Source organism: Rissa tridactyla, chromosome 2 (genome assembly GCF_028500815.1).
Source record: "Rissa tridactyla isolate bRisTri1 chromosome 2, bRisTri1.patW.cur.20221130, whole genome shotgun sequence".
NCBI lineage: Eukaryota > Metazoa > Chordata > Aves > Charadriiformes > Laridae > Rissa > Rissa tridactyla.
The window spans coordinates 153,331,612-153,475,790 of record NC_071467.1 but is presented as its reverse complement, the minus strand read 5'-3'; the positions used below and the strand labels follow the sequence as shown (position 1 = coordinate 153,475,790).

General features: G+C 39.2%; 1 long non-coding RNA gene across 3 annotated transcripts; it reads right to left on the bottom strand.

Moving 5' to 3' along the window:
• Positions 1 to 32,357: 32,357 nt before the first annotated feature.
• Positions 32,358 to 143,568, bottom strand: LOC128905946 (uncharacterized). 3 transcript variants are annotated; one of them, XR_008465030.1, is made up of 5 exons: positions 142,143 to 143,568; positions 141,629 to 141,709; positions 141,209 to 141,258; positions 139,160 to 139,295; positions 32,358 to 32,408 (listed from the first exon to the last, which is right to left on the bottom strand). It is a non-coding gene; the product is annotated as an uncharacterized LOC128905946 (long non-coding RNA). The 3 variants fall into 3 exon arrangements; XR_008465029.1 differs by lacking the exon at positions 32,358 to 32,408 and adding an exon at positions 89,390 to 90,377; XR_008465028.1 differs by lacking the exon at positions 32,358 to 32,408 and having other exon boundaries at positions 135,085 to 139,295.
• Between the last annotated feature and the right edge of the window lie 611 nt (positions 143,569 to 144,179).

The window sequence follows — 144,179 nt, the reverse complement described above, 5'->3', positions numbered from 1 at the left end:
AATGCAGTAGCCACTATATGTTAGCTAACATTTTACATTACAACTGCCCTCCTAAGGTCACTAGACATTCAAATACCCTGTATATCAGCTTGATCTCCACAACATGGTCGAAGGGGAGCATGAGAGAAGAGGGAAAGTATGTTTCTAATATTCCCACCTTCCCCTTTTTCAAATGTATGAATAAGTATTTCTTCTTTTAAGATGTGTGCTGTGAATCACTGCTTTAATTCCTCAGCAAATCTACCCCAGGATAGACAGGCTGAGCTTGAGCACTCCAGGGACACTATTAACAGTCCAAGGCAACTGCCTCAGTCCTGGCTTTCCTGTTTCTCCTCGCTCGTCGGGGAAGAAACCAAAGTGGTGGGGGATTGTCTTTCCTACACAACTTCACCTGTCATGGGTTTGGCACCAACAGCTACAACATCTCCAGCCTGAAACTAAGACTTTCCGACAGGCACATGTCAATAACACTTTCCTGTGAGAGGATAAATAATGTTTTCCTTTGGTTTGGGAGGGGTCTCTATTATTGTCTTAAAGTTAGACTATCGCACAATTTTGATTATACTCTGTTTTAATCAACTGCTTCACTCTTTGATATTGCTCAAGGAGAAAAAAAAAAGGAATATAATTTTCTTCTTAAATCTGTCATCAAGATCTCCAACTAGTGTCTTAATAAACTTTTGTCAAAAACACAAGTTTTGCCAACCTCAAAGGCTCTCATCTCTGAGGTACATTGAACTAATTAGTAACTTAGCAGAAGTAGAGGGAAAAAAGTTCACTTCAGGCACGTTGGTAGACAGAGATAAAGAATAAAGTTCCTTCACCTGTATTAATACTCTGAAAAATAGAATTAATGACCTGAAGCTAAGACAGTACCTGGGATGATTTTATGGAGTCAGTGTTTAATTTGAAAACATTCATACACTGAAAATATTTAATGAAACTAACTAGAAACCAAATTGCTTTCCTTTCCATAGAAGGAAAACAATATTAATAAATAAGTAATCTTAAAGTACATATTACAGCAAAGCCAGTATCAGACTCATCAAGAACCTAGGCAGAGGGTAAAGCATGGCACTATCTGCCTCCCGCCAGTGAAATGGACGATGCATACTGGTATGTACCATGGCCAAGTCCATCTCCATCCCCACCTCAACCACAGGCAGCCACTGTGTTTGCTCCAAAGCCCTTTTCACTACTCTGTTTCACCTGTTGCTGGCTTACTGATGGGGGTTCTGCTTATCTTCCTAGTGAAATTTGATAAGTCCACTATCAGAATATTTTGTTTTCAAATACATAACACACGTCCATGTCATTTCCAAAGCCAAGGTCGCTTTGTATGGTTTTCAAGCAGACCTGAACAGGATCAACTATTTCAGATATATTCAAAGGAAGAGAAGAAAATCCTCATTTAATATACACCCACCTCCCAAATCAGCTTATGGCTAGTAGCCCTGAATTGTGACAATCTGTATCCTCTAAATCAAAGTTGTATCAAGTTAATTATCTCTACCACAGCCCATAATTGTACAATAGATCTTGCCATTTTCTAGCAAGCTACTAGTCCACCTAGCTTGAATTTCTTGCCTCAAATAATCCAGTTGCATTGGAAGCAGCATATTTTTCCATAGCAATATTTGTGTAAGATCATTTTTTATCATTTTATACAAACAACGATAAATGAAACACCAAAAACCAGTATCCAGCTAGTTGTCATTGTCTGTGACGTGTTAACAGCTACATGCATTAAATCAGAGGAATAAACATATAGAAAGGTTTTCATATATGATTAGAAAGAAGGGAAAGGCACACCAAGAGTGATTAAACTATCCTATTGTCCTTTCTTTTTTATGTTGTCTTTCAAACAAGCAGTTTGCATTATGAGAACTTTCAAGCCTCCTGCAAAATCCTAAAGAATTAGGAAATTATTCTGTGAGCCGATAAAAATTGTCTGCTTTTTGGGACTCTATAAATCTATCGGTTGAACATTACTACCTTGAATCACAAAGCATGGTATTTTTAAATAAAATGAAGTAATAAGTATTGGTATTTTGGTGATACTTGATGAAAAAATTGGTATTACAGGTGCACCTTTGCATGGCTCAATCTTTTTTTTTATTTTTAAGTATCAAAAAAAATCACCACACAATTCCCCCAATCATATAGCATGGTTCACTTATTATTTTTAAGGTATTTTTCCCTGCTTTGGTGTCATAACCCTGTTGTTACCTCTTATAGGAACTAAAATGTCAATGGCAAATTGATAAGTATGCAGTGAAAGGGTTTCATAGGTTTTTTTCATACTTACATGAGATTAATCTCACCTCTATTGGATGCTATCGACTGTGTATAGAAGTCCTTACCTGATAGATGGCTGGTAGAAAATTAATAGTCAGAATGGAATTTTTACTCCTGAGGGAGTTTTTTAACACATAGCCACAGCACAAGGTATTTTTGTCCTAATTGCTTGAAGTATAAGTAGATAAAGCAAAATACAAAAAGAAAGAAAGAAAAATGTTGTTTTCAGTGTCAAAATTTTCCATGTATGCTGGAGCTGGGCACTCCTCTGGGTCACAGGCCCTTGAGACACCTGTCATGCAGCTGTAAGGGATAACGGCTGCATAAAGTGGAAGCATTAGTGAGTTTTTGCAAAAGTACCTAAATTCCTAAATGTGTTTCTTAAAACCTTAGTGTCAAGTGTCTTGTCTAAAATGACACAGGCACTTTTCAGAAGAAGAGGGGGTCCTCTGAACCCCCCAAAAATGTTTTAATTACCTCAGTGTTCTTCCTCACCAAGGGCTATAAGGCAATAGAATAATTTCATAACAACAGTGCTTAAAAGCTCATCATGTGGACCACGCAAAGTGAACTGAAGAATTGTAAACTGACATGTGGAAAGCTGACCTGAATGGAAAGCAGATATTTTTTTCAGTCACTTATTCTCTGAACTGGAAAATTTGAATTCCAAACTACGGATAAATGTAACCACTGGCAACTATTATTTTTAAAACACCTTAAAAAAAGATGAATAGATGAGTTTTCTGCTGGCTGGGGATACTAGTACTAAAATGGGATGGTATAATTTAAAAACACTCTGAAACAAGCAAAGTCACATCTTATTTCAGTTTCTTCATTTTACTTGTAAATTTTCACCAACATGCCATAAGTAAACTGCTTGCAGGATACTTTAATCATTTGCCAGTCACAGTCAAATAAGTGAGATTTCTGGGTAGGCCGTTTGCCTTGGATTTGAATCCAAACGACAGAATTATTTGGATGTAACACAATTAAGTCTGTCCAGTTATGATGGCCATTTAATGAGCTTCAGCAAGGCAGAAGGGAGTTAGCTCTACCTGTCTAAGCAGGGTTTTAATATGCCATAAAGCTAACATAATAAATAATTTAAGTGCTGAAATATTACAGAGCTAAGACTTTCCCACTGACTCAGTAATACAGATTGTCATGCATGGAGACAGCCATTAGAAATCCAACCGATAACAAAGTGAAAAAGAGTAGATCACAATATTTGACTGCTAAATAGTTAAAAATGTGCTGTCTCTCTTCAGAGGAATGCGTTACGGTTTGAGATAGTTGTAACTTGCACTTGACAGACATTTCTGTGGCTCTGCCTATAGGTCTGCTCTCCTGTGTCATTTTGCTAGAAGGCACAGTCCTGGGGAAGAGCGAAAGAATGAATGAATGAAGACAGGGAGCATCTCAGAGAGTTGTGCAAGAAATCATACGCTGCCCTATTTTAAACAGAAAACCCAAATGATTTCTATCAGACACTAAATTAACCCAGTGGGGATTTCTGAGTGTTCCAGGCAGAAAACTACTTTATTCATAAGAATAATTGGATATTTGAGAGATCGTCATGTTTCATATCGTGAGTTGTAAATGTCGGCTCATCTGCAAAGGATTATCATGGGATCTGTGTGTCTTTACCAAGGCAATTATGCAGTTGGTTAAGTTCAGCAATGCCCTGAAACCTAGCTTTAGGACAGAGTCAAGGTCCTAAACCGACAGAAGTTGGCCTTTTCAGTGCTAAGCAGGAATGAAGTTGGCAGCACCACGCTAGGAGCCTCCTCTGTCACTTATGACACTGACCAGCTAAAAGGAAATGGCAATGATGCTAGAAGTGGAGCAACGCATGGAGGGGAGGGATAAAAGGACCGTCCACCTTTAAGAAGGAAATGTGAAAATTAGCCTTGAGTTATGGTCCTCCAGGAATTAAGGGAGAGTATGATTTTTACATCTGCTGAGTTTTCCAAGTTGTCTCTTCTTGTTGGCGACAAAAATCCATAATTCAAAAACAAAACATTTTTCCACCACCGTAAAAAGTTCACAAGTTATGAGGTAATTACATTAGCACGCTGAGAAAAGAGAGGAGTATGCAAGAAATCCTGATTGGCGTTTCTGTGTTTAAAAGGAATTATTTTCCAATACCTGAGCATGCCCAGAGGAGCTAGTCTCTGAGCAGCTGTGAAACAGAACCTTTTTACTTCAGGGTTAGTGCAGGGAGCTCATTAGCACAGCCTCAACCCTCAGCTAAACAGCCTTGTTTGCATATTGAAGCAATAGAATGTGAAGGTGTTAAAAAGGAAGAATTGCAGCCGCTACTCCTGACTGACATGTCTATCTGGGCTCTTGTGTTTACAAGAGAATAACGAAGCTGCCCCAAAGCCCCTACTGGGCCTTATTATTATGCAGAGGCTTCTTAGATTATGTATAATTGATATCCATTTTCCCTCCAGCTAACCAATGGCAGCTCTCAGGAGTAATGCTCACTCTCCTGCATCTTACCAACCAAGCAAACACTGGAAATTGCTATCTTTTACTAGGCTTAATAATTTTTAAAGACCAAAAATTGACATTTACATTTTTCTGAAGCACAGATGACTGCACGGTTGGTGGGGTTTTCCTGCTAATAACAATCAAACAGTGGAGATATTGTATTTAAGTGTGATGCTGGTCTGGGGGTATGTTTGTGTATCATTTCTATATATTTATACACCCACATATTCAACAGACTCTCTATATAATGTGTGTGTATGTCCCAGTTTTTTCTTACATTAACAATATGGCAACAAAAAGCAAGAGCAAATTCTGAAAGCTTATTTTCTGCCATTTTTGTGAAAGATTTGCAAGGTGAATTATGCAGGCAAGGACATTCCTTCAATTACATTTACTGGTCCCCTTTCTGTACTTACAATAGTTATCTTCATCCTTACAATTTAGGCCAAATGTTCAATTCCTAAACCTGACACAGGCATGAAATCGAGTAGTGCAGCGCTCATTTTTTAGTGCTCAAACAGTTCTCTGCTCATCCAAGAGAAAATCCCATTGAAGTTTTTCCTCAAAAATGAGATATTACATTTGGCCTTTAAATTACAAAGCAGTTATGAGACAGGGATTTTTTATTTTATTGGTCTTTTTTTTAATTTTATTTTTTGGTCTGGTTCAGAGCTTCTGACAGGATATTTGTGGGGGAGGATTGGGCATGATAATTTTAAAAGTTTTGTCTGTAAAGAGCTGATCTTGAAAATGAAATGCTAATAGCTTGAGATAAACAGGCAAAGTCTGTGTAACACTCTCAATGTACCATACTTCAATCCTGACCTTCAGCCTTTTAACTGTTTTGGTCCTGGATATCTCTTCAGCACAAACTGTCAGTTGCATGGAGATTTTTTTATCCATACAAATAGTTGCCAGAATAAGGATGTGTCCAGTCCAATCATTTGCATGTCACCTTTCTCTCCAGAGGTGAAGACCTAGCTCACTAATCCTTTCTGCTTCCTAACCTTGGCAGAATTTTAATTTTAATCTGCTCTCTGAGGAGGTGCACAAGAAAATGCAAGGAATATTAATACATGGGCTGAACTGGGTTGAATGTGAAAAGGTGGTCGTTCTGTAACCATTCAAAGGTATAGCCATTATGAGTGCATTAAACCCATTCTCTGCATAGAGCAAGTCAAACCAGCAGAAAGGATGACCCTGAATTAACTGAACCGCTTACACCACCTGAACCGCTACCAAAAATCTACATATTGCTTCCATCCAGTGAAGAGCCTGAGCAAAACTAGGTAATAATAAGCAAGGACCTTTACATAGCTGATTTTTGTTCCGACAACTTTTAAGAAACCAGAGGGTAGTCACAAAAAGCTGAACAGTTTGCAGCTGCCCTTGCCTTAGCATAACTGCCTTTATGTGATGGAAACGTAAATAGACAGAAACCGACCGTAACAAAAAAATTTCTGCCGAAAGAAAAGGCAAGTCCCAACAGGCAGTCATTCACATAATGATCTCCCGACCTGTGTTTAACAAAAGCTACACACTTGTACTAAAAACCACTGAAGTCAAATAGTCATTTCAGAGTTGCACCTTTGGCCACTGGACCACAGGACTGCAGTATGCACTGTCACACGAGGATTTCAGGCTACGTAATTACATTCCAAGCAGTGTTAGCCCTGCGTTGACCATGTAGATCAGTTAAGAGATGCAATAGGTCTTCTTTTTGATAATGTAAGCTTCTGCTTTTTACGTAAGTCTCTGCAAAGTGGTCACTGCTGTGCTGCAGAGAGCTGACTGGTCACATAGGTCTGTCTCTCCACCTCCTTTCAGGTGCTAACTTTCATTAAAAGAACCTTTAATTAAATATTAATTTATTACTTATTTATTACATAGTGCTTTTCCATGCCAAGAACTGCTGAGCTTGCCATACAGACACTATTTGATCTCTGGGAGGAAAGGAAGAAGGCTGTGTGTCCATGGATGGGAGGGGGACATGATCTGTACTGAGATGCAGCCCATGTTGTGAAAGACTTAGGTCACATCCAGTATTTACTATAAAGTTCAAAAGTGTCCCTATGATAAGGCATATTTGTGCTGTTCACACTTTCAGTATATGATTTTGAGGTACGGCTTAAAAGTATTTGTGCCATTTCACCACCACCTTTCTTTGAAAAGAAGTTATCTGAACAGTTGCACCTTCGCTTTCACATTCACTCTTACACACACTGAAGCACAAGCCTTCTTTGACTTCCGCCAGTGTCCAAAAGAGGCTACGACACTTTCCTTTTCTTCAGAAATATAGAACCACCTCAGTGCTTTGGGTTTGGGGTCATCTTCTGCAGGTCTCTCACGTGAAGAGGGAGCACGACTGGCCTGATTTGCCAAGCACTTGTAGAAACTACCAATAGATATAGGAGCTGGCTTTAATAACACGAAGTCTCTCTTATGGACTCTCTCTTATGACGACGTGATTTTCTTCTTTCTTTTGTTCTATAAGCCTAAAATAAAGACATAAAGCCACCATTGCCCAATCTCCTCCTGGAGAGCAGTCTGTGGCAGTGTCTCAGAGCAGACCCTGTTTCTCAGGTTACTTCTCCTGAGGAGTGATATAATGAATACTGAATGGTTTTCTTTTATAATGTAAAAGACTTTCCAAAGTCCATTTACCATCATCACAGGGAAAAAAATTGTGCTGACTATATGACAAAGGTCATAATCAGTAAAAGTGCAAGGTGATGTACAGACTAGAGCTTTGGTCCAGTTTGCTAGATAATCCATCAACAGTAATTAAGAAGCAATCATCAAGGTTTGGTCCAGAAAGCATTTCAGTGTTAACTTATATATGCAGACATATTGAGTTTAAAAGGCTGACTGAGAACCTCCATAAGACGTTTTTCTTTTTATTTCCATTTGCTTCTAGTTTACACCAGATTTTTCTCATCCTGTGTTGGTAATTCCTTTTCCAGATCCAGGGGAAACCAAGGCTTGCAGCCATACTTGAAAATCTATATTTTAAATCAGGTCTGCAACACATTTTTCTGTTTCTATTTATTCTCTGCTTATCATTTTCTTTCGTAGTAACAGGAGTCTTTTGAGTCACAGCTTCTGTGCCACACTAGTGGCACATGGCACACAAATGAAGCCACAGCGTGAAAAAGACTGCAGGACGTGATTATAGCACAGAATAATTGAAGGTCCAGGAACCTATGGTCCAGAATAAATTTTAGCCAGTGTGTTCTGCATTCATTACTATTCAGTGGAAGTGCCATACACAAAAACAACAAAAAATTTACTCCTGGCACTAGAAATTGTCACCCACAAGAAGGCAACACAGTACAAACTGGAGACAGAATAACTGTTGAAATGAATATTTAATGACTGATTCAAGAGGTTAGCACTGAGAGGGACGAGAATAAAGTCTGCCCTTCAAAGGCTGCTCTTGCATAAGGTCAGTGCAATTTGTTTTACATGTCTATTGAAATATAACATAAACTCCCTCTTTATTCGACAGATAGGTCATCTTTGCTTTAATTTGTTGCTGCTACCAGACTGACACTGTGAAACACCTGAAGTTTTCTGTATCCTAAAGAAATAGACTATATTTTGATATAAATGCAGAAATACTTGTAGTTGCTTAAGTAGTCAAAACTCTTATTTTTCCACATTGTTTCCTATGTCAACAGAGGAACTTAATACAATCGGTTTGCAAGAGTCAGTGCCCAGGAACTACCTCAGCTTTTCATTTTCTCTATACCTTACTGGGCTATAGCTACTGTATGTTGATCTGAATATCACTGATCTTAGTGTCTTGCAAAGGGTTCCTGCAAAATTAAGTGCCTCAGAATTGACATAATTTTGTATACAAGAATCTCAAAGACAGTACCAGGAGATAAAGCAATGATTTTTGGAGAGACAATAAAAGTAAGACCATCACCCCTCCCAGCTCACTGCGCTAAAATTTCAAGTCCTAAGAATCTGATTATGTTCATAAAAACATAAGTCCAAAAGTTTTCTAGGTGCTATAAAGAGCAGTCCCTTATTTATTTTAAAGTCTTTTAGTCTTGATATCTTTCATGTCTGTCACTGGATTTCTCTTAATTTCCTGCCAGACCAGCTATGTGCATAGAATACTGCAGAGACAAAAGAAAACTTCCACAGCCAAACGCCTTTCGCTTGGGCTGCTTTTTTCCTCAGAAGCCCTTTTTCAGGCAGCACCTCATTGCTGCAACAAATTAATCACCAAAGCCCTGGTCTGGTAATGAAGTGCTATGGATTTGCAAAAGCTCGAAAGGCATTACATCTATTACCTGAAAGAAAAATGAGGTGAGTGCTCAGCAAAGGCAAATTAGCACAGCAGCGCTGTCAGAGGCCAGTCTTCCTCCGGAGCAGTTACTAGTGAAGTTAGTAAAGTCCCAAAACTCTGATGGTTCTTTTTTGGCCGGGGCCAAACAGTCGTCTCTACAGTTGTGCTTGAAATCTAAAGAGAAGATAGATTTTGCACCAGAGCTGCATGGACCTGGGGTTGTTGTTTGCCACAGGTTTGGTGAAACAAACAATTCTCAAAGACTTGCATCAGCCTGATCTTTGTTATTACTTGCAGACTTAGATTCAAATATAAATTACTCCTTAGCCTGTTTTCATCCTCCCTTTTTCCAAGCCTATCAAAATTTTTATCATGTTCTGAAGGAACAATTGTTATGTTTATGCTGTTATTCAAGCTGGTAAGTTGATTACATTCTACTTTATCTCAAAACAATTTTGCATTTTGCCATTGACGACAGTTCTGTAAAATTAGACAGACAGCATCTCAGGTGACAGGATGGACAGATGTCTTTGGCTTTAAGCTATAACAAGAGGATGGGGAAAACACTATAAATGCATAAACACGGCATTTCCTGAGTCCCTGCAGAAACATTCAGCATATGTCTCCTCTGACACCTAGAGCTCAATCCAAGCCTGTTATATCAATCAGTCTCTTAATGCTATGCTGAGAGACCTCCTCCGCTCAAGCTCCACAGCTCTTTGGAGAGGGAGAGTCAGCAACGCCTCAGCAATGTACTGTGTTGGTCCAAGCTCTTTCCCATGGAGATGGATCAAGCACAAGAAACCATCCACCACCAAGTACACCGGCTCAGTGCTTGCAGAATGGACACTTTGAAACTGAGCCAGAGCTTGACTACTTGCAGAGTAGGCATCGCCACAGGAGCTCAGTCATGACAATGTTGCTCTGAATCCACTGAAGTCACTGAAGTTTCTCTCTTTTTCTTTAAATTGCAATTACTGCAGCTGAAAGCAGAATCAATGCCAAATAGATAGTATTGTCCCCACATGGAGCTTGGGAGATCAAGAGCAAAAATGCATCCCCTGACCTTTTACTGGAAATTCACCTCCTAGCAATAAAGAAGGGGAGAAAATGAACAGTGCATGGTGAGATTTCCTATTAAAGCATCACCAAGAATGCCAAGTGTTGAACACATATCGGACGTAAACACATACAAAGACAATCTCTGCCCCTCAGCTTTTTCTAAATCAAGACATTCCATTATCTCCCCAGGCAATGTATTTCCTTTCTTTCAGTACAGCAGAATTGCCTAGAGTTCATGGCCTTTTTCAGGACCATAATATGAGCCATTACGCAAAACACATCCCTTCAGAGATTTGCCATTTAACAATAATTTATAACAATATCGGAACAACATCGCTGCATGATTACAGGATATCATTTAACAAATTCTAGCTGAGTGAGCAAAGGATATATTTCACTTGGTTTCCCTCACATTTCAGATGCCTTTAAATATACATACAAAGAAATTGTAAAACATGACTATTTTTGTTATGAAGCATACTCTGGGGATTCATCTCATGCATTTAAAAACATAGTCCCCGAAATCAAGATAGTCCAAAAGACAGGACACATCATCCTGTGTGTGTCTAAGACAAGTATAATGAAGCTGAGATGTCTCAGTCTAAATGTCTAATGTTAAGGTGGCTGAAGGAAGAGAAGATGAAGACCCCCTGCAGTGATGTGGGGCAGAACAAGGCAGCAAAGGTTTGTGCCAGTGTAGGAGCACTGGAACCACCTGTACCAACCAGTTTCTGTTACAGACCTCAGAGGAGATATAATTCTGTCTGTAATTCATGGAGAATGAAGTTCTCCGATCATAGGTGACGAAAGGTAATTGTAACAGAAGAAGATATTGTTGTACACTAAATGAGGTAATTAATTTGAGAGATCTTGTATAACACTCCAGTGCAGTGACTCCTCCTCCTGTGACAGATAAGCTACTGTATGAAGCCTAGAAATTAGGTTCTATTACATCTAAAGCACAGTGCAGAGGGCAATATGTAGGGATGCGGGGCAGCGGCAGACTTTCAGTAGTAGATCAATCCCGTCCCCCAAACTTGAGAACTTTATAAAAATCACCTTTGCGTATCATACCTTCACCCAAGCCTCACCACACTGACCTTCTCAGTATCTCTCATTTTGTTGGTTAGGATTTATTTGTGCACATTAAATCAGAAATCTATAAACTTTTGATACTAAAAAGGCTGAGAGAGATTTTCTCTAAGCCTTTTGGAGACTGCCATTGAAAGAAACACAGATAATAATTAAACAGGTGGGACAGCTACTAAAAACAAAACAGCACTAAAAACAAAACAGCACAGCTGCACGTTTTTTACGCAGACTGTCAGAAAATCTTATGTATTTTTAAAAGGCAAGTTTCACCAGAAGAGGAATTTTGTAGGGAAAAAAAAAAAAAAGTTCAGATTGTGTTCCAGAAATGAAGAGTCTGGGCGTGGTCAAGGATCTGCTACTTGTGGAACACTCCATGAGAACTAATAAGCAGTCTAAATTAAAAAAAAATAGTTTAGATGGTAAGGTCTCCCCTGAATTCAAGGTAACAAAACACCTTTATGTAGGGAACCAGAAATCCTTTTAACCATCAGTCATCAGTTCGTTCATAGTTGCCATAGCAGAAAGCAACTGAAATATTTCAAAGAGTGTCGTTTAAGAATTGCTGCCAGAAATTGGAGATGAAGGCTTTGCATTATCAGCACGGAAAACACAAATCTGGCATAGACTACTGTAAACTAACAGTAGCAAGGAAAGTGAGAGGCTGAAGTTCAAATGCCTTTTTCTTAGTGCCACTGCACCCTGCTTTGATATTATTGTTCCTAAGTTTGAATCACTGGAACACAGAGGCTGCTCCCTTGCCTTAGAGTCAATGTTTGTCTGGCGTCTAGCAAAATGAGAGCTTGGCCTGAGTTACACTTCCTAGACATTACAATACAAATGAGTAAATAGTAAATATAATTATTCATTAAGGGAGTAATCCTTCCATAAATCTCTTCTTGTGGAATAGATCTTTCTCTCAATAAACTTTTCTACACCTGATAGCTAGGGACTTAACTAAAAATACAAAATCTATGAGGAATACTAAATTAACAACTACTCTTCTGAGTATCTTACTTAGTAAGAAGAACAATTAACAACCAGCTCCAATCTAAAGATTATGTATGTCCAGAAAATCTGTACTTGCAACACACAAAATTAGAAACTTCTTTTCCATGTTAATAAACAAAAGCAGTTAGAGGAGTTGTGGTGGTGAAGTTAGGATGGTCTACAGATACAAGCATGGCAAGTTGTGTAGTGGAAAAATTACATTCTTCTGTTAGACCAATTTTTATAATTATAAAAAAAAAAACAGATGAGTTTTCTGGCACACAGAGCTTTCCTCAAGTTCTTCACAACTAAGTGCTATTCTTTGTGATTACAAATCATATTGCATTATCACCTTCTGTTTTTCTTAGTTACTTCCACAGAGCATAAATATTTATCCCATTGACCATTCCAGCTCCCTGAGAATGAATGCCATCTACCATGTAAAAAATGCTGTTTATGGAATATGCTTTGCTTCTAACAGCACAAAAGTCTTTTTAACAGCCTTATTACAGTAGGCATATTATGTCTTATTTGTACTGCTGTTGCCTAATGAAACCCTTCCCAAAATTTTGCCATGCACTCTAAAACCACAGAAAGAAGCATTCTCATATTAAAAGCTTTGTTACCTAAGTAAAGAAAACAAAGAGAGAAAGAAAAAGAGGGCATGTTACGGATGGGGAACTGAGACGTAGACTGATTTCCTCAATAGTATTTCCCAAAGACATACAATAAATCAGTGGCAGAAAGTCTGATCCCTTATTCCCTACTCGGTCTCAAACTTTCCTTTCTTTTATTATTGCCTGTTCCACATGATATTACTTACCCACACACACGAGCAAGATAACTATCACAACTATGATGATATGCTATTATGTAGCACTAAGGATGAATAAAAATGTGAGCTATGGAGTATATCAGTTTTATACTGTGCTTTCAAATGTCACACATCTCCACCCATAAGAGTACTGCATCACTGTTTCCATAGTAACAAGATAACATGAGCCACTTCGGTGTATGTTACTGTGTCTGAAAGAGTCCAACCTCAAGATGAGAATACCATATTGGACTTTGTAAATGAATTCTGATTTGTGCTTTTTTGTGCAAAATATAACCCCAAATGATGTACAAACTTGAATAGTGCAGTTATTTAATCGGATGATAGCAAAGATATTATAGCTAGAAAAGAGAACAGGTTTAAAGGTGTGACAATGAGCTGAAAATGCTTTTCTTTTTAGATAACAGGAGCTACAAGGCAACAGATTCTCATGGCAAACTAAAAATTGATTATGTTAAATTGACAGGAAGGAATTACGGAATGGTAGTGATATATAAGGCCTAGCAAAAGACTGTAGAGGATTTTAAAAATAGAGTAGACCCCAAAACACAACTGATGGCTGAGGAAAAGCTGTGATATAAGTTCACTCATAGTACACGTATAAGGGTAGTAAACCAGGTTTCTGCACATCCCAGCAGTTGAGACCTGGGAGATGATAGGCAGGGGAAGTAAAAGAGCCGAACAAGAGAAGAGCAAGCTACAGCGGAGCCAAAAAATAGCAGCAGGCACAACGGACAAGGAGATGACTTGTGTGATCAAAAACCTGCTGGAGGTACATGGAGACTGCAGGATGGAAGAGAGAGGGAATGGTATTGCAAAGATAGGTAAGAAAAAATCCCATACGAGGTGTAGACAAATCACGCCCGTCCGGCTCCAGGAACTATTTCCACCACTCCTAAAAATTTGACCTGAGGTAGGGCAATCCCACACAAACGTCTTCCCCCTGCTGAGCTACAAAGCCCACCACGTAAGCTCACTTCCTTATCTCATTTTTAGAATGTTTTTCAGGATGTCATAGAAGAGTTTGAAATGCAAAGTGCATATAATGGGTTGTAAAACACAGGGAATTTTCTGACTGGCTCCCTATGTGGCAGGAATGTGATTGAAATACTGTAACATGATGCATTCTTATAATTCAATTACTTTTTTCATATATTTTGGCTGTTTATATATTTTGTTTGCCTTTTGATGTCTAAAAGTTAAATTAATTCAAAGGGACTGTGCAGTTAGAAGAGTCTCCCTTTGACTTCTAGAGATATCCATGGCTGGGCTTGTATTCTCCTACCATACGTACACCTTTTACTGGTTCAGACTTCAAGGGGCTGACAGCATTTCTTCGTTTAATCAATAGCCTGAACAGCTGCTCTGTGCTCTAACGTGTACAATGGAAGGGGCCCGGCAGTGATACCTCTCTCAGAAAAAGAATTAAGACAAAGTCACACTTCTTTCCACAGCAGTCCTGCACACCAGCTCTTCATTTGTGTTGAATGTCACTAAATCCAGATGGGAGCTCCACGCCGCCACACTGAAGCAGCGGCAGTCCCTCACTGATGGGGTCAGCAGCCACGGGAGAGCACAAAAGGGGGCTTTGATCAGTCAGTCCATAACCAGTCGAGGAGAGATTAAATTGCCTCCACTAAAACACTGGCCAACCCTCACCACAAGGAAAGTCTTCAGTTAAACAGCCTTTTCTTCTCTCAAAACTTTGTTTCACATGATTTGTGAGAGGAACCTGGGGAAACCTTTGTAAAATCATGAGAGCAGGGGATAGACTTGTGTGAAAGTATGAAAGTGTAGCTGTATGGTCTACTGTGCAATAGCTTTCCCCATAAAACATTCTGTTCTCCTATTCCTGTTTCGTTCAGGCTGGTGGGCACTCAAGTGGCTCTAATGAGACAAACGTGAGCAAAAGACAGACAGGTAGACTCTGAGCTGAGTTTCAGCGATAATATTTCTCAGCTGGTCATGCTTCTGAGTTTTAAACATGACTCACTTATTGAAGGAAGATAACAGAAGTGAAGATGAGTATAAACACGTATCTGAACAAAAGTGAGATTTGCACCAAGTCATTCAGTGATCTCACTCCTCTCTCAGTGAACCAGTCCTCTGACCTGCCCCATGAGAGCTTTCCTTCTTCCTCCCTCACTGCCAGCTCTGAGCATCTTTTACATCGAGAGGTCTCCACCATTTCAGATCATCTGCTTTATTGCTGACTTTAGCTTTAGCACCGCTCAGGTTTCTAGGGAGCTCAGAAATGACCTTAAGTTTTACAGAATTCATTCAAGTTTTCAAACACAGAAAGAAATTTCGGCACCTATTATATGTAGTACCTCTCCATAATATGACATGCCACAAAACTTCACGCCCTATCTGCAGAATATACAGCTGAAATATATTTAACCTTCAGCATCTACAAGAGCAATAAAGAACTAGAATTTTTGCCTCATACTAGGGGCATGAGACATGCAAAAACCTGGTAAATGGTGATGGATCAAAACTTTCAGTAGAAAAGTGACATAGGCAGTCTTCAGGGTAATGCTGACAAATAGACTATTATTATAGGTGTTGGGATGTGTTATGGGAGTCTTCTGCCTTTGGGTTGTAAAGGAACTTGCTAGGAGAAACAAACAGGACTTCAGCCTCTAACCTTAAGATTGATTTACCCCTCTAACAACAAAATATAACAAGATTCTTTAAATGGAGACTACTCAGATTTGCTGGGTGAGATAGGTAAAAAAAAAGCCTTGAATACTATTTCGGTCCTTCACGGGAGTGTGTGAAGGGGATGCTTTTGTGGAGTGGTGGGTTTTTTTGGATAGTCCTGATTTGCAAGCCAGTAAGTTTCAGTGACTTCCTGCATTACATTGACTCTACATCCCTTGGTCCACAGGCAATCATTCTTCTCTCCATCACCTCTAAACACTGCTTTTGGGCCTGCTCCTTGTTGCAAATCAGACCCCTGCACTACTGCCCCAACTCCCTGCTTGCTTATCACCTGTGTTTCATCCCTTTCTGTTAGGGGAAAGTATAATTTTTAATTTGTTATCAAATGCTCCAGCTGCAGGCAGGATAACAAAATGTAGCTTTCCTTTTTGCTACTATAATACATAAGATGTGCACAACAAACTGGAACAAACAAATCAAGTGGCTGTAACAGAGTCCCTGATATGGAATAAGATAAACTCTTCCTGTCATCAGGATTCCCACTTGGGACTTCACATTGTCTATAAACTCTGGATGCAATGCTTGCACTGTTAGATGTCTGCAGTGCAGTGGTAGGGGCTGGATACCAAAAGGTTTTCTTAATAAACAGCTAGAAGGAAACAGACATCTTAGGGTGAAATTCGTTTAACGAATTTTAGGTGCTTGGTTTAGGCTGAGATGAGTAAAATATTACTTTTCAGGGACTGAAATTTGGGGGACTGGGGGGTTGTTTCAGGGCACTACATTGACTTGATTTCTCCAATGGAAGCCAGACATAAGTGGATCAAAAGTGGAAAATACACAGCAGACAATTACTTCTGGAAGACTTGAAAAATTGGCGGGTTAGTTCCCCTTCTTGACTGTGGCAAGGTTATATTAGTTGCCTAAATGGTTTAGGGCACAGTCCTCTGGAATAAATAACACCATGTGATGAAAAATACCACCAGTAAGTGAAGAATGCACTAGGGAACACATTAAGAGAATGAGAGAGATATTTTAGGACATAGTTTAAACCCTGCCAGTTATGGAAAACAAGCTACTTATAATCTTTATATGCTTCATGTTTTTCTTCAATAGCATCATCTTCTCTTCTAAGCAGAACAAGCAAAAAATACAACTAAAGCCAACTAAAAATTGCCCACCCAGCTCTTTGTCTTTACCCTTCCTGAAACGGCAAGTCATTGCGTTGGACAGCTGGGAATTTCCCGCTCACTAAGGGCTCTGTAACCTCATGTAAGTAATCCTCTACAGGAAACCGAATAATTTCTCACTAAGATGATGCCAGTCCTCGGGTTACAGAAGAAGCTACATGTATATTTTCCTGCAAGTCTGTTGGAAATTAGTACTATCGAATAAGGAAGAGTACAGAAACATTTGTATTGAGTTTCTTGGAAGTTTTGCCTGATATAGTTTATAACTCTTTGTAGATCTCCTTGTAATATCATACTGGGATTTTCCTAACTCATTCTGTACCACACAGAAAGTTGTCATAGGCCTGAGGCTGTTAATATCATAATATCATATTAAACTGCAAAGAGATAAATACAAAGAGATATCATAGATACTCACCCTATATTCCTGCTCCTCTTGTGTCAAAAATATCACTTTAAAAAAATTTAATGTCAGAAAAAGTCTCAAGCATGATATGCTTGCTGTGTTGATCAGGAAAGTTAGACTTAGACCTAGCCAGCTCTTTAGCCAAACACTTGTTGGAGACAAATGTTACCTCATTAATCTACCAGTTGTTTAGAGAATATGGTGACTTGCAAGCAGGAGAGTAACTCTGTGTCTCCAAAAGGAGCTCAGTTTCCAAAATCCTTTAAGATGTAGGAATACTCTAGAGTAATAAACAGTCAAAGTGCCAAAGGAGGTTGTGCAGTCCAGACTTTGCACTGGCTGTCACTTATCCCCAGATCCTCTCTGACAACACAGAGGAAAGCATTCACGCCAGCACATGCCTGAGAGCTGGCAGCTCAGGGGTACCTCACACTGCGCGGGTCATCTGCTCACTGCTCCCAAGGAACGTAACTCCCTGCAGCTATCAGCTCACTCAAAAACCAGCCTGATTACTGGGTAAGACTGAAAAAAAAAAAGAACAAGACTTCTTTATCCTATCAAGTTAAAGTATTAAAGCAAATTATTATGCTGTTGGAAAAAAAGTTACCACAGAAAAGTAATATGAAGCATCCTCCCTGGTTTGTATATTGTATGAGTTACCATAGAGGGCTAGAAACCTAGCCTTTTGCTCTAAAAAAGCATTTTAGTGTCCTATGGTTGTTTTGCTAAAAGCAGAATTGCTCTCCAGCTATTGCAGCTTAACTGCTTGAATGGCTTTCCAGCTCAGCCCCAGTCCCTGCAGACTCAGCTCTCCTTAATGGCTGCTGAATTGGTGGATTTTCTGGGCCCTTTCTAAAGATAGGTGTTCACAATATTGGTAGGTGCAGTCTGCAGTAGCTTCTCACGGTGTCCCACCGCGCTGCACCTGGAACTGGCTCTTACAAGACTCAGTTTTCTTCACTGCGCTTAGGGGAGAACAGAGGCTTGCAAAGGGCAAATGAGCTACTTAGGGAAAGAGTAATCCTTTGATATGTCCCCTCAGCATTTGGCAAATATTAGAATCTTCCTCTACTGAAGACTGCATCAAGACAATAATATCTAATACCTACCTAGATATGTGTGTGTTTGTGTATGTGCCCATATATATATATAAAAAATATAAAATCCACTTATATTTTTGGTCTCTGTAGCACTTTGTGCTAAAAAATTCTATGTATTGTTTTGCCTGCTTCTTTCTACATGATAATTTCAGTACTTTTACTTGTTCCTGTATTGAGAAAAACGATGGAAGATGATCGCCCATCATCATGAACCTTCTCTGTTCATGACTTTCCAGCCCCCTCTCATATTCCTACTGCCTCTAGTTGAATGCCTCTTCTCTGAAATAAAAGTTCTTAATCTATTTAGTACATCTTCACATAGAGATGTGTTTCACATTTATTGCCATACTTCTTGCTCTTCTGTCTAAATATTCTTGCTGTTGTATATGCTTTTTCTGAGGAGACATCAAAATTGTTGTCAGTTTTTAAGATGTGGGTTCACCACTGATTTACAAAAAAAAACCACCACAGGGCTGCGTTCTGATCTTCTTGTCTCTGCTTCCTCCCCAACAGTGGGAAGTCATCACAAAAACAGCACGCTGGGGAGCAGCTGCACAGAGTTAGCTGATAGGAAATTCTCAGAGCAAGGAGATGCCACTGCAAAATCCCACCCTTCTCTGTGGTTTTACGAACTCCACATCAGGATTAAAAACCAAAACCTTCTAATGAGGAGCACTCCATGACATCATATACAATACATCGCATTTTATGCAGAGTACTCACTGGATCTGGGGGAGCTCTGGTCCAGTTTATCCCTTTCTGTTGGTGATGGTTGAAAGTCATCCTTCTCGGCTCTGGAGGAGCGCTCATAAAGGTGAATTTACAGGTGGGTCTCCTCCCACGTGACACCTTGACTGGTGGGGGAAGCATCCAACCCTCCTCTCTCTCAGTGAGTCCTGAAGGGGGTTTTTTAGGTAGAATAGCCTTAAAAGAAGGAATAGAGATTGTCTTCTCTTCAGGCTAGAGCAGTACCAGGGCACTTTCTTCAAAGGATGGATTTGAAAAACATGGATTTGAAAAACATGGATTTAAATCCATGGAACTAAGGAACTGAACTGGTTTTCCGCACGCTGGTCAAAAGCTCCAACTAGTGAGCTGCTATACAAAGGGAAAAGAGCACTCATACTTTCCAGCCTTGTTAAAAGGGTGGAAAAAAAAAGCAAAGTAAAAACAGTTGCTCCATTTTTACAGCCCCTGATCTATCAGGCTCTTTATGAAAACAGGGAATCTATAAGACATCTTAAGCTGAAATGTTGGAGTACTCAAAAGTTATTCTTCACTCCTGAAATTCTCAACTTAAAAGTCTAATCTTTTGTAAATGTGTGAATAAAAATGGACAATTGTACACTATGCAGTGACACTCTTTCAAGAACAGAAAAGCAAGACATTCTTTCCTATTTTTCCTGGCATGCATGGTCTTCAGAACTGAGATTTCTACCACAGTATAGCAGCAAGAAAATAGGAGAGTTTTATCCAACCTGACAAATCGCAGAGTCTAGCAACAGGGGAAGACAGGAATATTTTTTTTCTTTCTTTTTGCTTTGCTTTGTTGGTAAATTTTTACTCTAGATATTGGAAATGAACCGAGCAAAAGGAAAGGTGGGCTTGAATTCAGAAGAAATGAGGCTTTGATCTCAAAGAAGGTAAAAATCAGAGCCCAGGGAGTACACACATCACTAGGTCAGGGGAAGTGATGTCACGCTCATAATGAGCAACAACAATACTTCTGAAAAAAAAAAAACCCAAAACTTCAAAAAATACCTCCTAGATATTAAATCAAGGAATATGTTTGCATGTTAACTGCCTCCAAGCGATCTTTTATATTAAACTACTTTACGTGCAAGACTTCCAGATCATTTACAGGGCAAGTGCTTAGGAAAATAGGGGCTTTCCAAGCGCCTGAAAAGATTGTCTGACTGATTGTCTGTCTACAGGTTTTCTTTTAAAGCTATTTTAAGTATATGATCCCATCCCAGCTATTTAACTCAGGAACCTGTCAATTACAGGCTGCCTAATTGAACTCTCGGATACTGTAGGCTTGCAAGCCACAAAGCATATGAACAAAAATGTGAAGAAAGGGGTTTCTGCTGTGATTTCATTCTTCAAACCCAAATTGAAAAGGTCAAATTTCAGATTGCACAACCCCATTGAGACCTAGGGACTAAACTGGGACAATCACAAAAAAAAAAAAAAAAGGAAAAAAAGCTAATTTTTTCTTCTCCTTTTTAAAGGCAAGAGGAGGTCTTTAATACCAGTTACTTGCTGGGGCTGATAGCAAGGGCTGAGGGTGGGGAGAGGACAATGAAAATTGAAAAAGGGAAACATACGAGTCAGTTTTTGTACTGCTGAGCTAGTAAATGGATGAATGACTGACTGTGTGACATCTCCTTTAGAGACACTTTGCAATTCTGCTTTCTCTTGTTTGATTTTTTTTTTCTTCAAAGAGAAAATATGGGATACCAAAGAGATTTAGGGGCTAAATAAGGGAAAATACCACTGGAATCAATTTTACAAAAGTTTAGGAATAAATTGTGTATTTCACAACGGTTGGACTGTGTTTCTGAGCCAAAACCCCCTGAGGTTAAGTGAAAACCTCCTTGATTTCAACAGGCTTTGTGTCAGAACCTAAACCACAGTGTTTCACAGAAATGAGAGTGGCAGTATCTATCTTGATAGGCACAAAATGAATTTAAACTACCTATTTAATCACCACACAAATAGATTTACATTGTCTCCATGTTTATTGATTGACTGCATAAACCAGTGTGACCTCAGCTGGTGTGAATCCTTAGGACTCCTCCAACTCCGGTGGAGCAGTGACAGTTTATGTCAGCAGGGAGATCTGAACCAAAAAGAAGGGACTGTACACATTATATGGCCATCCATGCTCTTAAATAGTTTGAAATATGACTGAGCAAGCTCATAATTTTAGCTGATGAGCAGTTACTCCAAGGAAGAAAAAGCATCCAACCACATTTGCTCATGTAGCAGGTGGCTTGCAATTATGATCATCCCCAAATGTCAGAACTATGCCTGGCACCCTCTTTGATATTTAAGGGGTAATTGAGTGTTAATTCTATTGACCTTATTTGCAGAACTTCCATCCTGGGAGCATTAGTGACTGTCAGGCAGCACAGTCTACATAGCTGTCTACTGAATGTTTTTCTTTTTAGTGATTTTTTTTTTTTTTTACCTGAGGCATTTCAGTCATGTAACTTCAGCAATCAATTTTGGCCTAAAGCAGCACAGGCCTCAGTCACAGAGAAGCAAGTATTTGCATGCAAGCTTGCTATTAAAGCACCAGGGAGAAGAGTGAGTCCACAAAAGCTTAAGAAATGGGAATCTGAGTTGAATCATCACAGAGTCAGCTAAATTACTGGCCCAGTAATTAGCCTTTTTGGAGGTCTCTTAAATTGTTAATCCCTTTGCTGGATATAATTGCTTTATTGAATCTAAATTAATCCAATGTTTTAAGAAATAATCATGCAATTCTAATGGCTACATAAAATTAAAAAAAATATGGAAACTACTTTGTTTGAGACCTAATTTAGATTAGACTCGCTGAAACAATTAGTCTTGGGAATGGTATTTTTTTGCAGAATTTTGTTGGGGGAGGGTTGAGTTTTGGAGCTGGGGGGGGGGGGTTAATATTTTATTTACACAGTGTATGCAAAGCAGTTCCATTTTAAAAATTCACTAGATTGGGAGTATTTGCTGCATATGGAGAGTGAGTCAATGCCAAATCCGAACTGGATCCGTGCCAGGAAAGAGACCCGGGGGTTAGACATCTGTAAAGTGTTGGTTGGGATGGAAGACAAACCTAAAACACTTCTGTTCATTGCACATCTAGGCTATTTCCTAGCCATTCATCTAGATCTGAATTTCCAGTCCAAAATCGTTGTATCTAAAGATGGACATTTGCATATTTTGCAGTGCACAGAAACTTTATTGGGTCCCAGAAGGACTAACTTAACCTGAACACATACCACTGAAATACCCAAGGGTAATCAGGTCTTATCTGACCCAGTCTGGGATAGAAAAAACATATATCATCCAGGTGTCTGGGACTTCCAATGCTACCAGGAATTACCTCATTATCCTACAGCACTAGCCTTATCAGATAAAGAAGAGGATAGGGGGAAGGACGTGGAAACACGAGAAGGAGAGCAGATGAAAGGGAACCAGGGAGAAGAAAAAACATGTTGAGTTTTAATTGAGCTTGGAGAGGAAGCAGGAGGAGAGAAACATAGCTGGCTGGGTTATGATTTATTCTCTCTAGTGATCTATGTTTGCAGTGGATTGAAACGTGTTCTTGTTCCTAATATATATTTTATACCTTGTTTATCAAGTGTGAAGTCAAGGATGAACAAGTTTAAGTTATGGGCAAAGTATGATGCTTCTTTAAAGCCAATCACATCAGGCTTTACTTTGTAAAGCCCAGTGAGCATGTTAACATTTTCTGAGCTGTTACAGGTGATTCTACTCTGAGCCCCAGCTCAAGGAATATGTTGTTTTAGTGTGTTACAATAAACATTTAAATGCATTACACTTCATATAATCCCTCACATGCATAATGTGTGATCTTGATCCGCAGTGCGTCACCAAGGAACCATCACCGACTCAGGACAAGAAGAGAATTTGAGGTGAAATTTGGAAAGAGAACGGGGATAAGCAGAGCAGAGCCAGATACACAAACCAATGGAAATATAACCCTCTTTCTTTTTATCCTTTTGCCTACAGAAGTAAGGAGAGATGGCCAAGCTTGGAAGGGTAGCAGGAGAGAACCAACTCAGTGAACAGAGATCACTGGTAGTAAGTATCCAAGGATTCATAAAGAATTATAACTGTCAACACACACTTTGCACTTTGATTCCTCTTTGTGGAATATTTCACTACCTTTAGGAGAATTTCTAGAGATTCCATGTTTATATATGCATTTTTAAAACCCATATTCATACGTACAGATATGCAGTCGTCTTTTTCACAAACTACTGTTTGAATTGTTGAGACTCCCAGCAGTACACGTGACTATTTAGAGTGTCATCACAATTAGCCCTGATAAAAATGAAAAGGGTGTTTGAAACTAGCCTGGTGTACTCAAGTGTCCAGATATACCCTTGGGAAAGCAAGTCTGTAATAAAATGTCATCTTTGAAATACAGCTCTGTATCTCGCACACAGCTGAAAAACTGCCACTTCAGCACTGAAGCATGACAGCTGCTCAGAAGCACACTATGATTCTACATGCTATTCTCTTCATTTGGTTATGATACCCTCAGTAATTTTGTACTTATGGAGCAGTTAGGCAAACATATTTTAGTTTGTATACAGATGAGAATTTTATGATACATAGCTATCAAATGATCCATTGCTATAACACACTTTTTTTTTTTCACGATCATCAAATTTGTAACTCTATAGACAAAAAACCAAGCAGGCTTGTCTAGATATATGCCTCAAAGTCCGTGTATGTACTACATTTGATGCCATCAATACGTTGAGGCTATTTTTCTTTAGTTCTTCTTCATATTTAACATGGAAGGAAAAAAAAACCAAACAAAACCCCACAAACTACTGAATCAATAAGTTGCCCAAATGCAATGTCAGTTAGCAATATTTTTCTCTATTATTTCTTTATTAATCTACAGGGAACCAAAGGTAGATATATTAAAACAGAAACCATCAGCATCCTCATTTCTCCTTCCAGAATATCAGTCCTCATGTCTCATTTACTTCATTTTTTTAACAGCAAGCACTTCTTGAAGTCTTTACCCTTAGCTTCAGTTCAGGAGCTCCTCCTGTACTAGGCATAGCCACTGGCATCTGTACCATACTGGCTACCTCCATCTGAAGGAAAGGTACGAAGTGTTCTAGGACACTGGTCTGGCGTGCATTCCTCAATGATCCAACACCCAGGAAAGACACATAAAAATGCATAATCAAAGTAACTGTGTGAATTAGCACACATTACTAAAGGATAGCACAAACCCGTAGGAGAAAAACTTCTATGGGCTAAGGAACCTAACTGTGACAGAATTTGAAAGGGAAATAAAGCATCATGAGAAAAGACTCTTAACTGCATTATTAAAAACAGAAAAATTGACGAGGGTAATAGTGAACAAAAAAATATAATTGATTACTAGCAAGTGGGCTAAAGTGTTGACTCAGACAGGATGTGGAGAGTGAAGTGATATCTTTTATTAGACTGACTAATTTAGTAGTAAAAAAAACAGATATGCCTTCAGGAACACAAACACAGCTCCTGAGGCAGATGCTTGTCTATTTTCCAGACTAAATCCATTAGTCTAATAAAAGAGATTGCCTTTTCCCCACGAATTTTCCTTGCTTATACTTTCAGGCTATCATGGTTACAGCATTATCACTGTATCTTGAGTGTTCAATGATCTTTTTGCTTCAGCCTCTGCTTAAAAGATCAGTTTCAAAGTCATAGCCAATCCTGTTAAAATCCTAAATAGAAGGGTGAAAATCAGGCTAGAAAAAGGAAAGAATAATGGTAGAATCTACATAGATAATGTAGTAGTTTTCAAGTGGCAAGGCTTGATGTAATTCAGCACTGAGAACACAGATAAACTGTTTTCAGAGCCATCAGCAATTACCTTTAGCAACTTGAGGAATACAGATTCCAGAAGACCAGAAAGGGCAAATATTTTTTTTTACTTTTAAAACGTCAAACAGGAGAAGAGAGCTTAAGTTCAAATACCAGAAAAATATCAGAACAAATAATGAAAAGTCCTATTTGTGAGAAACCGGAATATAACCAGGATGTAAGTAAGAGCCAAGATAAATTTTTAATAAATAAATCATATCAAGACAAACCTATTTCTCTCTATGGCAGATAACAAGCTTTAAGGATAGATACTGTCACGCATCCGGATGTTGGCTTTTGACATCTCACAGGACATTCCAATAGACAAGCCGATTTAAGGTAGTTAGACAGTTACTTGGGAAATCCCATTCAAAGAATAGTTATGAATGATTCATTTTCAAGTGCACAAGATTCATCAGGTCAGGTTCTGCAAGAATCTGTCTTTATGACATATTCATTAATGAAGTGGTAGGTAGATTAAGATGCTTTTTGCATTTGAAAATGACACTATGCTGAAAAGGCTTCAAACCCTTCAGAGTGCAGAATGTACCTTTTAAGTTAATCTGTGATCTTGGTGAACAGCAGAAATCTGAATTCAGCTAAACAATTAAATGAATTCACAGGCACACACAGAAGAAAAATTATCTGCACAAATATAAGATGTAGAATGACTGGCAAGACAAGCATAGTGTAGAAAAGAACCTAACAATTAGAACAGATCACAAGCGAGCAATAAAATCACACCATTGCCATTGCATAAGAAGAAATCATGCTGGGTTAAAGGAAATGAGCACATTTCATGTTAAACACACAAAACATTCCTTCTGCTCCACTCAGAGTTGGTAATCCTTCATCTGGATCCCTGTGACCGCTGCAGGTTATCAAGTGTCAAGGAATACATCGACCAGCTGGAGAAAGTCACAAGAACAGAAATGAGAGTTAGCTTCCAAAAAAAAAGTGATCTAGCACAAGACATTGCAAGAACTGGGCTTGCTTAATCCAGAAGGGGGAAGATTAGGAAGAGATTTGATAACAGTTTTCAAATTTTTAGAAAGATTCTTTGTGAGAGAAGATAATTAATTGTTTTCCGTAACCTCTGAAAAAGAGAAAAGATTGCAAGACGGGAGAATTAGGTTAGAGGTGAGAGAAATATTTCAGTGTGAAAGGCCAACTAAGCAATGAGTAACAGACCTACGGAGATTTTTCATGCTTGTTAGAAATTTTAAGGAGGAGTAAGCCAAACAATAGTGGGGTTTGGTTTTCTGTATCAATCCTGCTTCGGAGCACACTTTTGAATGATCTCATAAATATTGCACAGAAAGTATTATCAAATAGTATGCAACTTTCTACCCTTGTTTTATTATATAGACTGTGGTGCTAAACATATATCTCTATTAAGGGCATTATAATGAATTGGAATATGAAATCTGAAAGAAAACTGAAAGTAAAATGATTGCCATAAACAAGAACTCAAAGTCCCTTTAACTAGGCAGCATGTTAGTGACTGTAGCAGAAGAATGGAAACTGGACATATATATGCCCTTCACAGACTTTTCACAGTTGACCTCTACTTTCTGTCCAAATATTTCATTTGTCCAAAAAGATCAGAGTTTAATTATGAATTATATCCACAAAATGTGAATGCCTTTGTGAGTAGTCCATATTGCATTGGCTTCTAAGGTTACTGCATGCTCAACAGTTTTTTGTTTCTTCACCTTAAAAAGTAAAAACAAAATCAATTCCTGTATCCTGCAGCTTTTAGCTCTGACATGTTCATTATTTCAGAAATATCAATTATTATCACTTTCTTTCTCACTCTGAGTTTTTCAGTAGGTCATTATCCATGTAGTACCGTTGATGATATTCACATCATACCAGCATGATTATGGACAAACATGCCATATGAAGGCAAATCCTTTAAGCAGTCTGGATGATACTCCTCTAAGTTTCTCAGAGGGCTGAAATAATGAAAATTATATCATGGGCCATTAAGAGGCAAGGTGGTCCCCAGCCTCCAAACATTCTCTACTTTGTTGTAGCCTCCAAATCTTTGTCACTTCTTACCTTAATGTTTGTGAGAGGAATAACATAGGGATGTTTATTAAGACTGTGATGCCCTTCATCTCCAGCTCTTCATAGTGCCTTAATAGCACACATGCACTGTTAAACAGACCTCTCCATCTGGGTGGGGAAGTGCCACCAACATCAGTAGAAGTTCTGAACACAAAGCTGGGGAAGGCCAAGTCTGAGAACAGGAAGAAGGCAATGTGCTGAGCTCACCCACTCTACTCAGAACTATGTCTGAAAGTCCTCCTCTTTCGTAGAAAACTTTTCCTATTCTTGAAAACAATGGGGAATAACAAACCGTAACTGCTGTTAAAAGTAGATAACTTTTTACTTGCCCCTGTTGCTATGCACTCATAAAACTCACAAGTCATTCACACAACTTTACTCACATTGGTAGAGTTATACTAGAAAAAGAATTCACAAGATCACAGTTGTCAGTATGGATTCTTGTACTTAGAACAAATCTATGCATATATGTCTTCTCTAATATAAATGAGCTATTAGAGACTCATTTTCTCCTCATAAAATGTAGTACTATGAGAAAAGAATATTTCATAAAGGTTCTTTACTTCATTGACTCGATTTCTCCAAAATCAGTGTCATCAAAAATAATATTTGGGAGAGGTTTTAAAGTTATTTTTAAAAACAAATACACATACTTTCTGACAGGAAAGAGAAACCTTGTGGTGAGCTCTACAAAACCACAGCCTACTGATGTTCTGATCATTATTCCCTGTTCCCAGTTACTGGACCACATGCCAAAGCAGCTAAGATGACAAGGTCCAGGAATAGTTGTGTTGGAGCTTCAGAGCTGCCTCTGGGTCTGTCACATCATTAGGCTGACCCTGTGCTGCTTGTCTTCCTCGTCCTCCTGAATGCTTTCCTTTCTTTTCAACATTTTTTCCTATAATTTGTCTCTATTTTATCCATTCATGAATAACACCCCACTCAAACCCTATATACATCCTGCAATACACAAGGTGTACGTAGCAGACCTTCAAGCTGTGAGCGCAGGTTCTGCTCCGGTGGGCAGATGGATTTAAGAAGCACATACCTGCTGGCCTCGGAAATGCAAACCTGGAGCCTTTCTGCTGAAACGTAACCCGCGCACAACCACCCTGCTTGGTTTTCAGTCTGAAGCCTTTGCAAATACATATCACACCCTGTTAGTCAAGTACCCATTTCCTATCATAAATAAGGTGTTCTTTTTTTTCTAACTAGATCCTGGCTCAATTTGTAAAACTCAGGCTTAGCTTCGGATTTCATGTGTCGTGTACAGCTCAGGAAAGTTTAGACTACTGTCTGGAAGCAACTTCAGGATATCCAGAGTTAGATTTGGTTTGAATTTGTATTCTGCCACTGAGATAAAAATGGAACTGTGGTTTTTCAGGAGGTGCCTGTACCTACACTTCTTAGACAGAAAGCTCCTCAGGGTGTCCAGAATATCCTGTGTGCCTCCACACCAAAGGTGTTTGGGTCACTCCCAACATATCTAGCTGTACCTCCTATGGGTATGCACAAAGGAAAACTTGGGCCGCGGGTTTTGTGGCATGCAATAAGTCATCTATCACTTAGCCTCCTATTTTTCCAAACTACGTAGATTTTATGAGCCTATGATGCAACCCTACATAAGACACAGGGCTTCAGAGCAAACGGCAGGGGAGGAGGGCAAGAAACCAAGGCCATGGCCAGATGCAGGTCCCATGGTTGTCAGCCCTCCCCAGTGGTTCCCAAGTGCTGATATTGTATGAGGGCTTCACCTTCACATGGAGGAAGGACAAAGTGGCACAGAGGTGCTTGTTGGTGATGGGACCCCCTACTAGGCAAACCATGGAGATGCCACCACTGCCAGCCCAGCCACGGAGTGTCCGCAGGCCTGAGTACAGCAGAGGGCCCCTGGAGCAGCAGTGCAGCAGCCCTTGTAGCTGCAGGGCATGCCACTGAGATGCACCTGGGGGCACAGCCTCCCCTCACAGGGGGTTTCCAGCACCCCGTCAGAGGGTGCCACAATATGTGGGAGGGTGGACAGTCAGGGCATTTAGCCTTGATGATGCCTTCAACAGTGCTGTGAGGCGCTGGGTTTTGAGGTTCAGATATCTTGCCAGCTATCTCAATCACCCCATTTGCAAACCAGTGTTAACATCCTGCATAAATAAGGGCTTGTCAGCAAGAATAAGATCCTTTAGGGCAAAGCTGCAGCTAGCACTTGCATGGTGTGCTGCAAGCAAGGTGCAGGGCCTCCCTCTCCCTCTTTCCTTGCATAGCGCCTTGTTAAAATGGTTATTGCTGCCCTACTGGGAATACAGGCATTGTGTACCAAGGGGGAGAAGGAAACCCCAGATAGGTGGGAAAGAGGAAGGAAAAGGTCTAAACCTGGCTTCCTACCCTCTTGGCCTCAGTTTTGGTCTTTGGATCACAATATGATGTGATGGGAGATCCAGGGAGCTAAGGAACCAGACCACATTCTCCTTTATTTGGACACAGGACATGATCCAGAAGATCAAAGGAGAGGTATTACGTCTTTTCCAAGCTCCATTCAAGTAGCTTCACACCACCCATTGCCACCTTGCGTTTCACAATCACAGGGTGAGAAGCAACTTTTCCGCCCTAAGTTCCTTAAAGCCCAGTTTTGCACTGAGAACAAGACTGTGGCTTTTTAGGAATGCCAGAAAATGCTATGTATGCATTAATACATTGGAAAACAGTAGCAAATTGCCTTCTCAAAAATATTAAATATGCACATTAGGAACCATTGTGAAAAGACACTAATATAGCACAGTACAGATGACATTCTTAACTCCAGAACATCTTGACCTGAATCTATATTTATTCAGTACTTTCATGAAGATGGAGTAATCTCTGGGGACTTCACCAAGCACAAAGAGGCAAAGTGATGTGTCCACAGTACATAAAACAGTGATTCAGGAATGTCCTTCCACAGCCCATTATTGTATCTGTTAAGCAATATTTCTTCACTTTTTTTAACAGGCTAAGACATCAGGAGAATTAATCACTGTGATTAATTGTGTTTATAGATAAAATGTATATCACAGTTTGTGTTTATTATGTCTGGGGTTGGGGAGATATCATACATTGCATCAAATGACCGTGTCAGTTCTGCTGCAAGCGTATTTCTTGCTGTTCAGCTATAAATAGCGTTCACAACACATGTGAAAAAGATCACGCTCCATTCCGAGGTGGGAAATCACTGAAGAAAACTGTTCTGGTAAACAAGCCCTTCCTGAAGGCTGTCTGAATAATTGGCAGCGAGCGCAACTCCTGGATCGCTCTGCTGACAAAAACTGCCTCGCTCCTCCCTGCTGCTAAAGCAACGCTGTGTGTCAGGGCAGGCTGAGACCACTAAGACAGAAACTGGGGCGTCTTGGTGCCGGCCTTAGAAAATACCCGGCCAAAACTGTACTCTTTAACAAACCATCTCCTGAGTATGGCTGGTGTGTCCATGGCAGCTCCCATGTCAGCTGTTGATAGCACCACCTCCCTGCCAGCGCTCACCATAGGCTCTACGGCGGCTCAGCCCCGCATGGCAGACACAACAGACGTGTTTTGCCAAGTTAGAGATTCTTGAGGATGACATTTTCACAGCCTCCACGCAGCCTCTTTCAGTGGTCCTTAGAAAGGCTTTTATTGTATCTCTGTAGCGGAGTCTTCTCTGCTACAGTTTTGCTGTACTGTCCACCAAGAATACGGAGAACAAACTCTCCTCTTTTCCACGCTTCTTGGTTTACTTTTGAAGATCCTAGACAAGGTCACTATACCTGCTAACAATATTTGACATAGTTCAAGACTGTTAAGTATTCATATATCATCCTGTTCCAGGAAGGACATGGGATGCAGCAGGACTGCTGTGTTATTTGATGGACAGTATGTTTAAGGGATCACACACCTCTGCTCTGTTCAGTGGTGTCACGCAGCATCTCCAGGACCTGCATCGCACAGCATTTAATGGTCTGTTTTCCCCCTTCACCAGTCACATGCACAGCGCTAACTGCAACTGCGCCCCATGTCCCACGAAGTACCCCTGCCAGGGAGCCTGGGAATTCTTTCCATTTTGTGCATTAAGCCACACTTACACAACTATAAAATATGCCAGCTGACTTTGCTATTAGTAATCATAGTATGAAACAGATAGAAATATTGTTTATCAGATATATTTAGGCTGCAAACAAACACAATGAGACATATTCATACCATCCCCCCTGACAGTTTGTACAAGTCATCCTTCAGAGGTGCTGCCCACCCCTTTCCTCCGTGAGGAATGCAGCCTCCTAAATTTTGGTGCACCAGATTGTGTCTCAGTCTGATATCTAAAGTAGACAGTGAGAAAACCTTGCATCAGCAGCAACATAGGTGGTTATTTCAGCACAGCCCTTTTGGTCTATGCAACATTTGAGCAAGACCATGTACCACAAACCTCCCATAAGCGTTCAGACAGGCAAAACTCAACAGCTCAAATACCTCCAAAAGAAGCAGCCCAGTCCGGACTGAAATTCACCAGTTCGCAAACGCAGGTTAAAGCACAGGAAATATTTTGCAGTCTTCAGTCTAGTAATTATGATGAGGCATCTAAAGCAAAAGACTTCATTTTGAGTCGCTGGTCAATACATACACCCTTAATGTGATTGAGTTTCACAGTATAGATAGCACATTACAAACTTCTTTGGAGATATCCAGATCTTCACAGAGAGAAGCTGTTTAGTTACTATTGACATACAGAATACATTCTTTGTTTTCCTTCTCCTTTACATTTGACAGTTACTGCTTAATAAAGGACTTTGATACAGTCTATGACATGCCTGAGGGTATTTTTAAAAAGCAGTTTGGGGGAAGAGGAAGAGAACAAATACATAAAAATAATGCCTGATCTAAATTAGTAAATTACATGTCCCCAGATGTTTCCTTCTTGAGATCTCGCATAGATCAACTGCATCAGGACACTTGTAGTTTAAGGTTTTCAGTTGTCACTAAATCTTTCCTCCTTTTTCATAAGCTGATCTCATATTTTCCAGAGTGATGTTGTTTTCACTTCACATCTTCTGTACAAACAAATAAAGTATTCCCTCCCCCACAAACACAAGCCCATGCACTCGCATACTCCTCTCTTTGGTCTGCATACGGTAGCTTGGCACCAAAAAGATATGTGATTAAGTTTTAACAAGTGTCAAAGCCAAGTGGCTCACAGACACTTACCTGGAGATCAGAATGTGGTTTAGGCGCTTTCTGAAATTCAAATTAGCAAGTGTCATTCTTCTTGCCTTCTACCACACTTCAGGGAATGTTTGATCTGCTGAGAGAGAATGAGACACAGAAAATGAGCAAGAGACAAACGCCCAGGATCCGGGGGCTCAGGCTTCCCACTCCCAAGCACTGCCACTGTCTCTGGGAGCACGTGAAAAATTAAGGTTACTCTTGCTTACATGGCCATATTGCAGGGCACTAATGTAGTGCACTGCAGAACCGATTCCCTCATAAATATTTAAGTCAAGGATTTCAGCATAGAACAACAGTACAATTAACAATTCAAAACGCTACCACTGAAAGTTATTTCTGACACCATCAGCTGGAAGGGAGCAGACATGCCTTTGTTAAGTTGCAATGTAGTCTATCGTTTGTAATACAATATCAATGCAAAAACAATCCCTCGGAGCATTGATCAGAAATTTCATAATCTTTTTTTGTTCGCTAAAGTACACATTTTATGAAGGCTGTCATGGTCTCATGTTACTGCCATGTTGCTCAGAAATAAAAGATGTTGCAAGGGAAGGAAGGAGATCTAACATCTGATGACCTACATGGGTTCTTTATTGTTAAAAATGCTAAATTTAGGTAGTTCCTGTATAGGAAAAAAAAATGAAATAGATTGGTATACAGAAAATGTATTGTATACATCAAATGCAATGCGAATTTTACACTACACAGTGGTCAGAATTAATGTATCAGTGTTTACCTACAGCTACTCCTCGTACCTTTCTAATACACTTACACAAATGTTCGAAAAAATATGCCAACAACCACAAACAAAAAAAAGAGTTGTAATAGCAGTCTATGAGCAAGAGTGATCTCTTTTTTTTTTTTTTTTTAAATCTGAAAACTATTAAGAATTAAGTCCAGTGAACTGTAGGGACCTGCATCCCTTGTCCACCTGAGTACCCCATTAAGCTGCAGCTGACACATTGCAAAAAAAAAAAAGACAAAATCAAAACGAAACCAAGTGTCAGGAAAATAGGAATTATCCAAGAAGCAAGTTTTTCCTCTTGCTTGTGCTCAGTCAGTCCTATACTGTCTGTTTTCTTCTACCTTCGCAGCTCCTGTGTTTGTGTCCCCAAAGCTGAACGGCCCGTCCTCCAGCCCCACGCTGAGCAGGGGCTGAGTTTTAGCCAGGCTGCGTACGCTGACATTTTGTCCATTTACACAGACTTTAAAGACTGACTCACTTATCCTGCCGCAGGACAGAAAAAAAAAAAATTACATCTAGTTTTATACTGAATCGTCTAGTTTTATACTGATTTGTTGAACTTGGGATTAATACTTTCCTGGATATTGATGTCTTTTTGGGTATTGATATAAGCAATGTAAAAAGTACCAGGAACAGGGTAAGAAAAACTTGTAAGGTCAAAGCACTGTGAAATCTTTATCTTTTCTGTGTGTTTTTCCCTTGCAGAGAAGGCAGCGGTGCGGGCGTGCAACATGCCCCCGGCGCAGGGCAGAGGAACCCCTTTGCAGTGACTGTCCCCAGCTGAAAGATGGACTAAACGCAGCCCTGTCAGAGCACGCCCTTGACTGCTTCTAATTCTCAGGTGACCTGTTTTCCCGCTCACAGAGCAGTGCAAGGCAAGGACAAAGGGGAATTAATACATTTGAAACCATATATGCCTCTTATTGTTAAAAAGAGCCCATTCATACACATAGAAGAGGTACAATTGCTAGGTCTTATTAACACAGAATCAGAGTACCCCACCCTGTGACTTGCTAATAATTTTTTATGTACCTATGAGTGCAGGGTGTGCTGTGTACCTTAAAATCTTTGAGATGATCCTCTAACTTTCCTTTGAGCGCTGCTAATTTTAATGTGGCTATTTTTTGTAGGCAGCAGGTAAGATCTGAGTGCTTTCGGAAAATGCAAGAAGATTTAAAAGGATGAAAGGTCCAGATCTGAAGATATTCTTTTTGCTTCATTTTATTTTTGTTCTTTGGCATATTCGACAATCTATTTTTTTACACTGATGCAATCAGTTCAGAAAAGGTATCATAGGACCAAGCTTGAATTGCAGTATAAAAAAGCAACAAAGAAATCACTCTGTTCACCTTGTCCCAAAGATTTTTTTCCAAATATATATATATCTATATACACATACATAAATGCCTTTATTTATAACTCTGTTGAACTATGGAAGTGAATAAAAAGAAAAGCATTGAATAATTCATCAAATTTTCTTCCTTTATCACTCAAGTCCAATCTTCCCACATAAACACATAAAACCAAAATGAATTCTATCAAATTATTAATATTAAAGATGCAACTGCAGGATTTTATCCCAAAGGAAAAAAAAAATGTTTTGCTAGCAACATCAGTAGGGTTTCTTCAGCTGGAGATGGACATCTCGATCTGAACCAGCCATCCTGGTCTCTGCATAGCCAATGTCGATGGCAGAGTCCAGGCACTAAGACATCTCATCCTAAGGAGAGATCTAAAACAAACTATCTGAATACATTACAAAAGTATCTACTTCTCCCACTAAGAGGAACCCAGAATAACCAGCTTAGGTATAGACATCTACCCCACCAATGTTTAAAGTCACAAGAGACTAAATATTCACTGTGTCCACTCTTTGACAAACCTTTAATAAACCAACCTCCGCAAGTTTAATTATGACTACAGGAGCAGTGTCACACAAATACCAATCAATACCCAAAAGTATTCCAAATATATTGTTACCTTCAAGTCACTGCAGGTAACTCCAGTTAAAATGTGCTCTCCGGGAATACCCAACCAGATCCATTGCAGAGTTTATATGCCAATAAAACACGCTCCAGTGTCAGCAGAGCTTTGACTCGACTTTGGTGAAACTGGGCCTTAAACAGAGAATATTCTTTCTATAGTGTTTACTAATTTAGCTTTCAAGGCTGTGTTTAGAGGAATGTTAAGCATTAACTAGATGTTCTCTATTTGTGGATTATGTGTGTAATTCCCCACAATGAAAGATGAGTATATATATCTAAAAATAAAGCTCCATACACAGGTTCCCAGTAGACAATTGCTTACTCGTTTAAAATGTATGTTTACTTAAAATTTTGCTCCCTGGGATGGCCTTATGAAATATACATTTCATTTTAGCAGGGATTCCCAAAGGAGTCAGCTGCCAGGCAGCCTTTTTCTGGCTCCTTCAGTACAAACAATGTAAAGCAGGACACTAAATCTGCAGTAGCAGGCAACACGCAGGAATCAGAGTTCCAGCTCAGTTGCTGTTGACAGTGCCTGAGGAGTACCTGGATCTGAACAATTTCGTTAGCACACTGGATAATTCATTCCCAGCAATTTGTTATGACATTAATTTCCTACAAAGCTATGATATCTGAACGTGCTCCACGTAAAATCTTTTTTAGGAAGGTCAGGGGCTAATAGGAAGTGAATGAATGAGTGAAATTTCCCTACTTATGAAAGTTTTCAGTATTTTTGCATCCCTAACTCCTGCTAGATCCTCCCAAAGTAATTTTGTCTGCTTTTGTATTAGGCAATGGAGATATTAATTCTCCCAGCTGGAAATCTACCTTAAATTCTGTCCCACATTTCAAAAACATGAAGAAAGAAGAAAAAAAAAAAAACAGAGCTAAGAAAATAAAAAGCGTGGAGTCGCGCGCTTGCATAAAGTCTCTAACAAACTACCAGGGAATTCAGACAAAAGACTTAACACTATATATATCACATCAGACATGGTCACACAGACCATCTCCATCGTTAGTCAGAGTGAAATAATACCTGTATACCAAGGAAAGGATACGTTTATAAAGAAACCCTTGCTGCAGAAGTTTGTCATGTTTTGAAAGGGTATAATGTTTTATTGTATATTACAAATCCTTCAAAATCAATGTCACAACCAGTCAAAATAATAAAAATACATTACGAGGTTTTGGCTGACATGAAGGACAGGGAAATGGCAGTATACTGCTTGGCAGGAGTCCTGGTGGCATTTATATCAGCAGTCATTTAAAACTAAATTAAAAGGGATTCAGGCACAAGTAATACCAGCCAGAAAAACTGACCTCTCTGAAACGATACTGAAAAAACTTTTGAAAATGTATTGTTTTGCATCACAGTCTTTCACAGGGCAAATGTCTGGAAAGAGTTTGACTGAACTGACGGACCGATCTGTTCCTCTCACACAGCAAATATAAAGCAAGATGAAACTATAGATGGTTTTAGAGAGGAAAATTGAGGTAAACTCCAGAGCCAACTATGGTTTCTGGTAGGGAAACAAAGATACTTAAACAAACAGTTGGAGAATAAAAAAGGTGAGAAATAATCCTCAGAGCTTTTATTTAACAATAGCAGAGGTGAGTGGTACTTGCTATGGGGAAAGTGGGCTCACATATTATTAAATGCAGGATCCGGTCCTGCTCATTCCTTCCCCCTGTCAGACTTGCTGCAAAATCATCTACATCAAAATGCATTGAAACTGTTGGGTAAGAAAACAGCATATTTTTAGACATTTCTACCTTTGGATAGGTAGATATTAAAAATACAAAGAAATTTAAAGGGGCATTTAGAAATAGGATAGGAAAATAAGTAAAAAAGAAAATGGTTCGAATCTTTATTAAACTGTAAGCAGATTTATTTTTTTTTAAAAATACAAACTCTGGCTCTTTATTTCTGTGAATAAGTTATTTACAGAAACCCTAGAGTTCAGGAAAATCTGACGTGTAAAGAGGAAATGAGCTACTAGTTCTGAAAGACAACATCAAATCCAACCAGCAACATGGTCCATCATGAGAAAGTTACATGAGAATTACTTTAGAGATCTGAAATGTTAAAGCACTGATACACACAATAGCGTGCTTTTGTTTTAAGTCACTATAAGAAACTTTCTGGCTCTTTTACAAACCGGATAGCTAGAGCAATACTAGCCCCCAGCCTCGCCATGTGTCATATTCCATTTCCTGCAGAGATAAAGAGTAATATTAGCTATGCAACTTTAGGCTAAGAAAGGAAACAATCCCTCAAGCTTCACCAGCGAGGTGGGTAGATACCGTACCAGCCTTCCGCAAGGTGACAGCTATCAGCAGTCACATCTTTCCCCAGGACACACACTAAAATCCATCTGTCTCCCAATCAGAGTACTTATCACTTCGGTAAAAAGATAAAGAGATTTTGTTTGCCAAATTGTTACCTTCCCGACTGCAAAAAGGATTTACAAGACTGAACTATAGTTTTTTCATAAATATAGACACTATTCCTTACAACTGTAGTGCTGGTGTCTAGGTTTCTTAAATGAAAACATTAATTTCCCCTTAACTGCAACCAGTATATTTTTTTTCTCTACTGAGGACACAGTCTGACAGCACTGAGGTGACATGGTCACCAGAAAAAAAAAGAGACCCTTTCTTCTCTTTCCCATCCTCGGACCTTGTTTCCAGCTCCACACTACCCCAGGCTGCACTTATTTTCCCAAACTATCAGCTCTTCACCCCAATTTACCAAGCAGCCGCAGCAGGTCAGTGGGAAGAGGAGGAGGAGGAGGGAGGCAGTCAGGGCAGGGTTATTCTCTCTGGCAGCCGTGGTGGTTCAAATGCCCCACAGACTGCAGCTGCTCGCCCTAACGCCTTGCTTCGGGTTGATGACACTATTCCATAAGAGGCCTAAATAATCAGAGACCTGAGATTTACAGTGGCATACACTAACCACTTTGTCAAAATACAGGTAAAAAAAGCTGTCACGACAATTCACTTAGAGGTTTGTTAGATTTATGGCTAAAATTTCATTGAAGGAGCAGACAATGGGAAAAGCGTTAAAAGAACTATGCCTGTAGCTTTACTAAACAAACATGCACATATCTACTGTAACTATGTATCTACTTTTTAATAAAATTGCCACGGTACTATTATGTTGTCTCTTATATATAAAAAAATAATCTGCACTGCAAGCACTTCAGCTTATCTTAATAGATGTATAAACACTTACATTTAATTTGTCCATTAAATCGCTGATAAAAAGGAAAAACAAGCTTCTGCTATTAAGCTTTACCCCTATTAAGTTTTGCTGGATTGCTGTACTCTTCATTACTGTTGTCTCACAAAAAATCACCTTCAGTCCAGCTGTAAATAGCCCAGGAAAATAGTTCAAACCTTAAAGGGAATCTTCCAAAGAAAATATTTCTTTCCCCCCTTCTAGCTGAGACCTTTCCCAAGGCAACAGGCCACTTTTGGAGGTGTTAGTGCTTCATGTTTGTAGCAATGGAAAAAAAAGTACACAGAAATAATGGGTTGGCTGAGTATATTATGAAAGGATTGCTCCTATTAGGGGATTCAGGGCAAATAAGAGTCAAGATAAAACAAAGTTATGGTGGAAAGCTTGGAGAATTTGTACTAGTTTCAATATCTTTGCTTCCATCTTCTAAATTGTCAATTGTCAAATGTCATTACTGGTCAGGCTGTTAGCTGCTTATTTGATTACAGTGGTAGCCCCCTTTCTGGAGCGCGAGTGTGTCCGTGTGTAAAATCATAAAAAGTGCTTGTGCAGGTGCAAAAGCTCAGGAAAGCATGAAGATGATAATTAACGATATTTCTTTTTAATACATGGATACATCTACAACAAAACGCAGAAATACTAAGCTGTTTGCTTCTATTTGTCCTTAAAGAATTTGCGGCTGCATGTACTTCAGTAGTTGCCAAGAGTTCTTGCACAGTTTTAATACTAATTTATGATGAAGCATACCAAATGAACCACAAGTTATTTCAGAAAATGAAATAAGGAAACTTTTGAGGTTTTAGCAGGAAAACAGACTGGAGTGAGAGTAGTCTGATGTAAATGAATAGACGGCTTCAATGAAAATGAAAGAGAAGAAAACTCCCTCCTGGGGTTCATTATGCCTCTTGAGCTGTTGGTAGTAAAGTTAATTTTTAAATGCTTTGAGGTGATTAAGAACTCAGGCATCACTCTAAATGTAAATAAGTCCTGTTTCATTTCCTTGCAGTTAACTGATTGCAGCAGTCACCAGCTACTTAGCTTGCTGATGTATTTGAGATCTGTAGTCTAGTTCATAATTAACCCTCTTCATATGAAGTGAAAATGCTAGGAAGCCTGGTTTTGAATGTATATAACCAGGATGTGACATACTCACTCACTAGAGAAAAAGAAGGTTTATATTTGGAAATAATGAAGGCACTATTTGAAGAAAAAGTATCACAGAATGAAAATCAACACACAAATGAAAAGTTTGCTTCCACTGACAACGAATGCAGCTTAAACGCACAACCAAATGAGATGCAGTTTAGAAACTTCAGTTTAATTTATAGTAAAATTTGACAAGCCATTAGAGCTGGACCTCTTCCTCCCCACCAGATCTAGTCAACAGATAATTTCAACAACCTGTGTATGAATATCACATACAAATTTAAAATCTCAGATCGTAATCCATTCTTGTAATGCATATATACAAGGAATTAAGATTTAACAGCAATAAACTTGGTCAACGCAGTGACTGGGACCTGTGAAATCTGTATTCTCATTCCACATCCATCTCAAGATTGTTTCATGGCTGGGCAAATGTTTCAAAAGTGACTAATGCTGTGCACCACTTCATAATTACCCAACCAAGGACATGCTAAACTGTAAACTATCAAAATGTCTGGTTACTGAAATATCAAAATGAAACTATCAAAATGTCTGGATACTGAAATACTGAGGCAACCTACACTCACCTCTGAAAATGTGAAAATGCCTTAAAGTTCCCTACACTTACCAGAGGACAACCACCTCTCTCTTTCTTAGAAGACTGAGGGTAAATTCATTCACGGTTCTGAAATATTTTAGTAATCCATTTTTAGTAGAGGTTCTTCACATCTGTCCTACTTCGACTTTGCTCATTCTTGTGATATAAGCTAGAAAAAGAACGGCAATAAGAGCAGAATTCAGGATTTCGACACTCCCAGACTTACAAATGAAATGAAATGACAGTGCAACAGCACTTTTATTTCCTCATACACGTCAGTCTGTCAGGGATTCCCCACATCCCACCAGGTAGATGGTAACTGCCATTTGGTCCAAACATCAGCTTTTTTTTTTTCAGCCCAAGGGTGGTTGGTATCAAAACCAAGAAGTTCCCAAGGGTGATGTGCTGAAGGGTAACATCCTCCCTACTGAGAATCCCAAACGTACCTGGTTACATCCCCCAGTCTTTGCAGTCCTGATATGACTGATGAAGAAGATGCCATTTCTCAAGAAGTTAGGTTTAAACCACTAAGAGATTTGTGAACCTAAACCAGTGTTTCCAGCTCCCCTAAGGAGTAGCTAATGCCACAGAGAGATAATCTGTGCATCCTGCCTCCTGTAACTTGCCCTAGCTAATAGGAGTCTCCACATCCCACATCAGTTACTTCAAGGTGATTGAAGGTGACATCACATATGTACTTCGCTGCAAGGGTAGTATATTCATCTGGGATATTAGGAAAGAGGTCTTCACTGACAGGGTGGTCAAGCACTGGAACAAGTTCCCCAGGGAAGCGGTCATAGCCCCATGCCGCTTGGTGTTCAAGAAGTGTTTGGACAATGCTCTTAGATGTGTGGTTTAACTATTAGTTTGTCCTGTGTGGAGTCAGGAGTTGGACTCGATGATCCTCGTGGGTCCTTTCCAACTCAGGATATTTATTCTATGATTCTAAAAAGAGCAAAGGTACAGGCTTTACTAACAAGTATACAAGACAAAAGATGCAACATCCCCGTTGTTATAGTATTAGTCCAGAGCCCAGTAACCTTGGGTTCAGCTCCTAGCCTCAAACGCACATAGCGAAAAATGTTTCCCACCTGGTGTCAAGTTTCTTTATGACCCACAAAGGCATCTGACATTTGTCAAAAGATGCTATAAATACTGCAAATGTTTCAAGGCAAGGGTCATCCTGCAGAGAAGACCATGCAAAGTCATCAAAGTCATCATGCAAAGTCAGTCATTTCACATGTTTAGTCAAACCAGATTTAAACTTTTTTTTTTTTTTACTTCATTTCCTCTTATTCAATTGAATACCAGAGGGACTGCAGGAGGAAAATGTAAACAAAATAGACATGAAGTTTTCATAGGCTCCCTCTAAACCAAAAAGCAAAAAATATCTAATATCTCACAGCTGTTGGGTGCACCTCAGCCTTGCAGAGGGAGAGAGAGAGACCTAACCACAGAAGATCTAGAAAGCACAAAGAAGGAAAGTAAGATTCTTCAGCCAGTGAACTAGCAAGAAACTGAAAATTTCCAAATGAATAATAAAAGACTAAAGTCATTATAAATAAACTGTACAAAAGTAGAGTTGCTCTTTTCACAGCACTGGTATTTAACCCCAAGTGGCTCAAGTGGAAGAAAGAGAAATGTCCTAAAATGATCAAGAAAAAGACTTTCTAAAACAGCTGGCAGCCTGAGCTAAGCTCAGCACTGCCCCAGCTAGAATCCTATTTCTGCTCCCAGGTCATCGCTAATTATTAGCAAACTTGCTGAAATAAAATTCACCCCACACATTTTGGAAACAAGGTCTTCCCAGTGAGTTTTGCTCCCAATTTCCATCCTCACACTGAAAAAAGTTTTACTCAATGTTGTTTTCACATTATATATTTCATTACAGTTTTATCTTACAAACATCTTGAATACAAATGAACAGCTGGATTGCTAATGCTTTCCTTCCGGAAAAAACAGCATAATACAATCATATTTGGCTAATGGGTAAGTCTTTCACTACATTTTAACTCTTAGCTTTTACAAGAATTAACGGAAGAGTTTCTCTTTTTCCCTGCTCTTCTCCAACTTTTAAATCAAATTACAGCAAATACTAGTCATGTCTCGCTTTCTATACTTCACACATATAGCTGGAAAAAGATAGTGAGGTGAGAGAGGTTGATCTAGTCATTTATTAATGTCAGGGAGCTTCAGGCTAGATCTGTTCAGTGGGGGAGAAACATTGTTATTGCTCTCAGTAAATTGAGGCAGGTCCCGTTAGTCTTGCAAACAAAAATTCTCCAGTTGTTCGCATTTGCTAAATAAAGGTTCTCTGGTCAGCTGCCTGCTGACAGCCACTGAAAGACGGCAGCAAGGAACACTGTACATCTCTCGGGCACCTGCAGGGAAAGCAATGCTGCCCCATAAGAAGGTTCACAGAATTTCCAAGTAGCAAACAAAAGGCACAGAGAAATCACTAGAAAGCACATATTGAAACAGGTGTCTGATTGTACAGTTATATATATATATTATTTATAAGGAGGAGCTGAGCTTGCTGTAGCATCTCCAGCAGGCAAGGGTTTTTTTTTCTTTTTTTTTTTTTTCCATATTCTAAATATGTTTGACTTCAGAATTTATGTTAAAAATCACGTCAAGCTTTGGAAATTAGGATTGAATATTCCTGTACATGGATATGTGCATTCAATGGTTGTGAAGATGCAAATTAATCTATGATTATAACTAGAAATTAGTCTTTGAAAATAACTCTCAAAGCAAGGTAATGCCTGCCGGACAGCATTTCAATACTCATTTGTGCAAGCACAGCAGCTACCTACTTCAGTGTCTGAAACTCAGGCCTTCTGCACGGTACTTTAACCATCACTTAAGAATTCTACATCAATGCTCTTACTTGAATCGCAGACACATGATTAGCAGGTGGAAGTTCTTTCAAAGGCCACGGCCATAACAAGCCCACGGCATTACCAATTAATAAATGTGGATTTAGAAAGGTAATTTCTGTTATATCCTGCTTCCCAGGGATCTGATAAAAACCCTCAACAACTATAGCACACCATAAGAAGGTATGCAGGTAAAGAGCAGGTTATTTTGTTCTTAATCTTTCATCGTGCTTCACTTTTGTGTGCTAAATGAGGCCAGACTCTTTGCATGGAAGTTCCCCACCCCTCACCTCCTCCATCCACCATGACAGCTATCCCAGCAGAGGACAGGTAACCTTCACTGTTCTTCCTTCTGGGGCCGCTCACTCACAGGCAAAAGGAAAGCTAAAAGTCTTCTTATCTCACAGACTGACCATGGCAAAAGTATCAGAAACCCTGGCAGGCCTTTCTACCCATCCTGTCTTTCCTGGCAGAAAGAGCCAGGAAGCCACTCGGCAGGTGGATGGACACAAGAAGAGCGGGGTCCTCTCCGTGCGGTCCTATGGCATGTGCACTGCCCAGACCTTAGAGCTGAAGGTCCAGCAGGACACGGCCACCTCGCAACTAGGAGCAGGGGACATTCCCCTCACTACTTCGTAAAAGCAAATGGCCGTCCCAAAACCAATACGTTTCTTTTAAGCCTTTAGCTATTTAAAATAAGCCCATTGTCTTTCATAGAGATGAAAAAGAAGTCTAACCAGTTTTGAACGTTTGCAAATGGCAACCAGTATGAAGTATATAAAACCACAGTAAGTGTTGGCACCTTGATGTAGCTGAATAAGAGGATCTTTCACAACACTTAGGCATGGATTACAGTTTTCTTCATTGTACCACTTCATTAATGCAACCTTTCTCATGCATTACCTGTCTGGGGAAATAACAAGTACTTGTTCAGAGGAGTACCGCAGAAATTAATATTGAAATCTGCAGAAATTAATATTTAAATCTATACAGCATCAAAACCAGTAATGTGCCATTAGAAGGACAGAAGCGCAGAGTCTTGATGCAGTGCCCAAGTGAATGCAGCTTCCCCAGGTGAAACTCGGCAACCCTGGAGCGCAGAGCACTAGCGGGCATTCAGCATCTCTCAGAGAATGAGCAGGACCGAGCACCCCCAGCCCACACTGACAGTCTGAGGGAAGACTTTCACATCTTATTCTCAAAGATTTTCAAACCCTGATCCTAACAGAGCTCCTAGGAGACTTTTCAATTTTCATACTTCTCAAACCTAATTTAATTTAGTTGCCCTTCTCTCTCAAACCAAGTCAAAGACTTAGAGGGATTTGAGGAGAAATACAATCTTCTTTCATTAAAAGCAGGGTCTTATCACAGATCTTCGTGGTTTGCATTGTCCTGGCAATAGGGGAGATCATGTAACTGGGAGTGTTTATTTTCTATGAGGCAATTAAGGTTGAGAGATATGATTGTAATTCTACGTGCTTACTTGCAAAACTATGTACTCACTTACACCTGGGCTGGGCCTGGTCAGTCTGGCACCAGTTGCCAAAGTTATTTGTGTGTGCACATATCAAGGGCTTTGCGAGGTCAAAGAGAGATCAGTCAATTGAGACTTGAAAAACCTTGTCAGCGTAAACAAAATTCTTATCAATTTGTGAGAAATATTGATCTTTATATCACATTTCTCTTTTCGCAGCAAATCTAAAAAGATGTAGCGCAGAAAACTCATTTGAACTGCTGTTCTCTGCAATTTAGAAAGATGCCCTCTTTTAAGTTTTTTTTCTCATGCTAATTAATTATTCACCTGAATTCATACCCCTTTTTGTCCTTGATCATGCTAGTTCCCCAGTTCTGAACACTCAAACAATTTCGGGTTGGGTTGGAATCGATTCTTACTACCAGGCGTTAAGGAAATGCACCACTTCTAGCCACTGACAAAATACTACAGTCTGTTTTAGTATCTATCTACTGCGTAAAAAACCACCAAAGCTTACAGGACAGAGAGAAAGTTGCCTGGACAAGGCTATGACTTGCCAAGGACAGACACAACTGCTGATTACAAAAATGCAGTTTTCAGTTTTGAATGGGGACATGCCGTTCCAGTAAAATAAGATGCCAATTAGCATTTACCACAGACCAAAAAGACTGGCTCTTAACCTTCTCTGACACTAGAAAGAGCAGAGGATGCCCAAGTTAGGCATATGATATACAGGTACTCAGTTAATTATCTGCCACAACCAGCCTCCTCAGGTAATCACCCAAGAACTGCTAATTATGAAAAGAATAGATTATACTGCAAAAAACGTATTTTTAAACTTTTTTCCTGGGTGAGGTGATTTCTTCTCTTTTCTTATCCCTCAAGTAAAGACTGAATGAAATAAACATCAGTATTTTCTTCCACCAGCTCGCTGTTCTCAGCTACATCTAATCTCTCGCACCTGCTCAGACTCATTAACCCTTGAAGTTAAAAGTCCTTCAGAATGAAACCCACTTAATTAACTTCACTGCTTGTAAACAAAATCATAAAACTAGGAAAAATTTGGTATGAAAGTTGGTTCTTAATCACTTTGATTTATACTCCCTAAAATCTGACATAGATTGACCCATTTTTTTCCCCAGTCAGTGGCCAGTTCCTGCTTACCTTAGTTTTTCCACTCTCAATAACTTGTATCTAAAGACCAACCAGATGAAGCTGATCCCAATGAAGACTCTGGTGACAACAAGAAACAAAGCATCCTGAAACATTTTTAGCCCTGGTGCATTCTCCTGAGGACAGAGGACCTATTCTACTGCTGAATAAGTGTGTCCTGAGTTCATTAGTGTCATTAAGCTCCCATTTAACAACTTCGAGGTAAGAAGAGTACTTAACCCTGACCAACAACAAGTTGTCCTCAAGCTCATGTGCCAGTATTGTCCTGCCGCATCAGAAATGCCCACAGAGTCTAAAAACCTTGCACTACATCTTGCACTGTATAACAAGAAGTGCTACGCGTATATCAGATATGTTTGCCAGATTCTTCAATGGCATCCCAGGGAATAGTGAATACAGATAAAAATATCAGATGTCATATTCAAGGTAACTTAAGGCTGATATCTAGAAGATGGAGTAAAACTGCTGGATAAAGATTATGGCCAAAACTATCACTCACCTGGCACGCTGGGACTTCCACCTTGAGGGTAAATCTTGAGAGCTAACACAAGACTGCAAGATAAAACTCTCACAAGCCTGACTACCTCCTGCTACCTTGTCTTCTCACGCACTTAGTCTGCAACATATGTGGATATGTGTAGGGTTGCTCATATACTCCCAGAAAGAATTTCAAAACTCTTTATTGCACATGCTTACCCCACTTTGAAAAAAAATAATCCAGATGCAGCAGGTGTTAGTCATGTCGGTTAATGTGGCCCTGGAAGGCAGGCTGCTGTGTGCTATAAGAACCCGTAGGATGCAAAGACTAAATGGAAATGAGATTAGCAGGGTCTGTCTCTAGAGACAAAGTGATTATTCAGTCAAAATGATTATTCAAAAAGAGCAGTCTCTGACAAGGGCAAAAAAGATGGAATGAGGGTCATAGGGAGGCAGTGTGCATTGTTCAAATATTGATAAACAAGTGGCATAGAAGGGGGTAGAGCCTAAAGTACCAGTCACAGAAATTGGAATTACCTGTTTACCAGATGCTTAGAATTACTGATGTGAAAATCTGCTGGAAATTCACAGGGCATAAGAATGCAGAAAGACAGACAGACCCATGTAGAAATCTGAGGAACCTCCTGACAGGGATGGAGCAATAGCTGCCATCTCCGGACTTACAGACAGTAGGAATAGAGATGATCAGTCAGAACCCCTTTTTATTGATCAAACTAAGGTTTAAGAGGCTGGGGGGTCAAGCTTTAAAAAGAAAGGAGATTACATAAGAAACGCTCTTCACTTCTTAAAATTACGAAGTTGGAGGTCCATTCCTATTACAATGTCCTAAGTTTTCCAGCACACTGTTATCTACAGCTACTGGTGCGTAATTACGTGTTTCACAAAGTGCCACAGTTACAGGAAGCCGTGACTAAATGTCCCTACTAAATTAGCCTCTTGTCTATTAGTCACTCTGCTCATACATGAAAACTGGATCTGGACTCTTCCCTCATGTTTACACCCATTTTGAATTGATGTAAGTCTAGTATCTCACTGCACCTACATGTGATCTACCTTTGCAAGTGGGAGAAGACTCCAATCTGCTGTTTCAATTGACTTTTCAAGATATATATTTTCCTCCAAATATTAATGGTATGCAGAACCCAAAAAAATTACTAAGTGATGTTTATAATGCTGTATTTCAAAAGAATTAATTATTTAACTAAGTAAGCATAAGAATAAGCTTTACCCATTTACCATTATACTGTAAATGAATGCAGGCATATGACGGAACTTTCATGTATATTAGAGGTGTGCACTGACGTTGACATTTCTTTAAATAATAAAATTTTTCTTATGACCATAGACAAGAAAGGAAAAAAAAAAAAAAGGTCAATAAAGTATTTTTCATCCCTCACAGCCTAATCCAATCCCAATAAAGAGAGTAAGAGGGGCAGGGTGGAGAATCTTATTCAAATAGATCATAGAATTATAGAATCGTTTAGGTTGGGACCTTTAAGAACATCTAGTCCAACCATTAACCTAACACTGCCAAGTTACCACTAAACCATGTCCCTCAGCACCACGTACATCTACAGGGTTTTCAAATAAGTCCAGGGATAGTGACTCAACCACTTCACTGGGAAGCCTGGTCCAACGCTTGACAACCCTTCCAGTGAAGAAATTTTTCCTAATATCAAATCTAAACCTCCCCTAGTGCAACTTGAGGCCATTTCCTCTCATCTTTTCACTTAATACTTGGGAGAAGAGAGTGAGCCCCACTTCACTACAACCTCCTTTCAGGTAACTGTAGAGAGCAATAAGGTCTCCCCTCAGCCTCCTTTTCTCCAGGCTGAACAACGCCAGCTCCCTCAGCCGCTCCTCATCAGACTTGATCTCCAGACCCCTCACCAGATTCTTTGCCCTTCTCTGGACACGCTCCAGCACCTCAGTGTCTTTCCTGTAGCGAGGGGCCCAAAACTGAACACAGTATTTGAGATGCGGCCTCACCAGTGCCGAGTACAGGGGGACGATCACTTCCCTAGTCCTGCTGGCCACACTATTTCTGATACAAGCCAGGATGCTGTTGACCTTCTTGGCCACCTGTCACCTATTCAGCCAGCTGTCGACCAACACCCCCAGGTCCTTTTCTGCCAGGCAACTCTCCAGCCACTTCTCCCCAGGCCTGTAGGGCTGCACGGGGTTGTTGTGACCCAAGTGCAGGACCCAGCACTTGGCTTTGTTGAACCTCATACCATTGGGCTCGTCCCATCCATCCAGCCTGTCCAGATCCCTCTGTAGAGCCTTCCTACCCTCAAGCAGATCAACACTCCTGTCCAACTTGGTGTCATCTGCAAACTGACTGAGGGTGCGCTCCATCCCCTTGTCAGATCATTGATAAATAGATCTGGCCCCAGTACTAGGCCCTGGGGAACACCACTTGTGACTGGCCACCAACTGGATTTAACTCCATTCACCACCACTGTCTGGGCCTGGCACTCCAGCCGGTTTTTTACCCAGCGAAGAGTACTCCCATCCAAGCCATGGGCAGCCATTTTCTCCAGGAGAATGCTGTGGGAAACAGTGTCAAAGGCTTTACTAAAGTCCAGGTAAACAACATCCACAGCCTTGTCCACTAACAGGTCACCTTATGATAGAAGGACATCAGGTTAGTCACGCATCAGGATACATACTTTTTTAATATGGTTGACTCTTACTATAGAATTGTCATAAAACATGTCAGCTGCATATATACTAGCTATATAAAGATAACTTTATAGTGACATCATGAATTTTATTTGGAAGAATTTTGCTGACCTTACCTTTGTAAGAGAGCTTTCCTTCTAGCATAGGTGTAGATAGACATAAGCGGTGCATATAGGAGAAGACAGGGACAGTTGTGTTATTTTGTGTCTGTACAGCACAGTGGAGTCATTACCACTTTGCAAGATGTCAGCAAGTTGCAAGGGATTTCTCTTCCCCCTCACAGTAAAACGATAGCAGGTTTGCACCACCAGATTACTTCTTTCCATGGAGGAGACACTGAAAGTTTTAGTCAGCTATTATCTTTCACGTATTCAAGACACTAAATGGTAAGGCTGACTGGAAAAAAAATTAATGACATAGGACTTTTTTAATGACAGCAGGGCAGAATGAACTATGATTCTGATACTGTAGTATTAAGATATTTTAAAAACTGTTTATGTTAATCAGCTGTGTCAGTGAAGAAGGAAAAATATGCAAAGGACTATTAACTAAAATCACCTGCAAAGGGCTTATATTCACACCTGATACCGATCCCAAATGATGCTCTGAGCTGAGCATCATCCTTACTGATATTCACAACATAACTCTGGGTTCCCTCTCTTTTCAAAGGGAGACAATGGTTTTCAGGGCTCCTCCTCTTCTAGCATCACTGGGATTTCACTTTATCCTGTTTCAGAATAAATGGAGTTCATTAATGTAATATATTGAGCTGTAACTCCGCATTAAAGAAGCATCCAGATTAAACAGAAAGATAAACAGGACTAGAAAAATAATACTTCCTCCTGACCGCTCTCTCTTCCTTTCTAAGGCAGTAATTCTGTCTGAGAAAAGTTGTTACCTATTTGTATAAACTAATATAGGAGAGGGACAGTTGGCCCTCCGTGCGTATAAGTTGACTAGTTGAGCAAGAAATGCTTCAAAGACCTTGAGTGCAAGTCTTTGTTTATTGAGAATAAGCAATCAATCAGTCAGAGCACACAACAAGACCTTGTTCAAACAATGGATAATGATGAGTGCCTCAGTCACACAGCTGAGATTGGACAAGTAAGCCTGACATTACCAGCAAAAAAGGCAAAGTCAACAGCATAAAAGTCACAGAATAAGAGAGTTCAGGGAGGTCTCAAGCACAGGAATGTTAACATACATTCAAATGGACAGAGGGCTTTCTTGAGATTTCTCTTAGACAAAATGTTTATTATTTAAAGCTATCAAAACTCTCCTTGGAAACTAGATTAAATCAACCCCCACATCTGAAATGTCTATGACTTAAGGCCCATTTCTGTTAAATTCATTTTCATGAGATTAATCGTACCAAGATTATTTTTTCTTCCTGTATGTATTTGTGTATGTTTTCCAGATTTCATTTACAGCAATCATCCCTGTTTATAAGTTTCACTGAAAGCAGGCCAAATGTGAACAACAGCACCGAAGAGAAACAGTCCACATCATTAAGAAAAAAATAATGGAAAATCTAGTGCAAAACAAGAACTAATTATTCTGTGAAATACATCTCTTTCTATTTCTCTTTCCAGCAGTTTCTCAAATACATCTTTCCATATTTCAAATAAAATTGTAAGAACTCCCAAATTTTGCAGCCAGTAGATCCGGACAATCTTCTGATTACTTGGTGATGGATGAACCTGCACTATTTACACAGGAAGGGGCGGGGGGGTGTCTGGTGAGAGAAGAGAGACCAGATATGCAGAATGATTTCACATCCTTGCGCTAATGAACAGTAACGAGATGAGAATGTCATTTGCTTCATCAGCCTGCAAAGTATATTTGAAAACGGAACTTGGTTCAACATAAAATTTATGGGTCTGCTTTACTTGCTGCTAACTGCAAATCCTGCAAATGTAGTCCATTCTCCCACATTTTCTGGGAAAGTAGTGGAAATCCTCAGATTAGCAAAGCTGTTTGTGTGAAAGAGTTTACAGGACCATAAGACATGTCCGCTGTGGTGTGAAACATCGATTGATAACCCAGGCTGTTACTGGTAACCATTTCTGCACTGCATTCCAACAGCCCACTCCTCAAACCTTTAACTGGTCATGTAAATTGATTTTCCTTGAGTCCTTGCAGAACTTTCCTGTTCAAAATTTCTCTGTTATGTGGCTGCTGAAATTAATGCATTTATCTTATTTATATAAAAAAAGAGTCAACCAAGAACGCAGCTGTTGCCAACGGAAATTTTTTTAAGAGAATCTAGTATATCTTTTGTTTTTGATGAACCGAGCATTCCTGCAGCTACACAAACAGAGGGCATTACATCTCCATAAATAAGTATGAGTCTTATCTCATTTATTTTCACAAGCACAGGAGAGACAAATGCTGGAAATGGAAGTCTGAGGTATATTTCACAGTGGACAGAACCAGGATGCACTTCCCTCTCCTGTGCTGCACTTGCACAAGGACCCTCCAAGCCCTCAGCTTCTGTTGTGGCTATGAAACATTCATTTTGCGCAGGTAGAAAGAAACTAAATTACACACTGACCAATGCACTCAACTGCTCCTTTTGCCCAACAGGGAAAACGCTGTGCTGAATTTTAAATGAAGTGAATTTGGTAGACTTTCAGAGTATGAACTGTTTGATGCCCTCTGCACCCCAGGGGCTGTAGAAAGGCAACAGGTTTTTGGCTGTTTGAGATTTCGGGGGTGAAGGACAAAAGCAATGAAAACTGACTTTGTGCTTTGCTAATTTTCCTCCATTAAAAAAAAAATGCACACATAAGGAAGTTACTTCTTATGATAAAGTCTAGGAAATTTCTTATTAAATGTATACTGACCTTTAGTTATTTTGAAGCATTCTGTAGACTGAAAGACAGAATTATACACATGCAAAAGGTTCCTATTCCCTGAAGCACTAAGGATACACATCTTTTCCTAAGATACTTTTTTTTGAGGAGACATTTTTATTCTAAGCTTTTTATTATTATTATTCTAAGCTATTAGACCAATTTTGGTGAGATACTACTAAACTGATTCATTATCAACTCTCCAGGAATTTTCCACAATGACAGAGGAAAACTTTGGCTAAAATATTTTCAATTTCAGCTCTCTTTTCTTTTAGCTGGTTATAGGGCTTCCCCACAGGACTAGTATGACACACTCTAGCACAAGTGGGTGACCTATAGCATGGTAGATGAAAATTTGTCTGGACTCAGAGGGTAGTGGTCAACAGTTCAAAGACTACATCGGGGCTAGTTAGGGGTGGTGTTCCTGAGGAGGCAATATGGGGGCTGACGCTATTTAACGTCTTCATCAGTGAGCAGGGATGAAGGAATGAGAAGGCTTCTGGCTAATGCCAAGCTAAGGGGAAGTGTCTCTACCGAGGGAAGAAGCACCGCCACGCAGGGGGACTTCAACAAGCCACAGGGATGGGCAGAGAGGAAACACAGGACTTTGAGCAAAGACAAATGCCAAGTCCTGCCCTGGGGATGGAAATGCCCCTTGCAGCAGTACAAGCTGGGGACAAACTACCCGGCTTGTAGATCTGCAAGAGGCACCTGGGCAAGGGGTGCAGGATAATGGCACGCAGTGCTGCATGGGCAGAAGAGCATGGCCAGAAAGACAAGGGGAATGCTGCTCCTGCTCAACACTTGTGAGGTTGCATCTGTGTCCAGTTTGGGGTTTTGAGATATATTTGCAAACTGGAAAGTGACCAGAGAAAGTCCCTTTAGCCGGGGGCAGGAGCAGAGGAAATCAAAGGAGAGGCCAGTGGAATATGTTTGGTCAGCCTGGAGAAGAGAAGAGTATGGGGGAACCTAATTGCAGCCTTCAGCTACAGAAAGAGAAGTTCTCATGTGGGTGGAGACAAACTCTTCTGAGGTGCTTAGCAAGAGGCAACGGTCACAACAAGTTGCAGCAAGACAAGCTCTAATAGAAAAAAATTTCAGAATGAGAGTGATTAAACACTGAAAGAGGTTGTCCAGGGACGTGGTGGAATCTTTGTCTTGGGATATTTTCAAAAAGTGACTGGACAAGGCCATGAGTAACCTGATTTAAATGTAAAGTTATTCTCACTTTGCATTGGACTAGATAACCTCTGGAGGCTTCTTTCAACATGTCTCTTTGACCCAAATTCATCCTTATGGGCACAGCAATCTCAGAAGGATAGAGATGGACTGTGGTCCCTCTGTCATGTCAAATAAAAGTACAAGAGCTGGTTGCTGGTTGCCTTGTGCAGCAGCATGCAGCAACTCTTTTGGAGGATTAGCTGGGCTGGTGCACTTCCATTCTCTGTTGCAGTATCTGAAAAGCACTGAACATTGCTGGAGTTTGTGTAGAGCCCAGAAGTCTATTATGTGCAAAGGAGGAAAGCCAGAACACCAAAGCAGTTTTCCCAGGAGACCTGTGTTCTTGTATGCTGCCCTGTTGTCACAAGCTTTGTTCAATAAACTCACTGAATCTCTCTGGGAAGCCACAATGAGACAATCTTCACATTTACACAGAGCACAGCCCAGTGAGGTCCAAGTCCTTTGGACAGCTTTATAAGATAAATATTTATTAATTTGAGTTACCATAATAGCGTAAGTGTTTACTGTCTGTGAGAATTGCTTCCTTTTGGTCTCCTCCCTGCAATTTTCTACAGCTGGAAGTTGTTCTTTCCTTCACATTGCCTGACTGCCCTCTGAACTCCCCCTCACCTCACCCCATCCTTCCTGTGCAACTGGAAGACTCTAATCTCAGTTCACTTTTCCACCCTGCTACTACTTCATCCACTCCTTCCTCAGCATAGCCAGCCTGGGAGAACATTCGCCATTTATACGGATTTCACGTCGTCTGTCATTCCCACCATTCCTGTTACCACCTCCTGCATTGTTTTGCGTTGTCTGTTTGGATGTTGTGTCAGACCAGGTGCTTGGATACTCATGGGAATGGGTGTGGTGAATAAAATTTATAGCTTATGGTAAAGGGAACTTCATAACAGCACTCTGGGGTTAGGTGAGTGCAAACTCTGCAGGAATTCACAGGACCAGGCAAGAATCCAGGAAGTAGGGAGATATATTTGTATTTCCAAACAAGTAATCCTTTCTTTGAGTCTGACCCCCTGCAGCCCCTCCTCTGACGCATGGCAGCACCGAACAGCAGTGGTGCATCTTGTCTTGCAGAGGAATGAAGAAAACTTTCCCTTCGGCAAGCTGCAGCGGGACAGACGCTGACGCATGAGGATTTTCTCATCTTTCCCGTATTGTATGCTCCTCTAACACACAATCAAGTGTTGTTATGTTTGAGGATTTTGTTATGATTTTTAAAGAAAAAGAAAGACACTATGGCTGATTACTCAAAACCAAATTTGTGGAATTGCCTCTTTATTAGCCAAAAGGTAAATCAAGCAGTTCTGTGAGTGCCCATTAATACAGCCTCGTGGATTAGAGCACCACAGCTGTGCTAGACATTTTCTGTTGGGGTATGCATGAGTTGCAGTTGAAGCTTTCCGTATGATGGAGAAAATCACAAGTTTTCTCTTTTTTGATTTTCCTGGTGTTCCATGAGTGAGGTTATCTTGCAATGTGCCAAGGCATAACTACAGTCTGTCCCTTTCCTCTTCCTACCCACTTAGTTTCACAAAACTTGTAGAAAACTATTTGGTTTTGACAATTTTACTCTGTGGCCAAACCCGGGTGAGATCAGCTACCCCTTCAGGCACCACTGTAGGAGCACACACGTGGTGTACACACACAGAGGATGAGTACATAAACCTCATCTTCTTAGGAAATCTGGCTAAACTAATGAAAGCAAAAAGATGGAGCAGAGAGGTATATTTAGCAGTCAAACAGTTTTTCTATTTGGGTTTTTTTGAATGAACAAATAGGTTTGGGACACCTCATTCTACTTGCTTTTGGGCAGCAGGACATTTTCAATACCCTTACCTTTACTCATTTTTACCTACCGCTCTACAGCATATGTAGGTAGGTTCCAAAGCTTGGGTACCTACCTTTGAAATTTCCCATATCAACTCCAGATTTCCAAGTGAAGATGGCGATATATAAATGCAACGATCTAAACTGCTTTATACAGCCCATGAATATAATCAATTGTAATTTGCATCTATCAGTCTGCCACTTGTTACAATTACAGCAACTTGTGAACCATAAACCTCTAAAAACATCCATCTTGTAGTTTTTGAAATAAATGCAACAGGATGTTAATAAACCCCAGGAAAAAAAAAAAAAAAAACATGCTCCCAGCTCCTACACGCGTTCACAGTTGTATTTTTAGGTTATATATAATAGACAACAATCTTTGTTTGGAAGCCAACACACACTTCCCCAGTGAACTGCAGGATACACATAAATAATCAGGGCTGGAAAAAGGTCATCACAGGGCTAGAACCGGGGTTAGCAAAAGCACCGTGCAAACCAATTGTTCAGAAAGCCTTAAGCAAAGCAAATCAAGCTACATGGGACACGACCGACTGTGCTGAAAGCTGAAAAGACTTAATCTTAGGGATGAACCAACCTTGAACCGTATCGTTCAACAAATTTTATTAAGGATTGACAAGTAGTGAGGGAAGTTACACAGTAAAGCTATAGCTCAAGGAAGTAAGAGTGCAAAAACAAGAAGAGGAGCGTTTAATAAGGTCCAAAGACCACCAGCTGAGCTAGCGAGAATCAATTATTAAGAGCTTGGTCCCCAGGTCTCCTTATTGCTGCAGTAGAGAACATATTAATGGTATATATTGACTAGCAATTAGGTATTCCTGAAAATATTTCCCTTTTAACTTTTGCAATATAAAACTTAGTTAACAGCAAAAAAAAAAAATATATTGCTAAACTGTGTCTGATTCCCCTCAGAAAAATAAAAATAGATTTCATCAAGAGCTGCTTGACTGAAAGCTACATTTTTTTCATCTGAAAATTGAGTTATTTTCATTTCAATGCACTTGGGCATTGTCTTGTGGTCATGTCATGACCTCATCCGCTTCGTTGGGCCAGAATCCCTAGACAGATTTACCTGCACTATATCTTATGCCTAGGGATTCCCATTCTGCAAGCAAGGCAGTCTCTACCCAAAAGTGGGAATTATCTCATGGAAGAAGACACAGGTATTTCCACGAAGAATGAACCCCTCACAGCAGCCCACAAATGGAGCACAGAGTATAGGGCGTGCTAAGACTTGCTGCTAGTCAGGAGGAAAGGTGGGAGAGGAGAAAGCAGGAAATTCAGGAGTGTTACACACTTTGCAACCGAATTGTATGCTTTAAACACAGCTTCATAACACTAATTAGGAAGCTAAGCTTCGTGATTTCCTGACAGGTTCCTAAATATCTTAGAAAGTCCCTCAGGGAGCACTGTAAAATGCAGGAACTCCACAACTGGACTGTAACTAAACAGGCTGAGTTTTGATTCTCACTCCAATCTGTCCACAAAGTCTGCTTCCTATGAAATTTCTTCTGTATGTTCCATATCAAGGAAATATATTTGCTTGTTTGTTTTTCTTTTCTCTCAAAAGTTTCTCATAAACCAGATAAGGCATCTTGCTTTGAATTCTGAAGGCATTTTAAATTAATACTGCATACTTAATCTTGTCTTAACGTGCTTTTTGGTTTGTTTTTTTCTTTTCGTCTGGGAGTTATATTTGATGGGATGCAGCAGTTGTACAATCATACTGATTAACTGATGCTCACTGTTACAAGAATACTATGAAATTTAGTTAATTGAAGTTTGTAAAAAGCTTTTCAGAATCTTAAACGAAAGCTGTTTCAGTTTCAGTAAGAAATAGTTTTTAGGAGTAGAAAATGGAAGAACATCTGATTAAATGATATATCGGAAAACTCCAAAACAGAAGATCTATGCAAATCTTAGCTAGATGATCATCCATTTGTAGCTCCTTTAACAGAATTAGAGTGGTTGGATACCATGGGCTGGAGCCTGATCTCATTTACCTGAACTGCACTGATAGGAGCTGAGTTACTCCTGCTTTACACCAACACAAACAAGACCAGAATCAAAGCCATGTTTGAGCCCTATGGGTATGCTTAGAATGAAAGGATGAAGAAAAGAGAAGAGCTCCACACTAGACAAACCCACCAGCCCAGGAGGATTCCTGGTTTGAACTACTTGCTATATGACAATTGCCAGTCCTCGGGCAAAACTGCTGCTTGGTACATACAAATCCCTACAATCATGAAGAACATTTCTCTTCCACAAAGGATATATAAAGTCAGTGTTTGGGGAGGGGTCAATGTCTATTAATGGTCAGAAAAAATGATCTGTTAAAAACGATTCCTCCTTCTTCATCAATCAGACTAATTTCCTGTATGCCTGAAAAAAATCTGCTTTTTTTACTGACAAAAGAGTCTTTTTTATTAGCTACCTGCAAGCTGGTTGTTCTTTTGAGCCAAATCTGAAGCACAAGGTGAATCTTTTCTGACATCCCCAGCAGTGCTTTTGGTGAAGCTTCACTTGCAGACCACACAGCAGCTGCAGGAGCTGTGATGGAATTACAGCACAGCTGGATGTGAAGAACATGATTGCACTTTAAAGTGCACTTGCAGCTCTTGAAAAAAATTCCATCCACACATGTCTGATGGAAAGGTCGCTCATAAATAGATGTGTATGCCTGCAACATACTTTCTAGGGTAACTTCAAATGATATTCAGTGCTACGCAGGACAGAAGCTATTGAGGAGCTGTGAAGAACAGTAAGCTCAAATGGGGAATGTTTGCAAGGAGGTTACAGCCCACACAGGTCCAGCCGCTTCCTGGACTGTTGTTTGAAACAGATCTCATTTTAGCATTTAATCTGCAATTTTCAAGTGAGTATTCACTTAGTTCTTATCACCTGCAGCAACTACTTGCTTCACATTACAATATCGCATAGAGAGACCGAGTCCTTGTATTATTCTTGCCTTACACTCCAGAACTCCATTTTGGGGCTGAGACTACAATGAAAATTGCAAACATACCCACGGTGGCTTGTACAGAAAGAGCACCAGAAGTCTGGGGCAAAGCCAAGTACAAAAGCCAGATCCACAAATATCTATTGAAGTATCCATATTACAAGGCCATTATTCTTCTTCAAAGACTGCCAAAACATTGAGGCTGTGTTTCAGATGCCTGACAACTGTTGTATAAGAGGATATCATACTGCCCTCTGCAATACATGTATTCCCTTGATATCTGTACATGAGAGAAAAGCATATACTAATTCTGCACATTGTACCTGCAACACTGACTGACATTCCTCTGCCAGCAAAGTAACCAGCCGGGGCGGAATTCCTGAACAACAAGGGATTGCCAGGAGCAGAGACTGAGGGATCGGACTAAGACCAAGGTAGGATTCCCTACTTGCCATAATTTTATTTTCTCTAAGTTTAAAGGAAATTGTTTTTCCTTTCATCTCTCCATTTTGGGGATTTTCTAATACAGTAATTTAAGCTGTGGTGCATTAGACAAAAACCCTGAAACAGATGGAATAATCAGCACGCAAGCGGCCCCAAAACTGAGCAGAATATCTGGAGACAGGAAATCCAGATTATTCCCCTTGGGTTAAAAGTAAAGTTTCCAATTCTTTCAACATTTGAGTATTCTTGTTTTTTCTTTTTCCTAAAACTTCCCCAGTTTGTCATTAGCCTCACTGAACTGCAAAAACAACTGAATATTCCTGAAATGAACATGCAAATGCTAGATACAGGGTCTATTCTCCTGCTTACGCGAAGACCGTGTTAGTCCTATTTGCCAAGGAATTAGCCTAGGAGTTAGTATCCAGCTTATCATCAGCCAGAATCTTCCTGAGTTGTCATCAGCGTGTGTTCCTGGGACAATCTCTCCTCTGGTACCTTTGGCTTCTATTCTTTCTTCCATGATAAAGTTGCCTGTTTCCAAGTTTTGGAGATCTGTGTGTATTGTTTCTGTTCCTTACTTGGCATTTTCCCAGTCTTTGAGCTATGTGCAAACTTTATTCATGATAATTTTTTTTTTCTTTTAGAATATATGAAAAAACATGAACAGAATGGGGCAGGAATTAATCCCCACAGGAGTCCAAAACAAGCATCTTTGCCTGGTAATGATTTCTCACTTACAGTTATAATTTGAAACATAGTATTCAAGCATAATAATTTTGTACCTTTCTCTTTTCTTCATCAAAATGCCATCGAGTACTAAGCAGCATTCATTTCAGAAATCTATCAATCAGAATTGTAATCCTATTAAAAACAAAAATGATTTTGAGAGGATTTCTAGGCTGCCAATCCACGTTGACTACATTAATTACATTATTTCCCTTGTCTATTTGTTAATTGATGCACTCTAACAAAATAATCTGGTATTGAATTCAGGCATTAAGTAACCTAGAATTTTAGACACTGAAAAATGCTACTTAAATATAATTTTAAAATATTTTAAATCTTGCAGTCCCTTGAAAATTTCCTGGTAGATTAAGATACATCATTGTTAATGATTGAAAGAGCTCCTCAGCCTCATCTTTTTAAAATCCTAGATATATACCTTGAGTTCATAAAACCTAAACTCAGTAACTATTGTCTTTCAACAGCTCCTAAATTAGTAAGGAAACTGAAAGTATTTTTCATTGTGAGATGGTACAAATTCATTAGCCTACTTCTTCACCAATAGGGACAAATATATTTTTTCTCTCCTGTACCTGGTAACTGTGCCATCTCACCTAGTAATAGACCAACAATACTGTTTAGGATCCTTTTTGTTATATAAGTGAAAAATTTTCTTGCAGTCCTTAACTGTATGAGCCACTGATTTTTTCTTTTCTGATTTTTGCCTCCCTCCTCAATTTTCTGGAACTTTAAACATCTACTTTGTATTCATTGGTATCCGCTTCTTTAGTAAAAATTACTCTTTTTAAAGCTGTGTAGCTACTTTCATGTTCTTTCCTGTATCATGTGGGGGTTCTGTTTGTTGGGTTTTATGATACAGTCTTCTTTCTAAGCTGTAGAAAGGGCTTTTGGGGGATCTCATAGAGTTTTCTTAAATCACTCCGTTCTCTCCTTCATTAGCTGATTAGTTGCCCTTTTTACGCATGAAGAACATGCGTAAGTGCATATCACAGTGTATATGTTTCTACTCCTTTAACATACATATATAAACGCAGTAGTGAAATTTTATTCTTTCTCATACAATAAATGCAGCAGTCTCAATCATATTAACTTTTAAAAATCAGTGATTATGAGATGTCATCATTCCCTCTTTCATTTTTAAAGTAAGGTCTAAAGTAAGATTTCATTTTTGTGGGTGCAATACCTTTTAGGCTAGGAAGTGTCAATTTAACTTTTTTTTTAAATCCAAAGATATTTTACTTTTTTATTATGATATTTCCAACACATTACTCACACTGTAGTCTGCCAGGATAACACAACGTATTTTCCTTTATAAAAAGGTGCTCATTAGGGACAGTACTTTGGTCTTTTGTTGCTACCAGAGTAGATGACAATTAAATTCTTTGTCATGTTTTTCTCTTTTAAAACCCTGACCAGCAAACACCTAAGGTCACTAGCTTCAAATCGTCAGTCATTTGGAGACATTTATACCTTCTTTTCCTTTGACATACAACACTAATCCTTGGGGTTTTTTGCTTAACTCATCCTTCCTTGGTTTTAGAAATAAATTTCCATCTCATGTGTATAATGAGACGGAAAATACCTGAAGTCTGTTGCTTCTCACCATAGAAGGTGGGACAACATTGCACAAACACCCCCTCCTGTTTGTTCAGTACATTTCTGCTCACCACCTTTTGTCTCCTGCTGTGTATGATGGTACCTGCTTCTCCTGCCTGGGGTGATTAACAACCAACTACCTTCACCTTGGTTTTTACTTTCTTTGGTTCCCCAGCAGCCAGGTTCTTTCTTCATAGATCTGGAGAAGTGCTGCCACTCACAATGAGCTCTCCAAGAACTCTTAACCTTCTCTAATATGCCACACTACCTTACTTACCCTGTCATTTCCTTTCCCTGCTCTATCTGGTAGACCCGTATACTGCTCTATTTGAACCAAGGTGGCAGCAGAAAAGGGACAGATTTGTATCTTATTCCTTTCTAATTTGCCACAATCCTCATACTTTCCACTTTTTTCTCTTTCTTTGTGGAGTTCTGTTTTAGTGGAGCCAATTTTTATCAGCACAAATATTAAGAGAAGTCCAGACGTCTTCCCTACATATCTTGCTCACTGTTCACAACAATCTTTCTTTGTATCTAAGATGTGATATAACGTGGCTCTGATTACACTTGCACAGCTGTAAATCTATTTGCTTAAATGGAGTTGTTCCTGACATTACACAAATGTCAGAGCAATAAGCCCCATAATTCCATACCATAGCAACTCACTTTAGCTAAAATAGGGGTTTATTATTATTTTGTAAAAATAAGATGCTTTCCTTCTGACCTAGATAAGAATCTCTTCTCCCCCCCCCGCTTAAGACAACTATGAAAATGAGATTGTAAATCTCCTGTGGAGAAGAGACTTGGACAAATCAATAATTTATGTTATGATTTTGAGAGACTTTCACCTTGAGGAAGTGCCAGCCCTCTCTTAATTCTGTAGATCTTGTTTGAAAATGTTTTCCATTACTAATCAGGAGAACAATTTTTTTTATTATTATTATTTATACAAGGCTCCTTTGATTTCCAGTGTGTGACACTTCAGAATGAAAATGGTGACTGCATTAATTAAAAACAAAGATGAGGACTCTTACTTTCCTCCCCCCTCACTTAAAATCCAAGTAAAACGCTTGCAGGCAACACTCAGCATGCAGTGCTCTATTTCTAACCGTGAACCCCTTTTATAGATTTCTGTCATTTTAGCTGCTTCTGGCTAAAATCACTGGTTATAACAGTGAATTGGAAAGAAAAATGAGCAGACATTTAAGAGCAAAATGGGGGATAGGTCCATGTGGCAACTAAATAAGCCTCCTACAAATCTCAGCCAGAGAGTATGTCAGTCATACAGCTCCTAAATAAGACCCTGTCAGTTTGAGGTTCATGCTGAGGCCTTTGGGGGAGAAAAACTTATGAGTTATGTGCAACCATCTTTCTTTGGACCTCCAGAGCTTTGTCAAGTGCAGACTGCCATGTCAACAACTCACTTCCCCAGATCTCCCATTGTTTCAGGAAATCTTCATTAGAACTTGCAGCAGCATGTTCGAACCGCTTGCTCGCTTCCTTCCACAGGATCTCTTAGAGATTAGATAAGAGTATTAATGGTCACCCATTCTTCCCCATTGCACCGTCAGTCAAAACCACTCACTTAAAGTGAGGTAGCATGCCTTGGTATACCCACATAAAGTACATACACAAGAGCTTCTGGAATGGCATAAACAACAGCAGAGCTGGGACAAGTCTCTTGGTGGAAGTTCCACATTTCCATCCCGGCCACTGTAGGCAGCTCTGACATTTCTGAACCCTACCTAGAGACAGCAGATGACCTTCAGGCCTTCTGGAAGTTGTAGAACTTGTGGCTGACTTCTGTATGATAAGTAAAATTATTCCCTCACCTCTTTATAGCAAACTAAATCTAAGATGTGTAAAAGGGCTAAGAAATCTGGCAGAATAGGAAATACGGAAAAAAAGAAATTAAGAGAAGAGTTCTTTGGGCTGGGATCTTCAGGGTTAGCACTGACTTTCAGCTGCAGTAGATTTAGCCTTTGTTTAAAATGAAGCACTATACTGCATAATTTTTACAGATTTGTGGGATGAAATTACTTGCTTTGTGCAGACATTTGCTTATCCCTCCAAGCACCCTTTCTCCCAATTCACTGTTACCACCGTGGAAAAAAAAAAACTTCTGATCTACATGACACTGGAAATATTCATCTATTTTGGTTCACAACCTGAAGAAATAAGCCCACGCTTTATTAAAAGTGAAAAGAAAAAAAAAAAAAGCCAAACCACCACCTCATTTAACTTTCCCAAACTTCCCAAGTCTTGATAAAGCTTTATGTTGCAGTCTTACATTCCTAACATAACAGGACATCACATCAAGCAGGGCACAAATCTAAAACAAACTCCAGAAACAACTTTTCATCAAAACAGAAAGCACGGTTTTATTTAAATATTCTCTTTTTCACGCAGAATTAAAAGCAACGTAAGTAACAAACGAATAGATAGGATGACAGAGAACTTCATCGTCCCTGGTCAATTTAAGATTATTTAGCCCTTATATCAAGGTGAAAACTAATAACTATTGGGCTTTTTAATAACACCAAAATCGATCAAAAGTCCCAGTACACATCAAGAATTATATGGGGAAAGGAAACCCTATAACCTCTAAAGATTCAGATGTATAGACTGGGAACTACATAGCTCTGACTCCCTCCTAACTCCTAGTCTCCCTTAATCCCTCCCCTTTCTCGTATTAGATTTTTTGCTTTTTCCTTGCCTCCCCTCACCCCTACAAAGCAGCTGAGATATCCACATATTTACACAGCATTCATAGCGGCAACTCTGTGACTAAGACAAACTGATGAATATGTAACATGATCTTAAAAAATGCCTGTGAATTATGCAAAGGCATCAACTTAATGAGTACTTTCATTTTGTCCTTTTATTGCATTGAGGGGTCAGTTTATCTAACAAAGAGCATCAGAATAAATCACTTGTATTCTGAAACCTAAACAATTGATCTGGCTGAACAAGGAGAATTATTTGAAATTAATCAAAGGACTGGAATTCTTCTACCATAGGATGGGATGTGCTATTTAAAATGTCAGGGCATCCAGGACATTTTGGTGCACCGTCAGAGGTCTTAAAAATGTGACATGAGAAGTGAGCTTCCATCTTAGCAGTCAGCAATCAGAAACTTTTTTAAAATCTTCATTGCTTTTGGAAGATTGTTATAACAATTATTCATTTTGATTTCTGGAACTGAAGGAATGATGTGACTATTTTGCAGAATGTAAAAAGAAAACGTGTGCCATCATTTATCATGCCTTTCTTAGTTCACCTACCTGCTCATTATCATAAAAGTGATTTTTGTGCAGGCTCTTTAAGGGTGACAGAGATGGGCTTTTATTTGTGCAGTGGTGCATAATGAGTATTCATATAGGAAATTCATATAGGAAAATACAGATATATTAGGAATATTCATTCAGAAACCTCACAGATTGCTGCCTTTGGGTACTGCCTATGAAGTGCAACCATGAACTTAAAAAAAAAAAAAAAACAACCAAGAAGTAACTCTATCCAGTGCCAGTCAGTCTGGCAAGATGGACAATACCATGTAAATTGGGCAGATATCTCAAAACTTCAGCATTTGCAAACATTAGGTTTGAGAAGAGAAAAACTCAGCATAAAATCTGACATAAATTACATTTGCATGAAAGTCTTCAAATAATTTTGAATTGACACGTTCCTAATAATTCCCAGCCATGTTTGTTTGGAAACAATTAAACAAAACCAGTTTGAAAAAATAATCTGTTGATGCATTTTCTCCAACTCTTCCAACTAAGAATTCAACTCCAGAAGTTTCACTGCTGTTTTTATAATGTATGCTTTTTTTTTTCACCTGGGTCATTTCTTACTCATGTGAAAGTTCTATCTCACTTTTTGCCTTCAACAGTTTGAAAACTTTAGAGAAATCATTAATATTAAGAAGAATGCAAAAGACGATAGTTTTCTTATCTTGTCTTTGTTTCTCTTTTCCTCTGGGCCACATAAGGATGTTCAAGTCAGCAGAGACAGTGTTGCTCTTTAAAAAAAACTGCTGATTTAATATTTAGTAGGTGATGGATTCCACCTCAACAATCAGACTCGGGAATAAAAATAGTCTGAATCCCACTCAGTGCCATGCACAAATCCATAGACAGAAACCCAAAGTATTGTACAGCACAACATTTCCTGCTCAGTGAGCCAGAGACAAGGTGCTGTGATTCCCTATATATACACATATATTCAGAGCTGATGCCTGTCAAACCAGCCCCTGGTTAAGTGGCAAGCATAATATAGCTTCCTTTCCCTAGAGGTAACTGTCCTCATTACTGAAGCGAATGAACCCCTAGGTATATAATAGAATCTTCTTTAAAATATTCATCATATGACAGCTGATATTGCAGCCATATTTGGCTCAAATACATTTTGGGGAATTTACGACTCCATAGTCAATTAACCCAATATTTTGCTCACCATCTAATTTTTTTTTTTGTCATAAATCATTAAGCATTTATGTCAGCATGTAACTTCCTCCTCTCCTATTCAGGGCTGAGCAAGACGTGCAGACAAGGGTTTCTCTACTGCAGCAATGTCCATGAAAACATCTGGGCTAGCAAGGCTGAAACTTTCCACTTTCACTCAGCCGGAAAACACCAACTTCTCCAAGGTGAGTCACATCATCCAGCATGGTTCTGTTCCCTTCGCACTTCTCAGAATCAACACTGCAGGCTGTGAAAACCTCCCTCTGCCAGCAGCTCTCAGGAAGACCACGGGCAGGCAGCGGGAAATAAAACAGGGGCCAGAATACTTCATCAGAAATCAGAACAAAGAAGCTATGTAGGGAGAGAAAGAGACAAATACAGTGGCGGGTTATTCAGCCCAAACTTTTCCATCCTCAAACGCCAAGCAATCCTTTTCCTTTTGCTTCTCTATTCTTACTTCTTTCTTTATAAAATACTGTAATTCTCTCTGCCTCCTCCTCCCATTGGTTTCCCTACCACGCTCTTAATTACTGCCACAAACTTCAATAGGTCCCATTCCACCTGCCCTCCCGCTGCATCCCCCTCCCAGCACAAGTACCTGCTGCCTCTTCAATTTAACCTTTCACAGCCCTTCCGGGTGCTGGTTTCACGCATGGCACCTAAGGCAAGCACACAAATAACCCCCGCCGGCGCGGAGGGAGCGTGTCCCCGACACACGAGGCTACGCAGGAAGTTTGCACCGCACTTGCTCACGCTCTGCAAGCCTTCCTGACACCAACACAGCATCCCAGTGCCCCGGTATTATTTTTAAGTGATTTCTCATGTGATTAGGGCTGTCTCTCCATTCCCACATGCCACTGAAAACACCGGTGGCAAAAAATTCATCCTTACTGTCATCAGGAGTTGTTTGTCATCAGAATCCCTCTTTAGTTTTAGTCATTTGCCTAGTCTTAATCTACTGATCTCATTATGCTCATCTAATTAAAATCATTTGTTGACGAATATTGTCAGTAATGTTACAGTTGACTAAATTAACACTGGCTTAGCCCTAGCATTCTTATCAGCTTAACTATGCAGCACTGATTGATGAGCATTTAAACGCAGGAATTCCTTTCTTCAGGTCAAAGGCATAAAAGGAAAAGCTGGAGATCTGAATGTGATACATCAACAAGTATTACCAAGGAAAGTCTGATAGAATTGTGCAGAAGGCAAACCAAACACACCTCTCCACAACTTCCCTGCAAGCTAGGTCATAACAACAAAGCTGCATTTGGCCCAGCCTGTTAAAACAGCAGGAGCAGAGCTTAATATCTTGCTCTAAAATTGCTGTTATAAGCAACTTATCTTGTTGTCTGATTCTTATTTACTTTTTTGGCATAAATTGAGTGTTTCTAGACCACAAGTATTCCTACAGACAAAAATTAATTGCAATATTCATCACTGTATATGTCTAAATGATAGGGATGCTGGAGTGTTTTACAGTGAAAACACATCCAATTTTAATGAAGTTCAAAAGAAGAAATGTTTATTTATGGATTAAAGTACACAAAGATCTGCTGCTCACACTTTCTGAAATACTGACAGCTTTTTCTTTTTTTTTTTTTTTTAAGAGAGAAAGAGACAGAGAGTGCACAGGAAGGAAAGACTTCACATCTTGTGCGTGGTTGTGGTGAGTGGATCAATGTTCCCAGCAGACAGGCAGAAAGCTCCTGGGTCTTTTGACACCAGTTGAGACTAGATGATGTACAACTGAAGTCTGACGACAAAGTTGCCTCGAAGAGGTTGCCTCTGGTGAAAGGGCGGAGATGTTGTGCTGATAGCCCATCACAGCTGCAGGGGGATGTCTCAACATGTCTTGAGAAAGACTGCATATTTCTCTGTTTGGGGCTCAGCGTTGCTGCTGTTCAAATTCAGTGACATCTTTTTAACACTCCTCAAGCTATTCTGCAGAAAAGAGGTGGAATCCAAATTAGAAGAATATCCTGAAGAAATTTATTTTCTATTTAGTAGGTTCTTAAGAGAAAAGAGCATAATTACACATCTAAAATCAGACCTCTACTGAAGACCTAAATAAAAACAACCTTAAGAGATGAAGTGAAGGCCTGAGAGTGACATGTAAATATAACAGAACTTTGAAAAAAAAAAAAAGAGAGAAAAACCCAGCTCTTGGATAAAAGTCCCAGACCGTTTTTCCCCACTTTAGGAAGTTTCAACCACTCCCTATTGAATGAGAGCTGCTGCCAGCGGTCTGCAGAATAATCCTTTAACCGATGGTGTGCAAAAACAATAGTAGGGGGAATATCAGCCTCCCTGAAATACAGATTCAGCCTGCTTGGGTGTTGGGAAAGAAAATGCTAACACCACTAGAAAACTGTGGCTGTGCACGGCCTTGACAGTACTCCAGTGGATCAACAAGAATCCGGGTTTGCACAGGCTCCAGCAAGTTAACTAACGCAAGAAATCCTGACTGGTTTTTTTTTTAAAAAAAAAAAAAAAAGCTTTTCTTGGATTTCTCTGTTCAGGCTGGCTGTCTGGTTAGTTCATTTCTGGGAGGGGCACAATGGGGAAAGTATGACGGGCAGGTAATCCTTACTGCTCTGAGAACCATTGCTACCACTGACCTGCTGTCAGACCATCCAAAGACAAGAAAAGATACAGTCTGCTGCCATTGTTACACTCCAAATCCTCTACGGATTCAACCACAGGAAAACAGCAAGTCCAGAGCTAGGCTTTAGCTTACACTACGTGGACAGAGAAAGAAAGAAAAAAAAAGAGAGAGCGAGAGAGAGAAAAATCATTTTTGCTAAGCCAGCTATCAGCATGCTGCTGCAATACTCTGCCTCAGGCCACGCAGCCTCAGCTGCACCAGCTGCCCTGGAAAAAGTCCAGAGAGGAAGGAGCAGCTGAGAGTGCAACAAGTCGAGGATCCAGTATAACTATGACTGTTCTGTGCTAGGAGGTCACCTGAAACCTCACCTCCCCAGATCCTATTACTTGTTCTCAGACACCTACTTTGTCAAATCGTTATATTTTATGTGTCCTCCCCTATTCAGTTGTCTTAATTTACTTATTTCTCCGTAAGTACTGGTTTCATACGCCTTTCCAGTGTGTAACCTTCTCCCCGAACTCACAAGGGACAGCATCCTGGATAGCAGGTACGGTGAAATGCCACTCACAACAGAGGCAGCAGGCACCAGGAATAAAACACAAAATGGTATTTTTGTAAGAGCAGTAAAACACCTCCAAAGTCTTGGTGACATCAATTATCAGAGATAGAGGTAAAATGTTTTTTCCTATGCTCAGCAGCAAAATTCCCATTGACTTCAACACTGCAGGATACGTCCCTGTGTGCTGAAGCAAATCATCTGTACGTGAATGCAGACAGGAAGAAGTGGCCTCCAGCAAAGCGATTTTTTTTATCTTTGGTTCTGAGGAGTAATAGTAAAAAAGTCTCTCTCTTCAATCTGTATCTCAGTGAAGTCACACACAAAGAGATGTAACATTCTGAAACACACTCTTTTCTTTTCCTTTCCTTGACGTCTTACCACGCTTCCCATTTTGTTTATATGTTTCCTCTTTATTCTTGCCATGCAAAAGTGACTAACTTCATATGAGGCCATAACGCAAAGACGTCTGTGCTTTCTGAGGGTAGGCAGTGTGTGCTAAGGAATAAAATCCAATGGTCTCCTGCAGGGAAGATACAAGAAGGCAGTATGAACCTTCTGCAGATACAGGTGTGAAAACCTCCGTTTCAGCTACCATATCAGGGAGCAGATTGGGGATATTTAGGTTGTAAAGTGCAAGGCTACAAATTCAGCCAGAGAACACGACTGTCTTGCTGGCAGTGCAACATGGCACACACCCTTTGCAACTCGTGTTCACAGGAGAGAGAGAATAAGAGCAACTCGGGAGATGTACTGCCTCAAGCTGCAGAGCAGAGGAGCAGTAGTTGTCCCCCAGCTCCACGCCTGTCCACCCCGAGTCCTTCCTGCTGACTGCAGGGGCAGCGCTTCCCATGAGGCATCTCCTGGCACTGTTAGAAGACTGTTCTCCTGAAAACCCTCCGTGCTCCTGCAGCTGTGCACGGCTCCGTGGGACAGGGATGGCTCCCTCATACTGAGGTCTGAGCGTATGCAATGACTGACATATTTTGCTACTGTCTTCAGGACATCAGTGTCAAATCTTACACTGCCTTTAGCGGGGGCAGGGAACCTTGCATGGAATCAGATGAGCTGCTGAATGGAAAATGCCCATTACCTGGAAACTGTCTTCAAAGCTCATTTTAAAGAGAGACTTTGGAAAAATCTACCATCATTTTAATCTTTACAGATGGATTAAAAAAGACACCTGCAGATAATTTAGAAAGCTGCCTATGTTTTTTTCACATGCATACAAATTATTTTCTGTTTATGCTTTTCAATACCTGAATCCTGATTATTTCCACTGGTCTTACTGCTCTGCAGGAAAGCGCTGCTGCTCTGCTGCTGGCTCCTCACATCCCCGAGGTAGGGGCAGGACCTGCTCTTACTTGTTGAAAATGACTCTGTTGTCTCAGAACACAGAGCAGAATTTAATGATCAGAAAAGTACATATCACACAGGCAATTGAGAACAGTTCAGTGCTTAGGATTTTGAAGGAGGTTTATTTCTATAACAAAGATATGTGGAATGTTTTCTGAAATATTCACATGTATATTTGAATCCATCCTTGGGGCCTGGACGTACAGCAGACGGATTACAAAATCTGACTTGCAACTCTTTTATTATCGCTGCTTACAGCTGTCAAAGCCATTTCCTTTGATATCTCTGATATAATCCCATCATCACTTCAGGGAGTATGAAGTGATACCCAGCAGACTAGCAAAGGGTAGGGGTGTTCAAAAACTACTGGAGAGGAAGTGAAATTTCCTAGGCCAGAGAAGAAAGTAAGGAGAGGTGAAGGAGAAGGAATAAGCAAAACTACTGTCCTCCTCACTCAGTGCAGTGGGTCCGCGTCTGCGTGTGTGCATCTCTCCCCTGCACTCACGTTCAGTTCTCAGCCTGAAGCCACCACTGTCTCCTTTCTGCTCACAGAGAGGCACGTGTGGCTGCACGTGACCTCTGCCAATGAATACCAAACACGCTCTGACACTCAAGACAAGTAGTTGTAGAAAAAAGGAGGAAAAAGCAGTATAATAATACTCTCTGGGGACAGAACAAGTCAGAAGAGTAGTCATGGGATGCAGATCCAGCCATTCCCTGTCAGTTCTTACCCAGTGCAGTATTTACCACCTGAGGGCCCTTTGGCAGCTTAGGTTGAAGTAACCATTTTGTTGCGGTCCACATCCAGGGAGCAGCCACCAACGCTGAATTACCACCACACTGGCACCATCTGGGACTGGTTTGGCTGTATTATAAAGCAGAAGAGAGAACCAGGCAGGGAGACTTAATTTCTGTTCCTTAAAGGAAGAGGACTAGGACACATTAGGAGGATAGAAAGAAAAGGCTACCTGTCCTTAGCACAAAGCGGAGGTGCTTACAAGGCTATCACTTTCCATAAACACATTTAGAGGGAGAAGGTTAGCTGGTTGGCACATTTTGCCAGCTGTGTGAACTACGTATATTCCATTGTATTTTCCACAAGTGCAAAAGGCAAACTTCTGCCCATCTGAACAAAGACAGTACAACAGAGATGTCCTGTGATACCGCAGGATACTCCTCAGCAAATCCTATAGCAGGAGGCTCAGAGGCAGTAAGGAGGACACTCCTGCTCACAGCATGCTTCCTTTCCTCTCCTGTGGTCAAACCAGAACCCTGCAGACTGTGTCTATGCTAAGATGTCTTTCCATGCATGGAAAAAACAATGCCAAGGAATCTTTTAAGATAACAGTCTCACCATTGCAGTCAGGAGCTCAATGAAGATAGCTTTCACAAATCTTAGTGAAAAGCTCTGGATGCAATCCAAAAGATGATGTTGGGAAGCAAATTACTGCACTGACAATAAGGTGGGTTCCAAATCCAAAGTATGTAACTGTTACGAATTTTGTGGCTATTCCCCTCTGTAACAGCCAAGAATGATGAAGGGACTCTGGACAGAAATTGATAATAGTTGCTTTACAGACTGCATCTGAAACTCCCATTTCCCACACTTACATCCTTACCATTGAGATTCACAGTCCCAAATGCTTCCATGGAATTACTGACCAAAACAATGTGAATGCAGCTAGTACAAGCAGTGCAATAAGCTACAAGTTTTGATACAATACAAAAAATAGGACAATGATTAATACGCCCCCAAAGATTTTTAACTTATCCAGTCATGTTAAATATACAGCATTATTCAACTACCTGTGTTTGAAAAGCGATACTACCCACGACACAAAAGGTAGTATTCGGATTATGACAGGCACCAAAATTTGTGATCCAAGTTTCCAGGTTCTTGCAGGTGGAGACCAATGGGGTCAGCCAGACACAGCAAGAATTTTCACAGAATAAAACCGCAGGAGCAGTAACCATTCCTCTTTTTAGATGACCTTTTACACCTGTCTATTCCTTTAGGATCTGCTGGTTTTAAGGACCAACATTATTCTACTTTAGAGACAAACTATTCTTTTCCCTAATGGCAATAATATGTAGCAACCACTTGTCACCTTTTTAAGAGCTGCCCATTCAAAGGCATGTTCCAGAGACTCACATTAATCGTATGAAAAAATACGTGCCGTAATAAGCTCTGACACATTGCAAATGCACTGAATGCTTGACATTTTTATGATTATGCTAATATTGTGACATTTGATGTGCTTGTTTTTGAAAAATCATAGTGCAATTAAGTTCTCGGAAAGAAAACCAGAAAGAAACAAATCAATCACTGAGGAGGCACGAAGAATGAAAACTGCTTCTACCAGCTTTGGAAACAAATGCCTGTTAGTCAATGGCAAACAACATGTTTGAACTAGATATTTCAGGAGACTTGTCAGTTTTACTCTGAAAGCAAAGAGCACTGATAGGGTGACTTTCAAAATTTTTAGCGCAAGCACTGGCTTGACTTTCACCTGTTCCTTCTACCTTTGAAGTATATTAGCATTTGTCATAAAATGACTCCTTCCATCACTGAAAGAATTTTAAAAAAAAATGGTTCCTCTTAGACAACTTCAAACTATGGATAACCCAGTTAGGTCATGGAACCTTACTTTTAACTTCATGCTTATTTAAAATGTATTGCCTGCTTCAGTTATACCCCAAAGTAAAGTAGGAGAGGAGTAAGATTTATAAGTACCAATGTAAATAATTTTGTAATTCCTCTCCCCAACCTACAGACCAGAAGATTGACAGGAAGAACCAGAGAACTGAATGAGGCACTACTGGAACAGCACAGTGCTTGATGGCAAGAAGGTTAAATGGATCGGTGCTGTGGAGTCAAGAAGAAACACAAAAAAGTAACCTGAGGGAGTTAGAGTGAGAAATCCTCAAATGCCTGGAGAACATGCTATTCACCTCATGAAGTACCCTAACATCAAAGTGTGGATGGGGAGCTCTGCAAAGCTCTAGCAGAATCTTCAGAAGAGAAATAGGTGATAGTTTCTGATAAATCACAGAAAAACCACTTCTACATCAGAGGTGACTAAAGTCCCATCGACATCTGATCTTAACAGTGCAGCAGACACTGTAGGAGAACGAAAGGGGGAACCAACTGCATTTTTTTGGTACGAAGCTACAGGAGACATAAGAAATGGCTACAGCTTGATGACAGCAATGCTAAGAAGCAAAATCCACCTCCCCTGCCACATCCTTGAAAGCAGTACCTCACTGAAAATACGGAAGTAACTTAGTAGCAACTTTGGAAGCAAATTAAAAGAACATTCATAACCTCAGGGACTGTATACATTTAACCTCTTGTTAAAGACACATACTAGCCAGACTGAGTTTCATAAGTCTAACTTGATGGAAACTTACTATTGATGAAATCAAGGATCAGTTTAATTCCCAGTGATTCAATTCCTTACATAATACATAGTCAAGGCAACAATAACAAGCTTAGGGAACTGCAGAAAGTGACTAAAAAAGGGTGTTTGATCAAAAAAATTGAACTCACAGTCAATTATTGGTGAATCCTGAGTTAAACTCTGAAAATAAATTTACAAAGATGAAGAACCTAGAAAACTGTAGGAGAAGTTTCAGCTCTTTAACCTGAGACACTGCAAGATAACAGATTTGAGTTAAAGAATTGGTCTGGAATTCAAGGGAGAAAACAAAATGATTCTTCAAAATGAAAAGAAATGAACGAACATAACACAAAGCCTAAAAAATTATCCTTTCAGCACACTCAGAGACTCCTACAACCTTTTCTATTCCTAATAAAATGTGTACACCTAAACTTTGTTAATGTTCTCAGTATTTGTTTTTTTTCAGATACATGCACTCTGGGATTAATAGTGTAGAGCCACTTGACCTACAGAAAGAGCTCCTTATATAATTGGCATGGTAACAGATGCAGCATTTCTTTAACAGAAGTGACGATTAGTGGGTACCCCTGCTGCCACACATCCAGAATGACACTAACCCTTTCTGAGTTACTTTCCTACACTGTAAAACTAAACCCAAAACTTCCCAGAACCAGTGTCCTTCTCTTGGGATGTTTTAACTTGGAACAGCTCAGTGGCCTATATATTTCTTTCCCTGGGCTTAGTCTCTAACAAACATTTTCTGCTCTTGCTGGATCCAAAGCCTTTGAGAAAGTCGACCCATTGGCCAGTGGCAGTCAAAAGGGAAGCGAAATCTGGAGGGAGATTGTGTTTCTGCTGAATTCAGTTCTTTGAGTATGTCTATGCCGATATGTCAGCCCAACTACAAACACACTGCTTACCTGCAGGTATGCTCTCAGAGAGAAATTTAATCCAAAACCTTAAGCTTTTAAAGATGGCAATTAGCTTTATCATACAGACCAGTATCTCAGCCACATGTCCTGGAAAGACTAAGACTGAACCAGACCAAACATGCTACAGCTTATTTTATCCACCTGGGATCAGCTAGTTCCAAGCTGTGAATATTTGGGGAGAGTGGGGGGGGACGGACACGGTCACTTCATCTCACCTTACTTTAATCACCTAGAATGTAGATATCTATAGCTGAGCTAGTTAATTTAGACTTTTTTTGAAACTTAAAGAGGAAAAAATAAGCATTTCAAGATGATTCATCTGACCTATTTTAGTTGATCTACATTACAATGAGACTGATCGCACCTTAAATTCTATTAAGTTGAATGACTCAGTCTCTGTCTGCCTTGGTAAATGGAGCATAACTACTGGCTCGGACATTTTGAATATACAATGCAACCTTCTGCTGGCAACGGAGACAAGACACACGCTTGTTACTAGAATCAGTATGTCTAAATTCTTCTTCTCCTCCCAACACTCCACATATACCCTATGCAGAAGGTGTGAATTCTCCATTTTGTTTTCCACCAGCAACGTGGGTTTGGCTTTCCTCCATCTTAGCTCCCTTGTATGATTGTTGTAATGCAGAGGAGTAAAAAGGTATTTTCCTTTATTACTTTCCTCAACCTTTGGGAATACAAATCGGAAAAGGAAGTGTGTCTAAGGCATTTGCTGATGAATATCTGGATGTCCCCAGGTTCTATTAGATACAGAAAAGCGCCAAATTCTGAATCTTGGTTTGAATTCATTTTCCTAGCCAAGGTCTACTAGTAGAAATAAAAGGAGATCTAATGCAGCAGAATATCAGTCTTCAGACCCACCATGAACTGATGTGTTTTTTTTTTAAACCCAAACCTGACTAACAAGGTTTTTTAAAAACCCTAACTCATTATAATTAAATGCAATTACAACCCCCACAGCTTTAAATCAAAGTTTACTCAGAATGAAGACAGCTTCTGCTAAATTAAATTATTTTTCCCTGTAGGTGGCATGGTAAAAGTTGAACTACATAAAGGAAGCATATAAAAATGCCAAACAAACAAGCTCGCAGATACATATACACATTTTTCTTAATCCAATGGCATTGTAAACACTAGTTAATGAAGTACTCATAATTATTACAGTAAAGTCAAAGAACTAAAATTTAAAATAAGACCAGTACTTTCCAAACTGCCCGAAGTTTTGCCTACCTCTACTTTTGCATCACCAGGTGTGAAAAGCCAGTTCCCTCATTTCAAAGAGCAGAACTACCATGAAGACTAAGGACAGCTGGGGTTACCTGGCATCTCTGAATATTAGATCCAGAACACCACACCTTCTTCCAAATTTAGAAACTCCTTTTGAAAATATTTGCCAAAGTAGTTTCCAGTTACACTACACAACTCCTCAAACTACTAACAAGGCAGGCCTTAGACCAAAAATATCAAACCTCATTTCCATGGAACACAGGGGGAGTTCTGACACTAATCACAATGAGGTAAAAATTAGCCTCTGGTACAGAAATAAATGGAGGGAGGGGGTGTATATGAAGTAATTTGTTGCATTTCTTATAAGGAATCAGCCTTACCTTTGAGTCACCCTATAACAAATGCTATATCATTGCTCAATTGTATGGAAATGGTGATTAGTGGTTCTGCAAATGTTTTGTTTGGGATTTGCATTTTCTCATCAAAGGATACTTCTCTGCCTTCATATGCTGTCAGCCTCTTTAGGATGAGACGGCTCAGCACAGAGATGCCTCAACTATATCAGGAAGAGAAGAAAATGTATTAAACCACAAAAAAAACGTACAAGCTAAACACAGAGACTCTGAGTTCAGCCACGTGGGCTCAGAAATGGAGGTAGCTGTGGCAAAATATTTTGGGTTGACTAAATACCATGCCCCAAAATTTAAGCTACTGGCAGTTCTTAAAAAAGAAATTCCAGAGGCTATGGCAGAATGAAAACCAGCAGGGAATTTCAGCTTCCACTCCCAATTTCTGGCTTTAAAATATTTCTACTTTAAGATATTTTACAATTCAAACTTTGGAGATTCTGTATAGCTTAAAGAGCTGTTAAATATGTGTGCTGTAGACCCTCAGCCATGACGGAGTGGTTGATAATGGGGAAGGTTCATTAGACTGTGGTCACCATCCATTTCAGAGCTCCTGAGATAATCCTGGCTGTGGTCTCCCAGTATGGTCAGGGAGCTCCAAACTGATTTGAATTGTGAGGATCATGTCGAGCAGAACTTGCTAAACACTTCTTTTCTTAGATAGGCCATGCAGGCAGAGGTTGGTTGGTTCCTTTTTTCCCCCTTTTTCTTTTTGTTGGGGGGAGGAGGAGGCAGGGCAGGGACACGAGTGTTCACCTTCCATCTTTTTGTTAAGATTAGAACTAAATCTAAGCAGTTCTGAATTGATTAAGGTAACCAAAACCAAGAAAGTGTTCTTTGGGTTGCATTGTTTTTGCTAAGAGGTACTTCACGCATTTACTGCTGGCTATCACCATGATGCTATGATAGAAATATCCACTTATAATACCTTTCAACCTTACAAAAGACAACACAACAAACTGCTGCTGTTCTTTCAGTATGTCTAAAACTGTAAATCTGCAATAACTCATCACAACCTTTGTATAAGCATTTACTCAAACTACTTTTAAATACGCACTGTGTAGCCACCATGATCACAACAGTTTGAAATTAATGGGCCTTAACTGCCATTAATTCTGAATGGATACCACTGTGAACATTATGAATGTGAAAAAACCCTTGCAGTTGAGGAAGCAGGTGTTCGTATAGGATAAAGAGGACTGAGCCACAGATTCTGGCTATAGGATACTCCCAATGTGAAAAAGTTCATTTAGAATCCATTGCTTATTTAGGTATGTATTATAACAACAACAACAATAACAATTGGAAAAATATTGGTTTGCTTTTGTAGAAGTCAAGGCTTCAGTTTTGTGACTTATGATGTACAAAAATCTTTCCAGAATCTAACAACTAAACAAGACCATTGATTGATTTTTTTCTCTGAAAGGATTGCTCCAAACTGATGACTCTAGAGGATGACATCCCATACACAAAATACAACATAAGGCAATGCGTGTGCTTCTTCCAACAGTCCTTAAAGATAGAGAAGAAATGAACACAATGCTGAATTTCCTAATACAAGCTCTAAGTATGGGAACGCCAGAAAGGGTGCCATCTGGAGCTAACAGAGATGTAAATTTACGGTTTAAGGATACCTACCCATTAAGGGTGAGGTGAGCCCACAAACTCATTCCAATGTACAGATGTGAAGTAATAACATCCTTAGTCACTAAAAGTAAAGCCAAATTAAAAACTAGCAAACCAGCAGCTGCACATAACATATTCTTCTCCTTAAGGTTTCCGTTTCCACTCAAGTCTTGGGCAAATATTTTATTTCATGTAATCAATAAATGGCTGCTTAAATAATGACATTCTCTACTGATATAGCCTACATTTGATCTGTCACTGGGTCCCCTGCCTATGAAATTCTGGAAAACAAATGCAGCACACATTCAGAATCACAGAATGGTTGGGGCTGGAAGGGACCTCTGGAGGTTATCAGTACAATCCCTCTGCTCAAGCAGGGCCACTTACAATCACTTGCCCGGGACCGTGACCAGCCAGCTTTTGAATATCTCCAAGAATGGACCCTTCACAATCTGTCTGGGCAACCCGTGCCAGTGCTCGGTTACCCTCACAGTGAAAAAGTATTTCCTGATGTTCAGAGGGAACCTCCTATGTTTCGGTTGGTGCCCATTGTCTCTGGTCCTGCTGCTGGGCACCACTGAAAAGGACCTTTCTCTGCCCTCTTTGCACCCTCCCTTCAGGTATCTACAATACATTACAATATATTTACAATGTATTACATACATTGATAAGATTCCCCCTGAACCTTCTCCTCTCTAGGCTAAAGAGTGCAAGCTCTCTCAGCCTTTCCTCATAGGAGAGATGTTCCGGTCCCTTAATCATCTTCATGACCCATCACTGGACTCTCTCTAGTATTTCCATGTCTCTGCTGTGCTGGGAAGGCCAGAACTGGACACAGCACTCCAGGAGCAGCCTCATCAGTGCTTAAGAAATGGGAAGGATCACCTCCCTAGACATATTAGAAGGCAATACTTCTCCTAATGCAGCCCATGATACCATTAGCCTTTGCTGCAAGGGCACATTGCAGGCTCATAATCAACTTGGCGTCCACCAGGAGCCCCAGATCCTTTCCTGCAAAGCTTCTTTCCAGCCAGTTAGCCCCCAGCATATACTGGTGCATGGGGTTATTCCTCCCTTGATGCAGGACCTGGTACATCCCCTTGTTGAACTTTTGCAAAGTTCCTGTTGGCCTATTGCTCCAGCCTGTCAAGGTCCCTCTGGATGGCAGCACATCCCTTTGATGTATCAGAAGATAAACATGCGCCTGAAGTATAAAACCTGGGACACCTCATCATTTCTTCCAGGATCTACGACTACTGGTCTTCAGAGTGAATTACCAGACCTCTCCTTCGGGGAAGGATGGGATACCCAGGTTCACCAGGTACACCCGCTCAGTTCTCTCTTCACTCCAACACACAAGGGATAGCTGCACTTTACAGATAACCTTTTAATTAGGCAAATTACATTCCTCATTAGAATGCCATCTTTAAGGCACTGAGAAGTAAAAAAGGATTGTGCCTCATTTTCTGGTCTACCAAAACGAGCCTCATAAAGACAGATTCTTTCTCAAATATTCCAGCAGGTTTTTAAAGAGAAAACAAAAAAACAAGATTTGAACAGGAAAAATAGAAGCAGATTCATAGGAAGAGTGAGGAGCTTTTTCCTCTGTAAAAAGATTAGTGTCACAAGGTTCAAGTATTTAAAAATATTAAATTTATTGCCTCATGGAAATTCACTATAAAAAAGATGTTATTCAAGGGAACTGATGAAAACCCTTGCCAAATAGTAACATAAAAAAATGAAAGCCTTTATTTTTGCTAGCAAACAAACAAGCAAAAAAAAGTGGCTTAATACTGCTCTGAGGCTCACTCCACTTCTTCTTTACAGCTTTTCATTAAATTTCATTAATTTAAGATCAAATCCTGATGTATATTTAAATTTACTGACTTCAGGAATGATTCCAACAGCACCAGGCTAATGAGAGCACCAGGCTCTAAGAGTTACTTGCGTAAATACTGTCACACCTTTACATAGTAATTTTTTTTTAAATTTTAACATTATTACATTTAAGCGGGAGGGCTCTTGCAGGCTGCATATTCCTCACTCATCACTGCCACTCTGTAAAGCATGTGTTTAATAAGGCTGTGATCGAAATAAATTTTTATTTTTGCCTGGGTATCATAGGCAAAGAGTTTTCGGACTACAGTGGTGTGAATGACTACAATACATCAGTCTGCAAACTGGGCTCCAAAAATGGAAAGACGACCAAATACTCAAATGGGGGTGGAACTTTACAGTGCCCCAAAGAGAAGCTTTTATGAGCTCTAAAGGAGACACCATATCAAGGCAAACTAAATTCATCCAAAATTTATTTAACAAGGCTGAACTGATATGATTTTTCTACGGTTTACTTCACAGCTGTTAATCATTAAACACATTTTAGATAATCATCTGATATTCATTTTACATGCAATAACTTTTTTATTGAAGTTAACACAATTGTACATCTTAAGAATTTTGTTGAAAATCTTCCCTTTGGAACAAAATTATCTGCAAAGTAATGCCATGAGTTGTGTGCCTTGTGGGTTAGCTAATAATGTGAATACACATGAAGTGAACGCATATCATTATGACATTATTCTGATGGCATACATACACTCTGCTTTAATATGCATGGTAAATATTTTGCCTGGGTTTCTTTGTCAATATCACTGATTTAATCATTCTGGGGAGGCTAAGAGAGGAAATACAGAGATTGTAGGCTACTGTTTTACAGTTATCTTGTTGTTTCCTGTTTTGAGAAAGAATTTTTTTAGACTAGACTTTTTTCTGCTCCCCTTTCTTTTGACTTCAAGGAAACTCCTCCCAGAAAAATGACTTTGGCCCAAATCCTGGAAGCTGATCTGTGTCAATGGACACACACAATATCCCATTGAACTCAGTGGAGCTCAATATGAACGTGAAGGTTTTGTGGATTTAGTACGAAGAGCAAAGTAAAATTCAAAGGTTTTCCAAGGTCTATACTTTATCTACAGTGATTGACTGGTTTCACGTTTAGCTTCAAGTTATGCTAGCCTACTTTCCTAATGAAATGTAACGGGAATCCAATGAGAACAATAAAAATATTTCAAATTCTCACAGATAATTTTCTGTACTGGATTTATATTCATTTCAGTGGCTTTCTGGAAATTTTGTTTCTAAAAAGATTTCAAAATGATCTTATAGAAATAGGTACTGTTGTAAACCCTTTTCTCCAAACTACCCAATTTTAAGTTGCACAAAAATAAACACTCCTAGTTAATCCTTTGCCAGAAAATTCTGCTTATTCTGGTGAATACCCTCATTAATCAGAACTGCAGTGAAGGTGAATTGCCTGTACCTGCCCAGAGATGATTCTTGACAAAATGCTACCCAAGTTTTAGAGCCTCCCTGAGCAGAAATCTAATAAATCTATAGCCACAAAGATCTGAAGTTTTTCCAAAACTTTAACAAGCTGCTTGTAATTTTTTCTGATTTACTGAAGGAAAGGGAGTCAAGAGGAAAATTCCAATAAAACTGTATGTAAGCCAAAGGTTTGTTTATGTTTGTATGGATTAGCATTCACACGTTTCCTGTTACTAGACTTCCTATTAGTGATGTTTAACTTTAACCACATATCCCAGGTTAAGGAATAACTCCTAAAGTCAATTTCCTGATTAGGCTAAGAAAGGTCAAAGGTTAATTTTGCAGCCACATGGTTAAGCTACCAGCAGCTACCGCACAGCCTTGTTTTAACATATAAAGTTACTACAAATATTAGCTAAAGGAGGTGGCACGCTCTGATGATTACACAAAAGTGTTGGGGAAAAATCGTCCCAGAAGTTTATTCACTCTAAGTGAAATTTACTCTCTTCACATGCACACAAAAAATACACGAGTGCGGACATCTCTCAAATACAGTGAGGCCAACCTGGCAAATACAAACGTGTACATCCTTTTAAACATGGCTGTGTGACCACTGCCAGGGCCCAACTCTCATCCCAGAAACTTCCCACTCTGCACCCTATTATAAACATTCTTCATACACTTGCTGTAGACCTTCAAGAAGCAGCAAGGTTTAATGGTAATAAAAGAATCCACAAACTTAAATTTAGAATATTCTTGAACATGAAGCACAAGGTTTTCTGCTTCTGATGGACGATGAATTTGCGAACAGCAATGCAGCAAAAATTCATGCTGTTCCAAATCAGTAGGAATTAATAGATCAGTATTTCTTCCACTTAAGTACTGAAGTGAACAATCGTCTGCCTAAACACCACAGATGAAACAAGAAGTATCTGAAAATGCTTGTGGGGCTTCTGTCTGGAGGGATACTTCTTTTTGACAGTAAAATCCATTTTTGTTTAATAGTGACATGAGTAACAACAGCATATTGACACATATCAAAAACAATGAGGAAATCTAGAGTTAAAGCTGATAATCCGGATTCATTCACACTGCCCAGCATTCTCCTTTCCTGGTGAGGTCTTATTTACAAATTATTTCAGCTCAGAAGATGAGAGTTAAATGAATGCAATCCCATGTACTGACTTTTTTTTAAATTTTTTATTTTTAGATCCGTGAGGGAAATTTGACATTGGATTTAGTGAAGCTAGTCTTGGTATTTAGTTACCTCATTACAACCATTGTAGACTAAAATAGAGGGCTCACAAGTAACTAAGTAACTTGGGTTGCAAATCATAGTTTTAAAAGTGAAATGTGGTTAGACTTACTCATTGCTAATACCTTGCTAATACAACCACAGCTCTTTTTGGATGCATTCTCTGTTCCCGTCTCTCTCACGTTACCATTTATATTTGCATCAGTGTGGCGGCATTTTACACTTGTTTTGCATGGCGAAGACTTCTAGATAAGACGCAAGATAGAGCAGGCAATTAATCATCAGTCTTTACACAGGATTTCCTGACTGCAGGTGAACAATAACAAAATCTACTTTTTTTTGTAAAATCTAATGCATTTGAATATATATAGAAATAGAGAACGTCTGTTTCTTACACTTAGATCTGGTTAAATTCCAGTCACAAGGAACTGGCTCAATTTGCGCACTTAGGCTGTTTGCAAGACATAATTTTTTGTGAATCATTCAGTCATTTAGCATTCACTGCTTATAAACAAAGCAAATATAAGTGGATGCACATGACTTGTTCTTTATTCACTTGTGGACTTAACATTTGGAATTCACTTTTCCAGCCACGTGACTGGTTCTACCAGTCAGACAGTACAACTTCTCTGACTAGATTTCTTAAAGTTTGTAAACAGACCTAGCACTTGAAAAACATGTTCCACCATCCAATAAAAACGATGATTACCTGAGGAACAGCAACTTTGGACAGCAAGAACAGTCTAATGAAATTTGTTACATTTTAAGAAATCTTCATTCATTCTTTTGTGTTGAGACAGATTTCTGTCCGGCTAAAGGTATCCATTTCAGGTTTAAAAAAATTCTGTTTCTTCCCTAACACGCAGTGGAATAGGGGAGTAGGAGGAAAAATATCAATCAATCAGATTTATTGGCTGGATTTCTCTTGTCACGTTCACCCCAACTCATCACTCCAAATGCAGATTTCCTGACCGCCCGGGAGCTGCCACATTACTGACCACCTCCTCCTTTCTCCACATCTCTGCTCATTTAGTTTAGCTTGATGGTTCTTCCTGGTCAGCAGCTTTGACGTTTTATCAGCTGATTTTGATTAGTTATCCCAAAACATGAAGCTCTAGGATCATTTACGTTTGACATTGTAAACTCTTTTGTAGAACATGTGACGATGTTTCAGCAGCCCAAGCTCCTCTGATGTAAATCCTCCTGTCCCAATATTTGACTACACTGCAGATACAAATCTCCTGTATTCTCCAGCTGGAGTACAGCAAGGTCTACTGCCAAGGAATCTCACTTTCTATGGTGCCTTTGCCCTCTTCTTTTTTCTTATTACTGGGAATGCCCGTACTATGGCACCTTGGAAAATCACTGTACTTTTCAGTCTTTTCTTTCCTTATAATACCTGCATACACACACCAGCACATACACAATTGTCGGGTGAATGACTCGGGTAAAAATACAATCATTGGCAGCCAAACTCACTAATGTCCTGTGCTATGCGTCTCATAGATATCCCACAAACAGGATAGCTGCCACTGTGTTCTAATAGCTCTCACCCTGGAACACAAGGAATGGGCATAAATATTCTGATCAGAAAGTTTCTAGTTTCCGTCATGACTTTTTTTTGTAAGAGAGAGTTGAGGAACTAACACAAGTCCATTCACATAGAAATATTTTACACCTCTCAACTCTATGGCTTTGAAATCCCAGACAAATGGCCACTGCTCATGAATGGAGGGTCTCTCCACCACAAGGTCAGTGAAGTAGGTTTTCTATTTCTCTCCTGTGAGAAGACATATTGCAAGCTTTGATTGCAAGCATTGATGGAAAAATTGTCAGTGCCCTTGCTTTAAATAACAGTGGAGCACCTAAAGCATATAATCAGGTCCTGGGAGACTTGGGTAATGTGTTCTCCTGAGGTAAAAGTTGTTCATCTCCTGTTTTCAAAGAAAGTGCCCTAACCACTAAATTAAAGCTTGATCGAAGTGCTCCCGTATGGCATTGCTCTGCACCACAGAGCAATACATGAACATCTAACAGAACGCACCTAGAACCTGAGTCTGATTTTAGTTTCCTATTCGGAGATGAAGGGAGAAATCTGGACTGTGGTTAGATACCACTATTCAAGATTTCCTAGAATATATACTAACTATATTCCTCATTAATCACTGCCTACTTCTGTCAAGATAGTACCGCAGTAACTCCAATGAAGTTACAACACACTTACAGCACAGTAGTACAGCTGATAGCAAAACTTGGCTCGATATCCTCAAACATAAATGGATATTTTATCTGTTTAGTGCATGCTGTCTCTTTTATTGAAACCGATACAGTGAAACAAAAGTCATCCTGAAGAGACCAAAAGAAACTTAAATATGTATTTTTTCTAAGCATATGAATATTTTATGATCTATGGTTTCCATAGTGCTTATTTACTTTGTTTGTTCAACATTCTGAGTTGTCAGAATAGGCATTAGACAGAGGAACAACAGAAAAATGGAAAATAAGTTAGTAACAGAGTTGTCTACATTTTTCCTTGGGACACGGACCTGAGGTTATACCCACCATCAACACATTGCAAATAACGTATTGATTGTTCACTTGGCCCAAACTTAAACCAAGACTTTAACAATCCCAGAAAGTATTTGATATATAATTTGAAAAGAATTCTGGTTGTATCAAAATGTAGAAAAGCCTCAACAAAAACAATCACAGAAGGAGAAGCCAAGTCAGGTATATTTTGAAAAGAAAGTAGTGTGTTTTCAGTACAATCAGTTTATCAGATTAGCAAATTTCTTACCAATGTCTACAATGAGATATTTTCAAGTCACTTATTTGTTAAAATAGTTTCATAAAAGGTTAAAGTTATCAGGGATTTTTTAAAAATCTGTATTATTATAATTTCCTCCATTTATTGTTCTTTCTTCATCAGAATTAAATCCCTATTTGCACTTAGCACTTCAGTATTAGTTTTAAATGTATCAAAATTTGCTTCTTCCTTTCAGGTAATGACAGAGTAGGAAATAGCAAAGACTGGCTTGCTTGGGAGGTGTCCAACATTTTTGACTGTGTCTTTTCCAAAGTGTGTGTTGTCTTCCAGTGAAAAGCAAACAGAAATATTTAAATTATTTAACTGCCCCCCAAGGTTCTACCCAAACTCTTCCTTCAGTCACACTCTCTGCTTTCAGTGAACCTCAACAACAAGGCAAGCTGAAAGCTTGCTTTGCTATCCTGGTCTATGGCACCTGAATGGTGCCAAACAAAACTCGGCTAATTCAGAGCTCTTAGGGAAAGGATTTCTGTCTCTGACTCCTCCCTGGCACCCAATAAAGAAACACCAAGTCTTCTTTTTCTTCTCAGTATTAACAGCAGAGACAATAAAAATATCATCTCCCTGATGATATTTTACATACACTCAGCTTCCTCTTTTTTTTTTTTTTATTTCTTCTGAGTCTTCATTTGATTTCTCACAATTATTATTCATCTACATAAAGGCGTTACCTTTTATGGTATGAAGTGGTTTTACGTGGAATCCTTGTAATGCAGCAACTCATAACCATAATCTAGGCTAAAATGTGTTATCTAAATTGTTGTGGTTTAAAAATTTACAAAAATGTACTTCCTAGAGCAATCTAACTTCTCCTTTTACTATAACAAAGTAAACCCATTAGGAAGACTATGAGTTTGAGCAATTAATTACATGCTTAGTAATATTTTATAGTTTTCTAAAGACTTTAAAGTTCTTTCCAAACTTTATGACTCAGATCCTACCACCATTCCTCACACAGGCTAGGAAAATAAATGGAAATACTCCAAAAGCAAATTCTATTTAGGTTCTGGGAAAATTTGGGTTCTGATTCTTTTTTTTTTTTTTCCCCTAACAATTCAGTGAAAGAGTTTTGACTACGCATTTTGCAGAATGGGAACAGACATTAAGCAACTTCACTTAACAAAATGGTAGAAAGCCAAGGTTTCTTTCTTTTAAGAAAAAGCTTTGACTCTAAGTATCTCACAGAGGTGAAGAGTTCCAAAGGCACAAAAGGCGGTCAGCCACATAATCATTATGGAAAGACTCAGAGCTGGATCCTACCTCACATTTTATTTCTGTTAAGTCCTCCCCTTGCTGTGTTACTCCACCATAAAAACATAAAGAATTAATAACTAACTGTTGCTTAGATTTTCATGTTTATTACATAACTAATGCCATAGTCATATCGAGAAGATACATAAATTAAAAGAGTGTTATCATAATATTAAAAAATGTTAAACATTTCAAGTGTACCACTGGCATGACAAAGACTTCAGCAGCTACTCAGATCACACAGTTTGAAAAAGCATCCTTTGTCAAACAAAATAATTAAAATTTAGGTTCAAAGGTAGAAAAAAACCACAAGGACAAATATTGGTTCTGATATACCCGAGTTAGAATTTTTAAAATATTAGGCAAATATTAGTGACTTAAAGATGTTGATTTAGAGAGTATTATCTATTTACTGAATGTTTAATAAAGTCAGGTACAAACTAAAAAGCACAATATGTATTTCTCAATTCTACATAGAAATCCTCAGTTTGGTTGTTGGAACCATGTCAAATCAAATTTTTTCTAGGTTTGAAAAAAACCGCATATATTCATGGTTTCCACAGACCAGTCAAGAGCTTGAAATATTGGTCTTGACTATCCAGTCAAGACCAATTCTTTCCACAGGAAAGTAATTCTCAGAGGAAATTATTTGTCACGCTACTTCCAATCTGAAGATCTAAACACAGTCTTTCCTCTAGCCTTTGGCACAACCCATAATAATTGGACCATAGGAGAGAGCAACAAAAAAGTGGATGCACAAGATGCCAAACATCACTACCAGCTCAATCATTTGCTTTCTCACCTTTTCCCCCCATCAGGAATAATCAGTAGCTGAAGTATTAAATGACATGTCATACTCATTCACTGATGGAGGAGCAAGACAGAATGACATATTCTGCTGATCATTTATAGCTATTGGTTGTTATAAGGTATTAACTTGCAATACACAGCCCTGTTTGAATTTCAGATGAGCAGATGGCCAGATGGATTAGCCTGTAAAATTAATATTCCAACCCATACACAGCAGGACTTTGCATGGGTACCGACTGCTTCAAAATCCATGAAGTCAGTTTAGCCGATTCTATTTTTCAGGCCTTGCTTATTATTTCCTCCACAAATGCTGAAAGAAACCTGCCACAGCAAAAGGCAATTCTGTAATACTTCGGTATTTTGGTGCCGCGGCTTCCTTGAATATTTCTTTCACAATGCCAGGAGCACCCATTTCCAGTGCACATCCAGTGAAAAGACCAAAATTCATTTATCTAGCTTACATGTAAGTATTTGTATATCCCTGTTGTACAATGATGTGTACAGCACATGGGAGCTGTAGATATTAGGTGCCTACTTTTGCCAACAGGGTTTAGCAACACTGTTGAAATTTTTCTCCAATAAACTTCTCAGCGCTTTTCAGAATGATTCATGGCCTCCCGCTGTTTAGCCCCCAAACAACTATACGTAGGTGACACCTGGCAGATGTCACCCACGGTTCCCAAATTGACTAGAAACGATGTGCTGAAAGAGGATGGAGCAACCCCCTTGCTGGAGAAGGTGACAAGTTCCAGCTATGAAAAACTGCAGACTTGTGTCAGCTGGACCTCTCTGAAAAGCTTACCTCAATTGCAATCAGTCTGCCGTGGCCTCTGACCCATTGCAGATGAACATAGTGCAAGTCTTGAGGGAAACTGATGTATTTTAGAGCCACCAGCTTGATTACTATTGATTATCTACTTGCCTTGATGGTAATTTCCCTTTGCAGTAGCATTTCTGCCTGACTGCTCCTTCTGGGACTTGGGTTTTCTGCTCTTTCTTTTTTCCCCAGATTGGTTCCAAGAAATATATTTTGATTATTGTTTTGGGCAGAGCAAGGGAGGTAATAGAAGGGAAGGGGTCAGCTCTAATTGAGGCAGGAACTTAAGAAAGAAATCCCTCATTGTTCCAGGGTAACTGAGAAGGCAACTCAGTTGAAAATTGGATTGTCTCATGAGGTAAGTTTTCCTTTTCCAGTGTGATGGAGGGGAAAAAAAAAATCATTTAAAATAAATAATATATGAGACATTAAACTACTCCTATGTAGTTATAATCTCACTAGATAATGTCAGGACTGACTGTGTGGTGGAAAACTAAGTTTAGAGCTGACTCTCAAATATGACGACCCAGTTGAGTGGTTCAGTAGCAATGACTTTGGGCCTCCAAGTGGCAGATGAGGCTTTTGTTTTATGTGTTTGACAGTAAATATCCGGCCTGTTGCTTAGCAGCCATACCCAGAAACAAAGGCATTTCCAGACAAAATAAACTACATTACAGCAGGTAAATCTTTCACAGCAATTACTGAATGGAAATGAGAACTGAACTGATCATTGCAAAACAACGCAACACCTTTGCTTCCTGCAGATGTTTTAAGCACACAAATGGCAATTCGGGATTTCTTGATAGCAGTATGAGAAGACTTCATATATTTAAAAAAAAATGAGTACACTGATTTTGAAAAATGATATGCTGAAAGTCCTAGAAACGGATATCAAAGTTTTCAAACTTCTGTCAGCTGCTAAATTCATGTTTAAGTATATTAAATAAGTAGATTTCCTCTCAGAGACAATAAGTATTTACAACTGTTGCCAAATTCCAGGGAATTTTCACGTGCCCTAGGAGCATTGCATTCATCTGGAACTGAAAAACAAATAACAGAGCACGAAAGACTGAAAAGCTTTTGCAGTTTTTTTAATAATTTGATATTAATTCTGTCAAGCCTTATTTCTACCTTTGCTGTCACAAATGCATCCCCACGTCCCAAGTTCTCAGGCCACAACTTGTGTGTGACACTTACCCTTGCCCACTTCGTTTTCATGCAAAAGTCTTCAGATTTTGCAGGACTCACCTCCTATACAGAAACAAAAAAGGAAATGCCAAAGCTACTCTTGCATATCGCAGCTGTACAGCTTTAAGGCAGGTATTTCACTGAGAAAGCAGCACTTAGCCTCACTGAGCAAACAGAAAGGGCCAAATTCTGCTCTCGGTTACCCTGGGGCATTCCACCACAAGAAGGAATCTGCATGTGAATAACCTAGAGGAGAAATGTGTTTCCAGACACTTGAGCTCAAAGACTAAAAAAATGCTGGTGTGAATTCTGTCATCTTATATTTTCGTTGAGAGGTTTTTTGGGGGTGGGTTGTGTTGCCGGACGGGGTTTTTTTGCCCTCAGAGTTGATCCACAGGGCATTGTCATTATGTTGCTGTCTCACCTTTCAGTTGATAGACAGACTTCCTGCTGGAGAGACATTATTATTTAACCGGATCCACTCATCCTGCCACTGATTTGTTTTACTTTTGTTCCTGGCAAAGAACAGCAACTCTAGGTAATGTTTCTTTTCTCATTTGGCTAAGTCCTTCAGAACACTTTAGTAAATTAACCCCATGTAGTTCACTTAGTAAACACAGGATCTCCTGAAAGGATTTATAAAACTAAATTACTCAAGAATTTCCAGCCAATCTTTGTTTTTCTTTCATTTTGTCTGATACAAGCTTAAGAAAAGACTCAGGAAGTAAACGTGAGTGTTTAATTCCTCATCAAATAGGAGCTGTAAGCACAGCGTGAGAGAATCAAAGCAAAAAGGAGGGGGTTTAATAAACAGTATAGATGAAGACATGTCAACTCTGTTTCTGGAGTAGTACCCAGTACCACTAGTACCCAGCAGTACATTATCAACGTATCTGCAATAGTGTGTTTTTAATTACATCAATCTTTCCTCGCTAGCGTTACCCTTTAGCAATTGTAATCCCTATGGAAATTCATATCTTCAATTTGACCACAACCGAATTCTCATTCATTAAATTTAAGCTGCACGTACTTATATTTGTGTATATATGTATATTTATGATACACTTTGTACTGTATGCCACTGCTCAAAGAGGAGTAATAGGCTTCCTAAAAATATTAGAGTAAAATTTTGTCATCTCAATAACATCAGACCAGACAATTATAATAGTCTCTTAGGTTCATCTACAAATCTATTAAGAAAACATATTCAGCATAGCTGTGTTCAATGGAACATTCTCCCTCCCACACTGACAGAGTTTGGAAACTTCTATCAGTAAAAAAAGCCTTAAAATATTAGGTAGATGGCATTCATAAAACCTTCCTTGAGGATCCAATCCCAGCTTCTGTAGTAGGTGACGAAAATATTCCAGTTAACCTAAACAAGCCTCGGGCTGAACTGTAGAGTGACCAGCTACTCACCACTAATTTCATACATATTTTCTTCTTTCTAACTATGATTACGAACACAGTTTGCTCAGTGGTGCCTGCATCCAAAAGGAAAGACTTCTCTTACTACGGTGAGCCAAATGGATCTCAGAGATAGGAAGGAATGGCAGTACAATGAAACCATGGAGTGATACAATTGGCTCTGCAGGATGCCAGAACATTCAGCACCTCATGCCCCCCGGCATGGTACGGGACACCACAGGAGTATCGTGGTGATTCCCTGGCAAAAGTGTGTACACTCCGGCTGGACTGCAATTCTTTTATAATCATTCATATATTCCCATTTGCAAGCAAGTTAACATGACCAAGTCTTGTGAATACTTAGAAAAAAACAGGTCCACAGATGCCAAATATTCCTGCACAGCCATTTTGAATGGTCTTTGATTTAATTCCTCAGTCGACAGTGGAATCAGTTATCCTGTCAAGGAGAAGAAATAATCGTGTTTGTTCACAAGTAATTAACAGCAAGTTAACAGACAAAATAACTTGTGAATGAGGCATAGATTAAAGTGTGTTTGTAAAAAAAGTATTTGTATAATTCAGATAATTGTTCAAAAAAACCAGGACCTACTGTAAGACAGTAGGTGAACACAATAAAGTGCTGGGTAACCTGAACACGACAGCTCTGAACCTTTGCACTGACTGTGTTCAGGCTAGGGAGCTGGACACACCACAACTGATTTTTTGCAAGGGAAATGCAGAAATCTACAAAATGAACTGAACTGGAATTGTCTGTGAGGAGAACGTATAAGGGTCTGAGAGAAATACACACATCGCTTTCTTTGTGCCTCCGCACTCCCCAAATGCTCCGAGAATTACCAAAACAACAGGACACCTTCCAAAGTCTTCATTAATGAAGACCTCAAAAAAAAAGAAAAAAAAAAAGGATTTGTGCCCTAACCCAGAGCATTGCAGTGAGTAACTACTAGACACGTGGGCACAAAGGAGGAATCCATAGATTGCCAGGCTCAGGGACATGCTTTATATGGGAAAAAACCAAGATACCTCTGATTCTTAGAAGTTAGGCAGGAATATTTTCAGTCTCCTCAGTTAAGATTTAAACACATAAAGGGGACAGGGGAGGATCACAAATGTATGTCTAACCTACTTGCAGTCTGAAAATATACAAAGCAGCTTTAAAAAAAATGAGTACCCAGAACAGTTTGGCTCCAGAGCACAGAACTCTGCAAGCTAATTCGGGGGATGACAACATTAACCTGCAGGAAACTCTAAAGTGGATTAACCCTTGCACAGAAATTAGCTCAGTTAAAACCAGCTTAAGTACCTCAACGCTCACTCTCCTGTAGTCCATCCACCCTGGAGAATACCCTAAACGCTTCACCCAGCAGAGGTGGCAGCAAGCACTCTGCCCAGAATAGCTACAAAACGGAGAGGGGGTTTCTCAAGCAGGGTTAATATGTTACTGTTGAAGCAGCGTTAGCAAAAACCATCAATTCCGCACAGAAAGCAAAGTGAAGCACAAGCAGAGGGGAGCAAGTGCTGCTGGCCTGAGAGACCATTCTGCTCTGGAGGAGCCGTACCATATGGGGCAGGCAGCTAGGTCCGACTACGAAAAAAAGCGTTTCACAGAAACTTTTGAAACCAATTGCCCAGTGTTTCCTCTGCATCAGCTTATTCTAAGTGAAGACCTTTAATATATTGACCAAAGGTGCAAACAAAAACATTAAAAATAGTCCCTCTGAAGTCCGTTGTCGCGCCAGCTGCCTGGGCTCCCTGTCCGTACTGTATGTGCTGTCCCAGATCCCCCACGATCTGTTCAGAAAACTCCTTCCCCTTCCATACCGGTGCAAATACCTCTTCAGCTGAGCTGAGCTTCTTTACAGTCCAGAGCTGAACATCAGCACTTTGGCAAGCCCAGGATGTGGCCAATCTGAGCCAATAATGTATAGTCCTAAAACCAGTACAAGCTCCCAGCCAGCACTGGTGTACGGGTAAAACTGTGCTCAGGAACCGGCCCAGCAGCGGACACTCCCTCAGCCTCACATGAAATGCTGTGTATATCCAAAGAAGTTCAGATAGTGCAACCCACCACCAGTAACTCCTCTCTGCACACAGCAGTAAATCCATATAGGTGTTCTTTTTTTCTTGTAAATACTCTGTCTCAGTGTATTTAAAGCTGTGAATTCGTGAAGTTAATAGCTTTTGACTTCAATCCATAGGCAGTACAGAATAAATTTCCTAACTACATCTATAAAAATTTGTTTGCCCTCACCAAAAGAAATAATAATAATAATAATAATAATAATAATAATAAGCTGAGTACAACCACAATAACACACATTTATTTATAATGAAGTCAGGACACCCAAACAAGAGAGGTTTGCAGCAAGATTTTTTGTTAAGTATAAACTCCAGTTCCCTTCATTTTCAGTCTTCCTGCCACGGTTAACAATTATTACATTTCTGGCCAAAGCTCCTCTGAAGGAGAACAAGAGCTGGAACTGCCAGCACAGAGGCTTAGATAGCTGGTTAATAAATTAGTAGTAGCAACCTATCAGGATATACCAGTTCACATTCTTCCTTTTCCCCACAGAAACGTCTTCTTCGTGAAGGAATTTCTTTGAGAGGTCACTGCTAGAGAAGAGAGTGGACACAGCTATCTGCAAGGAAACGGCTATTCCATGTTCCAAGAATTAATCTGGATAATTTGCACAGACTTCTGTAAATGAATGGTAGTTACATTTTTTAAGAATAATAAATCCTCTATACAGAACTCTTCTGCCACGTTGCTGCACTTTATGTGATTTGAAAATAATCTAGTTCTTGTCCTCGTGGAAGCCTATCAAGAGATCCATGTAAAACATGCAAATGAAAAGAAAAAAAGCCTAAATAAGCTTTTCACAATCTAAATTTTAAGTTTAGATAGAAGAAGACTGAGAGTCGGTGAAGTATCCAAAACCTAATGCCAAATTTTTGGCTGCAGAAAAGAACCCATTCTTGTTATAAAAGAATGTTTATTCATATGCATTATTATTGCCTATTAAATATTCTTCATTTTTTTCAGGACTTTACAGCTGCCAGTGCAGGTAAATAGTACTATAACTTCTATTTCTCCTTAAGAGAGTTATCCGAACCAAAAAAATATTTCTGCAGAGCATCACCAAATATGATATACTCTTCAACTATGATATATAAATGGAAATTTCTAACTTCAGACTGTAAAAATATGCTCAAAAGTAATAATGGTGGTACAAATGAAAATCAGCTGGAAGAAAAAAGAAGTTCTATGCTTTGACTAATCTCCTTAGCCAAGCAAGGCAAGGCGCTTATCAAACCAAGTTTTAGTGATCAACTCTCCAGATTAAAAATGCACCTTTCTGTTAAATTTAAATGCTCCTATGTTCTTCTATACAATTTTTTGCTATGTATAGGAGAGAAAATTGAGGAAGTTTTATTTCACTGAGATCCAAATTCATCTCACTAACTGCAGGAATTTCTCTGGGGTGCCTAATTAGGAGGCCCATCAACAAAGGTTGCCTGTATAAGTCAATGCTAAAAGACAGCTTTAAAGGATAATTCAGTTTTGCTACTCTAAAATTGCCTCTTCTCATGGGCTATAGAACAGGGCTCCTAATCTCAGCTGGGTATTACGGTTAGTTGAAATTAATTCTGGCCCCAGTCCCTAGGGTTCTTTCAGTAAAAGAGTTTTCCTTTCTTCTCTTCATTCTCAAAAAACATTTCTACTCACAAACCCAAAAAACACATAGGAAAGATGCTGCTGTCTTTCGCTTGTCCTGCAGGCTTCTGGCAACCTATGAAAAATACCACTCTCACTGGTGCCGTGGCTTCACAGAGTCATAACCATTGCCGCTGCCTTAGACTGCGTTCAATGTTCCTGGCAGACATTTCTAGCTAGCTTTCTGGAACTTCAAATTCACCCCATTTCTAAGTCACTGCAATCCCCAGGAAGGATCTTCAATAGTCTAAGGTGGAATAAAATGAACAATGACATGGCTCCCCACTGCAAACCTCCAGTGTTTTTGAACACAGATGGAAAAAGTAAAACAAAGCCTGCAGTAACTCTCTGCATCCGCGACCCAGGAATCAGCCCACTCTGGAGTTCTGAGGACGGCCAGGATACACGACCCTCACAAACGTACTCTGCTCCTTAAGTAACCTGCTTGTGAATTTGACATGGGTTGAACCATGAAACAGAAAAAATTATCAGATCCCTGTATTTATATAGCTTCTTCTCAGGATACACTTTACCACAGTCAAGGGACACGGCCTTGCAGAACCCCATTCCAGCTCCATGAGCTCAGCCAAGTTCAGTATTCTTTCAATAAACCAGGTGAAAAAAAAAAAGCAGGCTAGTGACGTGCCAACAAAGTAAGGGTCATTTAGGAATGCTAAATGAGAATATTCAGCTGTCTAGGGTTTGGATGGGGGTAGGGGAGAGACAATACTATATTTCCCCACGCTCCTTCCCTTGAGAGACTAATTTTTTTTCCCAAAAAGATGCTTTGCTAAGGAAAAAACAATGATTTCTCATCATTCAATACTGCTCTATATGATATATGAAAAGCTAAAGGGAAGAAACATAGAAGGTCGTTTAGCTTGGTTTTACAGTGAAAATTCATGTCTGTGTACTCTGGAAAGGCTGCAGCGACTGAAAAATTTATGAAATTATGATGTGAGAAAAAAGAAACAGAAAGCAGAAAACCCTACAGAAATAGAGATTGTGTTGTCTAGTGTCCTTCAGCCAAGATTTTCAAGAATGACTAATGATTTTGGCTGTTACGATGCCTGAATCGCCTTTGTGGGGATTCATTTCCAGAAAGTGCCTAGTATCTTTCCTCTGAAAATCACGCCTCTTAAAACTGTATATAGTTAGGAAACCAAAAAAGGAGGCATGGAAAGCTTTCTTTAAATTTGGAATATTTTTTAAACACCCACTTAACTACAATGTCCAAAAACACACTTGGAAAAAATAATGTCATTGTTAAGGGGTTGGATTATCTGCTATATAGTTACAGTATTGCAATATATGCCCCTGAGATATTCAAGCAGCTCATGAGAAAAACTAGGGATGAAAATGTATTATCTGAGACATGTAAAGTTTAAAAATAGGCAAAAAAAACGCCTCCAGACATTTTCTCTTTGCTATACCAAGACTGACACTTTTAAAGTATTTTGTACATTTGCTAGACATTTAATTTACCACATTAGTAATTAGCCATACTTTGAACTATTTCAAAAGAGTGTTTTTGCAGAAATTAGTGGAATTTTTTCCAAATGTAGACACTCTCCTCCAGTTATAGATACACACCTTGAAATCATACATGAAGTCTGCAGAAATGGATAGATCTGATTTGCATTTAAGAGTTCGTATAACTATCAGGCCAAACGGGACTACACAGATAACTGCAATGAAGCATGTGCTTGGCTGTCTTTATAGGATTAGGACCTTACCTTCACTTATATTCAGATATTCAGATGTCCTAATATCTGAACAGTTAGTGCAATCCCCTTGAAAATACACCCCAGCACACAGAGTTATTATATGGTACAGGATACCATTTCTTAGTTTGCAAGTTCACCAGGAATTTACAAATTCCCAGCAAATTACCAGACACAAACAGCTGCACGCGAGATTAAATCCCCTGCCTCCAGCAGTTTTGTAAAAGTTTTGCATGATATATGTTCATTACACAAAGCTAAGTGCCCACCAATCAAACTGTTATGAATGCCCCCAAACTGGTTATCTCTTTAGAAGATAAAGTGTGCTGTTTATATAACTTATTAAAAATTGCACCCTCGCATTCCTTTTTCAGATAAAAAGTGTGAGGGCACTGCTTTATCACTTTAACTATGTGTTTCTTTGAACATATTTGTGCTTTAAAGTAAACACCAATGCTAGTTTTTTTACGACTACTAAAATCAAAACACATCTTTCCAAACTAATCTGTACGATGGCTGGGAAGAGCCTTTGATTCAGTACCGTAATTATAAACAGGCACTTAAGACAGACATACTAAAAGAGCATCAGTCATTTAAAATCAAATTAACAGTTTGATTAATCAAACACCAGACTGTCAAGTCAGATAACATACCTGATAGCTTTGTTCACTTACCAAGGAGGGTTTCCACTTTAAGCACCACCAGATTTCATCAGCACAACAAAATTTACTCGAGCAGAAAATTTTGGTTTCCTTTAAATGTGCTCTATAGTATTACTAGGAAAATTCTCACGACAAGCCAAATTCTGCTTCACTTTCATGTGGTCACGCGGCAGGAATTGAGAGACTTTGCAGATATATTTCCTGCCTCTTTGAGGCCCACTTTTCAGGCAGCAAAGTGCAGTGGGATTCCGAAGGATGTACATGAATAGAATCAGGTCATTCTTATGAGGTATACCAAAGTGGTAGAAAAATAGTTTATTGACTTATTTCTGAAACTTTGTGATTATTTACTAAAATAAGTATGAAAGACTGGCACATAGCATATGATACATTGCATGCATTTTCACAGCTGAATCCTCATCCCCTCCGTTAGAGTGTTTTCTCTTCCTAGTATGCGACACAGAGTCTGAAGATCAGTCTTCTCTACAAAATTTGGAAGGACCCTTTGCATTAAAGATGATGTAACTGCTGCCATGATGTCAAAAACAGAAAATGGAAAAGGTCACGCTATGTCACTACTCCCTCAGAGTAACAAAATGCACAGACTGTGGCTAAAACAGCCACACATCCGTAGAACCATTATAGAAAACACCAGCCCTGTGCCACAAAAGCAGGGTATTCCACTGTGCTACTGGGATCACCCAAAATCGAGACAGCGTGACTGAAGAATTGTCTTCTGAAGTGAAGTAACTCATCATTGATCCACTGCAAGAACAACACATGGTGGCACGTCTGGCAGGAGGTGTCTCCAGATACGTTATATTTGATTTGTGAAGAAAAAATATGTTAGTTAGTACACAAAAAAGGCATACACTTCAATTGACCAGAAAGGTCTCAAACAAAAAGAGAGAGAAAGCCCCCTTTCTTCTGCAATAACCTGATGCTGGATGGAGACAGTCCGGCAAAGATTCTGCATACTCCAGAATCAAAGTCTTTGATCCCTTGGCCTTCACAGATAGCCTGAAAACATCTATGAAGGTAAAGCTAGAGAGAGTGTTTCTCATTGTATCGGTTCACCCACTATTATTAGACACTGAGAGATTGCACCTATGACAACCACTGAGTTGTGAAGCAGCATCAAGAAGCAGATGTGTGCTTCTGGGGATAGGCCCGTTTTCAAAAGAATGATTGTAAATGCACGTCCTTCGCAATGTCTGATCCAGAGCCCATTTCCAGCATGGCAAGGAAGGATAAAATGGAAGTATGCCAAGTATACCAACATAAAACCTCTAAATTCATAGCAGACAATTAAAATGAATGGGAACAGGGACCAATTCCAGATTAAACTGCAGCAAAGGAAAAACTTGAAGGAAGAAAACCCACCACCTCACACACCAAAGATCTTTTTGTCATGATTCAGTATGCAGCCTGCATAATATCAATGGATATATAACCAAAGAAAAAATCAAAAATGCCTCTTGTAAATGGTGTTTTGAAAAACTGATAAATTCTTGGCTTCATTCCACCACTGTTTTTGATACTCGTTCGTTTATGATTACAATTCAAACTTTAAATGTTCTATGCTTTCAGCCTAAAATACATGTTATTTCCTAGTTGCATTCTAAATGACAGTTCTTTCAGGAAGGTTTCTGCCCATGGGGTGATTTAGGGGCTGAAGAGTCTAATTCCACTTCATGCATTTTAATGTTCAATGCTGCCCATTGATAAGCTTTGACTATTGAATGTGAGAGACCTAAAAAGTGCAGAAAGTAATTGGCCAGTGGGATAGTCCCTCCCACATTAGAAGAAAAACCTCTACAACAGTGTAAAAAAAAAAAAAAGGGGGTAAGAGAAAAACCGAAAAACCTTAACCCACTGCTTAAGTCTGTTAAGAGCGAAACAGAGATCACGGGTTATAGGAAAGATAAAGGCTTATGGTAAAAGCATTTATCTTGCTTACATTGGCATAAAGACAAAAGGTTTCAAAGAAAATGTATATGGTTTTTGCCAATGCATTACAGTATTTCTGCTAAAAAGAATTTCCAGCACAGGTCAAAATCCAATGATATATGAACCACAATGTCTTCTGAGGTTTGGATCAAGTATTCCCTGAAAATTATGGCTGCTTATCTAATCTCTGAAGCGTCCTTTCTTCCCTTTCCCTCCACAGTCTCAATCTCTCCCTCCACAGCCTCATCACAATTTACTACTACTCATAACAGTCCTTTTCACTGTTCTTAAAATATCACGTGTAAATCCCACCAAAGCCTTTTCTTTTCTTCTTCTAACTGCAAATATCAGTCTGATGGCTGTTTCAGATATCAAATCTCAGGAAGAGAGAAGTGGTGATGCATCGCAACAGCAAGATTCAAATCCTGTACCTGGTGGACTGAGTTCTTCTTTCATATCCACAGACATTTCCTCAGGATTTAATGAACTAGAACTCACCACCTCCATCCCACAACCCCACTGCAAAGATATGCCCTAGAGATCTATTGTATATACTCTATACAAAAAAAATCACCTCTATATTTGCACAAATGTATAGGCAATTTGGTCCTTAATTTTTTTCTTCAAACCCATTACACCTGCAATTGATACCATTTGCTGTTGGTGTTCCTTAATGTGAAGAAGTGACTTCTTTTTGAAGCAAATGCTCTGTCTTCAGGCTAGATGGATCATCAGATAATGATGACTAATGTTGGCTATGTATTGTTTCACCTTTAATCCTCATTGATATTAACGGAGGCCCAGTTTTCAAAATGGGGCACCTAATAGCAGGCAACAACCTGTTCACTTCATGTTTGAAATATCTACCATAGTGATCTAAGAATATTTTAGATCAAATAAAATTAGATCAGGTACTTCTCTCTGGAAAAAACAATTTTAACAAAACTCAAAGTTTTCACCAATTTTAATGAAATCTTAGGTTAAAATTTCTAATGAACAATTTCTGGTTTGTTTTTTTTTTTTTAATTTGCATTTTATTTCTACTTCCTCACTTCATTTATTTTATACCATTGCCTTAAAATACTGATATGTAGCATGCTTCAATATTAACAATTCAAAATTACTTAAGGATCAGGTAAAAACAATTCAATATTTTTAAAATGAAATTTCTCAGAATTCTCATTGCATGGAAAACTTCGAGTTTTGCTCCAAGTTAGAAAAAAAAGAGAAGGCTTCAACACGTTTTATGCTGGACAACAGAAAAATGTCTTTTTCAACCAGCAATACAATATCTAATTTAGGAATCTAATTTTAATGGCCTTACATGAAAATGAAAACGTTTAAGATAGATATTGGCCTCATTTTCAGAAAAACTCAGAAACACAAAATAATGATCAATGCTCAGGACTGAATTTTTAAACACTTGGATTCCTTATTTTTCTTCCCTTTTTGTATAAAAAAGAAACTACCAAACAAACAAAACCTTTCCCAACAGCACAGTCCCAGCAACAGGCCATGAGGAATCATTCTCTTCCACATCCTAATGGGCATTTGTCACTGACACCCCATCAGTCTTGGCACTCATAAGGAAATCTCGGTATAAAGGCAAAAAGGGAACTAATCCCTTTAACTTTAGCATCTTGACCACATGAAGATTCAGACCAACCTATTTTGTCATCCCTGCTCCAGAATACCCTCCTGTGCAGACACAATATCCCAGAACAACACAAGAAAACTGCATTGTAAAATAACAATTTTGCTCATAGACTAACAAATTTTATTTTATAACAGAATCCCTACGTAGGAAGCTATGCTAGAATAACTGCAATAAAATGGCTTGTTTTCCTATACGTTGGTCATTCAGTTTACCCAAATTCCACAGAGAAAGGTCACTTTTAAGTGGTGTGCAAGCAAATCATTACCTGCACCAACACGTGCATGGCCATTAGCAACAGTAGTACGTGACTCAGTTTTTAGCCTCATATTTTGCCCAATGTCTAAATTCACTTAAAAAAATAAAAAAGATAAATATTTATCACATTTCATAACTTTTCTGAATCATATTGGCTTAAAGTACAAGCATCTGAAGTGAACAAAGGAAGGGGGAAGTTCAGACAACTGGGGAAGTTCAGACAACTGGGGAAGTTCATGTCCCTCATTTGCTGTAGACAAAGATTACTCTTGAAGTCTGTTGAAGATTCAGATAAAACTAATTCAGACTGAATTAGTTCAGTCTCTTGCTCCCAAGCAACCAATCAATAAAACAGGGTTTTAAAAATATCAGAAAGACAGCGAACTGCTCCAGAAGGCTGTCTCAGCTGAAATCTACGCTAAAGCTTCGTTTGCCTTAATCTGGCATATATAACATATAGGTATGTCATCTGGCACACCAATGTATATATTCCTCACTATTCACAAGAATTTGTCAGAGTCTGGACCATTTCCTTCATAAATCTTAGTGGTGCAATAAAGAGAAGCCTTTCACAGTATGTCACTGTGATTCTAATTCCATTAACAACTTCATTTCAACAGAAACTGTGGCCCTCCAGACATGTGCTCCTGAGACTGCAGGATTTTCTTTTCCCCTTTGCATTAGTTTTAAATACAGGCTCATACAACTGCACAAAATAATAGCACTCAAAGGAAAAAAGAAAAAACTGTTATAGAAGGAGTTGTAATCAGCAAAATTCCAGAAAAGGGGGGGAAGTGGAATTATTTTAATAGCTTTTTCATATTGGTACTTCTGTATCTTTAGAACAAACATTTATGGAAATTAAATCAAGACTTTCTCAGACTTCCTGCTTCCTTTGCAACATTCTCTCCTTTTTTTGGTCTACGTACTGCAGAACAGCTTTAGCTCCCTCTTCGCTTGCCACCTTTAGATCATGCTATCCAAAGGGCATTTGAAAGAGAGCTGCACCTAATTCGGTCAGCCCAGCAGTACCAAACCTCATGGGATAAGAAGCTCTTCCCACAGCAAATAAACCGTGACATAGTATTCTTTATTTTTTTAATTATAGCTCTCAGGCACTAATCAAAGGACAGCCAGGTCATCTCTGTGAGAAGTTACACTGTTGTAACATTGTTTTAAACATCTGAAAGGTCAATACCAATAAAAATACATGTTCATAGTGAAAAGTTCCCTTATTTGACATCAGCTGCCCAACACACCTTGCTTCTGTCCAAACACTACCCAGTCTAAAACCAGAGACTGGAAACAGCTTAACTACTGGCTCGACAAGTACGATGGTATTCACCCCTTTTTTTCCGCTTTTTGCCTGCTGCAATGTGAATAGCTGTGGTTAAAGTAGCACTTGACCGTGCTCGCTTGGTGTCAAATCTGAATTCACTTGCCCCCTCCCAGGGCAGTTTTCCCTGGCTGAGGGCTTGAGGAAGGCGACTTGACAGACAGTGTCGAATTCAAACCAATTTTCTTGTATACTCACCAAGAGACAATAATCCAGGGCCAAGCCTACTTTCCTGACAGCAGACATTTAGGAAAGAGGGTGTATTACTTAAACAAAGGAATGAATTATTTATTCCATTCCTTGCAAAACTCTAACTTACACTTTTACAGCCTTACATAAACATCTCTGATCTGGAAAGAGAAGGTGCATCTCAAGCAGACTGCATAACCTTCCAGAAAAACCAGCTCCTACCACCTCAGCTTAAAATATTGGTCACGCGTGCGATGCAGCAACATCTAAAGACCCCAATTAAACTTGGGACTCCTTGTGCTAGGTGCTTCAACCATAAATGCTAGGGGATATTGCTACCAATAATGTACTATTAAAAAAAAAAAAAAACAACAAACAAATAACAAAAAAAAAAGAGACAAGGAGAATGAGAAAATATGTTTATTTACAGATTGTTACTGTAAAACTGAGGCGCACACATATCAGGCTATGCTGGAAGGGTGTAGAGAGTTAAGTATAACACCCATCAAGGTATCTCATGTTGCTGAACCACAAGGTAACAATTTCTTTGTTCCTCCAAATCCTTTAGGAATATGGAAACATATGTAATTTACTTCTTCTGAGTAGGACTGTATATCCAGTGGATTTTCATATTTTTGGACAGCACAACATTCCTTGAAATGACTCCAAACCTGAATAACAGTGTTTTAAAATTAACTCCAGGCGCAGTTTCATTCATCCTCAGTTGTTCTTCAGCCCTGGAAGAGGCTGGAGATCAAAACCACCCGCGATCACGTGTATTCTTACATAAAAGTGGCCGTGCTGGGTCAGACCAAAGGTCCATTGAGTTCGATATCCTGGCTCCGAGGGCAGCCAGTAGCAGATGCCTCAGGAAAAGTATCAGAGCAGGGCAAGCACGTGGTGATCCCTCCCCTGGTACCCCTCCAGCATCCTGCTGTTTCAGGGCTTCCTGAGCCAGAGGTTCTGACAGCGGTTTCATAGGCTGAATTACAGGATTCAAACCCCCAGCCCTTTACTTCGTGTAACAATGGGAGAAAGAAATGTTTTTCGGCTAATTAATTCATGTGATAAGCAAGATCTGGGTTTTTAGCCTCAACACAATTTAAGTGCTCCTGCTGCAAAACTACATTTGTTTAGGCACATTTCCATGTCACATATCTAGACACGAATTCCATCGATCTTCTCATTTCATTTGCTGTTTGAAGCTGCAAAGAATCCACAGTTTGTCCATAACAGATGCCAAAAGCCTAGAAACTTATTACACGCTGCTCACAGTGTGGGTTCAGATACATTATCAGCATAAAAAGAAAAAGGCAAATTAGGCCACAGTAGGAGAACACATTTTTAATATTACAGTCTGCAGCTTGCATCTCTAATTTAATGCTGCTGTTTCCCAAAGTTATGCTGCATCATTCTGGGTTGCTGAACTGAAGGGATGACAGTGAGCTAAATTTTTACAAGCAACTGGGCAATGCAGATAGTCAGTGCACTTGATGGATTCCAGAGAAACCTTCAGGGCCAAAGTAAATCAGACATTTTCAAAGAATTCTTTAGGCATTCATATTGACGGAAATTAGGTATGAATATGTTCGGTGTACCAAACTTGGGAAAAAGGGAGATTTTAGTGAATTCTTCAAAAAAAGCAGAAAGGAAAAACACTCAGTACCTGTAAGCAAAATGCATATACACCCTCTTTAAGACATAAATGCTCAGTCCTGTTGGTTAAATACACATACCACACACAAACTTCACATAAATTATCATCTCAAGAAATCATTGCTTACCGAGAGGATTATCTGTGCCATTATGGCTTCTCTCTGGAGCTGATAGAGAGTTATCTTTTACATCATATCTGCTGTTTACTCCAGCTACAGCAGAAATCTTGAAAGCAGATATCAAAGAATAGCAAAGAAATACAGTCAGCAAGGAAAAATAAGTTGCAGAACTTGTAGTTTCATGATGCATCATCCCAAGATTCTGGTCATCTGGGGCAACTATGTTTTGTTTAATTTAAAGTTTCCTTTATGAAGAATCTCCCATCTAAGGATTAGATAACCGATATTGAAGGATACCTCAGAGATAATGAAAGTTTATGTTGTGTTATTTTTATGAAGCTATAGACTTTTCTGAAGGAAGAAAAAATATCAGACAGCTCATGTGTGTGGAAAGTTTTGACCTGGTCTAGCGCCTCTTGACTTTAGCCTAAATAGAAATCTTTAATATTAGACGGGTTCAATTTCAACAGTTACAGTACCCTGAGATTTTGCAATACTGTTCAGAGATGGGCTTATCAGAGTTTACCTGCTAAAATTACTGCCAAAGGAAGATGAGTTCCTGCCTTGAGCATTTACTTTGCTAATATTCAGAGGATGCACCACAAAACCAGTCACCAATGAACACCGCGTCTGCTCTGGCTGCTAGCTACCAAGTGGCGGGCACGGTAGAAAACGATTCAGAATTGTAATTAATCTCATGATTATTCAGCCAGCATTTCATTTAAGATGCTTACAGCAGTTCATTTTATGTTGTCCAAAATAAGCAGTCTGCTACCATTAGACATTTCCCTCATTCAAACTAAAGAATTCACAGTACAGGATGATTTCAAAAGCACTACATAACAGTCAATTTTCATGTCAGCATATTGTTATCAAAAGATGTCAAAAAAACTAGCTGCTCTTCGTGGTGGATGTTCAACATGTTTGGGCCTCTTCTGCATTTCTTGGCTTGCTCCGTGCAATGAACAGTTTGAGACCTTTTGGTATCTATTATAATCCAAAGTATTGTGTTACTTGAGCAAACAAATTAAACACAGCAATTAACTGGGAAGAAGGTGTCTGTGATTCTTGATATCCTGAAGTAGAATTAAGTTAGCACTAGCACTCACGTATTGAACATATTATTACTAGTAGATTCAGCAACATTGCAGGGCCTCAGAGCCTTTAAATTAAATTTACATGGCCAATTTTTAAATAGTGCTATAGTGCTAAGTAGTCTGTAGTGTTTGAGATATGAGTGGTTTGCTGGACTGAATCATCAGACAAGCTTTTAATTGACATTTTTATCATTATTTTTTTAGGAAATCATGATAAAAAAATATAGATATATACATATATATTGTGTGTATACACATATACAAAAAAAAAAGTATAAGAAGATAGGAAATGTTTAAAGATATCAGGCCCATCTGTCTCTCTCACTTAGGAAGAAATCAGGATCAATCCTTGGAAACACTAGATGTGAGAAAAAAAAAATCTAGTTATTTCAGGCCCAAACTAATCTATGAGAAGAACTTCCTAATAAGTGTATTTTACAGATATCAGCCTGAAACCCAGCAAAGCTGGTGAGCTCTGAGTGACAGAGAAAATAGTGGGACAGTGAACTGACAGGGTTCAGCAACCACTGCCAGACAAAAAGTTCTGTAAATTAATTAGTAAAAGTAACAAACCTTCTACGCAGCCTCCATAGACTCCAGACTGAACTGAAACAATCTCTGCAACTACCAGACTCCTTTTCCCCACTTCAGTAGCCTTACAAATCAAGAGAATAGGCAACAGCACACTTGACTCGTAAGAAGATAAAATTGGCCAAAGAAGGTTGGGCTGAAAGTTTACCTCGTACCAGAAGGTGGACAGCACAGGATACTTCAGGAAAGACTATAGAAACAAAACAAGAATTTCCTTCATGGTACCTTTCCAGTTCTGGCAACTTGCCATTTAGAGATAGCCTGACCCGAAAGCTATATCCACCCACTCCTTTAAGTTTAGCAGCTCATCATAAACTTTTATTAAATTACTTATAAATATGTTTAGTAGTTCAGGTTGTACTGTAGACTCTATGGGACAACACACTGACAATCTGTAATTTTTTCTACCCCCTGTTTTTAATCTTTAACTAGTTATTACTCTATAAGACGGCAACGCATTTTAACGCTATTCATTCCTTTAATAAGGAGGCTGATTAGAAAATAAATGCCACACTGTAGCTAATAATTTTAACATTTGAGTTCTAGAACTCCCGCAATGGCACTGTGAGTCCTGGGACACAATTCATCTTGTCCTGCTGATCTGCCGTTTGCACTTCTGAGTAGTATCTTGTTGCTGTACTGATGGCCAAGCTGGTTTTAGGAAAAGGTTCTTTTTTACATTTTTTCTTTGATAGGTGGTACACTTTTACTCTCAGCCTCTTTAATCATTTTACCCTGTTGGCTACTCTTTTAAATTTCTTTTCAAGAAGCTTTCTCATTTTTATGTGTTTTCCCTTTTTGAAGTTAAATATTACTGCAGTGGGTTTTTTTCCTTCCACGGGACACAAACTTTGAATTTGTCTTGATCAGTTCAGCCTGACAAGTAGTAACATCTTGAACTACACCGTGTGCCATCTTGAGGATTTATTCAGACATCCCTTCTCCTTTTTTTTGATTTTTGACTCATCACTAATAGAGGAAAACTTTCTAGAAAATACCAAAGACAGTACTTCCTAGTGGCAAAATTGCAAGCCTGAACAGCTTCTGATGCATTAGAGAAATTCCTGTGCCACTGAGTCAACATCTGTGAGTATAAGATTGTCACAAAGCACAAATCATAGGTTGCTGATGAATGAAGTTCATAAACATCTTCCATACTATCGCGCAATATTTTTTAATGTACAAAAAACCAAGAATTGTTTAAACTGCTTGCTTGTAAACATGAGTTTGCTGAATAATACTAAAATTTCCTCATATTTTATATAAAACTGCTGTTACGTTATTCTATCATACTTAATATTTTGAGTATGTATGTAATGATAGTCAAGTTAAATGCAGCTTCATATTCAACTTCCAAGAAAGTCCTCAGAGGCTGGTTATTTTACAAGGTAGCAACTAGAATCTCAAGAGAACTAAACAAAACAGAAGACTTGCCTACAGGTGAAACTTTCACTGCCACAGCTTTGTTAAAAGTAAGAAAGAATTTTGGTGGAACAATAAAAATCCTGGCGTAACTGAAGTGGTATCACTCGCCCAAAAAAATCTCTTTTTCATGAATTGACCACTCAAAATAAGCTCTGGCAAAATGGTTCTCATTTGCAGCTGTAATTATGGAATTTGCAGTCTTAATTATGGAAATTTGTAAGCATAACACAACCAGTAAACCTTGCACAGACAAATACAGCCTTAGCCACATCCATAAAACAGCAGTTAGCAGTACCGTGTTTCCTAAACACAAGGAGAGCAAAGGCTAATACTGGTTTAGCACCACGTCCGAGGCCCTATGTGCACGAAAACAAGCGTGATGTCATCTGTATTGCAATGACCACTACTGCAAATTGATTTTGAGACAATCTGGAAAGACTAATTTTAAAAATCAAAGGCAACTTCGTTTTCAGAAATGTGCGGTGTTTTAATTTAATTTATTTAATGTTAGAACTTACATTGTCTGGAACAGACCTACATTTGTGTGTCTAAAGCAACAAAATAAATAAACAACTACAGCAGTCCGGGTGTTATTTAGTTCATACTAAATCCCCCACCTTAGGATGTGTAAATGACATGTAGGACTGCAATAAAAATACTGACCACATGTTTCTGCTAAACTGGTTATCAGTAAAAGTTACCAGGGTTGATATTTAAAGGCTAGATTTTCAGGAAAACCCTAGCCCAGTGGACAGACTTTCAAAAGAACTTTGTCCCCTTTTTGGCACTGAAATGTATTAATTGGATTTCCAAGGACTCGGTCCTACAAGGCATCAGGCATTCTGGCTCTGCCCTGGCTCTGGCTGAAGCACTTCAGGATATGTTTAAGTACATAAATGGTCCCACTGAGGTCATGGGGCAATTTACACACTTAAAATACCTTACACGATCTCTTGTGCTGCTGACTCAGGTACAGAGTTTTCAGTACCTCACAGGAGAGACCCCAAAAGTAGTGGTGAGGCCTGGGCACATTCAAAAATCTGCCAAAAGTACTAAGGTTTGGTTAAATCAAGGAAAGTTTGTTTCCCATTTGTCTGAGAGTTTGGCAGTAGTTTGGGCCTTGCTCACTTGCTCCTATATGGAGGAGAAAAGACCACGTATGAAGTCCTGTTTCATTGAACAAAAAGAAAAAAAACAATAGCAAAGGTGAATATAATTATTTTGAAATCTAAGTCTGACCTTCCATTAAGTACCATACATCTAAGCTCTGCAAACACCTCCCCGTTCCCTGTTGCCATCTCTGCGTCTCTTTATTCATTTAACTTTCCATTCACTGATGTCACTCATCCATGGACACCTGCAAACCAGCTGAACTGGCAAGCATTTCCTTTGAAATGTCTTACAGCACTGGTTTTAGTTCGTGTTTAGCTTTTCCACAGTCTTGGACATTGGTTTCTTATTGTTTCCGCCATTGCCAGATAAAGGCAGAGGTCACTGTCCTTCCCCTTCATCTCAAGTGAAAAGTGATTATTGCTGGTGAAGAGCAGCTGGGCAGATGCCACCTTTAATAAACACGAAATAAAATGCTGCATGGAAATTGCCCTAAGGGCTGCCATAGCACCAGCACAACTGGATCTGTGATCACCCAACAGATTAGAGATGGAAGCCATGACTGCCAACCCGAGTTGTCCGCTCCTACGCTACACTACACAATCATACTCCTTCCCTCAAGCCTCCATGGCCACAGTAATTCTGCAGCTATGGGACTACTCTTGCATTGCTCCCCCATATGCATAAGCCATATGAGCCATACCATCTGGCTTTACGGCTTACATTAGTAGCACTGTAACAGCATTTGCAACTGCTTCTGTGGGACCTTTGCTTTTGTTTCTATGAAGCCTGACAGCCTCCCGCTGCATCTCCTCTCTAATGGACAGTGAGCACTGGTCAGGGATGCCAAGAAGATAATGTCAGTTCCAGCATTACATCTGATGGCATCTTTCTGCTGCCATGTGCAAAATTTCACACAGCCTTTTATCCCTAGCCTGTGCTTTTACACACATACATATACAGCTGTTAAAATTGCCAGCATTCTTCACCAAAAGGATGTTAACTCCTATGAATTTATCACTTTTACAGAAAGCTTTTTGGATAAAGGGAATTAAAGCTGTTCTTTAAAATGACGCACATTCCTATTATGTGTAGTAAACATCACACTGAAAGGGGAAAAAAAAAAAAAGAGAAAAAAAGAGCATTCCATGCAGTCAGCAGCTGTCAAGCATCAAAGATTTTATTTCAACATTATGTCAAAAATCATGATGCTTTAAGGCTCGTCAAAACACGAGAACATCTCCAAGGCAGATGTCTTGACTCTTGAGGCTGTTGAATGGTTGGATTATAAAAAAGTTACCAAAAAAAAAAAAGCACCCACCCACGCATCTAAATTTTTTAAGAAAAAAAAAGCACCCATACGAAACACAACAATAACAGTTACCCTTATTTTTGGCTACCTTTCTAATTTGTCATCTGCATCTACTATATCTAGCACTGCTTTTCTCAGCTGCTAAGGCCCTTTCGAAGTGTCTTGGGATACTCTCTTGGTTCTGATTCCACTTGCTCTCCAGCCCTAAGCAATTGTTAATGCTTTTTAGTGACATTTTTTCCTCCTTTGTCTTTGTGTAGGTCATACAGATTGTTATATATGTTAAAATATACATGAATAGACTCTGCAAGAACATATCCGGCTAAGAATAAAAAAATCATATAGGTAACAACAAAAAAAAAAAGAATTGGTGTTTAATTTAACTTTGGTCTAAGCTAACATGTTACCAAGCATACTGCTTCACAGAATCTGTGCTCTAAAACTAAATAGTGGAAAAAATAATGTTTTCCATAAGTCACTGAGATTCAAATAGGTGAATTCCTCAATTCCAGTGGCTTTAACTTGAAATGGCTAAAAAAGCCAGTAGCAGAAATGTTAAAGATATAAAAGATGTATTAATTGCATAAAGACGAATAAAACCAGATCATATTGGATTTATGAACCAAATTACATCAAAACAGCTTATTAACTTCAAGGTTCTAGGGGAAATAGCCATTGACACGAACTATAGCAGCAACAGATATCTAGGCTCTCAGAAAGCCTCTGACAATTTTTCACTTGATGGATTAGTGCATACGGTATTAAATATAAGCTGCCCTAAGGAAAATTTTGAGACTGGATAAGGAAAATTATAAGACTAAATAATTGGTTTATAGACAGAAAGCAGAAGATCAGAATTTAAAGTATGCATTCACCATAACATGGCAAGAATTGTTTTGCATGGGATTTATATTAGATAGCTATTTTTAATATTTTGATTAACAATTTACACCAAAGAATTAAAAGATGAAATCCGTCTGTTGCCATTGGCATCAGAGATTAGCAGCATGTTAAAATCCGAAGAAATATTTACATTTTGATTAAAATGTGAGGTCAAGGTGATGTAGGAATTTTAAGTTCCACGTGTAGAATGATGCGCCCGGAAATGGTAATTCCTTAATTAAGTACAGGTCAAATAACAGGAAAACAGTGTAATGGAGAATGTGATCTAATTAGGTATGGTCACAGTTTTTACATTCACTGTCTAACACAAAGCAGAAATTTAAACGTATCTTGCTTTTCTCAGAAAGGTTCTTTTGTAAGAGAGAAATCCTCATGGAAACCCACAGGAGTTTCCCCACTAATTTCAATGGGTCAGGGTTTCACCAGAAGCGTCTCCCATTGTTGCCTCTATCTAAATAAAGATGGAAAATGTCACATGGGTAAGTGGGGAGGTTAAATGCAACAGGAAAGCTTCTCCACATGAGCGAAAAATGGAACAAGTGCGGATGGGGTGGGTAAATTTACCCTGATGAATTTCCCTGACTAACTTAAGGACTTACTTTCTGTAAATTAACCACAGTCAGATGCATCAGACGCAAATGGACCTGTCTGAAATTACTTAACAAATGTCTCCTGTAAATATACATTACACTCTAGGAAAGCTGACTTTCCTAACATGCTTCTGGCTCACACCTACCTCTTTCCTTTGTGTGTAGAAATGAACAGCTATCACCTTCTGGATTGTTTCCAGAAGGTCAATAGATGATTTAGGTGAGTTTCACAGGTTTTGTACTGAAGATGCTCTCTCCTTGAGCCTTGAAGATAAAAATGCACAGAAGGTCATTGAATTATGATCGGGTTTTTTAATTGCACTGGAGCTGGTGATGAAAGCCATATCCCTACTTATTGGGGAGGAGGGGAACTTGGAGAGGGAGGGAGGGGTCATCTTTGAAGGATATCACCTTGAGGTATATCAAAAGACAAAAAAAGCATTTTGTACAAAAAGACAACAGATTTCCTCAGAAGATACAGCTCACTGCTACCTTACAGCATGGTGTTCCAGAGCTAGCATAGGAACAGCAGTCCCCAGGTCACTATCACCCGTTCTTCATGCCAAGTTAGAGCATTTTGTTTGAATGAGGTTTCCAGCTTGCAAATTCTGTCAGATTTAGGTATGGAATCAAAAAAGTCTCTGCCTCAACTTCCATCCCTCCTACAGTAGGGATAGAAGTTTCATGAAATCACTCAGCCACCACAACTCACCGTCCAGCACATTTATGTAAAACTGCAACCAAGTTCAGGGCACTGCCTTTGTCTTTCGCTTCTTTCCTGAATCAACTCTCCGGGTTTCCTCTTGCCTGCCTGTGTCTTAGGTTCTTTCCTCTGCATTTCTTTATCTACAAGAACTTCCTTTCACATGTACTTTCATTCTCCTCACACACATTTGAGATACCACATACTAACTACGAGTTTAATTGGAACTGAAAAACCACGGAATTTTGGAGACGACGCTACGATGAAATTGAAAGCAGGGCAGAAATCATTGCTTTGGTGATATTCAAACTACACAGCATTTTTTTTTTCTTAAAAATTATGAAGAGAACTGTAGAAAATAAAACTACAGTAGAAGACCTGAAAAATTTCATGGTGTCCTAGAGGCTACATAAATATACCAGTCAGAACATAAGTCTGAAACCCTTCTTCTGTGCAGATGGAGGTCTTAGTGATTTGTCGCACAGCATTTAACTGAGGTGCTTAAATAAGTAGCCTCTCATCTCAGGAGTCTTCTGCTATCACAGAGAGACACAGACATACATTAGACATGCTGATTGGCCTTCTCGGTAATCCTGATCCACAGGCGTCTACTTGCAGAGAGAGGACAAAACAGAATATCCTTAGCAGTGGTACCTCAGTCTAGCGCTAGAATTAGCTGTGATAAACCCAGGTTATAGCATTTTGCCTAAAACACCTACTAGCAAGCATTGTAACTTCAGGAAAAGATTAATGTTAACATGACTGACTCCCTTAGAGCCTGTTTATGCTTCATCTGGGATTAAAAGAGCATATGAATTTTAAGTGGCTATTATGAACAACTAGGTATAACTGAGAGCATAGGGAGATGTTTGGAATAAATATATGGGCACACACAATTATTCAGAAAGAATTCTGGAGTGGCTATTCTTGACTAGCTCAATATAAAGTCAAGCCCTCAGTCAAAATGGTTTGCTAGGTCAGGAGGACATAAAGATGGACACGGTTCTTAACAGAGAAACCCTGTATTGCAGACTATCAGCCTTGGTCAGTTGACTTGCCCTCTGGAGGTGCTCGTCTATCATTAGGAGTTACCTACAATCTCATCTTGTATGCTTTGGCAAAATATATAAAGTTAAATGAAATAAATTGTGGTCTTATCAGTCTCACAAGAGTCTGGTGCAACTGGGAAGGGAAAAAAATCCAAATTAGTATTTTTAATTATTTGAGACAATCTCAAAGTTAATTTATCCTACTCTTGCTTCAACAGAAACATTAGTTGTTCCATATATAATTCAACCTCTGCTTGACATCCCACCCAAAAACTAGTATGAACAGGCCACTAAGCCGCCTCATTCAAGGAGAAAGAACACGTGGTCATGGGAGGAAATTCCTTGACACTTCTGAAATCTACACAAACATCTGAAAAAAGGACAAAACTGGAAGTATTGTTACAGATGATCTATTCTTAGATTATGAACAAAGAAAATAATACAAAAATTGATTAAAATAAACTGGCAGAGCAAGGATAAGATAGCACTGTGAACAGAGGAATAATGAATTTCCAGGAAGAAGTGGCAAAATTGTTACTAGTGTATGTAAGCACAAAAGTGGATAACATGAGCGATGCTAAGTACATTTGAGGATTATACATAAATTCATCATCCTCAAAAGCCATTTTGCCTTTCTGGGACTCACTGGGGGTTTTGTATTTGTCATACATTTCCACTGCATACTGGCTGTGAACTACTCTGGGCTTCTTTCATTCTTCACCACAAGGTCTAACTGTGATGTTCACCTTGCTTTGAGCAGGGGTTTGGACTAGTAGAATGCCAAAAGTCCCTTCTAACCTAAATTATTAGAATAATAGAATCGTCTAGGCTGGATCTGATGATCCAATCTAGATCATCAAGTCCAACCAGCAACCTAACACTGACAAAAACTATCATCAAACCATATTGCTAAGCACAATTTCACAAATCGATCAAGTTGGGAAGTTTATCTTACCTCCCCAAAAATTAAAAGCTCCGTGGACAACACTCTATATTTGGTTAATATAATGCAGTGCCCCACTGAAGCCAACGTTTTCAATAAAGTACAATGGCCCTCATACATCCATTGCCCAGGAGCTACAACCAGACCCATAAGAATGCTAACCATGGCTGTGAAAAGAAAAAACCCGCGGTAGACATGGAGTCATCTACAGGACAAAGCTTCCTACCTAATGCTCTGTCTCAGAGACAGAAGTTTTTGTAAGCACTTTGTTTCTCAATAAAGGCCAGATAATCCCTCATGTGATACTGCATTATTCTGTTTTGGTACAAAAAGGCCTCAGGTAATCAATTCCAGATCACCTATTCTTCTCATGGAAAAATAGTTATGAATAGTTGCTGTTACCTGTAAACAGCCAATGGTCATTATTAAAGGCTAATCATAATTAAACTCTGTACATGTGTGTAATTTCTCTGCTCTTTTTCACTTTTAATATCAGACACTTTGTGTAAAATGTATTCTGGCTGGCAAAACCAAACCTCTTTTGCAAGAAAGAATAAAATATTAACAAAAATATTAAAAATATTAACAAAAATATATACATTTTAATGCTGATCCCATTATGTAACAGCTCTTACAATGTGTTCCTAGAATCATCTGGCTTAGGAAAAAGTTCAGTCTGTAGGATTTCAAAGGTATCTAAATCCAAGCTTCCTGCAGCATAATTTCACTAATCCTACACCACCCCTGACAGATAAGCATCTTGTTGAGTCTTGCATATTCCAGTGATACTGGTTACAAAACAGCCCTTGGCAGCCTTTGCTATTGCGTAATTGCTCCTACGAGGGCTGAGCTGCCTTTGTAGAGATTGAAACTTGGCAAATATCCTCTTTTTTGAGGAGTCACAAAAATAAAATCTAAATTTGGGATCCATTTTTCTTATAACTAAAACCGAATCTTACCAGCCATTAAAAAGCCCGGCTACCTTAGGTTGGTGTGCTTCATATTTTGAACACATGGAAGATTTTTGCTGTGAAGTTGCTCTGTTCTCCCACTATACCTTTATTTCTGAAAGCAGGCCATTCTTGGCTCTTTTCTACTCCTGTCCTCCCTTCATAGCTCCTCCATACAAAAAGCAGATCCATGGTTGAACCCTCAACCTGACCATGAATTCAAAATTAGAAGGGACAAATTTGCCTATTCATATTTCTCACCACCGCCGTGAAAGCTTTTTGATTGTTCTTAAAATAAGGGGGTTTTCCCTCCTGCTAAAGTTTACGGCTATTCATTACTGTTGTTTTTTTATGAAGCAGTAGGAATAATTGATGATGGTAATCCACAGATATCCCTTTGAATGCTCACAGACATGATCAGGTGTATTTCATTACATATCTTCAGATTTCAGCATGCAGTGACAGCATCTATAACATTTGATTAGCTCAGTGCATATTATTTAATTTTCTACTATCAAAGCAATAAACACCCCTCAGACTAGAAAGGGACAGTGCCATCCACAGCAACTTTCGTACAACATGCACTCATTCAGATTAAATGACAGGGTACAACTGATGAGTGATTTGAATTAACAACACTCTCAGGAGGCAGAAGAAGCTACTGCCCCCTAGAACCTGTCTTCCTGCTATGAAATATATTCCAGTTTAACCCATAACTTTAATAAGACTTATTTACCTGACTGCTGGAAACGTTTGATTAGTGTTAGGAATGATTAAATTACGACGTTCATAGAAACTATGTTTACCCCTCCGGAATATTAAAAACATCCAATGAAGGCTCAGCTGCTATTTGCAATTTGTAGATTGTGAGTGAATAAGTGTTTCAAAGCATTATGTTGGTGAACCTCAGTGAGCATCATTAAGATGATTCAATTAAAAAAATGTTGAAATTATGCCCTCCTCCACTTTAAAGAAAATCAAGTTTAAGGCATTATTTTGGTGATTTGGGTTTTTTCCTCCCCCATTTGATCAAATCCTTGGTCAAGGAGCTTACTTTCTAAGTTAAAAAGCAGCACAGAGCTTGCAAGCAGAGAACTATGTTAATATTTAACTTGGACTAGAAGAATTCCTCGTGTGTTGGTGGAATCTGTGCACAGTGATTAGAAGAGTTGGTACTGACAATACATCTACCTGGAGTAAGGCCTCAGAAAACTTTGTTGTATTGACCAGGCAGCATTTTGCAATTAAAACCTCTGCTTTTCCAGTTTGAGCTAATAGTTCTGGCAGCTGACAAAAATGAAGCATTTCTGGTAAATGCTTTTTACTTGCTTTTTATTACTCACAAACATTTAAGAAGTTAATTTTCATTTGACGAGGCTGAATTTCTCTCTGCTTCTTGTCTACTTAATGCGCAGTGATGCTGTTGTTCTAATGGTGCACAACCTGTATGATATGATGTCCATATCAATGTCAATTATATGTGAGGGAAACTGAAGCAGAAGTAAAAACAAAATGTTGGGTTTGTTTTTTTTTGAAGAATCTACAAGGTACTTATCAAATTCCACAGAGGTAGTGGGACTAGCATATTTTTGCAAAACGTATTCTTTAAAAACCTTCTGAGTCCTTGACTCAGTAACAAAAAAAGGTGGGAGTTAAGCATTACCTGAAACCTTACCAGGATGACCCAGTTCTCTGTTCTATTGTGAGTCATCATGACCAATTCCCATGTCGTGGTACAAAGCTACATCCTGCTTTTTCACAGAATTCAAATATGTTCCTGCTCTCAATAAAATCAATAAAGCTTTTATGTTCATGGCAAGAAACAGAAGTCTGCCCTACGTCACCATGCTTCAACATACCTATCTATAAATAAACATCCAGCAAGCTAAAGAATTCAATTAAGTTTTCATTTCTCTCAGTCAACTGCAGATCACAGAGGAAGCTCCAATGACAGCAAAGACAGATGATGAAAACCTGATCAATTGCTATCACTGCAATTTAGATAAAAAGTCACTCACTTTTCAGCTCTGCTTGGTGCCCAGAAGAGATTAGATTAAAACTAAATCAAGACGAAAAAAAAAAATCTAAACAACAGCCAAAGAAAACCTTTTCCAGCTCTTGTAAGTGTCCTCAGTTAATCCTACCATGTAAAGTCAGGGTACTAGCAATAGCTAAAAGCAAATTCCAGAAAGCTTTTGAAAGTTATCAGTACTGAGCCTTCAGAGAAAAACAGCATGAAAAATTAAACTAAAAAGATGTCCCCCTCTATAGTGGATTTTGGACTATATTAGAGAACTATCTAGAACATGACTGGGGCAAACATTACAGATTTTTGTGTCTGCGTTACCCACTACTCTGTACGGCCGTGCCGTGTGTAATTCCAAGAAGCTCTGGTGTTATTCAATTGTTACAAAGTCACTGCAGAAATTTGCTAAGATATGTCTATCACACCCCAATTTATTTCAGCTTTGCAAAATGTAGATCAAGCACTGAGATGCGGGATCAGCAACTGATACTTTAATTTATATCGGTTAACGTTTTGCAAGTGGTTTCATAAAGCAAAATACAAAGAACGTGAATTTAGCTCTTTGTTACAAACAGAACGCAAGTAAAGGGAGAAGATATCTGTTCCACCGCCACGATGCTGTCATCACATACAGGAGTCTCTAAAACAACAGGAGTAAAAAATCTTGACTTTATTTTTAAAAAAATCTATGCTTTATTTAAAAGGTAGGGAATTACGCTTCGTTCATGCTACGAATTTCTGTGTACAGCAGCAGTTCAAACACAAACAGCATACCTCAGCAGGCAGAATTAGCGCCAAAGGAAATATTTTAACGAGAACAATATTAATCCTAGATTTTATCTTTCTTCCGTCAACATTTGTCGCGAGCACAGATCATGCGGTCACTTAACCCCTTGTCTCATGATGCCCAGCCCTGGGGCTGCCACACACACCGAGGCCATCTGCCACAGCCTCAGCCCCTCTTTGGAACCAAGCGTACTGCCAACGTATGGCCACGCGCCCCACAGTGAGACCCCCACAGAAATGTATATAGCTCATCACACAACTGAATATATCCCTCTCACACAGCTGGGCTTACCAACCCCTTCTTAGGATTTAATGTACACCCCACTCATGAAGAGACCCGCGCTAAGGAACGCAGCAAGGAGGGGGCTGCAGGCACTCGGGACAGGTGACACATTGGCACCTGGTAACAGCCCAGGGCCCCTTGGACAGTAAAGGGAGTACAGAGCGGCTCACAGACCGCCTCAACCCTTCTGCCAGGCTATACCGGGACTTCTATTGCCACCCCCACATGATACAAATAACCCTTTGGCTTAAATTCTCTTTTCTAGCTGTCAACAATCAGCATAGTACAAGACAAACAGAATTTTGCAGTAACCAAAAAGGACCAAAGTTTTTAAAGAAGCATAAAATATCTTCCTTCTTTGAAAAGTCTTGCGTAGTACACCATGGCCAAATTACCTCATAACACCCCATGTTGGCTCAAAGCTGAGGGCACTAATGAAACTGTGAGACAGAAAAATGTGAATCCTTTTCTGCCTCTGCTGCTAAAATAAAACTGGTTTTCCTTCAAGCCTTCTATTATTTAACACGTGCAGCGGCACCATTTTGGTCAGCTAGGTTTTTTGAGAGTTGGTAAAGAGAAACGGAGAGCAACACACATATCGGCAGAGAGACACCACACAAGTGTAAGTGCTGGCTGTTTATAGGGGGAAGAAAAATGGGATAAAAAATTTACACTAGACCAAGCAGGCAAAACAGTGGTAACCTAAAAATCCAGCAGCAAACAGAAAGAGGATACCAAGTTGAATGACAGAAGCCTTCACATCTCAGAGAAGCCACACACCTTCCAAACAATTCAGAGGTCCTAAAGCTGATCCAAGTACTGAGTCCATTCAGAATCCCTCTTCCCTACTTTGTGCTGGCTGAGCCTGTTTTCATTAACCATTTGTCTCTCCAGTGCCATATAAACTGTTAATTAATATTAACGTTGTTAACAAGTTTTCTCATATTTGGGCAATAAAGTCCAAATCTTAGCTCAGGACTGAGGAGCTTCATGCAAAAGGCTTGAACGCACAGTATCCAGAGCTTACATCCCTCCCACACCCTCGTTTATACACAGAACTTATCTTGTCATGATGACTGTTGGACATTAGGTGGTCACACAAGCTAGAGGAAGCCAAACAAATTTTTGCAAGAGATCGCTGGGAAGACTGGATAGACGCACAAACAGTGCTGTTAGTAGGGAATACCTTTATAGCCACACAGCTCACTTAACTGAGCCAACATCTCAACACTTCCAAAGCTGTGTACCACTTAACATGATTCACAACCACTGGCTGACATGCACCACACTAGTGTAAAGGGATTGAAGTCAACCGGCTACAAGTACGGACGAGCCTTAAATTTCACAATTGTACAGACACTTACAAAAGCACTGTTTGGCTGTGGGGTTTTTTTGTTGGTGGTGGTGGTTTTCATATTCTTGTAGACGTTATTAGTCAACTACATGATACAACGGTACGATGAGTACGTGGTACCATGGTACAATGAGTAGCATTTCTCCAATAAAGCAGGAAAAAGGGATGTGTATGTCCAATGGTTAAATTTTCACTGAAGCACTTCACGCCAGAAAACATCAGTTTAGGAAATTACTGCCTTTTTTTTTTTTTTTTCAGGAAATCATCTCTATTAAACAATATTTGTCACTAAAAAATGCAGAACTGCTTCTTCTGCTGCAGTTTTAGACATTCATTCCAAAAGTTGCTGGCATTATGTTCTGAGATTTAATTTTTATACTGTTATTATTCTAACATTGATTCATAAAAGCACTGCACAGTGCCATGGCTACTAGCGAAAAGTGAGGAAATAATGAAAAAAATAAAAATCAAAAAACACATCAATATAAATACTCATTTGAAAATTAAATTATTAATTGTTATTTTGGAAAAGCACAGTAACCCTACCCTCAAAGAAAAAGAGACACCCATCAATTATATTCTCATTGTTTTCATTGCAGAGAAAGAATCAAAAATTCTCACTTACTGTAACAAGAAATAGAAAAGCCAGTATTTCCCACAAACAAAATTGATGATTCTACCCAACCCTATACCTGCAGCATCCCGTCTTCAAACTACGTTTTCTTCATCTCCTCTCCCCAGACACAGAGGGATGAAACCTATCTGCAGACTTCACCATAACCAACAGCTTCCATATTTATGAAGACCCAGAAGCTAATGTGAGCTTATTGCTGAGATGACAGTTGTCTCTAAGCAGAGGAAACACGGGGGGTCGGGGGAAGAGAAAAGGGATAAACTAAAACACCTGAAGGAGAAAGACCAACCCAATAGTAGATCTCCCAAAAAGAGCAAATGAAGACAGAATAAGGGCTGACTAAGCCTCGTCTAAACTCAGGCTGCTCAGAGGAGACGTGGCAGCAGACCTGTGAAGCCTTAGCTTTTCACAGCAGTGAAGCAGAGGACATGCACATGACAGTGTCATTCTGCATTATGAGGAACATCCACCACATAAAAACAGTTCCCCTTGGTTGTGTGATTATATGTGAATTCTGGGATTTGTTCAGCTTTGCCATGAATTTACTGCTGTATTATTTTTCAGAGACGTTTCTTTTCCTAGATGCCCAGAGTCAGCATTTGATTGATTAGCGTGGTTTTTCTGGCTTACCCACTAAGTTGATTTGGACAATTCATTTGTTAATACAGTGAAACACACGTTCAAGATTGCAAATTGTTTAACAAGTCTTGACAAACAAGTCCCTTGGTGGTCTTGAAGTTTCTCAGAAGCAGATGGATGAGGTACAATTTTATAGATTCTCTTTCCTATTTGTGTAAAGCTGGTAAAGTCTGAAATAGGCTTTAGTGCAAAAAAGGGGCATTGTCAGACAATAAAGAGACAATTGCCTGTGTTAGCACAACAATTAATTTATTTGCAGAGAACCACTCAGTCTATTTGTTACCAGAAATGTGCTAATTATTCCTGCTAATTACATGCAAAACCTTCATTATCACCTATATGAGGAAGAGGACCCCTCAGGTTTCAGTGACAAATTAATTACTGTGTTTTCCTTCTGAATGTACTTCTAGACAGTCCCTGTTATCTAAAAAATAAATTGGCTAGCAGGAAACTGGTGTCTCAGAGACATTCTGCAAACTAAAAGCAAACATACAAATACCATATCAAGTTACTATTGCTATTTTTTCAGGCAGGTATATCCCGAAGCTCTCAGAACTACTATATTAATTTACAAGCTCTTAATCCTAATAAAATATACCATGCACTGCTAAAATCCACTATTTAACTGCTTTCAGAGCCCTTTTACATGTCTATAAAAGAATGGATAAGATAGCAGGCATTAAGTTTAAAAAATATAGCAAATAAACCCAATGGTAAACTACACAGTACAACATCGATATAATTTCAGTGAAAAATATGATTTAATATGATTTAAAACTCATAACTGAAGTGAAAAGGACAGCAAAGTGGCTGAATTACCCAGTCTTTCATTATCACCATTCTAATTCAGCACACAGGACGCTTGGCACCAAGTCCTGGCAGTGCATGTCAGGCAGGGGAAGTTCCACGCAGAAGGGTGGAGAAGAGGAGGCATGCAGGATCGAAGTCCTGGGTTTGGAAAGTAGGAAACACGGTGAGCGAAGGAGTTACAGCACAATGAATCTGGCAGAGGGATGGAGAGGCTGCAGTGAATTCTCGACACACAAGCAGATAAATCAACTATTTTAAAAAAATGTTTTTACATCTCTTAAATTTTGTGGAGAACCCGTTAGGTAAATTTCAGCCATTCCTGTATGACACCTTGCCAACAACCTGCCTCTACTTCCATTAAAAGGTGCTCTGGAGTAGAGTACCCAGTGTCCATCCTGCTTATCATTACCTGAGGCCTCCTCAGCTTCTGTGTTTGGCACAGCAGAACACCAATGCCTTAACAAATCAGAGTATCAGCAGCACCCATTAATGGGCACATGAACAGCATCGTACAATTCCAGACCGCGAACTTCAACCATAACTTTAGCAGCACCAACAGCACTACACCGAACAAAGCAACAGCTAACCAGTGGCTGCGTACAAATTGTGCAGTCTTGGCAATACGGCCAGGGTGGCACAGGGTAGCTCAGGCAGGGCTACTGAAAGGCTAGAGACACAGTTTCAGAGTGAATCAGGTGATGGTCAGCACCCACGCAAAGTCATAAATCAACAGCCACTCCACCTTATGAAGATAAAGCAGGAGTGGAGGAGTGGATTCAGAATCTGGACGTCTACAAGACACAGCCCCACCTCTCCAGACCATCAGCACAGAAAGGCAATGCCCAAGAGAGCTGAACCTAGCCTTAGAGACTAGTTCATCCATGACTCACTGGACCTATGCTCTTACTTCACTATAATCTGGGTATCACTTGTTATACAGCCCTCTCTACTACATAAAACATAAGATACTTATCTTCATCTTTACTTGCATTTGTAGCCCATTCCTCAGACCCTCGTATCTATTTTGTGTATCAAGAGACTGACTTAAGCCCCTAATTCACTCATGGTAAGTCCCACGCCTGCTTGTTTCTGTTTTTAAGTAACTGTTGGTGCTTTCTGCAATGTTCTCCCTCAGAGGCAGGAAACCCCTACAGATAACTATATGGCAACTTCATTATTAAGTCTACCTTCATTCTCTCCTTTCACTGAGGCCTTCAAAAACCTCAGCAACAATAATGCTAATGATAGGCTCAGCTTCCATATGCTGTGCTTCTGAAAAGAGAGCTTCACGGCAGTTTCCATCTGTATGTCTTGGTTAAGTTCTCCAAAGCAAGAGCCATCTCTTTGGTGTATTCTTGTAATAGCTAGCATGTCTTAAACACTACTTGACTATAATTAATAATAATAGACATAGTAATAGTAGTAAAAGGAGGAGGAGGAAGCACAGTGCAAGCTTTCCAAATGAAAAACACAAGGAAAGATTCAACTGTTGGAAGTCAGGGAAAGATTCAACATTTGGAGGCCAATAGTACTTTTGCCATTATTACAAAAAAAAAAATATAAATTTAAAGGTTAATGGCAGACCAGCAGAGAAAATATGCCAACTGGCATGTAAACACAGCTGCATGTACTTATAATTTTTACTTTAGTTTATAATTCTAACTGAGGTTCTGGCTTATATGCATTTTCTATGTGTCCTCTAGCTCAATACCCACCTCCATTCAAATAAATCAAAATGAAAACAAGCGGACAAAAAGGAGGAGTACTGTACTGCATCTGAGTGCAGTAGTTGTTTGCTTATTTTTAAGTCAGAAACATTCATGTAAAAGTTAGAATGTGTATGGGTTTATTTCCACAAAATAGTAACTCATAAAACTATGCCTAAAGCTCAGACCCCACCGCCAGCATAGCAGCTGCTTTATTGATAGGAGATTAGTCCAGTCCATGAGGACAATAAAAGAAACTTTTTACATCTGAAAAGTTCTCACCTCCAAATCCTAGCTTATTATGAGACTTTCTGTTCCAAAGCACTGGAAGATTTCCTTGGCATAAGCAAAAAGTCCCATCCCTGAAATTTAGAACATGCTTTTTTAACCAGTATATCACCCAGACGACTGAAAACCTAAAAAGAGAACATCTCTAAAAAGAGAATAATTAGCATTGCTGCTAGGCATCTAACAAGTGGCCTCCAACCTATCGTATCACACCCAAAAGTAGTTCAGATCCAGAAAATATAAAATTAACCCATGATCGGTCCATTGAAAATTGGCCTCAACGAGCAAGAGTTAAGCAGCAGAATACAAAAGCAGGGCATGACTAACTTATGATAGAAAGACCTTTTTTCATTTATTATAGCCAAGTTGCTCACTGGATTCTTTTATCTGTTTGTCAATAACAAGAACAGCAACATTTCACTAACTTTGAGAGATGGCTGGCAACAGGGAGGCTGTGTGGCAACAAGAATAGGAGGATTCTAAATTTGAGGGGGAAATGATGGAGGAGGAGGATTGATCTGAGAAACGGAGGTGCATAAAGAGAGCTGCATGGCATCAAAAATTATTCAAAGCAGGAAGTGGAGGGGAAGATGGAAAAGCAGGTGATTTCAGCCCAGTTTTGCTATGATACAGAGGAGGAACGAGACATTGCTTTCACAGTGAAGCATTTGAGCAACAAAATAATGAGTTTGCCTAGAAGGCAAACCATTTCAACATAGGCCTTAATATTTTCTAATTTGCCTGGACTGAATTATGAGGACATATTTTTGGCCTGGCCTACACCACAAAATATGAGTAGGATTAAGAGCATTCAAAGTATCTGACAAGATGCTGAAGCAGAAGAGAACCTTCCCGCAGAGACGAGAAAGTAGGGGTCAGCCCTGGATTAGCTGACACATAGACCACATCTCGTGTTCCAGTGGCTTAATCACTTCACTTAAACCTATCAGCATGTAAAAGCAGCAATAGAAAAAAAAAGTATAAACTCTTTGTCATAGCTGGAGATGGCAACTATGTGACAAAGGACTCAGTGATATTTCTTGCTTCTTTCCTATGTATGAAGTTTTTAGAGATTACCTCCTCTCTACTTATTCCTTCCCGTCTAATATTAAGATAGGAATTTCAGTAGTCAGAATTGTTACAACTATAACAGTTTAGTAGTAAAGGCAATCTTTTTCAAATGTAAGGCCTAGAGACTTATATATCTACAGCTACAAAGAATATGGATCCGCTTTTCCTGCCAATACCAACACTAGCCTATCAAGTTCCCCAAGAGAAGTAGCCAATACTGAAGTTGGAAAGAACTGATCTAACTCAGAATTATAGTACCACTAGAATTTACTTTACGAAAATCCATGTGCACTAAAATACCAAGTAATTTTAAACTCCTTTACATTTGGCAGGGAGGGGGAAGCAGTTGTTGGGTATGGGATTTTTTTAGATCTACGTTTTCCTTCAGGTTTTCACATGCTCCTGCATAAACATTTCCTGGCTCAATACTGTGTTTGCTCACACCACAGTCCTTCCACAGAGGCATTTACTTCCTGCTGCAGAGAAGGGGGAGGGAGGCAGCGTGCAGTGTAGCACCATTTATCCTTTTCAGACGAGGTTTGATTTAGAAAAGAACCAGCCACAACTTGCTGGGTACCAGGAGCCAAGTAAATGATTATACTGTTTGATTACCCACATCATTCAGACACAATGTAAGCGGCAATTGGCTTGCTTCATGTCATACTGGGACCTGGGTTGCACAACAGGTTTGCCTTGCACAGAAACGCTAGGTTTCTGGAGTTGAAAGGCTCCTGGAACTGTTAGTTTTCAATTATTTTGTCTTGGACCGAGCACCTTAACTCCTTTCTGTTCTCTAAATGGAACTAAAGTGGAGCCATCCTGCTGGAGCCTGTACAGCCAGCAGCTTCCTTAGGGACCCCCACACCCTTCCCCTCACACTAATGAGCAGCTAACTAAGAGTAAATAGAAATAAATTAGCAACTAACTTATCCTGGTAGATGTCAAGGAAGAAGAGAATCCCAAAGAGGAATTTAAACAGGGAAAAAGACGTATGAGCTTTACAGTTCAACGTAAGAAAGAGCGCTTGCCTTAGATACTGCATATAAGAAAATAAGAAAATGGGTTTAAACAAAACAGAAAGTAAGTCTCCAAGGCTTGCACCACTAATGGAACTGAGAGGAGGGATGAAAAATGTTAGTATTATCTGTGGCTCAGGAAGTCCCAAAGCCATGATTCAGTAGAAGGTAGGAGAGTACACCAAGAAAGGATCATTACATGCTTGACATTTTCTTATACGCTCCCCCAGGCTGCTGTCAGAAACAGGATACCCGGCTAGACAGATGTTTAGTCTGATCCTGTATGACTGTTCTTACTTTGTGATAGTAAGACATAAATGTGGGTAGGAAGAAAGTTATGTGCAACTCAGGGGGATCACATGAGACTTGAAGTTGATGCAGGCATAGCAGCCGACATTGAGGGGGTTCAAACTGAGGGGTGTCAACTCTGGGCACACTCCAATCACCATGGACTTCACCCCTGGGAGAAGCTCATACTGTCCAAAATCCTTCTCGTACATTTCAGGACTTGTCTTCAGGACATGGGGCACCTTTGTAATCAAATCGCTGCCCCTACCCTCCTCTGGTCCTGCAGTTTAATATTCCATTCTTCAAAAAAAAAAAAAAAAAAAGCTTCTTTCCTCTCTGTCTGTGAATTAATATCTGTCATCATGCTATTGCCAACGTGGACATTTTCTGCACTGCATTTTCTAGGTCTTTGCAAGAAAAGAAATCTTCCCAGTGCCACCAGTCCTTCTTATATGCAAGCCAAAACATATCCACTAAGTACAGTGTCCATTATCCCTCTAGCAGGCATTTGGGAGTAAAAGCAGATATGCAGAGATATTGCAATATAATAACAATGTCATCATGTCAACCATAATTTCTAAGTTGTACATAGATGCCCCAAATCATCACAGTTCAAACACAGCTGGAACAATGGGTCAAGAAGGGGTTTCTTTCCTACTTTAACACAGACTACTACAACAAAATGAGGAGCAACAGTCAAAAGAAATTTTCTTTCAGCACAGCCAGCAGAAAGACAACTTTTTCTTGCTCCTAGCCATTTTAATTCATGCTCTTGTTACAGTCAAGTAGCCTTGCTAAAGAAACTGTATATAGAAAATGTTATACAACAGTTGCAGCAAGTAGCCTCCGCAGCCGCTTATTTGCTGTGACAAATTGCACAGAGCATGCCACACACCAATACTCCATATTCTCTTCTGGGTCACTGAATTGATTCTGGTTCAAATTCCAGACAAACCATTTCATATGCAAAGCCATTAAAGGGCTAGAACTATTTTCTTTAGCTAGCTCAGACTAGCCTCTACTCTGGGAGCTTGGGTAGCCTGCAAGGCGATACACACCATGGATGCAAGCCCACGTGGACATTTCTTGGATGACTGTCTGGCCACTATAATGCTATGTTCAATGCTTCATTTAAACTGAAAAAGGAGAGATTTAGATCAGAGATTAGGAAGAAATTCTTTACTGTGAGGGTGGTGAGGCACTGGAACTGGTTGCCCAGAGAAGCTGTGGATGCCCCATCCCTGCAAGCATTCAAGGCCAGGCTGGATGGGGCAGTCTGGTCTGGTGGGAGGTGTCCCTGCCCAGGGCATGGAGGTGGAACTAGATGATCTTTAAGGTCCCTTCTAACCCTTATCATTCTATGATTCTATGATATAGGGGGCTGCACCATCTTTCTCCCAGCAGTAGCAGCTGTCACTGCATTTTATGAGGAGATACAGTCCACGGATCCTGCATGCTCTGGGAATATTTACAAGATCAGCTCTCGCAGGTAATTCTGATCCCAGAACATCTGATTCCTAGATCCCAGCCAAGCTTAAGGAGCAGAGCGATGAGCCCTGCCAAACCAGGGTGGTTCTGGACCTCAGCTGCCACAGCATTCCAGGCACCACGGAACGGTAAAGCTGCTCATGGAGCTTAGGTGTCTCCAGGGCTAGACTGCAGCTAAGGAGCCACTCGCAGTCACAGCTCTGGACTGAAATAGCTTACTCTTCCAAAATTTAATTTTAGGTAAAAAAAAGGGGGAAGACTTCAGTGATCCATTTCTCTCAGCGATACTGTACACTCTACAAATATATTCCTCAGCTGATTGAGAAAATTACTTACTGGTAATACTGTGCACCACAGCCTAACCCCTGGGTCTTCAGGATGGAAATGCTGTATAAATAATACATGAAATAGTTATAATGGACTGATTTTCTATATAGAGGTACACACTTCGTTTCAGCCATCTTTTAAAATATAGTATTTTCTTAATCAATCATCTAGGGTCTCTTTCATAATGGGAGGGTGATTTGGTGACAGTACCAGCTTAAGCAACAACTTCAACAAGGTCAGACCTGCCACTTAAATAATAAAAATACTCATGAACAAATTTTAAAACAGATGGGACCACTGGCCAGAGAGCGATACTTTCTCTCTGTTCTGACCGCAGATGAAGAAGCACAGACAACTAGCGTAGAGAGCAACAGCCGTGTGTTTATGTTATGATAGTCAATGTCATCTTGTACCAGAAAAGACAGGACACATGCAGGATTTCTTTAAAGCTAATGCACTTTAAAATACAGTGATATTACATTTTTAGTTAGCATCTATAAACTTTTTTTTGCAGACCTGAGACTTGTGTAACAGGCCAGGTACACAAGATAAGATTCACACTATACTATGAAGGAGAAAAAGAGAAGTGTTTTAATCTACCTTACCCTACACTGTCCATCAGAGTAACATTAGTTCTTATTGCTAAGCAAAAATGTATGTGTCTATGTAAAAAGAGATACAGAGTTGGATATTCTGTTAGTTTAAAAGGAGGTTAAAGACCTTTAATCCATCTTTACATATTAAAGAGTGTTTATTATTTCAATCACAATGCCCATTCCAGTCATAACATCGTGCCCTTATGGAAGACCACAATTAATCTGCTAGGTCCCCAACTAATACTCCAGTGACTTTAGAATTATTTAAGACCCCTTCCAGATCAATAGCCCCCCATTACTGAACCTGTACTTCAGTAAGAAAAACTGTACTGGGGGGGGAAGGTAATTTCTGTTAAACTTGTAATGTGTATCAGTGACACTGAACAGCAACTTTCTTGGTGCTGTCTGACACCAGATGAGAAATCACTTTCTAATTAAATGGAAAAGTAGCATATATATGAGGTAAGAGCCAGCTTCTGAGTGTGGAAGTAGTACTATTTTCTCATTTTGCAGGGTAAGTCTGCCCTGCTTCCTCAAAAGAAGACACAGTAAAGGGAAATGTGACCTTGGAAAGATTTGCTATGTGTGGCATACAAAAACTGTTATTCCCAAGACTCCACAGCCCCTAAGTGTTTCAAAAACAGGCACAGAAGAATGAAAAAACAGACAGGTGACAATGATGGCATCAGCAAAGTGCCTTACGCCTCACTCAAGTATTTTATATTCAAGGCACAAGCTACAACTCATATATTTCATTAAATCTACCTAATTTATACCAGAATCCATTGCCTCTTTGTATATCAAGGGAATAGAAATACACGAGATAGATAGTGGACAAAACTGATATTTCTTGTGGGAATAAAATCCAAACAGAAAGAGAGAGAGAGACTTAGGCTTAATCTTCCTTATTATTTGATAAGAAGCACTTTCTGAGTAAAGGTACAAGTCATTTGTGGTTCTGATCACTCTAGTATGCTGTTCCATACCTAAGAGTAGAAAATGTTTCAAATATTTAACAAATCAGGGCTAATTATATAGAATAATTGAATCCTTAATATAAAGCCTGAGAGACTTTATTCTTCTAACGTTACTTGCTGCTGATGTGAATACCATGAGAAGAGATAAAGCTACGGACCTGTTAATACAAAGAAGACAGTAAAAAATTACTTTCAGTTTTGAGAAAAACACTAGGCTCTGGATATAAGTTAATTATTAAAGTTCAATTCCCTTTTTTTCCCCAAAAAAAAGTTATTTTAATTACTGCTGGTTTATGCCAAGTGTCTGTTTGACTTAAGAGAAGAAACAACTTTCTATTTGAAGCAATGCCTGCTAGAAATGAGAGTTACTCAAGGGCAGTGTTTTATTGATAAAGCCTTTTTCTTTATAATCATCATATGCCATAACATTTCACAGGATTCATGAGGTTCATGTTTTTTCAAAGGCAGAAACAACTGGAAGTTCTGAACTGGAGCTAACAAAAAACCCCAAAGAGCTGGAGGAACTTTTGCATTTTAAACCCTAGATATAGTAAAAGACAGGGCTTCATAAAAGCAGGAAAGGTTATTTGTTACCGTAAGAGCTACCATTTTTAAACTGTTATGACTATTTGCATACATTTACATGCACTGAAAGCACGGCCATTCAGAACAAACAAGGTTCATTATGAAGACGAACATGCAAAGTATGACTGAGTGACAATCCACACAATGGCTGATTTAAACTTTATCGGTCTCCTTCATTCACCGACCATTTTTCTGACGAGGAGGAACAGCTAAGGATGCCTTACATCTCTTCGGCCACTTTTATTTTTGATAAACCTTGGGGCTGCCTCTGTTAAGGTGTGAGAACACACTAAGCAGTCTGTTCAGTCTGCCAAAACCTCCTATATGGACTCTGACTTCTAACAGGCAACCTTAAATGAATCTCTCTCAAGTAGTGGAATAGGTAGGAAAACTGGTTTAGCAAAAAGACATACACAGTTCCCTTAAACAGTTCAACTTTAAGGCATGTCTGCATGCATTCCTACCGCCTGTGACAATAGTAACACTTCCTTTCAGCCTAATAGGTCCTGAGCCCCATCCTTTGTCTGCTGATTAACTGCTCTATTCATTGACCAGACCACTAATTGCATGCTCCTTATAGTTACCCTACATTACTGTAAGAATTAATGAGACACAATTACAGCTCCCAGAAATCTCAGGCCTAGCCAACTGCAAAGCACTCCAACTGAATAAGAACTCCCCAAGAATAAAGAGAAAAATTCAGCCCATTGTTCACAGGAAGCAGAATGTTTTTTGTTAAAAAATTGTATTTATTTGAAGCTGTTTCATAATTAGGCCCTGGAGGAAAAAAAAAAAAAAAAAAAGGAGAGAATAGAGAGAGAACTTGGGAAGCAGCATTCACTGAGAAATCACAGTGGATGCAAAGAGATGCACAGGCAGTTCAGATATGAGGAGCAAAAACATAAGGGATGGAGTGCATGAAAAATTAGTGCTATGAATAATACAAACATCTATAACCAATCATCTGTTTAAGCAGAGCATGTGCCACTGTATGGGTATTACCACTAATGCAATCTTATATTTGACTAACATCGCATCAATCTTGAACAATTTAAAATAAGCACATGGCATGCTTCTGCACTCATGTCTCTACTATGAGATGGAGGAAGAGGAATTTAATTTACCACTCCCAGAATTTAATATGCATTAGCAGTCAGTGTCATTAGCCATGAAAGTCAAAAGGAAGGACAGAAAATGAGATTTTGGAAAATCAGCCATATTGAAAACTGCACTCACATTTAATCTGTGTAATCAACAGCCACAGCTATTCAAAGTCTTAGTGACTATAATCACTACCTATTAGCCTGTAAGTAGTTCAAAAGCTATTATTCTCACTTGAACAATTTTCCAATACACAAGAGACAGCACTAAGTTAATGAAGTTAATATGCAAAGTCAATATTCTTTGTTATGAAGTCGTCTTCTTCCATTTGTTCATCTTCAACGTATTTTCACCATATATACTTGATTTAAATTATATGTATAGTTTGACAAAGCCACTGGTACTTAAAATAGAGCTTGAAATGCACCACTATACTTTATAGTCCTGGTAACCATTTTCCAGGGTACAATTTATAGCAGCCACTGAGACCCCAAACTAAAAATGTCATAGACTGGCACTGCTACATTCCAGAATCAACATCTTTGGACAGAGACAACATTTTTTGTACGACTCTACAGGGATTCTCAATAATTGCACCTAACTGCGGTAACAGTTTAAATTCATGGAAAATGGATGTTCTTCTGATACTATCGCTCACTGATATCACAGCAGAACGCTTTCCTGCATGAAGCAGACAGTTACCACCATGTGGTGCCGAATCCCAAGCAGGAAACAAGGCACGAATATGGATCAGAGACCTTTGTGTTCAGTGTATAATAAGTCCAATATCCCTGTCATAGAACAGCAATCATTAACTCGGGGATCTTTTGTTATATGGCCCCTGTGGCTGGACTGGTAACAGCAGGGATTGAATTTGCAATTTCTGTATCTCAAAATATCTCCCTTTTATGATTATGATCGCATCCAATGCCTTAGTTATATCTCTACTTACCATCCTCAAGACTAGATTCATCTGTCAGGGAGACTGCAATCCTACAAATTCATGCATTTCCAAAGTAAGTCTCTAGGACTTGAAGTGAAAACACCGATTTCTATTAACCTTGGCTGATTAATCAACCTCAGTGCAGGACCACAGAGCTTACATATGCAGCTTTGGCCCTGGCAGTATTATTTGAAATGGGCTTTCCACATCTCTTGAAAAAACCTTTGAGGAAAAAGGAAACCTTTGTCTCAAATAAAACATCACCTAGCTCATTCAAGCTATTCCTGTTTCAAGCCCAAAAATAGAACAAGTCCAAATTCCTGCAGAGTGTGATGTGATATTATTTCTGCTAGTGCAAATAATGTATGCTGATATCTGGTCCAGCCTTCATTTCTGATGTTATGAAATGACTTGAACAAATACAAAATATACATATGCTTGCGGCTAGCTGTAATTTCTAGTTAGGGTCTCTCTCTGCACAAGAGAAAAGGGAGTCCTTCCTGCAGACAAATACTGCGAGACCACTCTTGAGATCATTAATTCCAACGAAGGTGTAACATCTAAATGAAAGATAATTAGAGAGGCATACAGGACCTGCATTTTAAGAGACAAAGGAAGGTTTCAAATCATAATCTGAGTTCACTCACACCATTTCTACTCTCCTGTATCACTATCAGTTTCTTTAGGACTACTCGTGATTTATGGTGCTGCATGTAGGATCAGCAAAGGACAATCCTGATCCATCAAGTGCTTCCACATGCTTATTTTTACTGGAAGTGAGTCACTCAAGGAAACTTCCACTTTCGTACTTCTCATCCTTAGTTTGTGTGTTGCACATTGCAAGCTTCACTGCTGGGAATTTTCCTTCCTCCCTCCCTCCCTTCCTTCTTCCCTTCCTTTTCATTGTCATACCTGCATCCAGCCTCCTCTCTTCCTGCAAGTAGTTCAGTTAAACAACGGTTATGCCTATACTGTCTCCTAAGTGTGGTAGCAAGACTATCTTCAAGACTGGAACCACCAACAGGACAGGTGCTAAACATGAAAATTCATGCATTGCCAGGCATTATTGATGCAACTTGCAGCTGTAAGACAACCCTGCAGACAGAAGATGAACAGGAGACAGAGATCACATCCTGTCCTTAGAGCTGCTCTAGAGGTCGTTCTTCAGAGCAACGTAAGCATAGGCTACGATATATCATCTCTCTGTGCCATGATAAACTTGCATATGAGTCCCTACAGGATGAAGCCTACAGCTGATTTACACTAGAAAGGTTAATATAGAAATTATACTAACAAGACTCCTCTTCCCAAGCAACTTATACCTATCCCTCAAGAGAAGTAAAATGTACAGGTAAAAGAACTTCTTACACAGCTTCTGCAGTAGGGTTTTTGCTGGCATAGCTATGTCAGCAAAAAATTTATATCCCTCCCTGACAGGCCTCCTTGATAACACTTTTAAGTGCAAACCAGGTGTCGGTATTTCAGTTATGACAGAAAAAGACTTCTACACTAGTCATGAGGTGAATATATAGCCTTTCATGACCTGGAAAAGCCCTTGCTTCCAAAGAGGTCAAATCCCATGATCATGTTTTCCACCAGCATAATCTCTCACGAGCACTAGTTAATACAGTACTAATATTGTACTGCATTAACACCTATAGAGTAGGTGAAAATATCATATCAGTCGACAAGCCACTTATATTCTTCCCATTCCCATCTAACAAATGGTTATTTACACTAAATTAAAGCCACAACAACTCCAGTTCATGGGAGGTACCAGCATTTCTATCTAAAAATGTGCTGTGACTTTTAGATTAGACTAGAAATAAATTTAAATCTAATTAATCTAAAATAATTATCAATCTCTGGACATTTCAGTTGATTGCATTTGGCATTCAGAAAGATTTAGATGATTCTAAGAAGAGAGTCTATAGACTGAGTTCCCAGACGCATCTGCTTATGAAACAGGATAACCAAGTACAAGCAAATTTCATTTTAATCAGCATTGTTAGGTAGGAAGTTAACAATACTGGTTTGAGAGCAGATAGATAGCTTTTAAATAGAATGTTCATAATTAAATACACAGACCTAGCATATGGCATTAGGCAACAACCCCACAGCTGAAGAGAAGATTGGAAGATGCCATGTTGCCATAGGCAGAGTTGCAGAGTGTCCCTCAAGGATCACCAACACTGTACCTGTTCCTAACCCAGTTTACCATCTTCTCATCATCTCCAGCTCAGTTGCTCTCTGATCTTATGAGTTTATTTATGGAATATGTTTAGGCCTTGCACTGATGTGGCAATAGACAAAGCCCTTTGAAAACACCCCTCACTGAGGTGGAGTGCAACAGCCGTGGTCCACCTGGGGTGTTCCTCAGTACAAGCGATGATGCCCTGTGATAAAAGTCAGCATGAATAAAACAAAGTGTTTCTAACTACTTACACATGCAACACTCGTGGCCATCGATTAGCCAAGCAGCATGAATCTCTGAGATACAAGAAACAGTCAATCACATTAATTTCTCTAATTAATCAATTAATGCTCCTTTATTGAATATACAGAAAGAAAACAAGTTACACAAACAAAAAGCAGTCTGTGATATCTAAGTATTTAGATCACTACTGCAAACTGTATCCTACTCCTAAAACTTTTTTTTTTTTTAGTATTTTATCATTTTTCATAATCCACTAAGATTACTTATAGCCAGAACTGTGGCAAAATTGGGGTTGTATGAAAACTGTTCACATACCACTAGCTGAGAAAAATGCTGGTATTAGTCCAGAAACCAATTTACTCTCATAAATCAGCTTTATTCTTGCAAAGAACACTGAAGGGAAACAATTATAGTTGGACTCAGTGATCTTAAAGGTCCCTTCCAACCCAGATGATTCTACGATTCTACGAATTTTGCAATGAGGCAACAGCAACACAGAGCACAAGCCCCCTTCCATCCTCACGTTATTCACTATCCTTCCCACTCTTTCTTCCATCTGTTTAGCTGCATCATCCAAAAATCCTATCACCTGGACATCATCCTTGACAGGGCGATTTCCTCTTTCCGGTGCGGCTGGTAGCCTATGTATCCTCAGCATCGTGTGCCCTTAGGCTTTCTCTGTTGACAAAGTCCATAAGCCACGTAGATAAGACAATGCTGTCACCCCATTCAGGGGCTGGAAACCACTCCCTGAGTTCTCCTTCCCCTAGTATAACTTTACTCACCTTTTGAAAAAGGAGTATGGTACAATACCAACTGTGTTGAAAGAATCAGGACCTCAGGACCTCCACTCGTTCACCCTTCCCCTACTCCTCCTAGGCCTAGAAGCTTTCTCTTTCTTCACCATCCTCCCTCCCTACAGCAGCTACTGACACTTGTCTAGGTCATCATCTGGGCAGCAGCAGAAGCCAACATCTATAGGTTATTTGCCTTCTTCCAGGCACTTCGTCTAGCAGGACACAGGGCAAGGGATCCCTCTTGTTGACGACCACTGTGGAAAACTCGGTTCAGGATCACATGAAAAAAGATGCACTGTGAGTGACGGATGATGGATTTTTCAGAGCATTCATTGACACTGGCGTCCTTGTTTACCTCTGTTATCATTATTCCTTTCCACTTCTGCTACACTTTAAGGAAAATTGTAGTGTGGAAGTTGAAAGTCTAGCACGGGAAGAAAGCCTTATGCTTTCAATGGGCACTTCAGTTACGGATAACCTGTGTACTGAGCTAACGGAGAAGTCAGATCATACACAGACAGAGGAAAGATTGATTTATGCCCTGATTTACTACTACTAGTTTCAGAATAGCAACCAGAAAAGTAATTTCAGTGACAAAAGCATTAGACTGACATAAGGGTTTCCATTATTTAACTATGTGTGGCATGTATCCCTAGCCCTACCCTTTTTGCCAGTCAAACAAAGTAGAATTTGGCTAATATGCAACTTGCATATTTGGCATACATCGGTTAAAAAACACTGAGTGGACAAAAGTCAAATCCCTGTCAGTTTTGAGCCTTCATGTTTCCTTTTATAGCACCTTTACAAGGTAGCTAGCTCTATTAATACCAAAGGTCTCATGTTTCATACATGCCAATGTGAGCGGGAAGCTAGTCCTGGAAATCAAGTATGCTAGTGCCTTTAATAGGTACACAAAGTGTAAGAGTGGAAAGAGCTGAAAAGGAACAGACACACCAAAGAAATACAGGATAAGACTAGGAAGAAATATGTCCCAAAACAGAAGCACAATTAAACATCCAAATTGCCAATTAACAGTAAATAGCCGATGAGGAACATGTATGGAAGAATGTAGTGATGTGTGGAGAATTAGGGGGCTATATTGCAAGTAAGCCTTATTCATAGAGAATTCCAAGGTATTTAGGCTCCTAAATCCTACTTAGGAACTTAAACTCTCGCTCAGTTCTACAGGAAACTAGTCACCTCCACATCTCGTAGGATTCAGGCTCAAGGATCGCTACCACAAGGCATCAGTGTACATGCCTCTCCGGGGCCTGTCTCGCTGTATTAGGCAACTAGAAGAATATTACGAAGAAACTCTTGATGCACCAGTGACTCAGAACAAAACTCTCACTCTACCATAAATACACTTAATGTCCTACACATAGGACCATTTAATGAGCATTAGAAGAGCAGCTGTATTGTAGAAATGCAGAGTATGGGGGAAGGGAGGTTACAGGCATTTGCTTATCCTGAACCTACCTACAGGTTCAGAAATTTCCTCTGAAAGCTGCTAGCCTTTCTTCATACACAATTATCATGTACCATTTGTATTACTGTAGAACCTTCAAGCTCAGGTCTTGGATCAGTCCTACACAGATGCAAATTAAAAAAGAATATGCCTACACATCTGATCAAAGTCGTGCAACCCAAACACTAGCCATAACACATTTTATTTAGATTTTATTGTCTTAGAGTAAATCTAATTACTATCTTCCACTGTAGAATTATCATAAAAACTTTCTTCATATTACAGTTGAACAGGCTTAGAAAGGAGAAATATGCATTGAACTACAAGGAGGAATACAGGTTTTTACAGTATTACTTATACTCTAGGTAGGCAGGAGAAACACCTTCTTTGCATGCAATGTTTTTTTTATAGAGATAGCTTTATATAGATTTTATATAGATAAAATATATTCCCTGTAAATGACTTACAAAAACTGAAGAAATGTGAACCACTCCAGTAATTAAAATCTTGGAGAGTTTTCTGTTATAAACATGACAATATGTTTGTACATCATTTATAACACATACTCCCCAGCAACAATTTACCCTTCCACTCAGAAACCTTGTGTAAAGATACTTCACTGTTACACGCACAAAACCCAAAATAACTTATGTAAAAGCAACAAAGGACATTTACATCTTTCAGGCAACCTGATAGTAATATCTTCATAGCGTAAACTATATTTTAATGCAGATATTCTCACCAATACTTGTGTTTATACTTTTTTTTTTTCTACACACTTGGATTTTACTTCCTTTATGTCACAATCTGTCTTGCAAGTTTAAGAAATGGATCATTTATTTATAACCTGTACTTTCTTTCAGACCCTCTCAGTTACACAGATGACCAGGTTAAAGAAAAACAAGTGGTTGTCTGATAACAGTATCAAAACAAATCATATACGTTGCATTTCTGTTAGCTGAAGTCATAATAATAAAAAAAAAAAAAACAAAAACAAAACAACCCAAAATCACTGCTTTCTTTACTTTACCTTTTTCCAGAATAAACTCTCATAATTAAACTTTCCACTTTTCCAAGTAGCTGACTATGTATTCCTGCACAGCGGGAGGTTTTCTCTACAGACATATTGACTTGGACAATAAACAAAGCAGAAATCCCTGACTGGAATTTACAGCTAAATTTAACCATGCATATTGTTAGTGAAATTTGCATATCTGTCTTTCAACATTAAGAAAAAATAAAAGTTGAAATTCAATGAATTTGGGCACTGCGCTGCTTTGCAAGAAAAAAAAAAAAGAGATTTAAGTTATAATTTCCATACTTATTGAGGCTGTATGTCAAAGGAAATCTGTGCAAAAAAAATCCTGGTGCTGCCTTGATGAGATTTGAAAGATGACAGCATACTAATAGCAAAGGAGCTGCTTCTTAACAAAGATGGCTTAAACACTACCTATAAAACGCTGCTGAAGAATTCTAGGAAACATTTTCAGCATCTCTTATCTCTCTGTCCTTCCACCACAAAATACATAGAAGCACACAACATGTTTTGAAGAAATATCACCCACCTTTTCCCCTCGGTGCTGACTTTTCCCATGAAACATTAACAGATCAGTCAGCTCTGGCTTCTTACAATTAAAGACGGTGGAAACTTTCATTGATACTTTTCACTGATTTTTTGTCACAACACTGCATCACCACTAACCCTCCAAAGCCACGAGCCAACAGTAGCAAACATTCACCTTCTCTTTTTAGATTTTTGTGTCTCTTGTCTCAGCATTCTAGACATCTGGATGTCTTAGGAATTTGATTTAAAGGAATTAGGGTTTTTAATTTCTTTAAAACTAAGTTACTTCACCTGGCTCTGCCTATCCACAAAAAATTAGACTTTGGGATGCAGTTGTGCCAGCATAAAACATCTCAGATCAGCACAAATAATCCCACACAGAAGAGAGAAAGTCATACTACTTAGAGGTACTTCTCCAGTATAGAAATTGGATGTATTCCAGGGATTATACTGTTGATCGGTTGGGGTTTTTTCATTATTATTATTGCTTTTTTTCTTTTTAAAACTGAAGCAGTGATTTTTTACCAGTAAAGCTCTCATTAAATTATGAAAATGCTCACACTACCACAGTGTGTACTTTATGGCTTTCCATACTGGTACTTGCTCTGGGCAGGATTTCGAGGGCATCTGAAGCCTATGCTTGGGTCTTTAGAGTTTGGCTACTTCTCAACTGGAGGATGGAGAAAGAATAAATGGCATTCTGGCAAAAGTGAGGAACTTGGTCATCACTTAAAGACATTACCTACAGTTGACTGTGCAGATAAGAGGCCCACTCTTTCTTTTCTTAGGTTTCAGATGAAACAAACACAACCATTAACACTGAAACTACAAGATTTCTAACACCCCAGTGAGATGCACAGATCAGCTCACACCTCTCAGATCACTTCTGGCATGCCCTGTACACTCGGGCAGGAGATCTCTGAAACACGCTCCCGAATTTTTCCTGCAAATGTAACCGCAACTTTTTTCTTCTCTAATAAACGAGTCGTCCTGTGAGAAAATTGCACTACAACCACCACCTCTAGCATGCAGGCTGTGGCTGTAAACAGCTTCATATAGCAACACAAGGTCTAACTGAGGTTGGTGAGACTCTGTGAGATCCAAGCATTGCACTGTTACATCTGATTTTTTGTAAAATGTTGCATTCAGATATCGTGCGATAGAGGTAGCTGAGGAAATGGAGGAGTAACTTCATTCTGCAAAAGTGCAATGAAATCTAGGTAAACAATCTCAGTGATACAGAGCATTTCCTTGGAAGTCGCCAATGAGCTATCTGCATTCTGGCCCAACCATAGCAAACCAAAAAACGACAAGAAAATATGACTTCCAGTGAGGTAGCCACGAGATACTGAGAGCTCACTGGGAAGTGTTCATGGTATTGAAGTCAATGGGAGTCAAGGGCCACAACTCACCAAATACAAACTGCTGAGCAGGAAACCAAGCCAGGAGTTAAACATTTTAGAATCAGGCACTGAAATTAATGAGTTAAAGATTAATTCACTCGCAGACTGTGTGTACATGGTCACCTCATGGGGCCATCACCGGGAAGACAAGAGATCTTCTTAGAAGAACCGGCTCTACCTGAGGCTAATTAACAGATACGCTGACTGTAAATAAAAGCAGGAGGTGGTAAACAGAAAAGAATAGGAAGTTTGATGGGGCTCCCAGCTGATGCTGTGTGTCAATAAACGTCAGTTGAAACTTAGATGCTGCTTTTGTACTCTTTTAAGGAAATCATTATTATCCCATTATTCTGTAACGCAGTCTAACCTAATCTCCATGCATCAGACTAGGGAAGACATTTTTTACCAACTCTACATTTGCTAATTACAAAACCAAGAATATTGAAGTTATTTTGTTTTACATACAGAATGAAGCAGCTTATTTTAAAATGCAAATTATGATATTCAGCTTTACTACCCATAAAACTAACAACTATTTCTTATATCCCAAATTCAAATTAGTGACCCTTGTAAAAATACCATTTGTTTCAAAAACACCAGTGAGATAGCACGAACAGCTGTATAAAACAGACAAGAGAATGACATACACAATGGCAATTAGGCTTTTTAAGCACGGAAACACTTTTTCAATTTACCCTTATCATGTCCTAAATCTGTAGAAGATGAATCCCTTAACTCTCTGGGTTTTGGCACGAGAACCTTTATATGTTTTTTACCAGAGCATTTTCCATCACTGACTCTTCAACGAATTTTCTCCCAATAAAGGATTACCTGTAAGAAAAACAATTTTAATAGTACTGAACATCGAAAAGATGGTGATGCTCATTGCCCATTCTCTGCCCCACACCTCCAAAAGTTAACTCCCACTGCAAGTTGGATTTTGTTTGTTGTTTTCTAATCCCCTCTCCCATTTAAAGACCCGATTTGCCAAACCTTTTCTCAAGCAAGCAGACACTTTAAAGTAACCAGGATCGCTGACGTGAAGATAAACTATTTTGCATGAGAAAGTTTTGCAGGATGTAATCTTCTCTTTTCCTTGAAGTTTAAGTAGTTCCTACCTACTACTTAAATGAAAGAAATTTAATAGTCTCAGTCCAATTACTTGTTAACACGTGTTTATTTCTCACCCAATTACTTCCCACAATTCTTCCAGTTTCAAAAGAGTCGACAAATTTGGCAACTCCGCTTGCTTCTCACTTCTTGACACTATCGTTAAGATTCAGATTAAGGCATACAAATGATGCAAGAGAGAGTGCACTATTCTTGCTATTCTTGACACACTTTAGAGACAGGATTACAATCTCTCCTTTCACTTCAAAAAATTTCTAAGTTCATTTTAAAAGAATCTACGTATTTTCACTGCATTTTTAGGAAAACCTGGACCTAAATATTTTTGCTACTTTTTCCAATTCATGAATTCTAACGTACCAAAATTTCTTCCTTATACAATAATTACTTGAAGTAAAGCTAATTGACTGTGTAGCACTATACTTCAAAAAGTATTCGGATTCCACACATGAACAGCTGGGAAGTGGGACCACAGGAGCTCACTTTTGTACTTCAATATTGTACTTCCCTTTCTCCGTCCTCTCTCCCGCCACAGCTTTAGTACTAGAATGATGAATCTCTTTCTCAACAAGACTCAAACTATTTCCTCCTTTAAAGTGTTGTCTGTCTATTATCTTTTCTTGCAAATATTTATTTAAAATAATTCTAAAATAATAACAGGGAATAGGGAGATTACTGGTCATCTACTGGCAATGTACTATAATCAAATTCTGCTGACAGAAATTTGAAGGAAAAAATGTTTACCCTGTCAGGAAAAGAACTAGGGAAGACCCTGTCTATTTTGGTCAATATAACTACCAAGTAAACTCAGGTACACAGGAATATAACTAGATATACCTGCTTTCAGGTAATCATAAAACTTCTGAAGAGTTTATTAAAAATACAGGAAAAAATTAGCTGCTGTCTTACAAAACTAAGCATATGCTCATATACAGACTTGACCATTAATGCCTGTGAAGGCTAAAAAAGCATAGTACTGCTTAGCAGTCATGAAGCCATCTAAATTAAATTGCCATGAAAATAAAGTTAAAAATGTCTGGAAAGATATTTCTGTAAGAGTGCTAAGATGCAAAACAAGCAATAAAGAATAACAATCAACTTTTGCTTAAGAAACACCACATGTTGCCAGTTGCTGATAGATTCTGGCTACAAACAGCATTCTAACACTGAACTAATGACAGAATATAACACGTACTAAAACCAATGTAGGTCATATTAACAATTTTCCTCCCTGAACTTCAATATTCGCTTTGTTTTCTCTTCTTGTCTTAATACAAAGTCCAGTGAACTCTGCAGGAGTCTTATACTAACGTTCTATCCACCAACTTTGGGAAAACACCCAAAAAGGCTCACAGTTGTATTTAAGACACAAAGAAGGCTACAAGAAAAAATGAATGAGAAATGGAAGCTGCAAAGGCAAATCAACAGAAATCAACAGAAAGCTTGAGACTCCAAAAATCACAACCTATTCAGAGGAAATTCTGTTCCTATGCTCATATCTTTTGTGATTGGCTTACACTTTTCTTAGAGGAGGGAGTTTAATTTATGATAAATTTTGATGAATTCCAGATTGCCAAAGCCCACACTTATTCATTTCTCAGTGTACTTCTCCTTACCCAAGGACGGCTGCGCCACTTGAGATCAAAGGTCCATTTAGCTCAGTATCCTGCTTCCAAAAGTAGCCCCAAGTCAGAGCCAAGAGAAGAGAGCAGGAGCAAAGAAATCAAATACAGTATTTTCCCAGAATAACTCCCCAGCCTTCAACTATATTCCACTCGGGAATTCCTGAGACTGATATGATTTATCTGTTTACCCTGACCAATGGGTCTTCTCTTTCAAGCACTTAGCCCGCTACCCCTGAAACTCACGTTTACTGTTTGCATCCACAACATCCCAAAGCAAGGCTACCTTGGGCACAGAACTAAGAACCATATCGCAGTGATGCTGTTTTGTGCATATTCAGTCTTCAGTGGATACAGCTACTCCCATTTGCTTACTAAAACCCAGCCAAAATAAAAAAAGTAAGATTGACGCACCCCTTGAAAGAAAGTTGGAGTTTGCACATATCCCAGCGAGTCGAGTCCAGTGGGAACTAGCATTCTGAGCGCTGCAAAATGCTGCAAGAGCAAGAATTATAACAAGGTTGAATATAGCTGGAAAAGCAGGCAGATGTCATGAGTGAAAAAACAGACACCCTAACAAAAGCAGCAAAAAACCCTCTGCGAGCCTCCCTCAGTCTAACAACTGAATTTTGATCCAAGGAGGTTAAATATAGGGCTGCTTGAAAATTTTCCACTGTATCTATTTTTGATGGGAAATGAGGCTTTCAGCTAAACACTTTTTTGGTTGTCGTTTTTTTTTTTTTTTTCTTTTGGCATGTCTAAGTATGTGCTTCTGCAAATATACTTTTCTTACCAAAAAGCCAAACTTACAAACCAAAATATTTTGATTTAAAACAAAAATGTCATTAAGAAATGCTAGTGTAGCATCTCGTTAAATCTGCGGCCTACCTGCTTTATGTGCCAGATCTCCTCTATCAACTAGACTTACCATTTAAATGACAACTCCAATAATCGATCACTTTGAGGGATTCCCTACTTCCAGCACTCCCTTCAAAGAGGAAAGACCATGGCACGGTGACAAAGGTGCTAGGCAGCCTCAGCCTTGCAGAATAGGACCAGCAGGCGTCCAGACGATGATGTCGGAGGAGAACTACAGTAACATTTCTCAAATCGAGAAGTTTTAGTTTTCAGACAAAGTCTTCCAGTCCACTGAATTCTGTCAAAACATGTAGTTTTTCCTGGAAAATTAAGACAAAAATGAAAAAAATCTTTGTATTTTTTTATCAAAAATTCATGCTGGAAATTTCATGGGTCAAACAAGTTCTTATTCATTAACCGGCAGATCCAAACCTAGCATCTGGATCCATCCACACACAAGTCAGAAAAACTTTAAACAGCAGTAAAATGTTTCAAATTTTCCACAGCAGCTCTGTTAGCAGGACTGTTCAAAAGCCAAGGAGCTAAAACCAAACAAAAACAATAAGGGTTCATTAGATGGGATGTGTATGAGTCTTAGGTCATAGAAGACCAACCAGCCTAACATACAAAAGCAAAGGATGAAGATAAGATTCAAACAATGGCTACACTTACTAGGTAAGAAATCTCTAATACAAAAAATCTGCATAGCAAAATGGGCAAAGTGGCAAGAAAATGAGATATTCCATTTATTATTCCCTTTCAGGGCTCTCTAAGCCAGAGAATTAAGCAGAAGGAATAAATTTGATAGGACTAATGCAATAAAAAGTGAGAGTAACAGCTGTCCCGTTATGTCTATTATCACCCCTTTTCTTGGAACCCCGCAATCCACTGGGAGAATTGAAAGCCTCTCATCCAGACACAGGCCTTGACCAGACCAAGAGAGAGAAACACCCAACTAATACTACCAGAGACAACACTAGAAATAAATTTCTAATATCCGTCTCTTCCCTTGTGGCTGTTTCCTGCTGTACAACTGCATCCCCCTGCCCCGAAGGCAAAATAAAGAAATCAATCAAGGCTGCATCTTTTGTAACACAGTTGTGAGCCCACAAAAGACAACTGCAAAAAATCTCATACCAGTGCAGTGCTATTTTCTTTTCCCCAACCACACACACAGAGGACTATTACTGCCATCATTAGCACCAACTAAGAACCAAGAAAATTCAAAGGAACTGGCAAAGGAATATCCTTATTAAAAACTCAGTGGGTAAAACGAAAGGAAGGACATTTTGCTGCTACAGTGAAATTCCTCTCAACACTTTGCTTTTCAATCACACCATTCTTTTACTAACATAAAGATAGAGAAAGTTTTTTAAGAGCCAGTTTCTGCTGAGACTAAGCACCTGAGAGTTCCATATAAGCAGTTCCAAACACTGCCTAATGCTGATTCCCTGCACAGAGTTAACATCTTTGACTGTCTAATGTCCTAAAATGAAAAGTGCTAACACGACTTGTCATTCTCGAGGCTAATTTATTCATCAAAATTAGCACAAGCCCAAGCCTGCTGTCCTTATTCATATTTGGAATCACCAGCCACTTATGTGTTGTCCCAGCAAAATTAACACAGTGAAGGATTAGTCAGGATCTAGCCCCAGAGATAAAAAATTTATTTAGAGTAAGTGAAATACAAAGAATAAATATTCAAAATGAGTGATGAAAGATATGTTTGTTATTTCCATTTTAACTCCAGGGCAATGAGTAATTTCAGTAAGAACTTCTCAGTGTGATTTTTATCATTCCATATTTTAAAAATTACTACTGGGCATCGTCCACCAAAAGTTGGGATGGGAAACAGTGAAACTTAAAAAATGTCCATTTCAAACATGTATGCAAAATATTATTGCCTTAAATTATGCTATTACTGATTTATGAGGTGCAAAAAGTAGTGTCAGAATTTCTGAACAACTTTGTATTGTTTAAGCATTTAACGACACATGCTCCTCTTCAAATCAGTTATACAAATTTAACTTTCTCATTATACCTGGGGTTTATCCTTATCCATGTCTTTCAACACAAGGTGCCATTTTTTCTTCAGTTCACTTCTTAC